At 40.8% G+C, this 105,547-nt stretch overlaps 6 protein-coding genes and 6 non-coding genes across 24 annotated transcripts; 2 read left to right on the top strand and 10 right to left on the bottom strand.

Moving 5' to 3' along the window:
* Positions 1 to 27,993: 27,993 nt before the first annotated feature.
* caly (calcyon neuron-specific vesicular protein) lies at positions 27,994 to 35,657 on the bottom strand. Of its 2 annotated transcripts, none has more exons than XM_047579664.1 (5): positions 35,384 to 35,657; positions 32,327 to 32,562; positions 31,756 to 31,875; positions 30,808 to 30,921; positions 27,994 to 29,523 (listed from the first exon to the last, which is right to left on the bottom strand). In XM_047579664.1, exons 2-5 carry the CDS (start codon positions 32,453 to 32,455, stop codon positions 29,302 to 29,304), a joined length of 585 nt encoding a protein of 194 aa, XP_047435620.1. In that variant the 5' UTR covers positions 32,456 to 32,562; positions 35,384 to 35,657; the 3' UTR covers positions 27,994 to 29,301. The 2 variants fall into 2 exon arrangements, with proteins under 2 accessions (XP_047435620.1, XP_047435619.1); XM_047579663.1 differs by having other exon boundaries at positions 27,994 to 29,526; positions 35,384 to 35,646.
* A 6,427-nt stretch (positions 35,658 to 42,084) lies between these two features.
* On the top strand, positions 42,085 to 43,161 carry LOC125004406 (trace amine-associated receptor 13c-like). The gene has a single exon (XM_047578974.1). It carries the CDS (start codon positions 42,169 to 42,171, stop codon positions 43,159 to 43,161), a length of 993 nt encoding a protein of 330 aa, XP_047434930.1. The 5' UTR covers positions 42,085 to 42,168.
* Positions 43,162 to 43,827: 666 nt separating this feature from the next.
* nsmce1 (NSE1 homolog, SMC5-SMC6 complex component) lies at positions 43,828 to 48,497 on the bottom strand. Of its 3 annotated transcripts, none has more exons than XM_047578731.1 (9): positions 48,330 to 48,497; positions 47,515 to 47,684; positions 46,651 to 46,772; positions 46,004 to 46,125; positions 45,800 to 45,877; positions 45,443 to 45,589; positions 44,675 to 44,791; positions 44,159 to 44,285; positions 43,828 to 43,983 (listed from the first exon to the last, which is right to left on the bottom strand). In XM_047578731.1, the coding sequence occupies exons 3-9, from the start codon at positions 46,766 to 46,768 to the stop codon at positions 43,949 to 43,951; spliced, it is 744 nt and encodes a 247-aa protein (XP_047434687.1). In that variant the 5' UTR covers positions 46,769 to 46,772; positions 47,515 to 47,684; positions 48,330 to 48,497; the 3' UTR covers positions 43,828 to 43,948. The 3 variants fall into 3 exon arrangements, with proteins under 3 accessions (XP_047434687.1, XP_047434684.1, XP_047434683.1); XM_047578728.1 differs by having other exon boundaries at positions 47,615 to 47,684; XM_047578727.1 differs by lacking the exon at positions 47,515 to 47,684 and having other exon boundaries at positions 48,330 to 48,486.
* A 930-nt stretch (positions 48,498 to 49,427) lies between these two features.
* On the bottom strand, positions 49,428 to 58,013 carry vps37a (VPS37A subunit of ESCRT-I). Of its 2 annotated transcripts, none has more exons than XM_047579308.1 (13): positions 57,833 to 58,013; positions 57,550 to 57,702; positions 55,799 to 55,873; positions 53,893 to 54,010; positions 53,198 to 53,301; positions 52,772 to 52,994; positions 52,460 to 52,530; positions 52,193 to 52,320; positions 52,041 to 52,099; positions 51,851 to 51,919; positions 51,273 to 51,416; positions 51,081 to 51,169; positions 49,428 to 50,917 (listed from the first exon to the last, which is right to left on the bottom strand). In XM_047579308.1, the coding sequence occupies exons 2-12, from the start codon at positions 57,657 to 57,659 to the stop codon at positions 51,089 to 51,091; spliced, it is 1,182 nt and encodes a 393-aa protein (XP_047435264.1). In that variant the 5' UTR covers positions 57,660 to 57,702; positions 57,833 to 58,013; the 3' UTR covers positions 49,428 to 50,917; positions 51,081 to 51,088. The 2 variants fall into 2 exon arrangements, with proteins under 2 accessions (XP_047435264.1, XP_047435265.1); XM_047579309.1 differs by having other exon boundaries at positions 52,772 to 52,991.
* A 645-nt stretch (positions 58,014 to 58,658) lies between these two features.
* Positions 58,659 to 58,877, bottom strand: LOC125004820. The gene has a single exon (XR_007112396.1). It is a non-coding gene; the product is annotated as a small nucleolar RNA U3 (small nucleolar RNA).
* Positions 58,878 to 60,044: 1,167 nt separating this feature from the next.
* LOC125004819 lies at positions 60,045 to 60,262 on the bottom strand. The gene has a single exon (XR_007112395.1). It is a non-coding gene; the product is annotated as a small nucleolar RNA U3 (small nucleolar RNA).
* Positions 60,263 to 62,175: 1,913 nt separating this feature from the next.
* LOC125004805 lies at positions 62,176 to 62,394 on the bottom strand. Its single transcript, XR_007112383.1, has one exon. It is a non-coding gene; the product is annotated as a small nucleolar RNA U3 (small nucleolar RNA).
* Positions 62,395 to 62,882: 488 nt separating this feature from the next.
* On the bottom strand, positions 62,883 to 63,106 carry LOC125004806. Its single transcript, XR_007112384.1, has one exon. It is a non-coding gene; the product is annotated as a small nucleolar RNA U3 (small nucleolar RNA).
* Positions 63,107 to 64,811: 1,705 nt separating this feature from the next.
* Positions 64,812 to 65,027, bottom strand: LOC125004818. Its single transcript, XR_007112394.1, has one exon. It is a non-coding gene; the product is annotated as a small nucleolar RNA U3 (small nucleolar RNA).
* A 3,221-nt stretch (positions 65,028 to 68,248) lies between these two features.
* LOC125004817 lies at positions 68,249 to 68,464 on the bottom strand. Its single transcript, XR_007112393.1, has one exon. It is a non-coding gene; the product is annotated as a small nucleolar RNA U3 (small nucleolar RNA).
* micu3a (mitochondrial calcium uptake family, member 3a) lies at positions 68,252 to 97,980 on the bottom strand. 9 transcript variants are annotated; one of them, XM_047578921.1, is made up of 16 exons: positions 97,638 to 97,975; positions 91,733 to 91,880; positions 90,437 to 90,468; positions 89,772 to 89,850; positions 86,303 to 86,350; positions 85,586 to 85,668; positions 84,465 to 84,536; positions 82,742 to 82,783; positions 79,822 to 79,917; positions 74,080 to 74,174; positions 73,811 to 73,982; positions 73,365 to 73,370; positions 72,528 to 72,636; positions 72,241 to 72,398; positions 71,210 to 71,274; positions 68,252 to 70,661 (listed from the first exon to the last, which is right to left on the bottom strand). In XM_047578921.1, the coding sequence occupies exons 1-16, from the start codon at positions 97,908 to 97,910 to the stop codon at positions 70,655 to 70,657; spliced, it is 1,485 nt and encodes a 494-aa protein (XP_047434877.1). In that variant the 5' UTR covers positions 97,911 to 97,975; the 3' UTR covers positions 68,252 to 70,654. The 9 variants fall into 9 exon arrangements, with proteins under 9 accessions (XP_047434877.1, XP_047434875.1, XP_047434882.1 ...); XM_047578919.1 differs by lacking the exon at positions 71,210 to 71,274 and having other exon boundaries at positions 68,252 to 70,658; positions 97,638 to 97,979; XM_047578926.1 differs by lacking the exons at positions 71,210 to 71,274; positions 79,822 to 79,917 and having other exon boundaries at positions 68,252 to 70,658; positions 97,638 to 97,980.
* Positions 97,981 to 102,209: 4,229 nt separating this feature from the next.
* LOC125004331 (fibroblast growth factor 9-like) lies at positions 102,210 to 105,283 on the top strand. The gene is made up of 3 exons (XM_047578860.1): positions 102,210 to 102,859; positions 103,707 to 103,810; positions 103,979 to 105,283. Exons 1-3 carry the CDS (start codon positions 102,526 to 102,528, stop codon positions 104,222 to 104,224), a joined length of 684 nt encoding a protein of 227 aa, XP_047434816.1. The 5' UTR covers positions 102,210 to 102,525; the 3' UTR covers positions 104,225 to 105,283.
* The last annotated feature ends 264 nt before the right edge of the window (positions 105,284 to 105,547 follow it).

Here is a 105,547-nt window from a genome sequence, read left to right as displayed (position 1 = left end):
GTGTGAATTCCCTACTGTAGCAAGTCTCTCTGTCAAACAAACAGATCATTTAGAGGAGTGAGCGAGCTGTGGAACCCAATCCCTGTGAGATGTGTCAACGGCGGCACAAAGACCTGTAGCTACAGGCTTCAACGAGGTGGACACTTTGCTGACATGACAGAGTAGATGGGGACAGTGAGCGTGCTGCTCACGACACGTCACTCCTGGTTTATTCTCACTCACGTCGTCTGGAACTGGCAGAAGACGTGTGTGCCAAGCGTGCATTAAGCCATCCATCTCAGGTAATCAGATGTAAGAAATTAACATTCTGCGGGGAAATGTAGTCGCCAGTTCAGCGAGAAAGCAAGCGGTAATTATCCAACTATCCACGTTTTAATTACATTTTCTAGCTCTAAACACACTTGCATTGCTTCGTCTTGCTCACATAAGGTGACCAGCTCGGCCTTCCCTGTTTAACAACAGTTTAAATAGCAGTTATTTGTGTTGCTCTGTGCCGCGGAAAATATCTTTGACCTTTCATTTGACTTAACAAGTTGATCCAGTCCACATCAGACCAACTTCAATCCTGCACTTAAACGCTGGTTTGACATTTTCTGCCAAACCCACTTCCTCTTGTGGCATCACAGCGCCCTGTGTTTGAATGTCGGATAATGAGGGAAATATTCGTGCCATGCTAAAGTAAAGGAAGCAAATTGCCTTCATCATGGCTTCTTTTTTGGCTTGTAAAAAAGCAATCAGGGGATGGAGTGTCCTGCGGTGTTATAGCGGCTCTTTCTGACTCAAACACAACAGGGTTTAAGTCACGCATTGTGCAGTGGTTAAAATATGCATTTGGTGCTGAAGTTATATTAACGTTTGCTCATGTTCTGAGGCCGGCTTCATTTTTAACACAACATCTTCCACACTGCCTGGCACCCACTTAGAAGAAAAAGAGGGTTTTCTCTCTGAGAAGGTTCCTCCTGAGCTCTGCTGCCAGTGCAGATTGTTAAGGAGAAAAACCCGCAAGAGGTGACAATGCAATTGGCAATTTCGTCTGGCTTGCCATCGGCCATAGAAATCCACATTCTTGAGGAAAGTCTAGAGACAATGCGAGTGGGCGAGTTAGGTTGAGCACTGGGGACGAGGAACTTTGTGTGGCTACTCTGTGGTCTCATTCACAAACCAAAGAATGTCACCACAATCTCATGTGCTCCTAGCAGCCAAAGCTGTGATGCAGTATATCTGAGGGGGAAAAAAAAAAGAAATAAGAAAAACTATGGCAGCTGCAGCAATTTTCTCTGTGTGACAGTGAGGCCAAAACCAGTAACTATTGTATAAATTGCAGCAATTTGGTGCATATTATATTTTCTTTTTCACATAATAAAAAAAGCATTAGCTGATATTTAAACAGGGCGAAATAAAACACAATACAATGTGGTGAAAAAATACTCAATGATGGACGGATGCTGTTAAAAAATAAAAAATAACAATTAAAAAAATAAAACAAAAAAACAACACAAAGACATTTTCAATACAAAATTATATATTGCTATTTTGTCTGCTGTTCATATATTATATATTATATTATGTTATATATTATATTCATATATTTGAATACTAATCGTTGCCTATGTCTGAAATATTTCTGACAGTTAATTATTATTTTTCTGATTACATAAATTAACCTTTCCCCTTAATTGATGCTCATGTCCTCCTTTTACGAACTTAAAACTACTCCTTTGAATATTTGAATGATAATTATGTATATTTAGAAGCAGTCTTACTTTCTTGCCCCACTGATTAAATAAATCTTTACAAGGCAATAAACTGCTGAAGCAGAAAGAGGCTGAATACACTGCAGATCCAGGCAGACAATCCTTGTCTCATAGTAATAATGTTATTGCAGGCACCAAAGGTCAGAACAAATGTGTGTGTTTGAATATCCTGAGATTACAATTTCAAAGTCCTCCCCATGAGAAGTCGAACAATGGAGAGGGTGGGAAGTTAAAAAAGCGGGGTCTCTTTCAAATAAACAAGCATGAGTCGGCCCTGAATAGGGCTGCTACCGAGCAGCCGGATTGGTTCTCAGAAGAGCGAGAGCAGCGACCGTGCAGGCTCTCCTCCTCCTTCCCCAACCAACTCATCTAGTAAACACAAACAACCCGATCGAGGGTCACGACTATATTTTAGCACTTTAGCGCCGCGTCTCTGTCCCACCTTTTGTGCCACGTCCCCTGCACTCCCCTTCTTCTCCCGCTGAACAGAGCGTGAACGGCAAAGTGGATGGGGGGTAAGAGCTCCCCTTCTTTGTGCCATTGCTTAATGAGCCTGAAAATACAATTGCACTGTCCTGACTGTGAAGGTAGCCTGCGGGCTAGTGTAAATTAGCAGCGCGAGGAAGCCTGGAGGGCTCAGTCTTGCTGAGAAGCCAGAATAGAGGGATGTGGAGAGAGGAGAAAATCCCGTTAGAGCAGTGCGTGCGGAGGAATCACGGTGCGTTTTCGACCCGACTGGAGCTCGCAGGGCCACTTGTTGCATCTCACTGCTGATGTGTGAGATTTATTGAGACTGCACCGCAGCCATGTGTATTGGCATTCATTATGTGAGATGTCAGTTGTTTGTCACATTTCAAACCCATAATTCCAGTTAGTTCCACACAATGGCTCTTTTCAGCCACTACTACAATCATCATTCAATTTAATTTTCTATTCTTCTGTAGATTCCACGGCGAGGCAGCGGAGGCCAGAGTCTCCCACATTGCATATGTCCTCTTATGAGTTTGAGATGCTCTTTTGACCGCTCCGCTAGGCATCTGCTGCCCATAGCCTGCCTATATCTGCATTCTAATGCACATATCCTGCTGGGATGTTAACTTTAGGCCCTCGGTAATTGATGGCTTCCACACTTCAGCCGAGTCCCCCCTTTTTACTTCTCCCCGCCGATTGTTGGTATATCTCTGTGGTTTGGGGGTCTTTCAGTCAACCATTGTTCTTTTATGGAGGAATTATAATAGACTAAAGGAGAAGAAGAAAGGAGAAGGAGAGGAGGGGGAGAGGAGGGGAGGGGATAAAAAGAGAGTCGCTGCTGATATTTAGTGAACTCCGAAGGGGGAGTTTTCATTCTCATTCTGCAAGTTTGGCACATGCCTTCTGTTACTAAGTGGCAGTGCACTGAATGAGCTTCTTGCATTTCCCATTCTGCGGCTCTGCTAGGTGCCTAGACTTACAACCCTGGCAGCTGTTGGGCCTTCTATGCATCTATAGACTCCTCTCCACAGGTGAGCTCCCCTACCAAACTCCCAGTCTCCACTTCACTCAATAGGGCCTTTTTCAAGTCTTTTAACAGTGGGGAGAGGCTGACTTTATGTGGGTGCCACTCACAGAACTGCAATTCATGGCTCTTGAGATTGTAATTAATGTTATTCATTGTGTAACATGCACAGTTTGATTCAACACCAGGGGGATTTATATCTTGTTTTAGCAGCATCGTCTTAAGCACATTTGAATGCCTGTCATTTTGAACTCTGTGTATATGCTAATTAAGACACCCATAAACAAACAAACAAACAAACACAAGCGTCGCGTAAATAAACTGTCTCTTTGGCTGAAGAAGTCGGACCTTTTCTAAGGCTTATCTCATGTAAACATCTAACATAAACAAATCAAATAGAGAAAAGCACATTTGGAGGAGAAAAAAAAGTAATTTCTGCCAAATTTGCCACGAAATGATGTCGCATACAATATGTGTTTATGTGATATGCTGGCCAAAGTGGCCAGTGGTTGGGTCTCTATTTCTGAGAGGGAACAATTACTATAAAAGCTATCGGCTGGATTGGTAAACCACTCTAAATGATGTTGTTGTTTTGGTTTGGGCAGGTTTCAGCACCTTCTTTTTCTTCTGAATCCAGTGGCAGAATATTCGCATGTTTATTTTCTCCTTCCCCCCCTTTTTTTTTTTTCTCTCGGGGATGCGAGCTGTTACATATTACTCCGAAGGTGTGGTGCCTCTTCCCTCAAAGGCCTCCACTGTTTCCCCCAAACTGCTGCCAAGCTGGGCTATCTATTCATTTGGTTACTTAAGTGTAATTGCTCCCCTTTGAAGCCTCAGAGAGGCAAATCATTTGCTTTGGCCCCGGGGCAGTAATGGTCACCGAGCTAGCGACCCCCTCCTGGTCCGAGAGCGTCGGAGAGACCGCGAGAGGCCAGCTCCCATACGGAGAAGAAATAATACGGCCAGGGCCGCTCAATTTCACCTCCCTTTTCATCCCATTCTTTGAAAACTTTTTATTAACAACAGCTTTCTCTCTCATACCAGGGCGCCAGGAGAGGGGAGGAGAGGAGGGAGGGGAGGGAAGGTGGTGGTGGTGGTGGTGGTGGCATGAGAGGATATATCGGCAGCGGGGGAGGAGGCGGGAAGGGGAGGGGGGGTTGCTGTCCCCCTGTAGATGCCTGCTGGATTCTCACACACTCACGCGCACGCACATACACCAGCCACGCACACATACACATCATCAATAGTGACAGGTCAAGGAGGCATTGAGAAAACAGCCCCCCCTCTCCCTCCTCCTCCCTTCTCCCCCATGGTTCACACTGCTAAACATGGACTCATGTTTCATATGCCACAGGCCTCACGCGCACACACAGACACACACACACATTCCTGCTCCATGGCAGCTTGTCAGTGTGACTCCGCATGTGCGTTATATAGATATTGTATAGATACATGCATCTATATACCTGCTTACCTCGTCGTACACATGAGAATATAATCGACCCACCGCCTTTCAACCTATGACAGGCTGCGAAAATATACAGCAACATAGTACACAAAGAGCCCATTTAATGCCGAAAATTACTCCACCACTTACTGTAATTGTGACAATTCTGACCACATTGACATTGTAATCTCATAATAAGGTAATGGGGACTGAAACTGTGTACAGGAGTGCGATTAGAAGGGTGTAGCACAAAAAAAAAGGGTTAAAATGTCAGAAAATTTTCTTGTCCAGGCAGAGGGACTGCATTCTTCTTGTTTGGGTTTTTCTGGGGGTGGGTGGGTGTGTGGGTGGGGGGGTTGTGTTGATGATGAAGTCATCCATACAATCTTAAAACTGATAATGGGGCTCTGTTTGCTTTCTTATCTCCGCGGGGATGCTGTAACTAAAAGGATTAGGGGAAGTCGCCTTTTAGAAGGGAAAATTTCACATAGACTTCACATAGTTTCAGATGTTACGCCGTGTTCAGATGAGGCACGGAGAAAAGAGGGTGAAACCCATTTTTAGAAGGAAAAATGATTACTCCTAAATAGCACAAGTCGTCTGCAAGACACCGTGGAGCCAAATCAATGTGGACAGGCATCCATAAAAAGCCAACCTGGTTATGAATGCTGCGTTTTACTTGTATCATTTTGACTTTGAGGTTTTTAAGAGAGAAGCATTCCCTGCAGTCAAGCCAGATGGTAACAATTCTTAGACATATTACGAGCTGCTCTCTGCCAAATAGCATACCTTTGGGCTATGTTTTCAGTGGGCTATAAAAGCCAATAATGTAATTTTGATCTATTTTATCAGATATCACCCCAGCCCCGGCTGCGTTTATATAAGACAAAGTTTAAAACAGGACAAGAAGTCTCTCTGTTTTGCTTTTTGCCCTATAAGTGCGCGATTTTCAATATCTGACCCGCTGCGTGGCTTTGCTTGTTTGACTTGTGCACTGAACTGAGATGTGGAGCGGGCCACAACAGTGAGGTTAACCTCCATGTTGTCAGGCATATGGCACTGGGTATATGTAAAAATACACTTAACTATAGGTGCGTGGTTGCCCACAAGATGACTTGTGCAGACCGTCGTGTAGAGAATAGGGGATTCTTTGTGGAAGCGCTCGAAAACCTTGACCCCGACATCTCTTAATGTAACAGTGACACAGTAGCAAAGTATTCCAGCACTGCACCGCACTCTCCAGACGTCTGCCATCCACTCTGTGACTCACCGCTGACCTTGCAATAAGTTTCCAGCACTCCTTCAGACTCATTTAGAAAATCTCAGGGGATGCACTTTTCTATACGATGCGGTATAACGGCGTACACACCTGAAAAACCTTCCAAACACACACCTACTACACAGAGATAGCAGAGTCGAGGGATTATATCCCATCTGCAGGTATTTCAGCCCCATAATGTCAGAAGAATGTAATTGCCCCAGGAAGCAACCACAACAAGGTGGGACGATCGAGGACATTAGCTCAGGTTTTCCATTGTGAAGCTTGTTGTTTTCTTCTGCGTCGATCGCATCCACAACTGGCGGCCTGCTGTGTGGAATTACTTGCGCTAATGGCCCTACACACTTTTGTTGCAGGAAATCGGACAGCCGCGCTGTAACTGCTAAAACGGCGATTAAAAAACCCAAATTGCATCATGATGTTGGGCAATTCAGCACAGAGAGAGAGAGAGAGCGGGAGGGGGGGAGGAAGGGAGGAAGGGAGGGGAAGAAATGCTCTCCAAATGAAGCGAATGGGATTATTGACCACTTATGGGATGTGTAAAGTTGTCTTGTGGAGCTATAGCCATGTCTGTTGGATTTCTTTTGGAAAAATAAGACTTTAAAATAGACCTCCAAATCTGAAGGCAGCTTGTAAAGTCTAATTAAAGTTTGCAGTATTAACTCTGTAATTTGCTAGTCTGTGGGGTCATTAAGTGTCTCCCTGGCTTGGTTTAATGAGATACAAACTGCAGTTAATGAGACAAATAGTTAGCTGTAGTTATGCCTGGCTGAGTGTCGGTTGTGGACTCTGTGAAGACTAAATAACTCAATTTCACCTTTCTTTGTTCTCTGTAGGTGAGGCTCATGGCTGTGTGTTTTCAATTGGTTTGTTTAACGACAAAGTATGAATACCTGAGCCATGAGGGGGGGGAAAAAGAAAGATTTGCTCGATTTAAAAATGTACCAACAGCTAATCCTGCATCTGTTCGGTTCAAATGACCGCAGCGGCTTTTAATCATATCTGACCTTTTTAAAAAACGTGGTCTTAATTTAACATCAGAGGGAGGAAAGCACAGTGTGCATTATTTTGAGGTTTTATCTCCTCGTAGTCATATCCCCTCATTGCTTGTGGTGCTTGTTAAAAGCCATTGTTGATAACAAACGCAATTTTCCTGTGATAAACTGAGTAAGACAGGGGAGCCTCATTGAGCGGGCTGCACAAAACTGTCTTTGTCTCTCATCTCCAGCGGCCGGTTACAAAGCCCGAGCTTCCCCCGATGACTGAAGTCTGACTTAACTAAACATTTTTTCTCTTTATCCCCTTCTCTCTCAGTGAATTTGTGGTCGTGTGCAATCCTTTAACGAGCTCCATCTTTGACCCGGGTTGTATGTTTCCAGACATGTCATGTCTTGTAAGTCAAGGAAAGACTTTAATGTCCACATGATTTAACATTAAAGGGACTGGTTCCGAAAATGGGGCTCAGCGCCAGAGAGGTAATAATATCCCCGTAAATGAGAAAATGTAGATGCAAAATACATCCTTCCGATGATGGGAGTTGGCTGGGAGCGACACCATGGGCCCAGATACAGAAGACTTCTGTGTTTCAGTTTTACAAAGAAAAATACAGGGAGACAAACGCACCGATAAGTCTGAGCAACTTCTAAAACTGTTACCAGCACTGACCCAACGTTACTTTCTGCTTCTTTCTTTTATCTCTTTCTTTCCTTCGTTTATGTCCGCACGCAAAAGATGAAAAATATAGTTAAATGGAGATTTGCTCATGCGGCTCCAGCGTTTCCCGAAATCAAAGCCGCTGCGTGCTGCTCTTTTGTTTACATTACCCATAAATCAGTGTCCATGTTTTTCTTCCAGTGCAGCTTAACTCTCCTTTTTTCCTGTACTGTAAATTTGCCCTGCGTGTTCTCTGTTAAAGCACATGGCTTATGTCTTTATTCTTAACTTCAGATCATGAGGATGAAAAGAAAGCGGAGAGACAGAGAGAGAGAGAGGTAAAGCTGAAACAGAGAAGGACTTTGGCTTGTGACCGTAAGTGACATGCTTGCCACGGCATTGTTTGAGGTTTTTGCAGACCTGTAATCAAATTTGGGAAGGTTTGGAAACCTATCGTCATGGTGTGCTCTCCAAGACAGAATGATGTCCAGTAAGAAAAAAGAAAAAAAGAAAAGGAGACGGGCTCTGTTAGACTATGAGAAAAGGGTCTTTCTAAAAATGAAATATGTTCCACAAAAAGCAATTTTCATGCACCATGAAAAATGTTCCTATTACAAATACAGTTGTTATGTCCTTAAATCTGTTTGTTTTGTCATATCGCTCCAGGGTTGTTTCTTTTTCAGGAAACCCTGCTTCAATTAAGTGTGATGGAACACATGTGTCCCTTATCGGAGGCCAACATCTTCTACCGTTGGCCTTTGAAACGACACCGGCTCCACGGGATAATTAGGTTTTAAAGGGGTATTCTCCCGGGTTGCCACTTCTTTTGCCTGTCGGCGTGGATCAGCTGACGCCCGGCGTGTCTATGGACTTGTCATATGTGATCTTAAGTGGTTGTGTGTGTAGCTGTAGCTGCAGGGATGATAGTGATCCCAGGAAACGACTCTCTTTTTTTTGAGGCCCCTGGCACACGGACTGACAAGCAGCTCACAAGTGCTCGACTGAATCTGATCTAATAACACGAATCGCCTTTGAAGTTCACTTTTACACACAACTGACAATTGTCATGGTGAGATGAGGACCTCACTCAAAACAAAAAAAAAAAAAAGCCCACACAATTACATGAGTGTGTCTTCCTGCATGTTTTTGTTACGGTGATGATTAAAACTGAAATTACAGAAGAAGAGTTTATTACACACATGCACACACACACGTCAGCTCATGACTCAGCTGCCGCTCTTCCTGCCGTTAACAAAGAGTCTGGTGATCTCCAAACCTCCACCAACATCCCACAATGGGCCAGTGTTTACTGTTCTGCTCCGTTTGCGTCACGTCACAAAAACAACAGTTTGCAGACGTCCGATGAACAAAAGACTTCATAATAAATGCTTGTGACAGACAAGAGGACACTTTTTTTCGCTCCGAAGCAAAGGGGAAGAAAAGATTAAAAGTTTATCTTCCGCGCTGCAGAAGATATGTTTGCTCTCCGAGGCCATTGTGTCAAAGACGGGCAGAGCAGAATGGAAAACTGATTCCCTGCAATCATCTCCTGTCATCTTTTACACCACTTTGGCCTTCACTCCAATCATCCCCGCCCCGTCCACAGCGCTCCTTTGAAGACATGAACTTGTTCTAACCCTATTTGATTTTGTTTACTTTCTAAATATCTTCATGCATATACTTTCCAGCAACTAAAAAGCACAAAATAAAGAAATTCAATCAGTGTGCAGTCTGCGAGCCGCTCAAAAACACATGGTCCTTTTTTTTTTTTTGTTTCCAAAGTAATTTCAGCTAACTATCTCCTAAAGCACTCTCATAATAGTGCCCGACTTAGAGTAAGGTTTTACATTGGCAGCGCACGGAGCTGCCGGGGGCTCACAATAACAGCGTGAGCCGTCAACAGGAAGAGCGTGCTTCGAGACTACAGGCAAAGAGCTTTAATTGGCTGTCTGCAGGAATTTCAGCTCTGGCAAACTAATTGACCCACAACTCCCTGGTGCTTTATCAACGCGGGGAAATGCCACTGGGCCGATAACCAGCCAGCCTTGTAAACCGATCTATAACCAATGGCCAATTTAAAACACGTGTTATTGGCTATTTTACAACAGGTACCCGCTTCTTATTTGACTGCGAGGTTGAGGTGTGTTACAGGGACCTTTTCAGGTTTAGACACTTTCCGACTGGTCCCAGAAAGGAATCACCGACGGTGTGTCAGTGTATTTGATCACTTACATCTCTAGTGGTGCGTCATCATGCTGTGAAGATGCTCCAGGTTTTGTCTCTTGAGTTTTCTGTTATCACCCAGAGATGAATGTGTCCTTTAATAAATTACTCATAAACTATTCAACATCTACTTTAGGCTGAAAAATCTAATATATATTATCATTTTAGATAATGTCACCCCCCTTTTCCCCATATTTTGATTTTACTCAACATTGTGGTTTTAAAGTCACATATTTTACAAAACACATATTTCAAGATATTAAGGTTTTTTTTTTAATTGTTGACAAATGCTCCTGAAATTTATTAGAAATGGATCACACATATATATACACAATATATTTTTTATTTTTATGTCAAAAGTCCCTAATACAGCAGGGCAAAAATGTAAGTGTTTTTTTTGGGGGGGGGGGGATTACACTGATCTGTGGATTTATACACATTGGGCACTCTAGTGAATGTTTATGCCAAAATAGAGCAGAGAGGAATGACCTGCCTTCATGGTAATGAAATATTACATCGTTCAGATAAAGAGTGCAGCTCACTGAATTATGGGCAAAAATGAAGCACTCTAGGATACACTAGAGATATGTAAGCAGTAAATCTAATAAGTAAAATCGTTGTTTTCTCTCTTAAAAATGCGAGGAACATGGCTAAACTTGCTCCAAGAATATCATTTAAAAACTATTTAAGGCCTCAAATAGTCTTTACCTGGCCCACAGATTGTGAACTCATTCATCCGTGTTACTTTGCCTCAGTGGCGACACTTTCAGCACAGCTCATGTTATTAACCCTGACGTGATGAAAAGGCTCGAGTGAGAGGTCCGGCCTTTTCTCACAGGCCCCGTATCCACTGTGAGATCGAGCTTTTCCAATTCACTACAAAAAATTATGCCATAAAATCTTTTGAGTGAGTGTGACAGGTCGTGATCAAAACCAGCTGCCAATTAACTTAATGACTGAAGCTATCACATTCAATTAGAGGGAGCCTTCAAGCTGTCAATCCAGCCCTCGACTCGCTCATTACACAGAAACACAGGCGGAGAATGATCACTTTCAGAGGCATTTCTCCGTCTTTGTGATCCTTATCTGACGGGCCCTGCATCATATTCGAACCAGTCGGCCCTGACAGGTCCCACGGATAAACTGCTGTATGAAAGGGGTCACCTCAACCTCTGGATTCCATCGTCAGCTTTCTGTCTTGCGCAGCTGACAAATGGTTTCAAACAGCATTCAGGGAGCTTTAGAGTGGTATCCCCTGATGTGCGTCTGTGGGAGGAACAAGGGAAAAGTGAAAAGAAACAAAGGCAGAGGAGGGAGAAAGAGAAAACTGAGATGAAGACAAAGATCTGAGGGAGATAAATGAACCAAAACAAAACAAAAAAACAAGAACCACTTTCTCCCAATTGGCTCCTTGCTTTGGCAGAGGGCGTACTGTAATCCCCCAGAGGAGTAACTATCTGGCAGGAGTTTGCTCCATGGTCAGTGTCTTTAACCCCAGATGATAACACTTAGCCTGGCCATAAAGAATAGGCCCCTTTAACTGATCCATTAGTGTCCGATGCCTGAGAGTGGACCCGCTGGTGTCTACTGAAACTTACCAGGAAGCCTTGAAGGAAAACAGCATGGCAGACATGCACTGAGATCAAAGACAAGCCTCCCTCCTCCTCCTCCGCCTCACTCTGCTCCTTCTCCTTCTCCACATCAAGCTCTGTCTATCTCTCTTTTTCTCTCTCTGTCTAAATCTTCTAAGAGTCTGTCCAGACTTAAAAGTGAACCTGAAATAAAATCCATTTTTGGAAAAAAAAGTTTACTTTTAGTCGTGTACTTACGTGGTGAAAATGACACGATGTTACGGACAATCCCAGAAATAAAACTATAGACTACCTCTGATTTAATGCTATGTGCTAGCTGTCTGAATATGATTACAAACTGTTAAGTTGTCGTCAGATGATAGCCAACTGTTGTGCCATTGCTGTCGATGCAAACTGAACAGTTGTTGACGTTTAATATGAAGTAGTGACAGGAAATACATGGTGTTTTATCCAGGACTTCAGCTGCTGCTCACTATGAAGACTTCAACAAGCCAACAGAACTTTGGTATTTTTTGACAAAAAATCTGCTTGAAACATTGCAGGAAGTAATGGAACAAGAAGGAGCAGAAGAGCTGCAGGCAACAGGCTGCAGTGGCTTACAGGATCACTTAATGTTAGGTATTTTGACAGTCTGTTCAATTACTGTCACCACAGTAGGGCCCACGAAAGAAACAGCTAATTTAAGTTAGATACACCAGTGTTAAGACCATACAAACAAATGAGCTGCACCAGTCTAAACGTTATGTTACAGCTTAGCAACTCAGCCATTGTTTCTGTGATGGTATGAATCTGATTCCAGATGCAGAGCGAAACCTTCATGGCCTTGTAGCTGACAGTTGGTTGCTATCGGACGGTCTGGGAGCTGGTTGCTAACTCTTTTCAATATTTCCCACCACAAATGTTTCCGAGTGACCCGAGCAGAGCATAAAAATATCACTATTGTATTGTACGGAGCTAGACCACGCCCTCAGACACATCTCCTTAATGTTGAAATAGTTCCAACTTGGTACGGCCCACTTTTAAGTTTTGTTTTGACTTCATCATTGCATTTGTGTTAAATTCCACAGTCTGTTGTCTCTTTCTTTTAATTGTCACATCTTTCACTGAACACAATCCAATCATTTTGTGTTCAGACCTTTACATTAGTGGTGGTGAAAACAGGTGAGGACTTGTTCTGAACGGCATCTGCCCTCTTTATACCACAGGTGAAGGATTTAGACAACTTAGTGTAGATACAACATGAAGAGAATCTGAACCAACCCTCCGTGTATTCCTGATACCTCCCCTCTTTACTTCCATCTCTGTCTAATCGTCTTCATCTGTTTCATCTCTTCCTCCTCGGGGAACTTTTCTCCATTTGACCCATCATCATCCTATTCATTCTCCTCCTCCGCTTCCTCTTCTGTCTCTTCATCTAAACCTCTTCCTCTTCTTTCTTCAGTCTCTTTTCCACTCCACCTCCTAATATTTCCGCCGTGCTTTGCGTCTTTCTCAGGACTTTCCTCCTTCTTTACAACCAACATCCCCCTGTTTTCCTCCCCCGGTGTTTTCAATTTAGCGCCACTATGAAGCAGTTCAGATTGTAACGCTATCAATTAGTCAGCGACTCCAGCACATTTATTTAATGGGGCCGGGAGTGGGCTTTGGTGATTTACAGGCTGCGAGGGAGATGTAAGGGAGAGATGTGTAGACATGGGCTGATATGGGTTTTTCAGGTCTGTGGGAACAGACTGTGTGCACTGCGTACCTTGAGAATTCGGTCCTGTGGTTTCAGGTCCCTGTAGTAATGTGGTGAAGCCTCCATAAGATGAAAAGGTTTGCAGAGGAAGAGAAAAATGCAAAGGAAAGAGAAAATGTTTGAGATTTTCTAGACAGCTATATGCCTCTTTTCATGTGTATTAGATTTCAACCACAGACCTTTTTTTTTGGTACAATTTGAGGATATGCTATGGAAATACTATGGAAATTCAAAACAGAAGGAATGAATGCTGAATACTGATTTAGGATTTTGCTGTCATTGTGAAAAAAAAAGCACCATAAAACATATAATAATAATGATTTCTTTTGAAGCAGCAATTCAGAAGGTACAGGAGTTTGTTGTTGTTTTTTAATTGGGTGAACTACAGTAAAAGATGGCTTTAAAATACACAAGCATTTTTTTCAGACACAGAGAATTCTGGGAAATGTAGGCTATTTTCTGGTTATTTTTACAAGGATGATATTTCTACAGCACAGTTGAAATCATTCTGATCAGAGATTCAAACAGAACTGTTTATGTGGACAATAAATAAAATGGTCTGATAAGAACTTGCATGCCCCACAACATCAGTCAAAATCTAACTTTTTTTGTGGTTCTGCATGTGGTTGCATTCGACAGCTGAATTAGCTGGAAATTTAACAGAAGAAGACAGCTAACACTGATGGATTCACGGTTTCAACATTTCTGCCAACATCTATTTGTTCATCATTGTTTCTGTCTTTCTGAAAACCCCATCACATCACTAAACATGGGGCAAAGATGTTCAGACAGAACGTATTCATTCCTCCCAGACAATTCAATTCATTTCAATTTATATAGCATCAATAACAATACAAAATGTCTCAAGACGCTTCACAAAAACCTCCGGAGCCTGTCCCCATTACAGTTATTTGTATTACTTTAAAAAACAAAAAAGATTCAGATCGATCTTGTTTTAAAAGATTTTCTAAAACACACGTCATTTCCTGCATCTGCTCACTAGAAATCTTGCTGCGGTCTCACCATGCAGCTCATCAAGATTAGTGCATGTGTGAGGGGGATCCAAAACATGACAGAAGCTCCAGCCCCTCAAAGCTGATTGGATTTATAAAAGTGTGACGGCAGAGTGGAGCTGCACAAAAACAAAACCATATGCAAGACGTACCAAGCAGAGAGAAAGTAGTATAATAGTTTAGTCCGGAGACAAAACTCTGGACTCAATGACATCATTAGTTTTATGAAATAGTATATTTGTTTCAAAAATAACATTTCTTGGAATTAATAGTGATTGATTGATAGTGAATCGGGACGCTGTGAATTAGAATCCAATCAATTAAAACATTGGTATATACTCAGCCTTATTATTAGGGTTAATCATTTCCTCTGATCATCTCATAATCATCCTGGCTCTGATATGCCAACTATCACTCTTCCTGGCTCTTTAAAAAGATATTAAGTATTTCTTCCACATCTAGTATATAACAGTAGACGTATCTACAGCACAAGACGTGGAGTTTGCACGACAAGTTCCCATTTCACAAAGTAGTGTCACGTATTTAACAACAAATATGACTCACACCGTATCGGTTATGTTTACACCCCGAGTCTGAAACTGTCAATCAGTTTTTTGGAACAGTTTCTACTTTTGTCTGGGTTTTCTTCCTTTTACAGATCTCAACATTCAGGTTATATGATCTGATGAACTTTGTTGTAGCGATGGATGTGTATGTATGAACGGTTTCATCATATCTGACAGAAAAGATGGCCAAACTATGAAAATAAAACTAAACACAGAATGCACTAAAACACACCTATCAGTATGTGGTGTGTAGTTCGGAGAGCGAGCAGGGAGAAGGCTGTGTGTTTGTGTGCGTGTGTGTGTGTGTGTGTGAAACAGAGTAGGAGTCCAGCGTGTTATTGGAGAACCAGAGAGAGGGTTTGTTGGCTTGTCGGAACACAGCCAATGGCCTGTTGCCTGTAACCGAGCCCCCACCGTGTCTCTCAGTGTCTTCCTCTTAATTACCCATCATTCCTCTCGCGGCAAGGCCCCTCACAAATTACAGCACATTGTCTCCCGCCGATCGGCCTGTCATCACGAGGCTCCATGTTTCAGAACGCGGCTCATTGTGGATGGAGAGCGGAGCTGGGGGTCCGGGCAGGGACACACACGCCTGCACACACACACACACACACACACACACACACACACACACAGGACCTTCATGTGTCCACTTCACACACACACACGCACATGGAGGCCAGGTCTATTAGCTCTGGTGCCAGCTGACTCTGTGACCCAGACGGTTTTCTGCCATGTCAGCAGGACCAAATGACAGCCCTATGGAGGTAACACACACACACACACACACACACACACACACACACACGTTCACAGTGCCACAAACAGACACCGTCAACATTAAGTCAACCTACAAATCATTACAACCGCACAATAACTGTTGTTTTAATTTACATGGAATTAAAAATAACGTTGACATCACTAAGAGAAATGCCATGAAAGAAACCAAGGAAATGTCAACAACAAGAATCCATTGTGAAATTTCTTCAAATGTCTAATAAAACCCCTTGACCAACACAATAAATAATTCCCACTACAGGAACCAGACATTTGGACAACTATAAGCAATGTTGTAACATGAATGATGAATGACCTAAGATATTTTGCATTAATACTTTCAGTATGATGCAGTCTTCACAACCTTGAGTTTAAAAAAAATAAATAAATAAATAAACCTTAGTTTAGTTTCTTAAGCACCAGCGAAGCAGCTCATGATAAAAATTCTAGTCAGAAAGGAAGAAGTCCAACTGAAACCCTTAGTTATTCAGATCATAAAAATAGTTTTTATTTATTTATTTTATTGCAGTACCAGTCATACCACAGCCGCTCTTGTTCCTGTTGTCTTTTCCCTGACAGATCAGATGGTTCTTGAACATTTTTATTGGTTTATAAAACATTGTTTCTAATCGGGATGGGTTTTTTATAGGTGTAGTTCTAAAAATACAGATTTTTCCAAAGGCATCTTCAGGAATTTTTATTTTTATTTATTTTTTTAGACGTGAATTAAAAAACACACACACACAACACAGCTGCACTTTCTCATGTCTTGAATTGTGGATCATATTGTCACAGTTGCTACACAATTACTCTCACTTAAATACGTGTAGGTAAAATCAAGAAGAATGTGAAACAGCACAAAACTAAGCAGCAACAGGAAGCATAAAACCGTAGCAGCAGTAAACAGAGGGAGGGCCTGGGCTCCACATCCTTCACTTTCACCACAAAAACTGTGGGCAGAGCAGGAAAGGGAAACGCCAGATTAAATGCTTTTAAAAAGAAATCAATAGAGGACCCTGGACAGATTGTGGCCTGTGAGAACAGAGGAAGCTGTGAGATGTTTAGATCTTTACATTTCCTGACATTTTTATTTGTTGCCACTGGGAGTTTCATTTATGAAATCAGCTACACAGAGCACTGTTTGTTGAGACGTTAGAAACGTGTCCCTGACTGTAAAGAGCTTAGTGTCCGCTTTATCTGTCATGTGACGAGATGACATGACTCCAACGCACACTCTGCCCACACATGTCTTTGCACTTATTTTTTGTCACGTTACAGACCATTAAATCATCATGAGAGCACCTTCCACGATTGTGCCGCTATTGTTCTGACCTGTTCTGACAGACACCTGTCAAAATTCTCAGAAAAACTTTCGAGTGGTTGCCTCCACAGTGACTGTCTCCTGAACCACATTTTCCTCTGATGAGACAGAGTTTCGTTGTGAAAAATTAGACGTCTTCCCTGTTGTCTGTATCGATGATTGCGCTGCCCCTGGAGATGAGCGGAGAAGAAGTGACTCCCTGTTTGTGCCGTCGACCAGGACGAGGCGGTGGCGTCAACAAAACGTTCAGTGTTTCCAGATGGACTTTCCTCTACAGTGCAAAACAAATGTCTGCACACAGGGTCGAATTTAAAATCTAACACTAAGTTAAATGATGCCGCTGAGCATATTCTATAATTTTCTTATTGTTGGTTAATCTGCTGTACTATCTATGTTCTTTTGTTCTTTCTTTCTTTTTCTTTCTACAACCACTGAAATGCTCATAACGTACTAATCAGCCCAGGAGATTAGATTCCATCTCAATTCAAGTCTACTTATAGAGCCAACTCATAGGTCATAGGTCGAGGCCTTAGAAAAACTACCTTAACAGGAAGAAGCCTGCAACAGAACCAAACTCAGGGGGAGCGGCCGCCTGCCTAGGTGAAACAAAGGAGACCACCGAGAGAAAATACTTATTAAACTTGTTTATAACGTGTAAAAACACATGATTGCAATGACACTGATAAAGGCCCTACAGGGCATCAACAATATGCCCTCTTCTATTTTCCCCAAGACAAATTTTGAACCAAGTCTGGAGCCCCCCTGAACTTGGGCTAGCCACTGGTTTTGATGTGGATATATTTTTTTTATGTCAACATATACATACATTTCCGTCACAGTCGCTCCCTCCTCCCACTCACCTTGACACGTTCACATACTCGGCGACGTCGTCCTTGGACTCGACTCTCCTGGTTTCAGAGCCACTGCAGCCCTGTTTGTCTTCATGTGCTCCGAGTGTACCTCTGCCAAGTTGTTGCATCAGCCGTAACACTAAAAATCTATTGAAAAACAAACACATAGTAAACTTTAATTGTAGGCATTTGCCTTGGGTATGAGGGTGAGCAACTTTACTGCTTCTCTGTCTTATTATAAAATGCAGGCAAAACACTAATTAATAATCACTAGCATATGCTGGGCGAAGTGTGGAATTCTTTTACTGTGGCATTAGGTGCAAATGAGATTAAAAGTGCCGTTATGGCTGTTCAGGCCCTTCTTCCAACATTAACATCAGTTTTCCTTCAAACAGTTCATATTCACATTGATGTTTCCAAAAAACAGTCAAGAGCCCTTTTGAGAGAGCTCTGTAGTCGTCACCCAACAGCGCTGCTAATATGACAAAAAAGTGCCATGTGCATGAAGAATTTAGCACCCCGCAGCTCCCAAACAAATACCGCTTAATTATAAGTAATTGGCCTTCCTTCACCACCAACCACTGACTGGGACACATGAAAGCGTCGGTAATTGTAAGAGTTGCTGCGTTTATGTGGAAGTTGGGGGGTGGAGTGTAAAAAATAAAGATGGAAGGCTCTCATTCTATGCAACGACTTCCTTCCTCTGGCTCTCTCTGGCTGCCTGCATCGTTCATGTTGGTGAGAGGAGAAGAGGAAGAAAAAAAAATCTCTCCATTTGGCACTGATTAGGGAAGACGCAAATTGGAAGGAGGGGGCTTGGAGACCACAGGGGTTACACACATGTATCTGAAGCCACGACACTCCAGGCCCCCTCTAATTTAGATGTCTAAGAATTTGCTGTATGTGCTGCCTCATGCCAGTAAGTCTCAGCCTCGCTGTAAATAAATGGCACAGGGCAGCGTGCAGTCACCCCCATTTGTAAACCATTAAAATATTTTCTGTGTGACATATTAATTAGGGTGCTCTGTTCGGCCGTCCTCTCGCCTGCGCATGAGGAGGTTCTGCACACTCGCTAACAAACGTGTTGGTGTGTGCGTCCTCATTCACACCGAGCTGAACAGGGACAAGATAAGATCCACTTCATCCATCATGTCCAGAAAGGCTACGGAAAATAGAGAAGAAGGCTGCAGGCTTTTTATTATCTGGAAAACCTGTGTGTCCAACGTGAATGATGTGAATGGAGTTTCAAAGTCTTGCCTGCATACACCTGCCAACATGTAGACGTTCTCGCGCATTTTTTTCAACGGTATTATTGTATTTTGAGAGAGTCAAGAGTCGCAAAGCACGCCCACGCTCGTCTGTTTTCTGTTTCCGTGCCGTCGGAACGAAAGAGATGACAGTAAACAAAGAAACAAAGCTCCACGGGCACGCACAAGACTTCTCATTTTACGTCTTCATCTAATGTGAACACTGAAGTACAGGAACATATTTTGATCGTCTAGAATGAATGAGGTGCCAAACAGTGTGGCTCAGGAGAGGACAGCTCTGTGTGACAGACCCCAGCTTCCAGGTCTTCTGAAGAGTTATATCCTCTCTGATCATCAGTGTGTGCTGGCACACGGGTGGCAGGAGGCATCGTCACAGTCGTCCTTCAGTGCTGATCATCGGTCAGTTTGGTGTGTCCCTAATCAGACAGTGAAGATGTTGTCACCTCACAGGGTTTTTTTTGTTTTTGTTTTTTTTTTTATATAATGTGCGCAGTATTTTTTTCGCTGTTACAGACACGGTTTCTTCTCGTTTGGTTTTGTTTTTCCTCCCATCTACTCCAGAAGGAAATGTTTGCTTGTTTAGCTGCTTTGTGATGTGGGAGTGAGTCACAACATTATAAAAATTATAAGAAGATGCCAGAATGCTCTTAAACTGGAGATGGGGAGATGGTGGGGAGGACAGTGGACTCATCACCAGTGGTGACTCTTTTTCCATTACGCCTCATTTGTTCTATTGTTCTTTTACAAATACCACATTATTATAGACTAGCGCAGCTCTCAACACCACCAGAAGCATCTTATTAAACACTACTCATCATATGTGAGCGTTTATTTCTTGATGGTTGAAAAAACACTCAAACTTATGTTTAATGAATCATCAAGCTCACCTTGACTTGAGTTTTTTTTACAAAAAAAAAGATCAAAGGGAGACACGGTCTGTACAATAATCATAAGAGCAAAAGCAAATATATTTCTGCTTAAAGATAGCTGAAACTGAATTAGCAAATCTCTGCATCTCCCTGTCACTGATAAAAGAAACCCTGTGTTGATTTCCCTCGAGCATATCTTCCCCCTCTTCATGTGGATTATCTTGGTATCTCTTGGCCCGCTGGAAGAATTATGGCTCTAATAACTTTCATTTGAGGCCCCTGTAGCATCAGTAAAATGTTTACTACAAGAACGCAGAGAGGTCCTTTGGTGAAGCCGTGCCTTCGTTACAGGGCCTTTGACTCAATTCAGTGTGTATAAATATATCCATTTCATTACAGGAGGCCAGTCAAATATTTGTTTCAGCGGTTTTCCCCCCATATAATGTAAATTGCTGCAAGCTGTTGCACTTGGAAAATGTTTTCTCATAATGCTTTTCTGCCTTCACATAAATCACAGCTAAATGTTGCATTCAAATGACTACAGACAGGCAATTTATTCTTGGCTTCCCCTGTCCCCCTCGAGAGAGGCTTGTGGCGAGAGGGTCGCTTGGGTTTTTAATAGCGACTGTCATTATTTGCTGACAGTTGTTCATCATCCTTTCCAAATTTATTGTGTTTTCCTGAAACTATTTCTTTGTTTTCTCTGCAGTTATGGCCACTGTCAAATGAAGTGAGGGGTGAAAACATGTCAAGAATTAGGTCGCTGTGAGGCAGCGAGCACATGACATGACATCTTTTTTTTAGGCAGTGAGGTTAGGGGGGTTTCTCATAATAAACTTGTACTCGCACTCAAGAGATACGCTCATAAATATCAATAAACGTCTTACAACAGCTTATTGTCATACACTTGGCTTCCGAGCTACGCCAGAGCCAGCGACCTGAAACACCACCTCAAATCAACGGTGACATTTTCATCCCCTTTTATTAAGGAATAATGAGTCGGTATTCACAGGCAGCGAGACGGTCCTCTGAAAACGCAGTTGCTTAACAGCAGAAAAGCAGGGCTGTATTGTGCAGTGTGAGGGAGCTCGGTATCAACTTTAACTGAATCTCAGTGGGGTTGGCTGACAGTCGATTCACTGTGGAAGTGGCCCAGAGTCATCCCACTGAGGGAATTCAGGGAATCTGTCAGCAGTGGCAATCAAAGTTAATCCTGCCAAAATGTGCAGAAGCTGCCTCCTAAAGAGCTCCTACATGATAATGACAACACACAGCACAAGTGTAGCCAACGGTGTATTAGCCACCTGCTAATGGAGCTTCAACAATCCTTTCATGTCGGGTTTTAACTGGTGCGCGGCCGAGCTGCAAGCTTGAGCGCTTCAAATAAACGTAGAATGTGGAGATAACAAATTAACAAATTAGACGAGGACAGGTCAGAAAGAAGAGACTTGTAAACCATTAATTGTATATAAAGACCAAAGGATTCAGCGGTTTTGCAGCCCAGTGTGGCAGCCCAGTGTGGCAGACCTGGCCATCACTATCGTGACTGTGTGTGACTCCAGCTAACTTTGAGAATATTTTAAAAAATGGTACAAAACAAAAAAAAGTGCAACAAGATTTAAAGGAAGACAACCTGTCACTCAGAGAGGCTGTGCTCTTATTTATGCACAACTTTAAGCAATTACTGGAAATGGCAGCAGTGACTGGAATCCAAAATGTTCAACTTACCATTCGCTATTGAGTGAACTAGTGAACTATAGCATGTTGGCGTGATGTTAAAATAAGAGGAATGTTCTGCAACCAGGAAATCAGTGACCCTCACAATGTGAGTAACATGTAAATGTTTCACATAATCATGTGTCACAACTTTCTTTACTTCTTGTTGCCGCACAAAGGATGGAAACAGCTGTCAACGTGTCTGATTTTAAAGTGTCTGTGTTGTTTCTACGTTCTGCCTTAAAATGACATGAACACACCAAAGTTGGAAAAAAAACATAACCCCGTCACACACCAGCACAGCACAGTTACTCTGCACAGATCCAAACAATGCATTTTTATGCAAACAATTTTAAGTATTTGTCATTACTGAGCGTTACTGCAGAGCAGAGATGTAACTCAGTGGCTGCTCCAACAATTCCAGTGACACAGAAAAATGTTAAATAAGTTTGGTTTTGGAACGTATTGTGTGTGATAGCTCTTGGGCTGACACCATTTACGGGAAACCCAGATTCTGGACTCTTTCCCTGGGACATGAATCAGGGATTAGAAACTTGTTAGAGGTTGTGAGATGTTGTCAGGGGTTCCCAGAATTTATAGTCATGCCCCTGTTCACTGGTCTGGACCTGGCAAACATGACATATCTGTCAAAACAGCTCCTGGACGTCTGTTTATTTCGATAAATTAGTCGATGAGAGACATCACACCGATCAGTATCAGAGTTGTCATTTGTAAAGTGCATTCAGGACAGTCTGCTTTTATTATATGACAAAAATGCATATTATTTGGCTTCCGGTTTCACCTAAATCTGACTCAGCTTTGCGTTGTTTTTTGGAGTGAAGAAAGCGTGTAGAAAATAAAAACTTAAAAGGAACAGAGGGGCACTGTATCAAAAAAAAACAAAAAAACAACCTCATTAACTTTTTCACTTTACCACGTTGAAAATGTGGAATTCTTTAGCAATGTCACTGACGACCATTGTGTTAAAATGTTCACATTCATCAAAGACAAACATTTAACATATATAACATGGAGAATTTAGACGCTCAGGTCAAATTAAAATATTGTGGAGAAATTTCAGACACAGTTATAATTACCTTGTCAATTAAAAAAAAATGAAATGAGTAATTTAAGAGCTTTGAGTCCTTTTGATAACACAATGGGATCCTGTGTATGATCTGCGCTCACCTACAGAGAGAGATGAAGACACCTAGAGGGACAGAATGGTAGATTAGTAAGAACATCCAGAAATTTGGAGATAAGATAAAATCCCAGAGAGTGACAGACACGATTTAACTAAGACAATGTGTAGATCAAAGAGCTAAATATAATTAATAGTCAATACTGTCTGACATTTGACCAACAGTGAAAGTTATAATTAGTTGCAGATGAATTAGTATATAAAAACTGTAAAATGTAAAAGTACTGCACATTTAGGAGACTAATAAGAAACTGTTGCACAAACCAACCCAGACGTCCCATTGGTTTTTAATTCTCTCATGTTAGAAACTAAACAATTCATTTCTCCTCGTAAACTTTCTGGTGTGAAGCAGCTTCTCTCATTCTACTGCTCAGGAAATGCAGATTATGAGAAACAGAGGGAGGATTTCTGGGGCCAGAGCAGCTGACCATTACACAGGAACACACATCGACACCAGCGAGGAGCAGCGATGAGGATTAAACGTGCAGACGATCCGCTCCTCCACAGAAGCAGGCTTCATCCTCAGACACCACCACTCAAAAGGAGTGTTAATCCAGAGGTGAGATTTATTGTTTGGTCGACTAAACTGATTCTCACTTGTAAAATCTACGTAATGTCTCTGAAAACAAAACACTGTAACGTCAACTCTAAAAAGAAACACTAATGGTAGTCAAGTTGTCATCACACTTCCTCACTCTACTCTGATACATGAAACATTTACTACAACAGCAAACCTACAGACAGCATATTAATCTTAATGAAAGTACAACAGCTCTGCCACCATGGGACACAGAGACCACATCTCTAGTCTGGATATATTTATGAACCTCATGGATTGAAAAATAAATGTGATGCACTGGAAGCCCAGTTTGGTTTTGGCAGCCACTTGACTTGAATTGCGTTTTCAGATTACAACAGTCGAACAGGATTTCTGCTTCACCCTGCTCTGCATTTGTCCTGCACATGCTCCTTAGCTGATAACTCATCCCGAGTTATAGCCGGCCCGACTCATGGATTCATCCGATCACCATTAATCACGCTGTGACCTTCCTCTCAACCAGGCCCATCCAAAGCTCATTCATCCCCATTTGCCATGCGGCTCTGCGGGTCGATAATTGGCAAAGCAAAACACAGATTAAACCCAATTTGGAGGGTTTCAACTTGAAGCTTAGCAGAGACAGCCGGGCTCAGGCTGAGCCGGGGTTCACTGCACTCTGGTCCTCTCTGCCTGCCTGTCTGAGGCTGCACCAGGAGGGGACCGCAAAACCTAAATCAAACCAGTCTGTTCTCTGTTTGTGTTTGCATGTGTGTGTGTGTGTGTGCGTGTGTGTGTGTGTGTGTAAACCATGCAACGCTGCACTTCTCCCTGCATTGCCATCGCTAATAGAAACCAACCTTCAGCATTCAAACTTCATTTGACTCATTAACCTATTAGCTTAAAGTTTAATCGCAGGATGTCGTAAAATGATTTGGTCTATGAGTAATGACAATATTTCGGCTCAGTAATGGCCAGAACAAAGCAAACTAAAGCTAAGCTAAGCAAAGCCGGTTGTTTTTCTTCCTCACGGCACGTCTGGGCTGCAGCTTTGGGCCTTTACCTCGCTGTGTCGGTCGGGTAATTGTTTACTGGAGAGGTTTTAGCTGCATGAGGGCAGCATCACGGCAGGATAACAAACTAATGACTAATTTCATGGCTGTTGAGTCATTTTAAAAGGGCCATCATGAGGTTCGACTTTAAACTGTGACTGATCTGATTGCAGGTATTCAAGTTGTGGCCAACAGGTTTAATTAACCTTGTAAAGTAAAACAAAAAAAAAAAAAAAAAAGAGGAGAAAGGAGAGAATGAAGACATCAGGCTTTCAGCAATTTTAAGAAAACACTTAAATGCTGTAACGAATATTTTAGAATAGGCAGAAGAGACAATCCTCTTTGCAACAATGGGAGATGGCCCCTAGGTGGCAGCGTACTTCATGAAACCTGTGCCACTGTAACTACATCACCCAATTATAAAGCCTCCTCAATTGTCCCTGCTTTTATTTACTCCGCAGGGCAGTTAAACTGGACGACAGTGCCACGGAGCTCTTGATAAGTTATGATCAGCTGCCCCGGCTCCGGCCCATGCCCTTTAAACGGCAGCTCGATAGGATCTGCGAGGCTTGCGGAGCATGTATAGTGTTACTCTCATCAAAGGGGACTGAACGGGGGTGAATGGAGGATGATGTGTGTACTGCCTCTGCTTAGTGGAGGCATTTCCAGCTGGCGCCAGGGCAGAGGAAACCCACTGAGACACACAACAACACACACAGACACAGGGGTCAGCTTGGATTCACCCTCCTCCTCCACCGCTACCTCCTCCACGCCTCTTGGCCTCCGCCGCCTCCTCTTCTTCTGCTCCAATCCTCACCCCCCACCTCCTCTTCCCAGGCCTCTCATCTGCTCTTTCTCTCTTGTTCATCTCGTTCCATTTCTCCCCTGTCTTGTTGTCTTGCCCTCATTTCCTCTTTTTCTCAAAAAAAAAAAAAAGACTTTGTTTTTGTGTTTGTGTGGGCGATAAGACACATCTGCTTGCTCCTACTTAAAAAAGTACATACCTAACCTTTAGGAGCAAGTCTCAAGCGATCACATGATTAATTATATGCATCCTCGGGGCAGGAGTAGCCAATCAGAGACAAGGATTTCAGCTGCTGTTCCCAAATTTTTTCTCTTCTAGCTCTAAAAATATAAAACTGCCAAGGTTTCTTAACTTAAATTTCACACCATGAAATAACACAATGAGGAAGGAAGTTCTGCCTTTACAGAAGATGCATCAAAGGAAATATGTGGACATGTCAGAGGACGGAGGGAAAGAGGCTGCAGCTTCCAAGTAAACACCATGCTGAAGAGCTGCACTCATGGGCGCCGCCATCTTGAAAAACCTCATGACTAGCGCATCATACATGATAGCGACTTGTTTTTTTTTCATCGAAGTTAGAAAAAAAATGCCAAGTATCTCTTTAGGTTTGTGAGTAAAAGTGAACCCTATTTATCACTTGTTTTATATCATGGCTCTCTGTCTCCTGGGTTCACAGATGGCTATCTTTTCGTTGTGTTTTTATCATTTTATTGAAAAAGTGGCAAAGCATGCATGACAAACATAAAATGAGAAGGACAGTACTTACATCACCGTGAAAACCTCCCTCGTTCTCTCCAACATTAGAGTGACATCAGAGGAATGTGAATCTGGTGGGATGCTAACGGCTAAATGACTCTTGGCGTGGCCTCTCCTCTCCTCTCTTTTTTTTTTTTTTTTTCTTTTTTTTTTTCCGGGCCTCTCCTCTCAATCTCCAGGGGCAGGGGGAACGCGGGGGGAACGCGCGAGGGGCGGGGGACTCCGAACGGTCAGAACAAATTAAAAAGCCAACCTGCTATTTTACTGTTCAGATCTGTTGATGCCATAAAGCAGGAAAATGGGCTTGGCGGCCTTTACGTGACTACTCGTCTGATTTTACAGTATTTTCCTCCAGCCCTGAATATAAGCCTTTTTGGCAGAACATGCGATGCCTTGACCAAGCATGGGATCTGTAAATGCCCTAATAAATATTTTTTAGCACTTTATTTAATTCCATGCCCTGGGCCAAGAGCATCTAAAGCATGTCACCCAGTAACGGTGGAGAGAGAAAAAAACCCCTAAAGGCTAAACAGGGTGTAATGTAGATTTAATTAACAGGCTAAGCATGGGCTCACACACAGTCTTGCAGCAGACACACACAAACGTTTAGGTTAATGATTTCATAGTGACACACACACACACACACATGCATACACAACATTCAAGCCACACATCTTTGGGTTTACTGCGATGGTGTGAAAATATGTGAGTGTAAATGAGATGCAGACAGGCTCACAGCAGAGAACCCAGCAAAGAGAGGGAGAACCGGAGGATGTGGCTTGGCTTTGAATTGCAAAACTAAAGTTTGAGGAGAAGGAAGGAATCATATTTTGAATTCTATGCATACTGATCATCTTTGAGCAAAACGGCACAATAGGAGCTGTGCATTCTTCTCCTGATTCAGGATTTAAAAAAAAAAAAAATATATATATATATACCCAACAGTACGACTAGCAAATGTTCACCAAAACATATTGATGTGTGGCTTAAAGAGTAGCAGCACTGAAATCCTTCACATAAAATAAAAAAGGCGACAAGGTAACGATTTACTGTTGTTGTTGTTGTTTTTACATTTTATTTTCCATTCTATTTCATCAAAACTAGTCAGAGTTAGTTTCTGAACTGCACCTTAGTCTCTCAGTGACTAAGGTGCAGTTCAGAAACTAACTGTCCCTGCTTTAGTTTTACGAAACTGCAAAACATCTGTAGCTGCTTTAGCTTTGACATACGAGGCAGAAAACTGCAAGTAATATTTACACTATTAGTAATTTAAGAGTAGTCATAATATTTGTGTTGCTCAGAAACATGTTCAAAGCGATCAGACTGTCAGTTTTCAATCAACAGAACCTCTGGATTAACGATGAACTTCAGAGTGGCTCAGAAACTTCTAATAAAAAATGATCAGATCATTCCTGATTCGTTTCGTACTGAGGTTATATTTTGTGTAATACTAAATTATCTTCAGTTCTCACTCTGACTGCTATTACAGTACACCACGATGGATGAATACTATATATAGATTTAACCAGTGCATATATGTATGTAAGAACTGTCATTTTGTATGTCAAGATGGAGCAAATCAAGCAATTAAACCTACGTCAATTAATCACAGTTTACGACATTTAAATTTGTCAAGTGGAGTAAAAGGTCCAATATTTTTCCTCAGAAATCTGGGAGAATAGTGTAATATCATGCTTTTGTTTATTAAAAACCATTATATGCTGGGATACGAGGGCTACACCGGGTTTACTGTATGTCTGTATTAGTTAAATAGATAGACAGCAGATTACTGAGTAGTGTTTATACTAATCTCATCAGAACCTGAAATTCTCATCAATCCGTGCTAATCATTAACGCAGGTCACTACAGGGTAGGTTGTTAGTGTGAGAGCCCAACGTTTCAGCCATTTATTTTCTGCTCGGTCCCTGACATCAGAGCAGATGGGCCTGATGTAAACGATTGGCTCTTGAACCCGTGGAGACAAGCTGTGCAGTGATCTCACACAAAGAGCCCCCTTCACCACCACCACCACTTCAAAAAAAAAAAAAGAAAAGAAAAAAGAAAAGACTCAAACTACAAGACTCGGGTAATTGTGGATTATTTCTAATTGTAAAAAACAACGCACTTCACATTGTTGGGGGTGTATGGCAGATCTGAAAATAATTTCTCATCTTTACAATTCAAACACAAACCTTCCATTAAAAAGACATCAAATAACGTATAGATAAATACTCTGTTAATTAAATAAATATAAACTGCAAACACTACAGAAGTTTTAAGGTGAAACAGCATCAGCATTAATTATGAACAGCAGCTATGTCATACATTCATATATGCATCAAGATGAGTCAGCCCTGTGATTCTAACACTGTACGTGGTCATCATTACACAACGCTCACAGCAACATAAATTAAAAGCTAAATTAATAACAAAAAACGCAACCTAAAAACTAGGATGGTAAAAAATCTGGCTAGCGTCTACCAATAGCTTACTTACATGAACACATAGCTCTACTGAAATGACTGAGATTCAGTTTATTATTACAGCATGACGCTCACATCGTAACGTAGCTGAAGACGAAGTCATTCTGGGCTCGGAAACTATCCAGGTCTCTTTACTTGTGCTATCGATTTAATTTAACACTGATTTTTTCTGGAAATAAATTCTACACAAAACAACCCAATCCTTTCCAAAGTACCCAGAGTGCAACTCGCCTTCCTCTGTGGCTTTTTACCAAACTGCATCTCAAAGTCTGCGGATAATTAACAGCGAGCACATTCACTAATGATTTCATACATTCTGCTCTACATGAATAGACGGTGAGACAACAAGGTGAGAACTCGCAGCAGTTATTCAAATTAAAATCTTGTCATCTTCACTGTTCATTCCGAGTTCTCGCCTCGCTTCCCTTCTCTCACCTCCAACTCGCTCCGTCAAATACACATGTATACAGTGTGGGCATGCACACACACACATGCTGCACATGAGCGCAAATAGATGTGCATACGGTACATATGTGCTCATATACAAGTTAGCATTTACAGTGTACAGTATTTACATGAGCGTACACACGCACAGGATGCAGATGGCCGACTTTAGTCATGACTAGTAATGCTGTAAAAGTCAAACACATTCCGGCCTCTAACCGCAACAACTCACCACACGCATACATTCTCGATTTTCAAATGTCAGTTTATATTCAGACACCTTTAAGTGTTTTGGAGCACCAGTATAAGCAAGTGACTCAATGGACTGCTGCCAGGGGGGAAGAAACAACATCTTGAACACACGCACCCTGACAAAAAAAAAACAAAAAAACAAAAAATAAAACATAAACTATGTGCCCGTAATAATTTTTCTCCACTAACACCTACATTTCCATTAGCTCCTTCACTCCTCTCCCTCCTCGCTGCCTTGTTTGGCCACCTCAGCCTCTTTCAGAGCGCCGATGACTGGTAACCATGGCGATGGCAGCTCAGGCCCAGTCCTCTTGAGCTGGTTGAGGTGGGTGAGGGCGGCGTACAGCCCGGTGCTGCCGTGGACTCCCGGCTCCGGCTCCTGCTGCTGCTGCTCTGTGTAATACATCTCCAGAGCTGCAGGGGTGCAGTGCTTCTGCTGTTACACCAGAACGATGAAGACATTTTAGAGACAAACTGCATCAACACCAACAGAAAAAACCACACAGTTGATAGAAACGCTTGTGGTAAAATGCGTCTTTAATGGAGGAAAGAGAATCCTGCACAACATCTCTAAACTTTCATCTGAGGAGATTGAAGGTGTGCGTGAGATAAAGTTAGGCAAACGGAATCAAAGTGTCAATTCGTTTAATGTTCTGCTTTGGAAAGTGCCTGCTGAATTGTCCTGACCTCCCTTTTTAAGCATCGACTACCTGACCTTCCCTCGTGCTGAGGAGTCGAGCTCCTCAAAAGCACAGCGGTGACTATGCCACCCTCCATCCTCTTTTTTATGTCTCCAACAACGCATTAGCAGAGGGGAAAAAAATGCTAAAAGCAACTGTAACCGGCAAAAAACTTCAAAAGCCTTGCCGGAAGGTCCTCCCATCCCTCCCCCTTCCCTTCCTTGCTTCCCCCCTCACTGTTAAGCCTTTAATCACAGTTTAGTCACGCTCAGCTCTAATTAAAGACCCCTCCGATTCACAGGCGGGCATCCCAATCTCTGCCCGACCAGAAAGCGGACTTCGTCACTCCCTTTTCTTCCTCCCCTCTCTCTCTCTCTCTTTCTGTCTATCCCACCATCTCATTTTCCTCTGCTACTTTAACTGGCCCGGTACGCAATGCCTCCAAGGTGTCGGGAAACAATGAGTTTGGGTTTCCAGTGACAGTTTTTAGTGAGTCTTCTTGATGTAAAGGAAGTGAGGTTGTGCTGAGAAACAAAACACCAGAGGAGCTGGTTTGTAGAGCACTCTTTGAGCTGGATTTGCTCAGACTATTTCAGCTGCAAAAAGTTTGTGATATCCAAGGATGAGACTGTGATATGAGCTGCTGGTCCGGCATTCCAGTGTATCCCTAAGTCCCGTCAATCCCTGTACATGCATCAGTGCATGTGTATATTTGTATTATTCGTGTTGCCAAGATATAACTCTGTTTACTCAGTCACACTGTGTAGGATTTCCTTAATACTGTTGAGAAGTCTTATGACTTTAGGACTTAGATAGCACTAGCATGAGGGGAAGTCTCTGCAGAAGTGATGGAAACTCAACTACTGTATGCGTCTGTGTAGGTGAGTAGATCCCCCAGAGACTAGATATGCACACTTAAAAATGACATGCAGTATGCTTAGCAGTGTTGTAATGACTTGGACTGGGTTTGAGAGGTCATTTACATGTGAGTGTTGGCGTGAATATGTGCGTACTGTATGTACGTGTATGATGCCTACCTTGAGGATGAAACCCTCTGGGCAGGTAAGCTGGTCGTACCACATAGCTTTGTACATGAGCAGGAGGAGCAAACTGGTCAAGAAGGCCAAAGTGATGAGGATCAGACCTGTAATCTGAGCAAAAACACACACAACAAAAACCACACATATAAATGCCACTTGAAGTGGAGACGAAAGATCTCAACCACATTCTGAACTGTGCGTAGTATGTTCACACAACAAACAACAAAAGCTACAACTCCATCAGCGTCGCCAGAGACATTGTCAGAGACACTGTCAGCATGTCTAATGTCACTCAAAGTACACTTATGGTCATCATTTTGTCAAAAATGAGGTGGAGCATGAGCAAATCTGAGGAAGGCGGGGGACGCCACCTGTCACTCAAAACGGTCATGCCCTTCATTATTCATACCACTTAGTCATGATAAAATGTATATGGATGAGTTACATGCATTACCTAAGACACCATTTATGTTTATGTTCTAAATTTGGTCATTTACAGATTCCATTTTTGAGGCCAAGAGGATGCTGATAGGTGCGGACATTTAGGTAGGAAGGTTGGAAGTGGGACCTTGTCACTAAAGCTGTACTGTGCGGTCACTACTGGGTAGTATCACTACTGTGTAGTATCACTACTGTGTAGCATCATATGATGGCACTAGCACAAGATGGGAGCACCCATATGTGCAATATTTTGGTTTCAAATTTGTATACAGTCAATGGTGTCTTCTGAACAGATAACCAAGGTGAATATAAAGTTTTTTTTAAATAAGTTAATTTGATTTAAAAGAGGACAATTTTTTTTAGGAATCATTTCTCAGCCACTAGTGGTGAACTGTTTTTAGCAATGTAATACATTGGAGCATCGTTTTCTTTGTGGTGGTTGTAACGAAATAGAAACAACAAAATCCCCTGACTAATCTCAAAATAGGTATTAGATTGTTGTACCTTGGCTTTGTCTGAGACATCGCTGTAGAAGTTGATATTCAGCTTCTTAATGTTGGGGATGTACAGCTTGCTCCTTTTCTTCTGCTGCAGCTGGTACTGTGTTGATGTCTTCACAATGACCTGCAGCAGAGCCAACGCAATGTCACTTTGACTTGATCCCCTGAAAATCCCCTGAAAACACTGTTTTGTGCCTAAAACGAGCATCATTTGCAAAAGCAGTCCGGTTTAATCAGTACTTTAAAAACACATTTTGGAACTGCAGGGTGTTTTGACATTAATGTTTCACCACCAGCTCCTCAGTGGGTGGAACATCCTGTACTGCTAAGTGCTTCATCCAACCAAAATATGACTCTGAAGGCTTTCGTCTTGCATTATACATTCAAGGAGGTGCTTGCACCACATGGGTTGATGGCAAAGTTTTAACCCAGGATGGTAAGGAAAAGTAAATACAGCAGTTTCAGTGTTTATGCTAGGAAGGTAAGTACGCCCACATGAATTTTAATGCTGTTTGTCTAGCAAGTTCTGCAGTTAGTGTAATCTGTTGGCCTAATACTTTCGGACATAGAACTACCTTCTCTGCAAATGGCTGGTGGAGCTGTTTGACCTCCAGGGGTGTGATGAGGGGGATGTTATCAAAGCCATCGTCCGCAGAAGGCTGCTTCTCCAGCTTATCGGACAAATTGCTGCCCAGCTTCACCATAGCTGCTCGACTGCCTGAAAATGCTTGGATGGATCGTGAAATCAGGGACCGAATGCTCAGGTCAGTCTGATTTTTATAAGCAAATGTGACAAATCCTCTTGATGACCCTGCCAGGACACAAAACATGTTGAGAAAATAAGAGTGAAGTTAGGATAAATGGGAAAAGAGTCATATTAAATACACTGAACAACAAATTATCTTAAGAACAAGCATTTGCATTTGTCTCACTCCAAGAACAAGAGTTTTTAGCCCTGCTAGTAAAGGACTGACAAATCTCCCCATAACGCTATACATATTTATTTGCACAGTTGCACTGTGTGTTTGAAGCTAAAGGTAAAACACCATTAAAACTCAGTGCTATGTTTAATAGTGAAAGTAAGAACATTAAATTAGTGAGGGTAACTGGAAAAAATGGCGTCAGTTTGCTAGGGAGCATAAAGACTGGACTTTTATCAGGGTAAGAAGAGAGGCTGATGAAGTGATGCCACCATCATACCCAGTGTTTACTGTACCAGCCTGGGGGGGCAGTGCTATGATCTGGGTTTTTGCTGCAGTTGCTCAGGTCTAGGTTCAGCAACATTATGCCCAAAGAATGAGGTCAGCTGAATATACTGAATGACCAGGTTATTACATCAATGGATTTTTTTCTTCCCTGATGGTATGGGCATATTCCAAGATGACAATACCAGAATTCATGGGGCTCAAATAGTGGAGGAATGGTTTAGGGAAAATGAGATATCACTTTCACAGATGGATTGTCCACCACAGAGTCCAGACCTGAATCTTTGGGATGTGCTGGAGAAGACTTTGTGCAGGGGCGGGACTCTCCCTTCATCAATACAAGATCTTTGTGAACAATACAGATAAAATTAATGAAGTTAAAGGCAATCCAATGAAATATTAGAGGGTGTGACCTTTTGTTTTGATGGCGACTTTGTTTTGGCCAGGCAGTGTATAACCCCAGCATATTAGCATTGTTATCGTGAGTGCATCAGCACAGTGACATGATCATTTGCCTCAAGGAAAGAGTAGTTGTTAGCTTTGACGGCTGGCAAACAGAGACTCTGTGCCTCAGTATAAAATTGGATCAAGGATGATAGATTGGAACAGTTTAGTAATGTAAAATGTGTCATTTCCACTCCCACACAATAAGACACTTTATAGCTGCTGTCTGGCAGGTTATCTTACCTTCTAGCCTAGCGGTTTCCAATCTTTATGCTAAGCTAAGCCAGCTGCACGCTTCAGCCATGTTTTCACAACACAAATATGACAGTAGCCTCGTCTTGTTACATAACTCTTGATAAGAAAGCAATTAAGCTTATTTCAAATCATCTTTTAATAGCTGCCTAGTGAATTATTCTGCAAGATTATGATAATTATGGTAAATAAGGTCAGGACGCGGGGGAGTTTGTTCTCTTCTCTTCCTGTTTATACAATCCAAAAGTCTAAACATGTTTTATAACTGTGTGTGATCTATCTATCTATCTATCTATCTATCTATCTATCTATCTATCTATCTATCTATCTATCTATCTATCTATCTATCTATCTATCTAAACCTAACACACAGCTCATATCCGATGATGATTTGATTCTCTCTACCTCACTCAAATCATCTTAACGTGGAAGAAAGAGGGGAGGAGACACTTATGTCATTCAGTGCAACATAACACCTTTCCCCAGCCAAGGACCCCACCGTCCCACCGACGCCAGCGACTCACAATGATGATACACAAACCAGGAGGCAAAGAGTTTGTTTTTTTGTACTGCCGGAGAGATCCCTGATGCACAGGAAATGTGTTTTTAATAAAGGAGATCATTTACCAAAGGCCTCTAGACACAGCTGTGAATAAGCGATCCGACTGAGAGGGAAGTGCACGCTGTCATCAAGTGGATGGATGATATTGATGATATTATGTTTTCTCATTAAATCAAGCTGAACTGAGGACATCTGATATCTTTGTCAGGTAAAAAAAAAAAAAGAATGAGTATGTTACTCATACTACAGCACATAGTTCTTGGTGAGTGGGTGGTTAAAGTGGTCATCTGTGCTGACCATCGATTTCCCTCCCCGCAGTTGGAGTGAAATGTGGTACAATGAATCATCCTGAATCTGTGATTAACAAATGAGTCGAGCGTTGCTGTCAAACACTCAGTGTTCCCACACTCTGACAGGAAACTGAGTCCAGCAAAAACAAATCAGCTGCCACTGACATCTTTTAAATGCACAGCCACACATTACTACATACAGTTTACCAACTCTTTAAGATTTTTAATGATTTTATAGTTGAATCTATCTGCCAGAAAGTGACATAATGAAGGACAGAGAGCCTCCTAAAGGTGAAAGCATGCTGTGCTATGAATAGGTAAGAGCACAGTGTTTGCTACCAGTGCCTGTCAAGTTTTTCAGGGTTCACTGGTCATGCATATCTGAACTTGCTGCATTGGAGAGTGCTGCGACGAGACGCACAGGCTGTGCAACTAAAAATCAGAGAGCACACATAGAAAACAAAAGGCTGATGAAGCACATCTTATCTATTGCGGTTCGGATGTCTCATCTTGCACGTTTTTTGGCAGGATTGGGCTTGATTTGTTTATGAGTTGCAGATTCAGTTATTTCCACTAATCCACGAGGACAATCAAACGATTTCATTCTAGGCCCTTATATAATGTGGAGGAAGGCTATAGCGCAAACTACAACGCATTTCAGGCGTCACAGATACACATACACCAACATATGAACTGTTAATAATTGTCCATTCACAACCTAAAGCTGATAGAAAACAACAAATGAGCCTAATCTCAGTTAGCCTATGTAAATATTTGATATATTTCGCAGCGGGACAGGACCAATCCACACACAGTCCTATCTAATAGAAACAGCTGCGCCATCAGAAATATCCACAGAGGAAGAGGGGTAAAACTTACTGTGGTTCCGTGGGCTCTCCGGTCGCCTGTGGATGGGCTCAGATCTCACCGATGCTGACGGGGACTCGGTGTGAACGCCGGTTGCCGTGGTGATGTGTGATTCACGGCAGGACTGCGCAAGTAATTGAAGCCTGGAGCGGCTCCGTGTCCTCCGGCGGAAACTGGCAGCACGGCGTGAGTGCGCGTCTTGACGTGGCTCGCAGGGACTGTGGCCGATCAGGAAATTGCGTTTGTCTGGGGCAAGAAATCATATCTTAGTGTTTGAGTGAGCGTTTGTCGTCGAGGCGGTGAGGCAGCGCCATAAAGGTCTGGTTACTGAATGGCAGCACATAAGGGACCCTTAGGTCGCCCGATATTAATTCATCTCCAGGTTTAAATACATTTACTCGGGTGGTGATCGAGGTACAATTTGCCTCAAATTCAAGAAGGAAATGTACTTTTTATAATTCTTTGCTACTGTAATTTAAGTCTCAATATGTAACATTTATAGCTGGTTTGTTAGAATTTAATATTTTACATTATGCGTTTAATACACGTCATAAGAGTTAAGATACTTAATAGTAATACAAGTTGCCAAGATCTCTTTAGATTTTTTACTTACAGATGGAGTTATAGTTTCTAAAATATTAACAATTGTTTGAATCTTCTTCTAGTTACACCAAAGTATGCTTCAAACCAATTATTACAATTAATACAGCTTAAATAGGAGGACTGCGATTTCTTCCATGGCTACTTTATCCAATAAGACAAGTAAAATCCATAGTTATTTTAAATACATATAAGATAATTTAGATACAAGATTGGAAACATTAGAATAATAAGATACCAGCTGTGTAATATAATGCTGAAAATATAAGGCCATTTCTTATACTGCTTTATACAGGCCAATATATTGACTTATATTTTTTTCTTTCTTCTGTGTTTGTGACAAACTTTAAATCTGAATTCATTTTGAATTTGATCAGTGTTAAAGTTTGTATTAATGTATCCGGGGCCATTACTTTTGGGTATATTGAAAACCACTCTGCTGCACATCTCTCCAAACTGCTTTTGATTTCACTTTGCTGCTTTTACTCGAGTGTATTATTTATCTCACATTTATGTGTTATTCATTCGGAACTACATAGCGTGATGTTGGGAAATGTTTGGATCTTTATTACAGTTTGGAACAAAAAAAGTGCGGGAGCTGCAAAGCATGAGTTTGTAATGGTGAACAGAGGGTTAGAGAAGGGTGTAGCTCTGTTGCCTTTGACCCACTAACACATATTTCATGACCTGGGTGACCCAAGGACTCTTCAAAGACATATTTAAGCATTAGTGTGTGTGTGTTTATTTTGTTTGTTTTTACCTTTTTTACCCTTGAATCAAAGGCGTCTTGCCATGAAGGCCTCCCCCCCTTTTTTAGATGCATCTGGTTTAACCTCTCAGAGAACCAGAGAAAGAGTTGATGCCTATGTAGAGATGTATATCAAAAGAAAGACAAAGTATTTATTCACACATGTATGAGTCAGTGTTTGGGAGAGAAAGGACGAAGTGATGTGTCGCTGAACGAGTGGGAAGAAGGAGCCAGGCTTGTCTGCAGATTTAGATCAACCTTTTCATGGAAAAGGGGTCTCATGCTGTTTTCCTCTTTGGCCATGCCTGACTGTATGAATTCATTACTCCTTTAGGGGAGCACTCGTCCAAAAATCAGCGCCGAAACCCCCACGCCCCCCTGCCAACCCATCAATTGGGTCTACATTTATTATTTTGACCTTTCCTTTGAGGAGGAGTGACATCAAAGTGGATCCTCGACTCGTTGCTCTGTAAGGAGACGGAGGTGTCATCCTCACAGTGTGAGAGGCAGACTGCCGGCCGGCGCTGGTTTTTGTTGTCAGTGAAGAAGAGAGACGGAGTCTGGGTCAACATAATTAAAATGAGAATCAATTAGGCTGCAGTGTATGGAAGAAAAAACATGTCAAACCGGGCGTGCTAATGTGTGTGGGCATGCATGTTTACCGGTGTGTTTGTGTGGGAGTAAAATTCTCTGTCAGCCCCACTTTAAAAATGTGTATTTCATTTATAAATCTGCATTAATTATTTATTTTGTATTTCAAACCAACTGTATTTATTGCACTGTTAACTCTTTCGGGATTGAAAGGTTTTCACATTTTGTAGATTTATTATACGTCATCCTAATTAAGATCCAAATAGGACTTTATGATCATTTAGTATATGTGAAAAATCCAAGCAGCACTGATGTAAATTAATACATTATGTTTAGAAGTCTAAAATCCTTTCATAGAAAGTACCAATTAAAATGAATATATCTGCAAGTATAGTCCCCGAAAGCATCACAAATATTTGCCATCAAACTGGAAAATTGATTTGATGTTTGAAGACCAACGAGAACTACAAAATCAACAGTTATTCCTCTAAAAACGAAAATGAAATAAAATAAGATCAAATCTGATCAAACTGTATATTATAAATACACAGAAATTATAGCATCACAAACCTCACAGATCCAACTCATTAAAACTGTGTTACATTTAGAAATTAATTTAACAAGTACGTCCCTCTTTTTATCATGATGAGTCATTTAATCTGGCCTTGCTCTCTAGGAACAGCTCTATTTCTCTCTGCCAGCTCAGTTCTTCTGTAAGGAACACAGATATGAAAAGGAAACATTATTTCTCTCCCATTTCCTTCTCGCTTCTTTGGTGGAGGGTCCTTTGTGCCCACTCCCATCAGACAGTATAGCAGCAGTTTGGACAGCACACAGCTCTGTTCTCACTGAGCCCATACTGTACTTTATTTTCTATCGTCATTTTATCTACAACTTTTGTCACTTTGTTCTTGTCTGTTTTCTCTATCCTATTTAATGTCTTTTTGCTGCCTGCTCTCTCTGTCCTATTCAATTTGTCTTTGGTCACTAGTCCCTAGTTTTCTTGACAAGTGCTGGTGTAACATTTGAATTTCCCTAATGGGGATCAATAAAGGCTTATCTTATCTTATCTTATCTTATCTTATCTTATCTTATCTTATCTTATCTTATCTTATCTTATCTTATCTTATCTTATCTTATCTTATCTTATTTAGCTTTTTGGCACATAACTATGTACTGTGTGTTATATACTTCTATTATAAAACACATGACAGTAATAAGAAGGTTCAATTAGTCACTGTACAACTAACACATTAACATGTTTATTCTACAATAACAGAGCCAGAGTTTCAGTATACACTGTATACTGTATACACACTCACATTCATATGTATAAATCACTGCAAAAACTAATCCAAATTATTAAAGTTCTTATTTTATTTTATTTTTTTAAATTGAAGTAATAAAATATAATTCTCTATTTAATGTAGCTTGTTGAATTGCACTCGACGTCTGTTGTATAGTTTGTCATTCTCCTACTACTCAGAGTCGTAAACAGGACAGGTCACAGCAAAATATCCATAAAGGTAATATGGCTTTAGGCGGTGAGAAAAAAAAACAACAACATATCAACAGCAAAAAAATAAAGAAAAAAATATGTAAAAATGCACAAGAAAAAAAAACTTTACCCACTTTACATCATAGACATGTTGAAATGAGAAGGAGCAGTAAGTCCTCTAGCTAGCTAGCTAAGTAGGTCAGTACCAGATGCCTTACCAACAGGGCCATCTAGTGTCTGATTAGTCACATAAGCACTTGAGCAGAAGAATTTTTGTCAGAGCACTTTTAGTTTACAAGCAGGAACAAAGTTTCATAGTGTGATGTGTTATGTCACTCACAACCTAGTCCAGTCATGCTACTGAGTCACACACTAGACATGTGAGTACAACGTGTCTCACCCGTCCTCATCACTGGAGACTGAAAGGGTTCACAACCTTGAACCAGGGTAACAGTGGCGTAAACTGCTAATGTACTGACACGTATAGACATAATGTGTCCTATACAGACAGTTTAAAGATAAAAATAAATAAATCTTAAATCTAAGCAGAGAAATAAATGCTGTGAGGAACTGTTAGAATAAATGTACTGTAATGATTTAATGTGTTCTTTAAATGACGGAAACACATGAGCTCTGCATTCATATCCATCTAAACAACCTGTGAATGCACTTCACTGGTTAAGGGTAATTCAGTAATTAATGCAGATCCACCAATCTAGTGGTGTAAAAGTTGTTTTATGACCACATAAGCTCATCAAGGTCATCAGGACCTCAGGTAGCTCATTTGTTTCATACAGAAAAACAAAGTTGTTGACTGGGCTGTGCACCAGGGGGACACGTTTACACCTTTTGATAATGTCTGATAACACATTAGAGCACAAGGGACCTCCGGTTGAAGGCGTTAATAAACACGCTTTAACAACAACACATGATGCAACCATATTCCACACAACTGTATCAGAAGGAAACTCAGAGAAAATGTCTGTCGTTTCACATCTTGGTACTTTGGTGTTGAATTGACCCAGTGTTATCTGAAGAAAGATTTCAGACAGAAACAAACTGAAAGGAAGTTACAAAGAACCAACTAGACCCTGGATCTGTCTTTTTAGGTTTAGACTGTGTAACGTTTTTTGTTTTTTTTTAGAGAGAGAGGCATGCTGATCAGAGGAAACCGTTTTGTACATCGATCCAGCCTTTTCACGGGATGACAGGTGGTACAGATAATAGTAAATGGGGTTCTACGTTCTACAGGAGCACTAAAGGGATAGGTCTGAATGATTAATATGGACAAAAGAAATTGGGATTGTCCCACCATTTTTGCTCTGAAGAGGCTGAGATGGTCGTTACCCAGTCAACAGTTTGACATGCCCTATTCAAGGGTACTGAAGACATAAAAACCAAACACACCAAACAGCCTTGGAGGATTTCCTAGAGGTGCTTTTCCTTCATTCTGTTGTCCAACTGATTCCAATCCTGAAAAAAACACTGCAGGTGACTACCTCATGATGGTCACTGAGAGAATGCCAGGGATGTGCCAACCTATCAACAAAGCAAAAGGAGGCTACTATGAAGAATCTGAAATATAAAACATATTCACCTCACTTGTAGGACTCTCTTTTGGTTCACTATATAGCTCCATATGTTGTCCTTTGTAATATTGCAGTATTAATCTGTCCTGTAAATAATAATGCCATGGATATGTGCTAGTGCAGGTGCAGCAGCTACCTGTAGTTATTCTAAAAGAAGCTGTGTCATTTGGCCCACTCGGGAGTAAATGTGAGGGGTACGAAACAATGCGGCTGAGAAACTCTTCCTGCAGTTGTAGTCTGAGTCTTAATTACAGTCCGGCTGAACCTCTTCACCTGTAGCTGATCTCCAAGAGGTATGAGGCAGGATCACTCTGTCATCCAGGAGGGCTGTGAACTTGCCAGAGGAAAACTGTGTGTATTACCTGTAGTGATGACATTGGAGGTCCCGTGCCTGGCTGACAGAGAGGCCCTGACCACCTGGGTTGTGACTGACCCCATATCAACCACTCCTGGCCTCTGCAGTGGCTGTAGATGTGATAATGGTTTCCTGTATTCCTTATCAACGTGACAGTCCATGCAGCCTTCTCTGGCTGTATGTCCAGGTCTATGCCTGGTGACCACATGCTCTTCTCTGAACCTGCAGAGTCCTCAGGACGAGCAGACAGACTAAAAAGCAGACTTTCTGGATGACTTCCGGATCTGAAAGCAGCAGACACAAGTCTGGGGCGAGTTAAATGAACAAACAACAGCTAGTGTTAGACTTTGATAAAGCCATTTGTTTGGCGCCTATCCCCTTGTAGATGAATCCACTTCAGTTGTTTGGCCTTGTTTCTTGTCCTAAGAAGGAAGACGTGGTTCAGAGATAGCGACTCGTCCTCTGACAACAAAATCAGACCCCCTTCTTTTGGTACGACATTAGTCAATTAGAGTATTGCACTTAAATTCTGTATCTGATTTCCTATCGGCCTGCTTTTGGTCTGAAGCGTTTAACAGTTTCTGTCCTCTAAAACTTCAGCATATATGAAACAGTGATTTGGTGCTGAGAAAGCTTCTTGCTTAGAAGAACAATCTGAATATGTTAAGCTCTAATGCCCTTTCCCCGCTATCCTGACGTCACTTAGAGACGTAATAGAGATGTTCTGCTGGAAAATTGAGATTGATGAGATCAAATCCACCTGTTTGCCATTTGAATGCTGCATCACACGAAGGAAACTGATCTTTTATTCAAAGGCTGTAAGATGGTCAATGCCACATGTAGCTCGAATTTGATTCGGAGAATCTGAATGATTTGCTTTAATTTGAGCCATTTGATTATTTGCACTGTAGCTTCACACGTTTGGATCCCGCTTTATAACAAATCACACAGCAGTTGGTGTGAATTGAAGAGCAACCCTACTAAAACTATTTAAGGGACAGTCCGCGTGGAACAGTTAGAAGGGTCTGTTAGCTGAGCTTTGTCCTTTTTCTGGTTCTGGTTTAAAAACGTGTCAGTGCTCCCGGTAAATCATTTGACAGGATGGTCAGGTGTAGAGAATTACACACTTCACAGAACACACAAAACCCACATCTTACATCATCCAAAATGGTGATGTAAGGGAGGATGGAAAAATGGAGAGGAGGGAGGGTTGAGGAAGGGGAGAGATGTAAAAAAACAAAAAAAAACTAGGAGTGCACAGAGATAGACGGGATGCAGCAGGGAGTTAATTATGCTCAGCAGAGGACAGCCAATTGAGGAGGGACAGGGATTTCCATCAGAGACAAATGAGCTGTGCAGTGTGTTGGTCAGAACAGAGAACTCCTTCACCCAGCAGGTCAACGTCTCCTCTGCATCATGACGACCCTGGACAGAGCTGAACTCTGCTACCCTGAGCTCCTGAACTCATCATGCAGGGGTCCAACGCGTCCCCGCTCTGACGCCGTCCTCCTCTACACGCTGCTCTCCTCCATCTCTGTGCTCACTGTAGCTCTCAACCTGCTGGTCATCATCTCCATCTCCCACTTCAAACAGCTCCACACCCCCACCAACGTCCTCCTCCTCTCCCTGGCCGTCTCCGACCTCCTGGTGGGGCTGCTGGTGATGCCGGTGGAGACGGTGCGTTTCATAGAAGCCTGCTGGCTGCTGGGCGACCTCATGTGCGCTCTGTCTTACATTATTGGCTTCACGCTCACCTCGGCCTCTGTGGGGAACATGGTGCTCATATCCATAGATCGCTACGTAGCTATTTGTCATCCTCTGCAGTACGCCAACACGATCACTCACAGCAGAGCCGAGGTGTCTGTGAGTCTGTGCTGGGCCTGTTCACTCCTCTACAACGGTCTAATATTAAAGGACCATCTCAGGCAGCCAGACCGATACAACTCCTGCTACGGGGAGTGCTTGGTGGTGATTAACTACGTCTCCGGAGCCGTCGACCTTGTGTTCACTTTCATCGGCCCGTGCTCGGTCATCCTCGTTCTGTACTCGAGAGTGTTCGTGGTGGCCGTGTCTCAGGCTCGTGCCGTGCAGTCTCACGTTACAGCCGTTGCCGCCGGCACAGTCACAATCACGGCAAAGAAATCGGAGAGAAAGGCAGCCAGGACTCTGGGTATTGTGATCCTGGTGTTTTTGTTGAGTTTCTGTCCATATTACTATCCTTCTCTTGCGGGACAGGACACCTCCAACAGTGCTTCGTCTTGGGCCATCGTGTCCTGGCTGCTGTATTTTAATTCTTGTCTGAACCCGCTCATATATGCTTTTTTCTATCCATGGTTTAGAAAAGCCATCTGGTTCATTGTCACTCTGAAGATACAGCATCAGGGCTCCTCTCAGGCAAATATACTCTGAAGTCACTATGCATATTGGAAGAGAAATATGTTTCAGTCATAGTGTAAGAAATTGAAACCACTGGTGGCTCGAATTAGTGGCTAGTTGTTTGCCTTAAAATGGACCTGCAACTAAACTACAAAGTGGTTTAATTGATGGTTTTATCTGGTGAGAAAATGAAGACAAGCTGGTTTTCTTCATCTCATTCCAGATTTGCGGTAACATTACAGATTTACATTTTTTCTTTTGTTTTAATTTTTTCTGGTCCTTTAAATCACTTTCTAATCTATATAACATCTTATACGACTGATTACACAGCAACATAAAAACAGCAATATCATAAAACATTAGTTGAATCATGCATTTCTTCCTTTGAGCAGACCCGTCTTTCTGCATTACCTCAACATTTTAACGTTGCTTTGGCATGAAATTGTTCAGAAGAACTGATGTCCAAAACTACCCTCATCATTATTAGGAAAGAGAATGAATCACTGTGTGACAAACTGTTACAATAACGGACATTTGATTTCTCCAGAATTTAACAGACACTGTATTTATAGTCTCATACAGAAACAGAACGAAGAGGAACGCGCTGACATGATGTTGAAAAAGACACACACAAATGTGAAAAATTAAAATGTGTGAATAGAAATAATATAAAGACATTAATGAAATAACCGACTTCAGTTTTGAAAAAGTGACGATAAAATGTTTTATTAACAACTTGGTTTATAAAAAACGGCTTAAAAATATACAACAATTAAAATACACTTTGAGTGAACAGTGAGCACAGCTGATACTGGACTCTTCATCTCCTGGACTGTGAATGGGGCCGTTTGACTTCTGCAGGAAAAACAACAAAGAACACAATGATTGTACATGAGCTGTTTCCCTTTGGTTCCTCGCTTGCAAATCACATATACTGGATATGAACTGAATCAAAGAATAGGAATCACATTTATAACGGTAGAGAACATTTAAGGCTGTTTTTGCGTGTCACGCATCAATGGATAATTACCAGGGATTTCATGAGGCCAAAAGTCATCACAAGCTGGACACCGTGGCTCCACTCTTCCTTTGAAATATCTGGCCACACACTGGTTGTGTATTTTTATACCACATGAAGGATTCTCACAAATTTGGCACTGAAATTACAAAAAAAAATTAAAATAAATAAAAATTCAGATCAGATGAAAGTGTCACCATAGCTACATTTGTCAAGCAATAACACAGTTACACATGTGCCTTACATTTAACCTTAACTGCATCTGTGTCTAAAGCAGAAATATTTTAAATGTGATTATTTAAAATTTTTTACACACTATGTTACTACCAGAGCAAGTCTAGGTTTACTTTCAGTGCTCACATGTTTACAAACTGCCCCGAACAAAGGATTTCAATTTTTATAAAATGTGATATTTATATTTATATTAATATTAATGTTAAATGTTGATATACAGAAGTTTGCATTCGCATATTACATATTGCATGATATTAGAAGGTTTCTGTAAGATAGAAAAAAGGAGACATTTACCTGGAAAGCGATGTTGTGACAGATGTGGCAGACTTTGACCTGGTCTTGATACATTGCGCGAATATATGGCTCCATCTCTACAATGCATCTGGTGGATAAGGTGTATTCACCTCGTTTCTAAGTCGATAAACAGCATTTAGTTACACACTAAATAAATCAACAAATTGGGGTAAAAAATAAGACATTGATACAGAATGTGAGGTGCTCCGGTTCCATTCGGTTAGTAGACTTCAGACTGTAAATGTAGAAATATTACTGTGTACACTTGTCAAGTCTTTAAAGCTGCAATCACGACTGCCTTGTTTTTTTGCTGTTTATATTTCATGTATTTGTGTTTCTACACTAATGTGGGGCAGGGGCACACCATAGTGTTGTTAAAAACCACCAGGTGTTAAGGCCGGCACATCAACTCGCCTGCGCCTGGGCCAGAAAGTTGCACTCGAACACACCGCAAAGACTATAGCTAACAAGCAGGCTGGCTTTATGTTCTGTGCATGTGGGAAAAGAAATTTATACCTTCTCTTGATACCAGCAGGTGGCAGTAGTCCTTATATATATTAAAAAGTGGAAGGCTTCTTATTGCGTGGGAGGCTATGAAGAGCTAAACAAGTCATATTGAGCAGACCTCTCCAGAATCACACTGATCAGCTGGTCTACTCAAAAATACTTTTGTGCATTTGAGTGTTCAGATTCTTAGAACAGAATTGAGATTTGAGATTAAGATTGATATCGGCATTTACTGATGCTGTTGGAGACACTGCGTTTTACCTCATTAAGCCATTTGGCTTGCACCAGCCGCTTCAACAGATGCTCCGTCTCGCTCTTTTTTAGTTTTTTGGTGGTCATGGTGTCAGTGCTGTTCAGAATATCAGTGGAGGAGGCCTTGCCATTCTCAGAGCCCACAATCAAGTCCATCTGAAACAGAGCAGGTCCGACTTAAGCAGTAGTTTTAGTAGTTACACTGGTTTGTTTCACCGTGCATTTTATGCAGAGTTGTTTCAGGGTTTCATTTCTGTTAAAGCAAAACATTTAAATAGACAAGCAACTTTTGTGTAAAGTTGTCTGACAGATGTGTCTACAGTGTGCGGCTTCGCAGGTTTTCTTTCTGTGCATAACTTAACTGACCGTTTTCCTGAACAGCTCCAGTTCATTTTCAGCAAAGTCTGACGACATCCTGGTGACATCAGTTTCAGCCATGTTCACCTGGACACATTAAAGTGAAACTGTCATTAATATTACAATGACCCCCCCCAACCAAACACAAACAAAGCAAAATAAACATATAATAGCTCCAGAAACAGACCTGAGCCTAGAGTTAAAGCCACTAACCAAAGCATAGTACTGTTGACCATTGTCTTCAGACATCCCTTTTCTAATCTGCATGAACATTGGCTGCAGCTTGGAGTTGATGGAATCGATAAAATCGTCGAGTCTGTCATGGGAATATTGTGCTGCAAAAAAGACAAAAACAATATTTGTTAGTCTCAACAAAAGATCAGTGCCACTAATAGTCTTTCTGAGTGAAACACATCCCTGTAACAAGGACATCCAAATTTGTACAGCAGTTTAGTGTGAAATGGACAGTGTTATATGTGTCAGTAAGATAAAGACAGTGAAACACTTTCATTGATCGCACATTTTGTTTTCCTTTCATCCCAGAGCTTTTTAAATTCTTCACAGTGGGTCTTCAAAATAAGGACATTTTAATATTTCAAGATCATTTCCAGGCCAAGAGCACACCTTTTCTCGGCGTTAAAGTCAGGTGGTGAGTAATTTACATAAATTCACAGGATAAAAGGAAGCACTGCAGTTCATCTGAACTGAAATAACCTGAAATAAAACAAAACGATGCTGCTCTCTTCATTCGGGGTTCTACACAGACCTTGACCCCTGACTCAAAAAAATCTATTAAAATTCTGTTTATTCTGGATTAACGATCAACCAAAAAATGTGACTGTGCAACACCAATGACTCACTGTTGTGTACTTCACAGCAGTGCTGATAGAGTGTGTGCGCCCTCTGCTCATCAATGATGCCATTGGCCATCACGGTTTGTAGAAACCTCCGGTGGCTGTCTCCCAGCTGCCGTGACATGTCTCTGGAAACACAGAGTCATGGCTGTTACACAGTCTCCTCTTAACAAGGCATGGAGCAATGATTCTCAACAGATATCACTCCTAAAGTTATACTGTTGTAACATGTACAGGACAACAAACTTCGAGTAAGAGGTTTCAGACAAAAGATGGCTAAAAATAATGATGATGACTGATGTTAATCTTTCCTGTCATTTTTACAATGAAACTTGGTCAACGATTCCATTTGTTTAATGAAGATTAATGAATTAAATCATTTCTCATATTTGTCAATCTGTCGTCATCTGCCGCAGAGTATTGTTAAAGCAACTGCAGCTTTGGACAGAGAAACTGGACAAGCAAGAGGTTCCTGAAGACATTTTACGTCTTATCCGATAGACTAATGTGTACACTCATTTCTTTAGGCTGTTTTTGAGGTTGTTTGGCTCATTGTTGAAAACAGCAATAGCTTAGTTGCAGTCAAATGATACGGTGCTTTCACCAGGAAAAGGGCTTTCCAGCTTGGTCCACTTCGTTGGCAGATATCTGTAAAAATATATCTCCGACTGCTTTTCAAATCTGTTGGTACAGTCAATCGCACAACAGCTCTTCTCCATTTATTTTGTATTTAGTTTTACAGTTTAGATGTGTTAAAGCCTGTGATTCAAACTAATGCAGCTAATCTCCATGCTCATCTGTCACTGACATTTTGCCACTCAGTGGCCGTAACCACGGAGACTTCCTCTTGCGGTGGTGTCACATGCATACCCTTGGTAAGGAGTCGTAGCCTACAGCACAGCTGCAGTGTAGATCTGACGTAGAACCATAAACCAGGCTAACACAGCTTAACACTTCAACTCTGGTGAACCTGCCCTCTCAGTAGGTTTAAAACCCTGTCGCTCTCACTGGTCTGTTTAGAGGAGGTGAAGAGCCTGGGACTGGGGAAAAACATCAACAACATCTAAGAACCTGAAGAATGTCCTGCTCTATTTCAATTCATTCAATCATTTGTGAAAAAGTAAAGAAAAAAAAAAAGCAATACCGGACTTAAGTACTACTGCATTACTGCACTTTATTCATGCAGCCGCTTTAATATATTGTTAATTCATGTATACGAGCTACCACCTTTAAATTTACTGTTTATATTTTATTTTTCTCAGTTATACATTGATACCTAGATGTATATATATATATTTTTGTGCTGTGTGAAATTATTACTGTTTCTACTGCAGTCATTTTTCTTGCTACTAGCTGCAGGTACAATAGTACTTTTACTGTGCATTGTAACTGCATGTGGCGAATAAAATAATCGCATCTAAATCCTCCAAAACTACCACAAACAACTCATTCTAGGCCTCATGCTGGGAGGATTTGTTGCAGCAGAGTGTTATTTGTTATAAACTGAACATAGCTTGAGGTTGTTTTTTGATGACCATGGCAGCACAATCCAGACCACTGATGTGTGAGTTGACACTGGCCTGTGTGGTTTAAGGTACAACAATGACAGAGAGGGTGTCTCTCTACTACGTTACTTTTGTCATTAGACGTTGCAGACGTTAACTAACCGAGAGCCGTTTACTAACCTGCGACACCGTGGAGATCTGACCAGTTAACCGGTTAAAAAACTGTCCAGTTCAGCAGAAGTTGTCACTGAAATAATTCGAATTCCCCCCGAGTTTAGCTAAAACAACTTCCTCAGTCCTGCTGCCTGAACTCACCGCCTTCCGTGTTTAGTGAAGTGTGTTGTCCGAACGAGTCGGTTCTTTGACTCGGCTCCTTCCGGCTCCTTTCCACTAACGAGCGGCTTGGTTTTGTTTTGGTTTTATACAAAAATACAACCATAAAGGGAATGGTGTCTTGGACACTAAATAATTGAATAGCAACACACACACAGGTTAAACATTGGTAAATTTGAGTGAATACTAAAAGCCATAAATGGTGAGAAGAGCCAAATGAGTCGATTCGCTACAAATTGAGCTGAAATCCCATCGCTAGCTTTCCTGTTCGTCCTGCTTGTAGAGTCCCAGCAGTTGGAGTAAGTTGCGTTTCTGCCCCCTGCTGTTGTGGAAGATTAAGCACAGAACAACACGCAGTAGAAAGACCAACCAAAGCCACACTTTGATATTTATGACAGTCATTTATCCCAAAGAAAACAATTTTTCTTGATCCACCTTCAGTTGTGGAATCACAGTAATAAACATCTGTCTCTGGCTCATTAAACTGGCTGCTCTGAGTTAAGCGTCTGGCCCTACTGTTTGAGAGGAAATGGTTCAAATTATTCTGCCAACTAGGGATTTGATTATTTGGACTTGGGAACAAATATTTTGCAGCAGGACAAGATTAACAAGTCAACCAGTAGTGTTTACATTGGGACAAATGTACATGATCCTGATAATATAACTGAATCTTGTGTCCAGTCAGACACAGATTAAAACAAGGTATACATGACTGTAACGCATCCATGTCCTCTTCCAAGTGTTGAGTGTTCTGTGGGATGTAAACATTGTGCTGGTGTGAAACAGTGTTACATGGGTCAGTATGAATTGCTGCTTATCAGTGTTTATGTTTGGCTGGTGTGCCTTTTAACTTCTAGTGAATTATTGTGTGCAGCGTTGTACGAGGCTCATGTACTGAATTAATTGTACACAAATAGTAATTCTTGAAAAAAAGCACAGACATGATTTATTCTAAATGCTTTATTACTCTAACAAATTAAATAAGAACATATAATACAAGGTGTCTGAGTCTTTGATTATAATATAGCCTATTATTAACATTATTTAAATACAGTATCCAATGTCATCGGGTTTTACTGCAGCGTTTAAGCTAATATTCCTCACCATTATCCTATATCCTCTGAGGCTTGTCATCTGAAGTTCAAAAAGGTGTCAGAAAACAATCCAGCTATAGTCACTGTGAATTTCAGGGCGAAGTGGTGATCAGTATGTTTGCATCCACTCAAATAATTCAGTGTACTAGTCCGACCATTCAGACAATTTAGATTATTAGAGTTTACATCGTTAGTTTACCTGGTTAGTGTCTGTAATAATATGTGCTAACGTGCGGGAAACATCTGACCAGTGAAAACATTGAATTAGACAACATGTAAGAGGTGCCATTGGTGTTTTCAGTGCTAATAAAAAATTATATATAAAGAAGGAAAGCAACCGCTAACTCTGTTAGCGTCTTGTTTACAAAGAGATCTTCAACAAGCAGGATTTATATACAGTACTCTAAAGATGCCTGACTGTAATGTACGGAGGATTAATTATTACACGGTTATGAGAAGGTTGTGAGAGTACTGCCAACTGAATTATAAATGTTTATGCAAACACACTGATCAGAATCAACCATTTCCCACGAATCAACGCACAGTTTAAATTTCAACAGCCCAAGTTAAAGGTCTCATGATAACACTGCCCTGTCCTTGCTTCTTCTTTGTTGGGAAATTCCAGATTAATTACAGTTAACTACTAGAGAAGTGAAGTGCTCATTAATTACTGTGACATTTTCAGTGGTAAGATTTGTCTAAATCTTTTCAATGTAAACAGGAAAATTCACTTAGTAATGTTTGCACCGTATCTCTGTCGAGTAGGAAAAGGGTCTTTGTGTGAAGCATGAAGCAAGGACTGGACAGTGAGCTCAGGATGGATAGTACAGACACTGACATTAGCATTTCACAACAATCTGATTGTGATATTAACTTGCTCACTGCATGGAAAAATTAAGACTGGGACTCAAGTACTAAGCAATTTGTACTGTCTTCCAAATGCGTTCACATCAGCAAACACTCTGATCAAGTGCAGGTGTTGCTCCTCAGCTATTCCAAGAAAGAAACACAACCCTGTCATCACTGTGAAGCCAAAACTGCACAAACAGAATGTGCAACAAAACCTTCCACAATGTGATCAACTTAGAAATGTTACTGGAACTTCCTTATTGTCACAGTTTTGGCTTCCTGTGGTGACGCAGTTTCTCCATCTTTCCCTCACACGATCGAACGGCAGCAGTTTGTTTTTTTAATATCACGTCTGAACTCAAAAGGCTTTTTGATTTTAGCCCCCTCTCTTCCTATTTCTCCAAAGTGCCCATCGTTGACTGTGTGTGCTTTTCGGCCCCTGTAGTCTTTTTTATTTTTAGTTGGCAGCAGCTGGCTGAGAGAACACCAAACCTGTGGAACAAAGGTACGATGTGAGGAGCAGAAAGCACAGATGAGATTTAATACGATTTTAATACGATTTCCTAGATTTAAACAGAGAAAAGTAAAACCGTAAACAGCAACCATGAGCTCTGCTTGTTGTGAAACTCAGCTGAGAACCACCTGTGTGTCCTACCTTGTATTCTAGTGGCTGGTAGAAAACTGTCCATGTGTGTTAATGGACTGTTGCAACTTCTCTTCTTTGGCCCGTCTGCTGTGGCAAAGCTGCAGAATAACAACAACCACTTTAATCTTCTAATTACATCATGTACTTCTGATAACGTTCACACTCAGTACTGTCCATATAAGTACTGTACTTTACTCTCACCGTTCTCTTCTCCATGAAGTTGGACAGGAATTCGTCGATGTCTGTGCGTCCCTCCAGAAAGTTTTCAGCTGTCTCCTCAGACTCCTCCTCTGCCTGATGAGCTGCAACTTTTAACCGAGCCTGTAGAGTGCTTAAACTGCAACTCTGGTGAAACACAAAAGAAGTAAAAGTGAAGTATTAAGAGACAATACCAGTACTGGTTCCTTTAATTAGTATATTCCATAGTCACGTTTGGCTTCAGTTAAAAGGGCAACAACTACATGATACATACACTAACCCCCCCTTAGTTATGCTGCTATAGGCCTAAGCTGCTGGGAGATGATATACTAAGCACATGTCCTCTATTCTCTTCCCACTCACACTGAGCTCCTATCCTCTAGTTTTTTTTATCTTATTAATTGTCTCTTACTACTCATGTATTTGTGTGCTAGACAGTTAATAGCCGTGTCCCTCTCTCCATCTCCCTTCCCCTGCTGTAACAAACAGATCAATATAAGACAAGCTTCAATCTAAATCCATGCTTCTGCTTTAAACCTCTCTATCAATGGAACCACAACATCACGAGCGTGGCCACTTACCTCACTGAGTTCATGCTGTCTCTGCATCTTTGTCTCAAAGGCCAACTTCATCTGAGTCAGCTGTTCATACTGTCAGCACAAAAACGAAACAAAACAAAAAATGCACATCATGAGCAGCAAGACAATGGCATGAATGCATTCGCTGCGCATGAGTGTGCATGAAAGGACGAGGTGCGATGAAAGAACTGACCTTGTAGAGCATCTCTTGTCTTTTTCCTTCGAGCTGCGGCTCCATCTGAAGATTTTTCTCTGTAAATGACAACAGAATGATGTTCAGGTCCTTTTAGGGTTCAAGTTTAAAGAGTCGCTGTATTTTCCGTTTGGAACAGGAGAGGAACTTACTAGCCATGTCTACTATATTGGTGACCAGCTCTTCTTTATCGCTGGTGATCTGTTTGAGTTGTGGCAAGCTCACAAAGAACTCCAGTAACACATCCTCATTTTCAGACATCTCTGACAACTTTGTCAGACTGGGGAGGGAAGAATCAAGGGGTGGACACGCAGGTACATAAGACAGGGAAAGAGAACAAGAAAATACACAATCAGCCAGTTTTTCCTACACACATTATAACTTCTTTAAACATTTGACAGTTTCCCAAAATACTTTACTTCAAGTCACAGAGTTCAGGGAAAGACTCTGGAATCTCAGGCATCTTGTACATGTGTCCGTTCAGTCCAGCCTGAAAGAGAGAGAGAGAGAGAGATGTGCTTGAATCAAACAGATCAAGGAAAAAATATCTGCACTGAAAGCAAGCAGTACTCCTTCAGTGTGTTCATAACAGAAAACACGGGATGTCAGGTGCCTTCGGGTTAAGTCAAATAATAGCAAAACAATGTTAGTTACAAAACCAGATGGGTACATTAGCCATCCATCCATCCATCCATCCATCCATCCATCCATCCATCCATCCATCTGCGTACCTGTGAGTCTCCAGTAGGTACAGGTAATGGCAGGTCAGATATCAGTCCATACGGGGCAGGAGCTCGAGGGGGCCCATGGGCACCATCCACCCCTGAGTGCGGCATGGGAACTGGAGCCGGACCCGAACCAGTAGGCGGTGTCTGACTGGGACCCACGTGGCGAGGACCATAGTGGTAAGCCTGATTTGGGTAAGGAGCCATGCCTGATGGCTTGTACATACTGCTGGGTTATTGGGGGAGGAAATAAAAACATGTCTGTATGAATGAATGAATGAATGAATGTCATTGCACAGTTTTAATAGCTAGTAGCCACATGTGCCACAAACTAAAGCATGTAGTAAAATATATTTAATCAAGACATGAACAGAGACAAAGTGCTTTGAAGCGAGAGCCTTATATTTTCAATAAATGCAAGAGGACACGTACTATGAAAAGCCAGCAGAGCCAGAGGACATCAAGGCAGGAGGACTCTTCCAGAACTCATCCAGCAGACTCTGAACGACCTTACCCAGGTCAGAGTGCATCCCAAACTACACACAGAAAATAAACAAACAAAAAACTTAACACTTACTGGAATATGATACTAATGGCTCACTCAAAGCATGAGAATGATTTTTTGAAAGAACTCAGATAAACATGAATACTATAATTATTATAGCTATTCAATGATCAGATTCCTAGACTCCCAATCTCCATTTTGGGCTGGAAATAGAAACACAGGAGACGAATAACACGTCCAAAATGTATCGAAATGAAACATTATAACAGATCATAGAACTGATTTGTTTTCCTGGACAAGCAGAGTATTTAGACGATGCAGACCGAGCACAGGCTCTGTTCTGAGACAGCACAAGGCTTTTGACTGTTCACATGTCTCAGTCTTGCACTTACTGTTCTGCTTGGGAACCCCCCTCACTGTGCCTTATTTATTTCACTTTCGGTTACAGTCAGATGTGGGATTTCACAGTATTTCCTTACAGCTTGCTCTTACCAGAATGCTGATTTATGGAGCTTACTTGAAACTCAGGCATAGCATAAGGCGCAGCCATCTATCTAGCCAACAAAATGGCCGAAGGTTTACTTTTTTGGTTTCATAGCACAGACCTGAGACAACTACTTACATTAGTGATGAGGGGGCTTGTGATGATGGTGCCATTATTGCTGTCGACTAAATGATGACCAACAGGCGGGTAGACACTAACCACCGGCTTCTCCTGAGGGAACTGAGGAGGCAGCAGACTGGAAGAAAGAAAAAAAAAAAAACATCATCATCTTGTGATATACAGCGGGTAAATTAAGTACTGAACACATCTCAATATTTCATAGTAAACATATTTCTAAAGGTGCTATTGACATGAAATTTTCAACAGGTGTTGGTAACAACCCAAGTAATCCATACATAGAAAGAAACCAAAACAAATGAAGTTATGTGTAATTATGTAAAATAACAGAGGGAAAAAGTATTGAACACCCACAGAAAAGGAGGTGGAGAAAGGCATGGAAAACCAAGACACCATCTGAAATCTATCAGTGATCAGAAAACCATCCTGCTCCTTGTCAATGCAAATGAATATCAGCTGGTTCAGTCCAAACTGATGTCCTATAAAAAGGTGTGTCATTACCAAGGCGTCACACATGGAACATCTCATGATGGGTAAAAGCAAAGAATTCTCTCAAGACATTTGCAACGTATTGTTTCATTCTGATGGATTGGTTACAGAAGGATTTCTAAACTTCTGTAGGGGCCATAATCCAGAAGTGGAAAGAACATTATTTAGATAAACTGGCCACGACCAGGAGCTCCTCGCAAGATTTCTGACAGAGTGAAAAGAATTATCTTTTTAAGAATTGTCTAAGAGCCAAGGACCACTTATGGAGAGCTTCAAAAAGACCTGGAATTAGCAGGTACAATTGTTTCAAAGAAAACAATAAGCAATGCACTGAAAGGCCAGGGCCTGTCTGCACACTCGCCACACAAGACTCCATTTCTGAAGGAAAAGCATGTTGAAGCTCGTTTAAAGTTTGCTGAACAACATTTGGACAAGCCTGTATATATAATACTGGGAGAACATAGTCTGGTCAGATGAGAGAAAAGTTTAACTCTTTGGACGCCATAACACACAACATGTTTGGAGGACAACATGAACTGCACATCACCCCAAAAACAGCATAGTGACAGAATGATGAAGATGAAATGAGGAGAGCCAAGGAAACTCTCAACTGGCTTCAGAGAAATAAAGTAAAGCTGCTAGAACGGCCCAGCCAATCACCTGACTTGAAGACTGTTTGTGTGGAAGAGTGGGTCAAAATCACACCTGAGTGATGCATGAGACTAGTTTCTCCATACAGGAGGCGTCTTGAAGCTTCATTACCAACAAAGGCTTTTCTACAAAGTGCTAAACAAATGTCAGTAAGCATGTTCAGTACTTTTTCCCTGTTATTTTACATTATGACACTTAACTTTTTAGAAATATGTTTACTATTATATGATTGTGATGTGTTCAACACTTATTTTACCCGCTGTAAACATTGCATCAGTGTTTTCAGAGTTTCCCAGAGACAGCGTCAAGGAAAAGAAATCAGATACATGGTTACAGAGTTTATGGTGTTGGATGATCAGCCCACAGCTTCCCTTGTGGTAGAGAACAAAGGTTTTCTGGAGCCAAGCTATCTTCTCTACACTACACTGACAGTCCTATTTATGCTTTCAAGCCACAGAAAGAACTCTATCCACACCTGTGACCAGGCAGTGACTGATGGACTGTGACATAATCACTGGTCAAGTTGATGACACTGATCATCTTGTTAGGCTACTTCGGGCTAGATGACCAGGTTAGAGGTTAGAGGATCTCATAAACTGCAGCTCATTTTGAGGTGTTTCCACTTGGTAGACGCTATCAAAAAGCATTGAACAGGCAAAAGCCCAGAAGAGCATAACATTGTGCTGAGATTACGAATGATGTTCACTTCACAGGTTGGTGGATTTAATGCTGTGGCTGACTGATACACGTACAAAGATGTACTCACATGTTAACACTAATGGTGGAGTTGTTGACTGTGAATGGTATTCTGTATTCCACATCCTTCTGGATTTCTGCAAGGCTGTGAAGAAAAAGGAAAACAGAATTGTTATTAAACTGTCTTAATGTTAATATTTATGGAATATATCACACTGCAGATGTTTAGGAAAATTCAGCCAGCTTTGAGAGACAGATGAATCCTCATCGAATAACTCTACTTAGACTTAAACTTCTTAGACAAGACACTATAACAAAGTGTCATAACTAATGTACTTCAGTCTCGTGTGGTTCACAGATTTATGAAGAATATTTAATGTTATGAAGCAGAAAATTTTCAGGTATCGGTAAAGAATAACCTGTTCATGGTGAAGTGGAAGTTTATAGCCAATTAAGTTGGTTTCATAAAACATGTTGTTTTACTGTACAATGAATACATGTAATTGTTGCTCCTTAAAGCTATTTTTTGTAATTTGTTTATATTTACTCACAGCTGCATTACACTAAATAGCATATACTGATTGGAAACTATATTAATGTTATGGCACAAAGGCATTTATGTTCTTATATCGGACATAAAAATATGAGCGTCAAAAAGGTTACTCATTACTATTGTTACTATTGTTTTCTTTATGTTGGAATGTGCACCAGTGCTGGTAAGAAGGGACTTTAATGTTCACCGCCCTAATGGTGAACATTAACCCCATTTATATAAGTTCAGAAGTTTTGACAGTAAAAAAATGCTTAGTCCAATAAATAGCTTTTTCTTGCAAAGATGAGAACTGCGTGCAAAGGAAATTTTAAATGTTTATGAAGATTAGCAGTCATCAAAACCATGGCACATACAAAACTCACTATTGTTTCCTTAAAGACCACACAAGTAGTTTCTTTAGTTCTTGTGAGTTTATTTGGATGCGTCGGGAAACATCTTCAAGAACACTCAAAAAAAATTGTTTTAGCTTTTTTCCCCTTTCCAACTAATTCAACTTCCTCAGCAACGTCACAGTGTGAGTAGCATTCACCACATCACATTAGCCCCTGATATCACATGAGTTGCTCTTGAAACGCAAGATTCCTTCGCAAAAAGCGATTAATCCTATTTCTTTTGTCACACTCAGCATATTTTCTATCAGGAGGGAAGTGTTGGGATTTAATGTATCTGCCTAACAGTGGGACAGTTTGTTTGTGTGCGGTTCATGTCTACATGACTACAAAAACAAAGTGTCACTGAGGATACAGAGCCACTCGGTAAACAAATGCTAATGCTTTAATCTCCACATCCGAGTACGGGGCTCATCCTGATATTACACGCGTGACAAACATGCTGAAACGATCACAAGACGTGGCCTGCCAGCTACGACCTGAGTAATCAGCCCTAAAAATAGACGCTGTGACTGTCACTGGATGACACAGGCGAGCTACAGCTAGCCAGTTAGCCACGGGGACAGGTTAGCAAACATTAGCCGGTCAAAGCCCACACCGGGGTCACATAAAACCACGAGGCAACATCTTGACATTTTACCAGCAGACAAATCAACCACAACAGATTCAATGCTAGTCGTTAGCATAGCGTTCTTCTGACTGTACCGAGTCACTTGGGCAGTAGTTACGCTGGGTAAACAAAATACAGTGTAAACGGAACCAGTCTGTTCTGAAATTAACCTAGGTAAAGGTGCTAATAGTGACAGTTTTGTCCACGTTAACCAGGAGATGGACACCCCCCGGTCGGGTTCTTGGCTGACGGGGGTGCCGTTTTATTACCTGGGGTGAGCGGCTTTGAGCGACTCGATCTGCCGCTGTCTTTGTTGCTGCAGGCTGTTCAGAGGAGCGATAGGTCCAGAGCCTTTGGACAAGGGGAAGAGCCAGTTCATTCTCTCCTGGCGAAACCACTTGGTGACAGAAGACAGAGGTCGACTACAGACGAGGGAGAAATGGAAGAGAAAGTGAGAATAAGCAGAGCCCACGGTGTGGAGTGGAGCTGTGTGGTGCTAACCGCCGTTAGCTGGTTGACTAATGTCTCATTTGTTGTCCACACGAGTCTTACTTTCTCTTTATGTGACACAGTCGGCTGGCATATCCTTATGAGTCGGCATGAAAGTCTGTTTCCTTTTATACCAAAACTTGTACTTGTGCCCCTGTCCTTAATACTACCGAAGCGACAGATGATAGCTAAACGAGGAAAACAACCTAGCTAAAAACAGCCTGAGCAACTTATTTGCGTATTACGTCACGTTATGCTACGTAAAGCGACACTTCCTGTTTTCATTTTTTTTTCCAAATAACACGAGTGGTTTTCTCCATAGCCATAGCTTTTCAAACTAACAGCAAATCTATTGTGTTAAATCGTTTAATAATTTACTTATCTAAATAAATAAATAAATGAATTTTATATAGATAATAAAATCTATCTATAGCTCTTTCAACATAAACTGAAGAGGGATTAAGAGCAGGACTGTTGTGTCAGAATGCATTTTCGGAAAACAAGAAAATATTTTACCAGTTAGTCAAAAAATTTAAGGCAATTGTACTATCATGTTAAGGATTTAATTTTAATTCAATTTATCTATTACCAGTGTATATAAATGGCAAGTCAGAGTATATAAGATGCATGAAAAACATTTTGGATAGACAGGTGTTATCTTATCAAACTTGGATAGTGATGTGAAACAAGTGCCCTACATAGCTAAAAGATAAACAGAGAACAACTGATGAAGTAAAATTAATTTTAATTACTGTATGAGTGTTTCTACATGTACATATGAGGTGGCAGTTCTTGATGTTGTTATGCATTTATTTGTATGAAGCACCTTGGATTGCACTTTTTGTAAGACACATACTGTAAAGTTTGATTTACTTCTGAATGTGAATTAACCACTCTGAACATATTCCCTTCATCTCTGCTTCATTAAGAAGCAAAGAACAATCATCAATGACAGAGAACATATAATAATATCAATCATTATTCTCTATCAGCTTCATGCTCAGAAAGAAATATCACAACTCATCATCGTGGTTAGCGAGACCATACACTTTAGAAGCACATTTCTCAAGTCAGAAACTATAGAAATGATCCCTGAAAGTATAGTCTTAGGTTGAGTCAGCGCTCAAACTGCATCTCATTCACAGCAGTATTATTCTCAGTCAGGGTTCATGGTGCAGACCCTACAATGTTCAGTCACTGTCAATAGTTTCACTCATTTATTTTCAGTAGTAAACGTTGCCGCATTTCATTTCATTCATCCCCTTTGTCATCTGCATACTTATTGCACGAGTATATTACCTTGAGTATCCATAAAATAAACAGTCAAATTATGATTGAATTCAGTATAGACGCTGCTCCTGTTGATCCACACGGAGGCTATAAACAGTCATTGTGACGAGAAGCATTATTCACACAAGAAACAATAAATCTAGTAGTTTGACCGATTAGACACCAATTGAATTACAACATTGAAACAAACCCTAGACAGAGGTTTCACCATTTGACTTCTCAGAAAAACAACAGATTAGACAAACTATTTTGTTAACTGGCTTAATGTTGTGGTTTCTATCACTTAATAAAAGTTACTGTACATTGCCGTGTCTCCTGATGACACAGGGTTTATTGATGCCCTTTTGAACTGTATTTTAAATATCCAGTCAGCTGCAGAAAACTTCCTGCAGCTCAATCAGGACAAAACAGAGGTTTTAGTCATTGGTCCTGAATGCCCGAGAGAAAAACATCTACCAAAACTACAGGATTTTAACCTCTCGCAATCTGTAAAGAACCTGGATGTGATTTTTGACTCTGAGTTTATTTTTATTCCACATATCAAAAACATAACAAAGACTTTTGAGGTTCTTTGATTTGATTGAGATGAGATCTTAGTATTTTAGTCTTTTAGTTCTCTAGTGTTTCCTCATGGGGGCCTGCCACACTTGGGGTCGTCCCTTAGGTCCCTTCGGCCTGGGTGGGTGGACGCTCTGCACTTAGGTGTGGGGCATGCCTCTCTGCCCAGGTCGGGCTGGGAATCCTCAGCGTGGACGGACACCCCCAAAGGTAGCGTCCTCTTGCTTCAAGCCTCAGTGTCCTGCTATGGCTCACTGACAACTCTGAGTGTGTATATTGGTGTGAGTGCCTGTGTATGTATGCATGTACCAGTGTATTTATATGTGTACCTTCAGAATGGCAACTCTTGATTTTGTTCCTTGTTGTAATGTTTTTATAGGAAACACATTGTTAACATAAAGTTTGATTTGCTTCTGAACATGAATTAACCACTCTGAACATATTCCCTTCATCCCTGCTCCATTAAGAAGCAAAGAACAATCATCAATGACAGAGAACATATAATGAATGCATCATTATTCTCCATCCGCTTCACGCTCAGAAGGAAATATCACAACTCATCATCGTGGTTAGCGAGACCATACACTTTAGAAGCACATTTCTCAAGTCAGAAACTATAGAAATGATCCCTGAAAGTATAGTCTTAGGTTGAGTCAGCGCTCAAACTGCATCTCATTCACAGCAGTGTCCTTCTCTCTCAGGGTTCAGAAGTACAGAAGCTAAACAGTGTTTGTTTCAGAAGAAAAACACTTTGAATTCTTTAAGGCTATTTCTGTAATATGTCTAATCATTAGTTAGTGTATGCCAGCATATCTTCCACAGCAAATGCTCAGTTCATTTATCTTCAATAAACTTCACAACAAGATGAAGCCTCGTGTTGATAAATGTCAGCATGCCGTCTGCATTATTTTGTCTTAGCAAATATTTTATTTCATGATTCACAACAGTTTAAAAGATGTTGATGAGTGGGCGTTCAGTAGATGGTAAATGTGATCTTATTTCAAATGAGTATGATGAGCAAAACTGTCAGGATTCGCAGCCACACAAATGTGTTACTGCACTGCTGGATTCATGGTGCACCACAGGTCTCCTACTTGTGTAATATCAGTTGCTGCGCTCCACGAGTCTTCATTAACTCGCATCACTGGGCATGTTGAAGTGCTTACATCAACTGTTTTTAATCCTGTTTATAATCCATCTCTACCTGCTTCATAGGTTCAGCTCAGCTCTTCCAAAGAGCCGAGACGACCAAACCAGTCACGGCGTTTTGATGATGAATTGAGCGGTAAAGCGGTTCATATTTCACTAGCCACATGACTGAGTCACACTTCGGCACAGTGGTTCGAAACAACTGCTTCATGAGCTACAGTGCATGTGTCAGAGGACCATCACGAAAAGCAGTAACCACTGTCTTCTGGGCTCACACTGCCTCCACCAGCACCAGCTTGCCTTTGCCCCATGCTGCATCCTGGTGCCGTGTGTTCCCTGGGTATGTGACATTAAGGCACCTGAGAAGCCAAACACTATCAAAGACATGATTCACCAGATTCACAACAATGCCCAGTAGCAGCGGCAGCCATCGACTGACATGACTAATGGTGTTTCTGGTGATGATGATTTTCAATATTTTTCAGGAGTTGACCTGTAGAGACTTCTGGGCCAAGAATCCATAAGGCATTTTAAAAAAGGCAGCTGGACTTGTAGAGTTTATGAGAAGATGTTTTGCCGCTCGTCCAATTAGCTTCTTCAGTTCTAAGACAGTTCTGGGAAGTATCTTACAGAGACAGGTCAAGTTTCTGATGGGTTTTTACCCACAGTTTCATGTTTAAACATCAACTTCCCACCAGTCCCTTAGAACTGAAGAAACTACTTGGATGAGTGGTGAAAGTCTTCTCAAAACTCTACAAGTCCGGTTGCCTTTTTAAAATGCCTTTTTGATTAACACGACCTGGATGACTGAGAACCTTCAGACGTTCTGGACCAAGAAGCCAACAGAGCCAGGCAAATGCAATTGTCAGACGTCGTTCCCCTGGAAACAAATGAATTCCCTCACATACTGGGCCACTGACAAAACACTTGGTAAAGTAGCCAAACATTTCCTGTGCACCCCAGCCTCATCTGTGCAGTGTGAGCGGTTTGGAAATGCTGTGTAAAAGAAGAAACCATCCAAAAACCGTGGATAAACTTTTATCTCGTAATGAAAACTCATAATCCGTTACACAAGTACATCATCTGGCCTCTTTACCAATGAACCCCAAAGCATACTTTGCTAAAATCCATCATATAATCTGTAATTGCAGCAGTGCCATGTGAAAAGTTATATCAGTCTGTGTTTGTAGAGCACATCTCATGAATGTAGCAGCACCATTTAAGTGTTTCATAATGTGATATAACTAATATTAATAATAAACACCCCACAAGAACTGCAGTGTTGGAGATGCTCCAACCCACACCATTCAAATTTGTTCTGTGTCCATTTTTGTTTGTACTTCAGGTTATAATTTTTGTAGGAAACACATTGTTAACATAAAGTTTGATTTACTTCTGAACATGAATTAACCACTCTGAACATATTCCCTTCATCCCTGCTCCATTAAGAAGCAAAGAACAATCATCAATGACAGAGAACATATGATGAAATGAATCATTATTCACTGTCAGCTTCATGCTCAGAAGGAAATATCACAACTCATCATCGTGGTTAGCGAGACCATACACTTTAGAAGCACATTTCTCAAGTCAGAAACTATAGAAATGATCCCTGAAAGTATAGTCTTAGGTTGAGTCAGCGCTCAAACTGCAGCTCATTCACAGCAGTATTATTCTCAGTCAGGGTTCATGGTGCAGACCCTACAATGTTCAGTCACTGTCAATCTCATCTCATCTCATCTTCTACTACTGCTTAATCCTCACTAGGGTCAGTGGGGCAAAAGTGATCAAACTCTTCCACTTGCCCATTTTTCTGCTTCTGACTGCCTAATAAATCCAACAATTAGATCATCTGTGTTGTCAACTTGAGCAGTGATTATGAATGGGGGGTTATAATGTTATGGGTGGCCAATGTGAGTAACTGAATTTGATATTCAGTCAGTATTTGTCTCAGTTGTTCTCTTGTAGAAGACTGATGAGAGTGAAAGAATATATCAAGCGACGCGTGATTTGCTGTGCATGACTAAAACTTTCACTTTTTTGTTTTATTTTTAGGTCTATGTTGCTTGTGTAGTCACACGTAAACTATTTTTTTTTCAATATATAACATCCAACAGCCACTAAGACCATATTACCTTGAGCCTGACTTTATATAAAAAACGCAAACAATCATCAATGATAGAGTACATATGATGAAATGAATCACTATCCTCTATCAGATTCACAACCTGAAGAAAATATCACAACTCATCATCATCATGGTCAGTAAGACCATACACTTTAGAAGCACGTTTCTGTCAAGTCAGAAACTATAGAAACGATCCCTGAAAGTTTAACCTTAACTGTAGTCAAACTCAAATCTACATCTCATTCACAACAGTGTCCGTTTCAGGAGAGAAAAACAACCTTATTCCTCACCTCTAACCACGTGATACAGGTTACATCGTTCATTCCAGGGCTACCTAATGCCTTCTGCAGTATTGTGATACTAATTTATGTGTATGTCAAATTACTAAACATGCAACATAGTAAAGGTTGTTTGTAAATAACAATTCAAAAACTATGGTCACAGACCCAAATGAATAAATGTATATTACTAAAATTAATTAAATATAATTGTTTAAAGTTACACGGCAGTAGGCAACTTCCATGATCCTGACAAAAAATCAGAGAGACAAATAATTCAAGATTAAAGACTAAATTGATATGAAATTAATAGCAGGTGGATTGGTGCAACACACAAGGGCAGCACTTCATTAGGTAACAGCTGGATGTACAGTTTCATCAAAAGTGGCGCTGAACTGTACTTCTGTTGTCATGAGGCATGATAAGTTAAAATAATGTATTATAAGAAACAAAACTGAGTTTTATAAGAAAAAAAAAACTGTGTTCCTCCTCTGCCTTGAACAAATGTGATATGGTTGTGAATATATGTGACTACCCTGTTTTATCAAATTACAATAAAATATCTTTCTGTGGCATGTAAAATTTACTGTATCTGAACATGATAGCTAACATAGTATGTTATTTATTTCTGCCAACTTCTGGAAACAAAATGTAAATCAGATTTTTAGTTTTTGATTGTAAAAACACAAGAAGGGGAGGCAGGCAAGGCATGAACCATGGAACTGCATCATTATTTCAGGAACGTGCTTTATTTAGTTTGATATTGCAACTTCCCCCTTCCATTGCTGCCTGGATTTTGGACTAGCTCACAGGACAGCCACAGTATGTCAGGGTGGATGGATGCACATCTGAGGTCCTGACGAGCAACACGGGGTGCCCCAAGGAACTGTACTGGCACCATTCTTCTTCACCCTCTACACCTCCGACTTCTGCTACAACTCTGGCACCAGCCACCTCCAAACGTTTTCTAGTGACTCTTCCATGGTTGGATATATCACCAATGATGACGAGGAGGAGTACAGAGGACTGATCAAGAGCTTTGTTGAGTGGAGTAACCGGAACCACCTACAACTCAACATCAGCAAGACTAAGGAGGTGGTGGTGAACTACAGGAGGAATCGGAGGAGACCTGTCCCAGTCACCATCCAGGGTGAGGAGGTGGAAGTTGTGGACTCGTACAAGTATCTTGGGGGAGGTTTATTAAGTACCTTGGGGTCCATTGCATGAATAACGTTAGTCAAGGTAGATGCATTTTACACACTCGCATTTCATACATGTGAAGGTAAATCCAAAGTAGTGAATTCCCTATCAAAGCAGATGGATGTGGCGCCACCTTGTGGAATGTCCATGGAACGAATGTAGCGCGGCCGGTAAAACAGACATAATGGTAACTAGCGAGTCAGGGTCGAGACAGCATCGGACTGACAGCAGTCATCCTATCAAAGGTTCCAGGAGCTAATCAATATCTGTTTCAGCATCTATTTGATGGTTAGTCACTGTTTATCCACACACAATACACGTGTTGGTACTTAATCACTTATTTTCAATAGACTGGACAAAGTTGATATACGTTGCTGCAAAGCCTCGTACTCATTAACTAAACATGTAAATCATTTTTTTCTTGAACATAGATGCGATAACCACTCTGATCATGTTCCTCTCCTCAATACTCCACGAGGAAGTAAAGAACGGTCATCAATGATAGAGAACATATGAACTGAATCATTATTCTCCATCCGCTTCACGCTCAGAAAGGAACATCACAACTCATCATCGTGGTTAGCGAGACCATACACTTTAGAAGCACATTTCTCAAGTCAGAAACTATAGAAATGATCCCTGAAAGTATAGTCTTAACGGATAGCTGGGTGGAAACAGCACCCCATTAGCAGAACAACCATCCTCACTCAGGGTTCGTCTCCGTAGATAAATGTGGCAAAAACAGCCAGATCACGAGGTGACACAAACTGCAGACGAAGAATGATAGACAAGACTGATAGTCAAGGTAATCAAATATAATTGTTCATAAAGAAGAAAAAAAATAATAACGTAGTCTTGCTTCATAGTGATATTACGTTCGCGATATTACGGTTCTTTACAACGAGCGATGGAAACCGAGTCGCAGTTGTTGCGAGGTGTTGGTCTTTTTATTCTCTCTTTGCTGCTTCACTCAGACGCAACCTCATGCTCTTCCTAAGGCTCTTCCACTTCCTCGGCTCCTCCGCGGAGACGGAGAACGGGAACAAAGGGAAGAGCAGCGTGCGGTGCCGGAGAGCGCGCGCCTGTTGGTACGCATGCGCAGCAGCAGCACTACTCAAGAAAACACGCTTCGTGTCAAGTGATTAATAGACAATGAGCCAAACAAAACGCAGCACCACAGTGATGACCAGAAAGTTACATAAATTACAATTACACCAGACTTGTTTAGTGCTCTACATCAATGGTTTTTTCTCATCTGGTCTGGGTTAAGGACCCACCATCACCTCTCAATGACAAGCCGCGACCCAAATCAAAGAAGAGTAAGAGTTCATGACGACTAAACTGCAGCCCCATTATTTTTATTTTGTTTTATTTTTTCAAAAACACTGCATAAAACACAAAGACAGAATGCAAAACCTCACTATGTCTGAAGATAAGAAAACGAGACTTTCAACTTCTCAAATTTATTGAGTGAAAAAACAGCATGAACACACGCAAAAACAAATGTAATGACAAACCAGAATAATGCTAGAGGGGGAAGTACTGTCTTTTACACTCTATTAGCTGCATTTGAATTAAAACCAGAACTCTTCACGTCAGTAACTTCAGACTCAATAGTGCTTTCATGCACCAACACGCTCCACCACCAAATAGAAAAGTCCAACAACTGAGAAATATTAACAACAAATCAAAAACTCAAATGATGTAGTTTTAGCTGAGAATCCTCACTTACTGAATCCATGACAACCAACAGTGCACCGTAAAAACAAAGTTGTCAAAGCAGAGGGATATGGCGCCACCTCGTGGAGGTTTACAATAAGCGCATATCAAAAACATTAAAATCTTGTCCACACATGAACAATATTTAAAAAACAAAACAAAAACAAAACTCATCTCTTATGCCACAGTAAAACACGTTAGTATGTTAGTATACAGCAATTAACAAACTAAGCTGCAATAAGCAGCATATTTATTGCACTCAAACGTGCAAGTGAGAAAATAAAAGCCACGCTGTGCATTTGCAATGAACTTACAGAATCAGCATTATTGGCGTAAAGCTTATTCTGATCGTATGTAAACACATACAAGGAAATTGACTCCGGTCACCTGGATCAATGGTACAACATACAGGTGCTGGCCAGTAAATTAGAATATCATCAAAAAGTTGAATTATTTCAGTAATTCCATTCAAAAGGTGAAACTTGTATACTGTATACTTTCCTTACACACATAGTGATATATTTCAAGTGTTTATTCATTTTCATTTTTATTATTACAACTGACAGCTAATGAAAACACCAAATTCAGTATCTCAGAAAATTAGAATATTCTGAAAAGGCTCAATATAGAAGACACCTGGTGCCACACTAATCAGCTGATTAACTCAAAACACCTGCAAAGGCCTTTAAAAGGTTCCTCAGTCTTGTTCTGAAGGCTCCACAATCATGGGGAAGACTTCTGACTTAACAGTTGTCCAAAAGACGACCATTGACACCTTGTACAAGGAGGGCAAGACACAAAAGTTGATTGCTAAAGAAGCTGGCTGTTCGCAGAGCTCTGTGTCCAAGCACATTAACAGACAGGCGAAGGGACGGAAAAAATGTGGTAGAAAAAAGTGTACAAGCTCTAGGGATAACCGCACCCTGCAGAGAATTGTGACGACAAACCCATTCAAAAATGTGGGGGAGATCCACAAAGAGTGGACTGCAGCTGGAGTCAGCGCTTCAAGAACCACCACGAAGAGACGCATGAAAGACATGGGATTCAGCTGTCGCATTCCGTGTGTCAAGCCACTCTTGAACAAGAAACAGCGTAAGAAGCGTCTCGCCTGGGCCAAGGATAAAAAGGACTGGACTGCTGCTGAGTGGTCCAAAGTTATGTTTTCTGATGAAAGCAAATTTTGCATTTCCTTTGGAAATCAAGGACCCAGAGTCTGGAGGAAGAGCGGAGAAGCACAGAATCCACGTTGCATGAGGTCCAGTGTAAAGTTTCCACCGTCAGTGATGGTGTGGGGTGCCATGTCATCTGCCGGTGTTGGCCCACTCTGTTTCCTGAGGTCCAAGGTCAATGCAGCTGTCTACCAGGAAGTTTTAGAGCACTTCATGCTTCCTGCTGCTGACCAACTTTATGGAGATGCAGATTTCACTTTTCAACAGGACTTGGCACCTGCACACAGTGCCAAAACCACCAGTACCTGGTTCAAGGACCATGGTATCCCTGTCCTTGATTGGCCAGCAAACTCGCCTGACCTTAACCCCATAGAAAATCTATGGGGTATTGTGAAGCGGAAGATGCAATGCGCTAGACCCAACAATGCAGAGGAGCTGAAGACGACTATCAGAGCAACCTGGGCTCTCATAACACCTGAGCAGTGCCACAGACTGATCGAGTCCATGCCACGCCGCATTAATGCAGTGATTGAGGCAAAAGGAGCCCCGACTAAGTATTGAGTGCTATACATGCGCATGCTTTTCATGTTCATTCTTTTCAGTTGGCCAACATTTCTTTCATTTTTTTTCATTGGCCTTTTCAATATTCAAATTTTTTGAGATGCCAAATTTGGAGTTTTCATTAGTTGTCACTTATAAATATCAAAATTAAAAGAAATAAACATTGGAAATACATCGGTCTGTGTGCATTGCATGAATATAATGTACAAATTTCACTTTTTGAATGGAATTACTGAGATAAATCAAGTTTTTGATGATATTCTAATTTACTGGCCAGCACCTGTATATAAAGCACAACACTAAAACATAAAGATATTGTACAAGGAAAGAACAGAATAACTGCAAGCAAAGGATTAGCTACACGTGAGAATAGGCACCGTCCACCATTTCATATTTATAAAATTTATTGTTAACACCTTGTGCGATAACCACTCTGATCATGTTCCTCTCCTCAATACTCCACGAGGAAGTAAAGAACGGTCATCAATGATAGAGAACATATGAACTGAATCATTATTCTCCATCCGCTTCACGCTCAGAAAGGAACATCACAACTCATCATCGTGGTTAGCGAGACCATACACTTTAGAAGCACATTTCTCAAGTCAGAAACTATAGAAATGATCCCTGAAAGTATAGTCTTAACGGATAGCTGGGTGGAAACAGCACCCCATCAGCAGAACAACCATCCTCACTCAGGGTTCGTCTCCGTAGATAAATGTGGCAAAAACAGCCAGATCACGAGATAAAATGAATTGTTATAACACAAGCAAGAGAGACAGATAGAAAGATAGACACCTCAGTGCTTCTAAGACTATTTATTTAGTGTTATAATCCATCTTTGAGGGACCCAGAATGCCTTGCGAAAGCCATCACATACGTCATTACATTACACGTATTTACAACTTCTTTCAAAAAACTATATGAGTCGTTACGTTTACCTGTGTATGGACATTATAAACATTAATTAAATTGAACACATCCGTGGACGGTAGAAGCGACCGTAAGTTATTTTAGGTATAAGGTATAAACCGTTTAAGAGTAGGTGTTTCACGGTGCGTCGGTTTTAATGTTCCTGACAGGAAACGACAGAGAGGTGACTAAGAAGAAACGTTCCGTCTACCACTCCAACCCCTTTAAGCACATGCCTCCGAATAATACAGTTTAAACGCTGACATAATTATCACCGTATGTCAATAGTGGACAAGCAAAATGACGAAGTTAGATAGAAGACAGTAAAAAATGTTTTGTTTCATCGTAAAATATATCCCCGAGTACAAGTATACTGATTTAGCAGCAGTTGGTTTGGCGCGACACCAGATGGTAGCATTTCACCAGCTAACAGTTGAATTCAAACTTTACAGTAAGTATAGCCTACTGTTTCGCCAAAACTGACAATACATTATATTATTGCTGTTATTGCCTGATACAACTGGTATACAACAACACACTCAACTTTCTAGTCAAACACATGAACCGTTTTGTAAGGTCACCACAGCTGGCTAATTTACAGCTAACTTCACAATGTTCACCTACAGCGCTCTAAATACCCTTAAATTTCATGTTGTTTATTTTAAACACCTAACACCCATGGACGAGTCAGAATAACTTACCAGAGTGAGAAAGCTAGGCTTGGCGCATACTCATAGCTTTGCGGTCGGATAAAAACGGATAACACATTCAACACTTGATCATTTCTTAGCCGGTTGCTAATATGATGTCGAACGTTTCGTTGCGCATGCTCAATAAAAACACTCTGTTTAAAATAAGTTTATTCGTGCAATAAAATTCATTCACCAGAACCGCTGATGTGACAAATACGTGATTATATAAATGACAGCATTTTACATCGGGAGAAATCATTAGGTAAATCTTCATTATACCGTAGACATCTGGAATTCGTTTTCCTTTCCATGTGTTCAAATGACATATCACATATTTAACACAATACATAAAAATGTTATTTGGTCATTAATCTGTCTGATATGAATCGCATGGAACAGAAATAATGTAATCATACCCCAGTCGTGTTGCTAATAACAGCTGCACAGTGCTGATTTAATGTCTCCAAGTACTTTGATTGAGAAAGGGAATGGAGAGAAGGCACCCATGTGGATATCTGTGTTATACCTGCAACTAAGACTCTCAAACATAAAACACATGAAGACATTAAGGATTTTGATAAAACGATTGAGACAATTAAAATGAGATGAGGAGAATACATATCCATAATTACTTCATTTAATTACACTGTTTTAGAACTTTTCAGGTTTTATTTCATGTTACTATAATATTAACTTCAGACAATGTTACCACAATCAAATCAATTTAATAATGCTTGTGCTCTCTCTTTCTGCAGAACAAATGAACTGATTGCATCATTCATTAAGAAAAAAAATCCATTTAATTGTAAAAAATAAACATTTAGTTCAGTTAGTTGCCCTTCCAACTATTGTTGAAGTCCCATCCATCAGCACTTAAGTTCTACTCAAATCTAATTCTACTTTATTTTAATACACAGTAAATCATGCTTATGATGACTGGCATAGATCAAGGGGGATGGAGGAGGAGGGATGATGTTGCTTACTGTCAGCATCATCAGTCAGCTGTGTGCAGACATGCTTTTAGTTATGATCTGGTCTGGAGGTTGACTCGAGATCTGCCCTTGAATATACAATGCTGCTAACCCAGGCTGCTGGCTAATTAAAGTCTGGGCTCTGTCAGATATACTCCATCCTCTATGGGTTCTCCTGGTACCTCCTCCGCAGATGGTGCACTTGTCTCCTGGCCTCAGAGCGAACGCAGCTGGTGAAGGAGGTGTGGTGTCTGCCCTTCACCTGGTAAGCACAGAGGGGAACGAGGGGAAGTTCAATTCAACCGGAATACATATGGTTCTTTTTACTTAGTCACAGCAGCTACAATTACTGGTGCTTTACCAAGCCTTATTTATTACATCCTGTTACTGGTTTAGTGTCAGTTACATCCTCTGGATTCTCCAAAATGAAGACATTCAGGAACTCGCTGTTGCAACTCTGTACACCTACAAGTACGCAATATGATTAACGCAAATGTGGTAACAGTGATTGCCAATTTGTTGTTCATGGGAAATTCATATACCAGGTAAGTGTTGCTTTGACTATAAAAAGTAAGGAACAATATAGACATGTATATCATGAGGATGTATATATTGTGTAAACGTTATGAAAACTCATTGTGTTGATGCATTTTAGTCACACCGGGCATTTTGTCGAGGCATGTCAGAGAAGTCATATTGCAGAGACAATGTCAAAGGCCTGGGGATGAATCTCACTGACGCTGCTGAATGTCTGTATCATCATTACATTTTCAAGAAACATATTAAACTTTGCAGTTAGTTGGTGATACTTATCTGCTTGCCAGCTCCTTCTTCAGACAGGATTTAAAGGAGGTGGCGCGCTCCACAGCTTTATAGCCCTGAGACGTCAATTTGAGAAACATCGTAATAGAAAACGAGTGAGGCAGGAAGATTGTTGTAGCAGGAAGGGGATGATTAAACAAGAGACAGAGAGAAATTAAGGCAAGAGCAGGGAAACATATAGGAGCAGAGAAGATAATATGGATTAGAAAGGAGATTAGTTATACAAGCAGAATAAAAAGAGATATGGGAACAACACTGTTAAAAAGCCAAGACTGTGAGGCCAAGATAGCATCGCACATAGCCTCTATGCTTGTACAATTTGCAGCATACCAGGCAAATTCTACACTTGTAACCACATCTCACATAGTCCATTCAGCTCTGTGGAGGATCTGAACTATAGTATAGTAACAATCTACCTCTAGAGGGTAGTATGTCGTTTAGGAACAGCCATGAAGTTACTCAAAACGATTTCCAGTTTAGTTGGGGGTTTTCATCACTCATTTAAGGTGTTACCAGTCATAGCTGACTGTCTTTTTATGTGTTGAATTATCACTGGCGCTGTCCACATAATATTTGTGGACAGCCTAGTTAAAATATTGTATTTTTGTTATTCTTTACATACACATTTACATACACATACACTTTACACACACAAACACACACACACACACACCACAAAACTGACCTGTGAAGGTGCTCTGTGGTATGTGGTACCAAGACTGTAGCTAGCAGCAGATCATTTAAGCTTTACAAGAATCACACTTTGATATGAACCACTGTTATGAGTTAGTTATTTACTATATCAGAGAGTGAGCATAATGTTTTGGCTGATCCGTGTACACTGCTAAAGTGACGGCACCAAAAGCCCCAAACCGTCTCTCTGAAGCAGACTATTAGCTTTTCTGTGGAGAGCAGTACAACCACTCTTTCCATATGTCTGCATTGCTGGGATTTAGACTTTTTAGTGAAATTCCGTTATGATCTAAGAACATAGTTTTCTCAACTCATAGAAAGTTCCTTACCCTGGCTCCCCTGTGCAGACGGTCTTTCATGATGCCAATGAACTCCTTGTAGGAGAGCTGGTCGTCATGGTCAACGTCAAAGATCTTGAAGATGGTGTTTACAAGGTGACGTGTCAGCTTGAGGCCTGTGGCCACATAAACCGCTCTTGCAAACTCATCTGGTAGCAGAAAATGTAACAATGATCATTTTGTCCATTTCTTGCACAGACAGCAAGAAGAGAAAACACAGCATCTGTGAGCATAAGCAGAAGCCTCAGCACAGGACAGTTCAAAATGGTTTTTGCTACCTTGTCCAATGGAGCGTGAAGCAAAGTTGTACATCTGCATGGCGATGGCGAAGTCCTCAAGGTTGTTGAGAAACTGGAAGAAGGATCTGAACTCATCAAAGGTGATTCCCTGAAACATGAGAAGAAACCATGTGTGAACTGATCCGGGAAATGAGAAGGTAGAAGCATTGAAGAAAACCATATCCTCTGGAGAGGAGGAAGCTTAGAAATGAGAATGATGACCAATCCAGCAAGACACCACTGAGGGATTAACAGGCGTGCACACAACATTCCTTGAGGTACACCCTCTCTGTTTGAAAAACTGATCAGAAACATTTCAGTGACAAAGCCAATTTAATAATATAAGAAGCTTTACATGAATGGATTGTGTGTGCATGAAATGGACAAATTAAACAGCAGTATTTCATAACCTGAAAGCAACGGCATACAGTCACAATGCTGAAGCCAGTCAAGGCATAGCTGGTTATTGAGATGGCATGTGATTGTACATTGTAGACGTAACAATGAGGTCAGACCAGAGCATTATTTTCTCTACATTAGGTCATTGTGTATTCAATAGAATTAATGACCAAACTTCAAGGCTATATTGACAGTGCTTGGCGCCACAGGCTTTCTGCTGTGAATCAAGTTCAAACATATAACAGATGAATGAGATAAATTTAAAAAGTGCTTAAGAAATGTAGCTTTCTGAGTTTACATGAACAGATGCAGATTAAAATACACTTTCTTGCTGTGTATCTCAACCTAGACAACCCTTATGTGGAGAAACAAAGAAGATGGAAAGTGAACTAGCAGGATAGACTGACCAACTGTAGGCAGGTTGAGGAAGAAACCAACCTGCTTCTTCCATAGCACGAGAAGGAAAGAGGGGACAGAAATAATGTTGGATTGCAGAAGGACAACAGGTCATAAAAGCATAGATAGATAGATAGATAGATAGATAGATAGATAGATAGATAGATAGATAGATAGATAGATAGATAGATAGATAGATAGATAGATGAAAGTGCCATCCAGTGTGTGTCTGTGTATGTTTTGTCTGTGTGCATGTGTAGGGTCAAATGAAGCAATGGAGCACTGAAGTGTGAAGAGCCACAACAGCCTCAGGCAGAGACAATGGTGGGAATTTACAGGTGTTTTCTTTGGCTGGAGGGCAAGAGCACCCATAGAGGAGGAAGACATTTAACAGATGGATAAAGATTAGAAAACCTGTTTGATGTTATCTAAAGTAAAACCTCCAGTCTGTGTGTCCCATACTGTGTGCATGCATGTATGAGCTCTACCTTTTCATCAGGTATACTGTGTCGGACATTCTCAAGGTAGGCGCTGATGTTTTCCACGTTGGTGAAACGCAGCAGGATTTTGGCAAAGTCTTCTTCACTGATGGTGGTCATACCTTTAGAGTAGGTCAGAAACTCAATCTCCAGAACCTCTGTCTGGAGGTTATCCATAAACCTGAAAGGCATAAAAGAAAAAAAAAATTAACTTCATTTATCTAAGCTTCTGTGATCTGTTTAAAGTTGTTGGCATTAGCACACATTTCATGCTGTACCTGTAGAAGTCATCAAATGTAAGCTCTGCCTTCCCTTTCTTCCCAAAGAAATGGACCAATAGTGTGGTGTCAATAGTGATGCTTTCATCTGCTCGCTATCAAAGGAAGAGTAACAGGACACATGATCAGTGGCTAAGTGGTAAAACCTTGACCACTGTGGCTGGAGAAGATGCAGTTAGCGGGATGAGTCCATCATTAATCCAACATTGGCCAGGCTATCAAGATGCAGGTTTCTGCTGTACATGTGCGGCAGATGAGCAAAATGGCAATCAAAGGAATCGTGTCAGATAAAAAGACGGCAGATATCATTCAATCATATCAGTCTAGGCAGCAAAATATCAGTCATATGTTTTTATTGTTGGTTTTTGAACAAAAATCGGGGGGATCTAATTAGAAGTATGGAGCTTTTCTTGTGTGCAGTCTAGACTGGTGAGTGTTGCTGTAGCAGGGTGAAACAAAGACAGAACGACTGATGAAGACTCGACAAGTGCTCAGGCAGCAGCCCAACTAAAGATACAGAAGCACAATGAAAGAATGAACAGACTCATGCCTGCATTCATCGAGCCAGAAGAGAACTAAGGTGGAATTAGGACAACGAATTAAACCAGTAGAGTGTACTGAACAGAGAGAAACAAATGTGGGCTGAGGAAGAAAGACGGGGGGAAGAAGACTCATGGAAGAACATCAACACAGACAAATATACAACACTGAGCTGCCAAACACACACAAAACACATTAAAGCCACCATAACCCATGCACCTTGCTAATACCACATGGATACACTTGAACATAAGGTCAAATAACCAACAGCAGAAGTGAACAAAACCCACATAAGCAGAGATGCAGAGAATTTGTGAACCCATTCCACCTTTTTCCGACAATGAAGAAGAATCTCAGCTGTGACTTTTACAACTTTTTTCGGGTGCTTCCGTCTTTTTTGTGCTTACATAACCTTCTCTCATACTTGAAGTGTGTGTCGTCTCTGATCTGGTCATTTGAAAACCATTCAATAGGCTTTGGGCAGTTTGACCTGTTTGCTTATCCTCTATTCTATTTATGACGTACTTAATCCCTCTAAAGAACAAGGTTACATATGTACTGTCTGAGCTGCTAGAATTTACCTGTGTTTTTGTTACGTAATGTATATATGGATTTCAGAAAAAGGTGACAGAGAGCAGCTCCAGAAACCACTGAGCCAGCATCAGACTTCAAAAGTCCATATTTTTGCTCACTGCCTGCCATGCCCCTCCCAGCCAACCCCCACATCCAATCCTTGGCCATGCTGAGGAATATATATGCAGACATCAGATCTAGTGGAATCTCATGTCCATCTGAGGAGGAGCGTTTATGCCATTTCCATCATCATCATATTTATCATCATCACCACGATGCAATTCGTGGTTCTACCTCAAGAGTAAAATCCTAAAATCCAATGTGGGACGAGAAGAAAATGTCAAACAAGATGACACATGTTTACATATGAAAAAAGTCAAGATTTCTGTAGTGTTATTTAGGCATGTGTGTATGTATGTGTGTGTGTGTGTGTGTAAATGTCCATGACAGAGCTGTTGGGATATTGACAGAAATGGAACCAGGCCTTAAAGTTGACTTCCCGGTATTAGAATGATGAAATAATAAAAGGCAAAATGTACTTTACAATATGAGATACATCTAAGCAGAAAAAACATTCTTCTCTTCTTTCTTTAGAAGAAACATGTTTCATGTAAGTCATTTAAATCAGATTCTTAGTTTCATTATCGGTAACTCTGGCTGTCAGTGCCCTGTATTAAATAGGTGAAGGCAGAAACCAGATAGAAGGCGAACATGCCTTCTAGATCCCACTGTAATTGATACAGACTGGTAACCCACAGGAACAAAAAGTCTTCTGGGAATCAAACATTAAAAGTTAATGCTGTTTGGACCACCAACATCAGTGTAGCTCCTAACATTTAGTCTGTTTCTGGTTTATTTTGCAGTCTGGGGTTTCCGTCTTTGATTAGGGACATAGGAAGAGCTCCTTCATATAAACACAGACAAACTGAAACAATTACAGACTTATCATTACAGTCTTGTTTTCGTGTCTCGTTTACTAGGGGGTCTATTCATTAAGTCTCTGATTGCGGACAAAAGCAATACATAAATACTTATGCTCTTTTATCTTTTAACTGACGCATTACTGATGTCTTTATGACACATGAACTGTTCATACATCTAGACAGCATCCAGGTGGTGCGTCTGTGCTCTGTTCCTTAGGTGGACCTCCCTTAGCTTCTTTTTCTACTTTCAAACTCTTGTGAGCTTGAAAATAATTCCTACTTTGAAACTCTTCAGTAAAATGTATGTATAAACAATATATACAGATTTCCTCATCACTCTGGTTGTCGTCTAATCGTACAGTAACTTATCAGCTGATCAATATAGATGATTTGTTTTAATGACTCAACATTTAAAAAACACAGTTGCAGAAGCCTGGAATTGGAGCTTAACTCAGTACTGAGATTTGGAAGCTGTATTATTCTGCTCTCTCTATATAAATACAATAACTGTATTAAACAACTAAATACAGGAGCATTAATTGGTCATTGACCACATGGAGGCAGATGTACAGGCTGTTTTAACTAATACTATAGAGACTACGGTGAATATATATGTTTCTAGCCACTTGCAGAATGTGTATCTAATATTTAGTCCAATTTTATCTCTATTTTGGTTCCTACCATTTACTGAATGATCACTATGTTCACCAAGCTTCCAACCGTCTTCTTGTCCTCAGGTAATATGATAACCAATACCCACTGCAGTCAAGCAAAACTATGTAGTTATGGGCTGCAAAACCAAAACACTACAGGTGAGGGAAAACCTCCAAATCACATAGCAATTATTTTTTGGATTCAATGCCGTGAGTGACATTGTTCTATTGTTAAGATAACAAATACTGATTAAAGCAGCTTTAATCATTTCATGAGGATTCCAAGCAGTAACCTGTCTTCTTAACTATAATCCTATAATTATAGTTAAGAATAATAACAAAAGTGTTATGCTGTTGCTCCTTTACTATGGCTAATGCTTGTTTTTAATCCTATCACAACTAAGGATTTTTATCCTTCATATTCAACCACAGAAAAGGTTTCTTCTTGTCAGTCATCTTTGTCAGTGCACAGTTTTTTGTTCTCATTCATTTGAGGTAGACGTAATGTCAAACTGATCATAACAAACTTATCATTCCTGGAAGTGTGGCAGCACTGGTGTGAGCTCATCTTCCCCGTGATAACGTAATGGTTACCACGCCTACGAGGCACGAGCCAACACCTGGTGTATGCATGTGTCTATTTGTCCATCTGTGTGTTTGTGAGCTTGAGCTGCCTTTGATCTTGCAGCAGAGGATAAAAACAGTAATTACTGATGTAAACGCTAAACGTTCTTCCTCACCCTCCCTTATCTGTGAGTAATACTCCAGAGGAAGAGCTCATTGTCGGTGTTTAGCCAAGTCAGTCAGACTGTCAGTCAGTCACACCTTCCAGGGTTAAAAACAGCTAACCCTCTTTCCCCTTCTCACGACCTGTTCATTTTTCTCAATGCATCTTTAGCCCCACCTTCTTTTCCTTTCTTTCTTTCTTTCTTTCTTTCTTTCTTTCTTTCTTTCTTTCTTTCTTTCTTTCTTTCCACTTATCTTATCCCTCCTCTGGTTATTCTCATTTCCTTTCTCTTCATGCTACCCGTCAGTACCTCCTTCAGCTGACAAACAGAGGTGATTTGCTCTTTCCTTCCCTCCCTCTGTCTTTGCCTGTCAGTCAGTCCCTCCTTCTCCAGACAAAAGCAGAGAGGTATAATGGTGACTAATCTGTTGACTAAACACATCTTTCTCTAAATGCGACCTGCTTCTTTCTTTTCCCCTAAATGTACTTCCCAAACCTCTTCTCTTCTCACCCACTTTGTTCTTGGGCATTTGTTCTGTCTGCTGACCTGTGTCATCGTCTTAAAGCCTCCTTCACCTGTTTGTTGACTCTGATTTTATCTCTGTCTTCTGTCCTCATGTTTTCTACTTATCTGATCAAGGTTTCTTAAGGATTTATTTTACTCTTTCTCTGTGTGTGTTCATTAGTTAATTTTATTTTACACAGTCTTTAATAGCCCTGTTTATTTTTATTTTCCTTACTCTTCAGTCCCCTCAGTCTGACTTGTCTGTTCTGTCCACCTTACATCCCGGCAGATGAAAGGCTGCTCGGTGTAAATACAAGGTCAGCCCCATTACACTCCACTGTCATTACCTCAACCTCAGCTTCCGCTGCCACCACAACACACGGCCTGTAATTAGTCGGCAAGCCTGTTAGTGCTGTGTTAGCTATGATTAATTATGACCCATCTTTATCAGAAAGACAAGCGTAACCAAGGAAAAGATAAACTCTCTATGAAAAACAATTAGCCAAGATGTCTGATTTTGAAGAGTCAATGATTTTCTGTAGAAACTGATCTGACTTTATTTGAGTTTTAGTCATATAAGGCAGGCATGTTAATCTGTTAGGTCCCACCGTTGAAATTGAGCTATAAAAGTAAGGATTGAGTTTTTTCATTTAAATGTCTTGGAAATTATTGGAAGAACTGTCATTAAATTTGTAACTGACAGTTAATATTCTCTCAGAATTAGCTACTTCAATTTAAACTTAAATTTGAACTTCAGACCTTCTGCCATTAATTAACTATATGCTTTGGTATCAGTTGCCTGTTGCCACATGCTGTTTGATTTAGAACTGCTGGGTGCTACATTTGACATACTTTTTGTAATTCAAAGTTTAGAAATGAACCAGTGAGTTATAAATTCTATGTGCTTTCATAAATGAGCATGCAGCTCTGTAATGATCTTTTCTTGTATGTGCTCTGCTTTCCACCTTCTAATCAGTAGTAACCAGTGTCATTTAACATGTTTGGTGCAAAGTGAGAATGATCTGACACCAAAGCTACACCACTAGCAACAACACAGGACAGGTAACAAGGCACAGATACACACAGAAAGCAGAACGAAGAGACCAGTCAAAGACAGGAGCAAGGTGAGAAACAGAACAGGTTACTAGAACAAAACAATTACAAGGTCACTCATTTGACATTAATGGACTGGTACTGAAATTTAAAAAAATAAAAGTTTAAATGATTTGAAAGTATTAAAAATGAACAGGGACAATAAAAAATGAATGATGTCATCTCATTACTTATTTCACTAATAACTGAACTAATGTGATGAGACTGGACAGAAACGTCCAACCTGTGGATGAGGATCAGATTATCACGTACAAAGTCATACTGTGTCAAATACAGAAATCACCCAATCAGTCTCTCCTAATGTTTTCAAGATTATAGGAGAGCCTGATTGGGTGAGCATACTGAGTTAATTGCAGTGATTTATTTGAGAGCTCATCTTAATAAAAAAGATAAAAAGGCCTGGAGGAATGAACTGACTAGTTTCTACACTCTACAGAGGTGTAGCAAGGATAAGGACAAGGAACACATACATATCAGAAGAGGAAATGACAGGAAAGATTGTGAGGTACATCTGGTAAAGATCTAGATGCTAAGTGAAAGCTTCACTTTCAGAATCCTGGTTTTATTTTAGCCAAGTTTCATGCTACCAAATTATTGCTATGGTTCTTAGATTATCATTATTTTAACTGGAAAGGACTAAAGAGGAAGAAGGAGTGATGGGTGAAGGATGGATGGATGATGGGACAGACAACAGTTGGATCTGTGTACCTCCGCCAGGTCAGAAAACAGGATTTGACTGGCGCTTCGCCTCAAAACGTCCCAGTAACTCCGTGCCACAAACTCCTGACTCTCTTTTTTTAGCACCTGTAGGAGTGGTGAAGCAGGGCCAGGGTCAGTTCACCTCCACCAGTCTAGGAAGTAACCTTCCAATACTCACTCTATCATTTTTCTATCTATACAGACATATTCAAATAGTTGTTTTTCTGAATTTAAATTCAAAGCATAAACAGCATAAACATATATGGATATAAAGGACTAGTACAAAACATTTATAATTAAAAAGTACTTCTTGATGAATTCTGGCACTAATCTTCCCGCACTGTCAAAAACATGGCTAAACCAAATAAGACAGAACAATGGATTAAAAGTAAAACAAAGGCCTCTCCCATAAAAATAACAAATAAAAATTGCTGCATCGACCAAATTTTTGATTCAGTGTTGAATTTACTCCAAGCATCAACCACATAAACATTTTATTTAGTCGGGAAAAGAGTTAGGGAGGAAAGATTATACACAGACAGTCCTATTCTATCAATTCATGTGCATTACAGATGATAAAGTACAAAAGACGCCAGTAACAGAAAAGTAAAATATTTAATAATCTCCACTAAGAAAAATCCCAAGGATTGCTGTTGCTTTATATTTAAATTATTATAACATGTCATTACTTTGACTTTGTGCTGAGTCAGCAAATAATGTGAGCACACTCCCCTGCTAAACCTATAGTATTATACCAGCTCTGTTTATAGCGACAGAAAACAGCTGGTTGTGTTAGTATGCATTCTACTTTAATAAAAGCTAAACACAATGCTGAGCTCCTGACCACCCACCTCGTCTTTCTCTCCAGGGAGCACGCAGCGGCAGCCATTTTAACATGACCCTGCACCACTCTTAACTCCACAGTGACAATGCAGCTATCCATCACAACACTGACAGGACGAGGAGTGTGTTCGTGAGTGTGTGTTTGAGAATGAGAGAAACAGACAGAGAGAGAGGGAGAGAGAGTGCAGGAAAGCTCCCAGTGGCTGGTAGCCAACGGTGACTGGACGGCATATATCATCCTGACGTTTTTACTACACTGGAGTCCATCTCTATTTGAAATATTTATTACTACTCGTGGTAAAGGGAACATCTATGGTGATTACCAATATATCTCAGGGAAAAATATGAGCAAATAATGACCTAAAGTGCCTTGGTTTTATTAATAACTAGACAGATATGTGTTCTACTTTCATAGAAGTTCATCAGTATAACAGTTAAAAAGCAATCTGTTTAATTTCAGCAGACGTGCGTGACCTGTTTGCTTTCTTTATAGTTATAATGCTAATGTGCTCAGACAATTAAAACAAGGTTCTGTCTGTAACCTAGGCCTCCTCAATAAAAATCTCCTGTTCTCCCTCTATATTAACAAACCTCCCCCCAACAGGAACACACACACACTGCAAAACAAACAGCATACGCTCTAAAATGGTCTAAAGTGGATGGTCTAGATTGTGTTTAGAGCTTGGAGTGTCTCAAGTCGTTCTAAATTACATCCCTCTCTTTTAGTAAGAGTTCATCTCTCCTGACCCCTTAAATCTATTAGTCTTTTTCTGCCGTTCCTCTGTCCATTCATCCCATCCTCTGCCATCATCCCTCGATCAATCCATCAGCTGACCTGACAGATGGACACCCTTTCCTGAGTCCTTGTCTATCACTCTCCCCCTTTTCATTCACCCTTTCAAGGAACCGGCAAAGTACATTTTAGTGATGACAGAGGACCAGCTGGGCAGGGAGAAGGTAAAGGATTTTTCAAAGACCACGTCAGGACACAGGGGCATTAAACACTGTCTGCACAGTGGTCTGATATTATTGACATTTACACCATTGAAAAAAACACTCTCCCCAGAAGCCAACAAAAACCCATGAGATTATTTATTTATAATCATTATAACTGGTGCAAAAAGAAATACCTCATACCTCCCAGTTCATTCACTGCTCTGTCCCTTGCCTTCCCTACAACTGTAACTGTAATTCATATCGGCATCAATGTCTTTTAGTGAGTTAGGTGAGAAGATCCATGTATCCGATTAAATCTGAAACTAGACTGACTTCGGCTTAGTATAAGGGCTGCAGGCAGCAGAAGGCAACATGGCTTTGCAAACTCCTGTTTTTTTTAATGCTTACGCAAGATACAGTCCCTTAATTTGTGAAATTTTAAGGTACGGACACGTCAGTTTGACACTGAAGAGCTAGAGAATTTGCCTAACGTTGCCAGTCCGCTCCAAAAAGGTGAATTTGAACACACCACTAGAACTTCAGCCGGCAGAAAGCAAGCTGGCACATATGTCCTGCACCTGTGTGAGAAGAAATAACTCTTCATGCTAGCAGGTGGTAGGAGTCTGTATTCAACAGTCAAAAGGAAGTGCAACCACAGCTGGGAAGCTAGAAAGAACTACAAACCATCGTTGATCAGCTGGTCTACAGGTTATTCATTCTAGATGATCATGTCATACTGAAAATATTCGTGTGTTTAAATGTTCAGATGTTCAACATGTCAAACGTCTAAGAAGTCTGTGTAGCCGCTGGACTTCCTTGTTTTGTTTACTTATGCCGCTTTGGGATCTTTTCTCATGCACTGGCTCTCTAAACTGAAGAGTCAATCAGAAAGGTCTCTTTGAGCAACTCACTCTGTCGCAGATTCGGCTGGATTCAGATTCAGACACTCAACAACAGCCCAACACTGACTTGGTGTGTTGTGGCCCGTAAGACTACTTTTCCAATTGTTAATTCTTCATCGTGCTTGCAAAACTGGGGAGGATGTAGAAACCCATACAGTTGATCCTGATCCTATGTTCATCGTTTACTTTCTTTATCTATCCAAAGAATAGAAAAAGGAGACTATGTTGCTATGGTTTTGGATACATACGCTGTTCATGGGGGCAACCTGATATCCATACAGCTGCATACTCTAACACACAGAGAGAGACATGAGACAGAGAAAGAAGAGGGCAGAGCATGCAGTCAGAGAGGAGGAGAGAAGGTAAAAGACATGTTAGTACATGCAAGGAAAGAGGATGTGTCACTTTCAACACATTTGTGATTACATTTTAGAATACACACTTTGCATTACAACACTCACTCCACTGCACAAAGGGTTTGAGACGATGCATGTGAAGGAAACTGTAGCATTTCCACAACCTTTATTTCATATTAAATGTAAACGTTATTGTCGGTATTTCAGGTGATCCAAATGTTTTTTTCTTTTGCTGTTAAACAGTACATCCTCTACTTGTGTCTTTGAATGAGTAGCCAAATAGAGCATCTGTATCTGCAAGAAATGATATAAAACCTCCATTTTTAAAATGCTAAGTACAGATAAACCAATACAAATCAATGTGTTTTTCAAGGCAATAGTGACGCATTCATTTTTTACTTCATTGTTTAATTACCTTAAACACATGTCAACTATTTTACCACTGACTGTATTTTTACAGCCCAACATATAGAATAAGTCCACACCCTTATATCTGTGAATATGTGTGATAAGCTAATATTGAACCAGCCATGTCTATTTATGGGTGGCTATATTTCTAAATGTAGGCTTGATGGACTATTAAGTACTTAAATATGGGCTGAAATGTCATCAAGCTTGTCTCTGTCGATATAAAACACATGGCTGACATAAGCAGTGTAGTACTGCAAAGTGTATAGTTTCAATCACAGAAGTGCTAAGACACATTTTTTGAAAGTGTATCAAATATAAATAGTACACAATAGGGATACCTGACACAATAAAAATGGAAGAGATACTACATTGTTAAAAACTGTTTCTATGCAGCATGCTCTCTAAACTAGTTACATGAAAGGTTAAGTTAAATCTGATTAAATACAGATGACGATTAACTTTATGATGTGTCGCATTCAACACATCCACATGTACAATGTCCACATGTACAACACATATCTCACCTGAACGTGAGAAATATAAGTACACGTGTGATTTAATTATTGATGCAGTCAGTTGTGATTTAGGTTTTTGATGTATAAGAAGTCGCATGTGGTTATGTTACGTATTCCCTCAATCACTGATGTCTTTATTACCGGGGATCATGGTGCCTGCGGAAACTTGTAATCAGAGTTTTGTGAAGGTCTAACTAACATCAGGGCGGATTAATAAAGTAAATACTAACTTAATGTATGTGCATAATGCACACACATAAAACAGCTGTTCTCGGTTCTGGAGTAGCAGTAAAGGTCCATTAGAGACATCAGAGGTTAAAGATGATGTTGGGGTTTATTTGCATATAGAGCCAGGTCTGAACACAAGTACCTAAAGATGGCCACTTTTGACTGGATAGCCCAGATGGGATCTTAATGCAACGTCTGAACAGGCCCTACAATTATGATGCATTAAAAGGCCAATTCAAAAGGAACTTTAAAACAATGTTTACTTTTTAAGGTTATAGTACTCTTGATAAAACCAGGTCATTATAGATGTTTGACTTTCACCATGTCTATATTGACTATCCATGGCTGTTTAACTTTTGCCTGTTTTATAGTTAATTAGCAATCTCAGTACATGGATGTCAGTAAATCCATCCTCACATCCATGTACTCCCTAGTCCCTCGTCCATTACCAACTTTCTTACCAACTGTGCCGACTTCTCAGCATCTCCTTTCCTCCCTTTCTTCTCATTTTTCTTTCGAAAGATCTCCTGAAGCTGTAACGAGAGACGGGATGAGGACAATTCAAAGCCAGATCTAAAGCACTAGTGGAAGCTTAAATCCTCACATGTACAAACATTCACAGGGCTCACGAGGTCATTCACTCTTTCATGCAGGTCTGTGGTGTGATTCAAGTAATGGTCTGTTGGCAACATGATTAAGAGAATGTTGGTTTTCTGGTTTGACGCTGAGAGTGATTTATGTTCACGGATATTAAAGGGCAAATCAATGCTGTATCCAATATGACAGAAAACAGCAGCTGCACTGCAACCAGTCATGTGGTTTTGTTTGTTGTGTTTGGCCATTATTATATTTTATACAGATAACAATACTGAATTGAAATTAAAGGAATAGTTTTTTTATAATTAGAATTACTAATGAAAAATGGAACTTTAACCACTAAATCAAACAGAGCAATTAATACAGTTGCTAGGCAGATCTCAAGGGTTTTATACACAACACAGACAATTATTTAGACTTAATTAAAATTAAAATATCTGTGACTGCTAAAGTCACTTGTTGGGAAGGTGGAAAAATCAGCATCTACTGCCAAACCCTCAGTGTGGGAATTCTTTTTCTGTCCCACACCTGCCTGCTCCCACAGGATTTTAAACCATTACCACTCCCTCCCGCTGATGTGCCATCCCACTCCCACCAGCATCCACTGAGATTCTGATCCCTTCCTGCCTGCAGCAGTGTTTTGTACTTTAAAATCTGACGGCCCAGTCCCGCAGGGAAAGTACCACATGCGCAGTCCTCAAGGAAACGTCGTTTAATGGGCTACCTTTAGAAACTGTGGACTCTGCCTTTTTCAAATGCTTTAAACTTGAAAGTACCAGCTTCATCTTAAGCTGGAATATCAAACATCAGAGCTGCAGATGTATCATTTATTCAAAATGGGAGACGACTGCAGTGACAGAGAGTTGGGTCTTGAATTTTTTAGTAATAAAAAATGTATACATTTTCAAATGAAAGCCTTCATATAATCATGGACTTTTACTTCACACTGACTATCACTGGATCACACTCAGTATCAGCGACTCACCACCAAGAACTCCCTCTTGTCCACCATCTGGTTGCCGTCCGCATCAAACATATTGAAAGCAATCTTAAAGCCAGCATGAGGCTCTGGAGAACAGAGAGGAAAACGCATAGGGTGAGTGAGTGTGTGTGTCTGTTTGTCAAAGGCAATTTTAAATCTATAAATAGAAAGGACAGAACTGGCACAGATAGGAGGGAGAAGGGGTGAGAGCCTGTAGTGAGGACTACAGTTAACATTTACATTTATCTACCGTATACCACTCTACCATTTTCTCAGTTTAAACACAGCTGCACATCTACAGGACCAGTTGGAGCTATGGACAGCGTAAAACTATTATTATTCATGATGGGAACAAATTTCACTTTTTCAGACACGTCATACTCTGCCTTTAGGGAAACGTGGCAAATATTAATTACAATGAATAAACACTGATGAACCTTAACAAGAACACAAAGAAAAATTGATTGCAAATGCAGTTTACATTTTATTCAGTTATAAATAAAATAGTATTGAATTACGTATTGAATAATGGCATTGTAAATTAAAATTTTATAATTTTAAAAGTAGTTCAGCTGTTTTTTTTAAAAAAAAAAAGGCCACACGCGTAGTTGTTATGTTTTCACAACTAACACTGTTCTCATAAATTAGAATAAAACTAAGCTGTCAGAAAGAATGTCGGTAAATAAGAGAAGATGAGGTTAAGTGACTGAACTGACTCACTTGTCAGGATGCAGAGCAGGAACAGGTACTCTGTGTATGAGATGATGCCTAGACATTAGATCAAGACAGAGGGAGTTAAGGAAAAGGTCACATTCAACACACACAATGTTTACAGATGTTCAAAGACTGTGGGCCTCCTTCGCCTCGCACGCAGACACACACACTAACACACATAATCCCTCCTTTCATGAAGATAGCATCTTAAAATGTGTCTTCTCCAAGCGGAGCTGCCAACATTTGGCCACACACAGTTTCTTTTTCTACACCCGAAGTGTCCAAAGTAAAGAAGACACTGATGGTGTGTGTATGTGTCTGTGTTTGGATAAGCAAGTGAAAAATGTTTTAGGAGGTGATCCTTTCTTGCCTCGGGCGCATTTAGGAATCTTTGTAGCTCCATCTCAGCTCTCCTTCCTTCTTTTTCGCTTTCTGTCTGATCGCTCAGATAGTTCAGGGTGAGTTGCTTGAGTGTTACGGGAGACTGCTTTTCCATTTCTGAGTGTGTGTGAAGGTGAACATGACACCAGTCAGAGCCAGTGTGAGTCTTGTGTTTTACTGATGCTTGACTGTTTTGTGAAGAGGAGCTGGTTTGGAACTGAATTATCTTTTCTGTGCGTAGCCTGAGCTCTGCAAAGAGCAGAATATATACACGGTGAAGCTACTCAGCTTTCTACAATAGAGCCTTCACATGTACTCTGCCATATGTTCAGTGATATATAATAATAATAATCAAATAAAAAGCTGGATTATGTCGTTCAGGTGGTAATTATTATTAGAAATAAAAAGATGTGATTTCATTTCAGCCTAAAGTTATGCCGATCGCTATTATCCACAGTATCTACAGTTGCACCTGAGGTTATATACACAGCTTCAGCAACAATTTCAGTGTTAACGATGAAACTTCTTGGAAAAAACACTAGAAATCACTGATATCAGCCTGTTAGCTGCATCATTAAATGCTCATTAGTTTTGGTTTATTCTTTATAAGCTTTCCAGCTCAGCAAGGTAAAATGCTTCAAGTACAAATCCTACATTAATTGTAATGACAAAGAGGTGCAGATCACATTTAGAGTCAACGAAATAAATCTTGAGTCCTTATCATTCCTCAGCTGATTGTTTTAATTAGCTGGTTTACAACTGTCCCAACAAGTCTAACTCTCAACCTCGCACAAGAAGCAGATGTTGTTAGCTTACTGCAGTCCTTAGCCAACGTCCTTCCCAGCATGAAAAGGAATAGACACCAGTTCAAGACAAAATGGATGAAACAAAAAAAATAAAAACAACTTTTGTCGTATAACATCTCCACTGACGTTACAAGCCTGGAAAGCTGTAAAAAGAAAAGCCAGATTTATCATTATATTCTAATAAAGCAATGGCCAAAAGGCATATGAATTAGAGCTACAACGACTTGTTGAAGTCATCGGTGCCACCAACATCAACATAAAAACACTGATTTGTGTGCAATACATCTTTGAGTTCTAATGTTTACGTCAATCCACATTTATGGTGACCAGAGACAGAGACCCAGTAAGTTGAAATGTCTCAGAGCTGCTACACGCGAGCATCTCCACAGAGAAGATCTGCCCCCAAACAACGAGACAGCGCTTACACTCCAGGTGGGTGTTGACAGCCATTTGCAGGTGAATAAGTCTGTTTTTTAGTGTTTAACTACAGGATTCATTGACTACTCAGAAAATGATTCATGGATTAATCAGAAAAATAAACATCATCAATTTACTGATCATTTGTTTCAACCCTAACATGAACAGAAATGTGGCGATCTGCTTGAAATATGGCACGATGATGATAAATTGTAACAAACCATTAAGCACTGATGTTTTTTGAATAACCATCCAGTGTTTGGCTGCACTTGATTTACTCTGGCTCAACGCTGGGAGACAGGTTTAAAATTTAAGACATTTAAAATCACCAAGTCACCCCAGACAAAACCCACTCAAGCTAGCGGAGCTGACCAGCACGTAATTCTAAATACACTGGACTAGTGTCTCAACCACCCCTCCTCTTTTAGATATGGACTGCCCTTGTGGTAAATGTCCAGCATAGTAAACTTATAATCACCTCAATGTAAACTCGTCATTCTGCTGAATTCATCCAGTGTTTGTCAAGAAAAGTAATAACATCACAACGCTAGGTAACTGTGTGAGTCACTGAAAACCAGTACTGACATATTTTACAGACACACTCAATAAACGGTGTTCAGGCAACCCTGTGCATTCCTTCGTCTGACACGCAGCTCTGTCATCCTCCGAGAACCAAAGCCATTCCAAGGGTCTGAACTGTCCTCGCTCATCATGGCATGAAGAGGACGGCGTGTTCTGACATCAACACATACACACTCACTCGAAGGATGGCATCGCAAGATAGCTAGATTACATGTGACTGAATGAATGTGGTTTAGAGAAAATTAAAACAAATGGTGTGCGTGTGTGTGTGTGTGTGTGTGTGTGTGTGTGGTCTTGGCAATGTCCCAACAGAAACACCAATAGACAAGCACTAAAGTACGATAAGTATATACTGTAAGGTCAATGTCCCCTTACCATGAAGACAAACTTTTTCTCTTTGCTCTTGGACCTTTTTCATTTCTGTCTCTTCTTTTCTGTTTCATTCATTACACTCCATCCATATCTTAAACCCCCTTTTAGATCTCGTTATGTACTTTTCTTAGTATCTCTTGAAGGATACCATCCTTCTGGATACTTTCTCTACAGACTAAATCAAACAGACACATTAGCTACAAGTTGAACAATATACTTATGTTATTATAGTAGAGGAAGAGAGGGGGATGCATCACACATGGTGTGCTATATTAAGCATCTCCCAGTGTGTCTGTGTAATTATCACTACAGGGACTCAGTCCCAGACTGTGTGATTCCTCTGTCACATACTCCTGGAGCAAAAGCATAATTAGGCTCTGCTTCCTCTTTCTCTCCTCGGTGCTGAACAATTTGTTCTCTCCCCCAAATCAGTAAGAGGACAGGAGAGCATTTTTTTAGCCGGTTGCTTGGCTATACGAAGGGTCAGCATGGTACCAACCCCAGATTAGAGACACCCACAGCGACATGCAACTTACAATTACTATTTATACACACAGCAAAAAGTGGGACTGTATAGAAGTGCACACAAGCAGAAATGAAAAGCTGCGAAAATTCAGTACAATTTCAGAAACTGCAATGAACTTTAACGTTTCATTCTTAATTTAATACAAAAAATTAAACTGTAGACAAGTTCATAGTACGGTTATATAAAGCTGTGACAGCTCGACAGTTGACATTCACTGACCTGATTATTATCTAAGTGTGTGTTATGTATTTAAAAACTGCATTAAAACTGCATTAAAAAAAAGTCATTCAGTCTGCATGTGAGCACGCATGAAGGTGGCTCTGTGTCTCTGTGTGTGTGTGTGTGTGTGTGTGTGTGTGTGTGTGGGTCAGGGAGAGGGGGGGTCTCTGACCTCGCTCTCTCAGGTTGCGGAACAGTTTGGAAGATCCTCTCCAAACTGGGGGAGTGTCTGACAAGATCTTCTCCAGCTCCTGATACATAGAGTAAAGAGTAAGACACATTGCATCAAACACAAAGACTTACTGCACTTACACATCCATCAGGGAATGTATTCTACTGTTGGCACCAACCATTTTTTTTTTTTTTTTTGCATTTAAGTGGATGGATGAACATGCAAAACTGTTAATCAAAGTACCCTGTGGACTTCTTTTTTTTTTTAGAGCTGTTGGGTTATGTATTCAAATGTTTGCTATAGCTAAAGAATACACACAATGGCTTTGCTGCACAGCACTGAACTATGCCTACACTAAAACCCCACAGGGTACATTTCAACCCAGCTAGCAGTGAAAAGTTGAGTTTCCTGTATTTCAACTGACAGAACAAAAGGAAATCTAACCATGGTCAACACTACTATCTGCCTATCTATCTATGAAGAGTCTATACTGACAGTGGTTTTACATTTATATTAAGAAATGACCCAACAATACTAGAGGGAAAACAAACTAGATTTGCACAGTGCATTGTATAAAAAGCTATAACAGATGTAACATGCATCTCAGATCTCCGCCTGAAACATGGAGGAGCTGAAGAAAGAAGGATTTAGAGTGTGTCTCCCACCTGTTTGGTCAGGGACCTCCAGGGCCTCTTGTCTGCCAGGGGACGAGACAAAAGAGGAGAGAAGAAGAAGGGAAAGAGGAGAAGAGAGTTTGGGTGGGCTTGGTCAGATAGCATCTGTATGATCTAGAAATGGGTCTTAATGTGGCGGGTACAGTCACAACACACACACACACACACACACAGACACGCTCCCTGTATATACACTGTCATCATCATAGGCCCATTTGTACCGTCTAAAGTGCCCCGTGCTTGTCTTTGTAGTACACGGAATGTCCCCGTAAAAGCACATACTACTTTTGTTCTGTTTTATACAACAAAGTTCATCTAATTCGACTTCAAAGGGGGTATTAGAGGATGTCGGCTGCCGAGAGGGTATGTGCGGCTGTATCGTATGTCAGTGAGGCACGGCTAGATGTAGACACACACATACAGGTGCACGGTTTGCACGCAATTCAATCAAATGCACAGAAAAGCTATTTCTGTTGTGAAAATCAATAGTTTTAGACCAGCAAAGGGCACATTTAAGAAGACAGTCTAGTTTAGATATTAAAGGGTAAGAGAAAGTGTGTAGGATAACAAACAGAATATGTGTGTGTGTGCGTGTGTGTGTGTCTGACTAACATTAACTTCAGACTAAACAATAGCTGTAAAGCCATCTGCTTTGAGGCTGCCTGCCTGGCCGGGGCTAATCTGTTACCACTGGCAGCCGGCTGACATGAACTGCAAAGATGTGTTTAAACCCACAATTTGTAAGTGTTTTAAGAAAGATATCCATACTGGGCGATTGAATGCAGATCAAAGATGATCAAAAAATATAATAAAGATGTATTTCATTTATTGAACACATACCCAATATTTATAATAATAATTTATTATAATAATTTATAATAATTATCTTGATTAAACGACATAAAAAAATCAGTTACGAGCAAAGAGTTTCTTTGCGCTATAAGCTGCTGCCCCATTATTTTTCATCAGCATTATTACTACTCCGTCCCTTAATGTTTTTTTTATGTTACATTTTATTTTACTTCTTACTTCCTTACTTCTGGTTGTGCTGCTGTACTGAGAATCACCATACAAAATGAAATTGTGCAATCTATAATGACAACAAGTCTGCTGACATATCTAATGTCTCAATGCTTACCACCACTGAACTAAAAATGACTTAAGATTTGACTAAACTTAAATAAGATTTGACGGCCATTTCCCTTAAATAATAAATAAACAGCGATGATTGTGTAAAAGTATTTTTTGGGTATGCACCAAATGTCAACCTCTACATCTGTTACATACTTCTTGGTTCACTCATGGTAACCGACTCAATGAAGTTCTGCGGGGTCATGTACAGCTGTCCTTCGTACTCCACAGAACTGAACTTGCGGAAACGATACTCATGGGAAGACATGTACACGTCTCCTTCCTCAAAGTCAAACAGCCGTGCCTGCGGACATAAACCCAAAACAGAAAACGGTTATTTTGTGGCTCAGCAAGCTCAGTCAAAGTCAAAACAAATGATCTGCACTCTGGTTATTAAAAAATATGATACCACTACTGATATTGAGAATATCACCTCTAGTGACGTTATAGGTAATCGGTTTATGTGTTTTTACTATTCAACCATGACATTCGATTTTCAGAACAGAATAGCCTACAGACATGGGGGATTCATTTCTGACAGCGGACACACATTTGAACATGATATTCACGGTTGTGATAGTTCTCTTCACAGCAAGCCTCTCATGCAGACAACATCTAAACTATGTGTGTCTCTTCACTGCTTTTGAACTTCTATAATGAGGAGATCCATCTATTCTTGGCATCGTCTTTCTCCATTTAGCTCTCTGAGATTAAAAATAGAGTCAGTACCTCTGGCGCAGTGTTATAACAGAAGAACGGGGGCACACATACACACACACAAATACTTTGTCACTACTTTCTACTTGATTACCATCTCTCTCTCTCTCTCTCTCTCTCTCTCTCTCTCTGTGAGGAGCCAGGGTTTCAACTTGATTAGCTGCGACGCTGGAGAGTCGCTACGCCAACAGACTCTGCTGCATGAAGCTGTGTAATTAGCAGAGGTTTCCAAATTTAAAGCTGTTTGGCTGCAGGCCCCAGTACACAGAGGTTCCTGCTCAGCTCAGCTAACATGCTAATGAGCATAGAGATTCATTCATAAAGCTTTGATGCTGCCTCCACCAAGGGGGCTTTTGAAGGCATGAATAGGAGATGAGTGCTTTGCTCCATGGGAATGCACTGTAATCAAGTGTAAGAGCATAGATACCCATGGCTCTCTCACTAATGAATGAAGTTTAGAAAAGTTCTACAAAGGCAGCTAGGTTCACTTTCATTACATTATGTAAAAACTGATGTAAGATCCTTAGAATCATTAATCATTTAATGGTGATGATATGAAAGTAGACTCCGTGTGGTTCACTGTGTTCTTGTGTAGCTGTAATGTCATGTATCCACAACTAGAAATGTTCCGTTTGGCTTTTCTGGATCTCCTGACTGCACAACAGATGCTCCAGGTGTTTTCCCCTTAGGCAACTTTGTATTTTCCCTTCACAGCTGCAGCTCTTTAAACCCCCTCTTTGACTGTCTCTGTTAATCTGTCTCTTAAACTTCCCTGTGTTCCTGTCTGATATCAGGTTTACTTATTTCAGTTCAGTTGGATTACAGTGACATTTTGCCAGACCAGGTCCAAGAAAACATAAACCAGCTCTTGAGATCAGGTCAGAATATGATTACACAATTCCCAATTTTTGGGCAGTCGTCACTTCCACAAAGGAAGTAGCAGGTTTACTGAAGTATGATGCTGCTTTAGTTGGCTTTTTAATAGTGCGATTTTACACATCACTTCTGTTTACAGGTGGTACAGAGTACCGCCACATGCAAACATTTTGTATAAAACTATTTGTGGCTAGATACAGATGACGGCAGCTTGCGTGTCTGAAGTCCTTAAGGTCTGCTCTCCTAAATCCAGGACTCTGAAGCCTCAACTGATCCACGTTTTTATGGCTGTGTGGTTTTCTTATCACCAGAATCTCTGTCTTGTTTTCAAGAATGTTACAACTTACGTTTCTCTACATCTTTGTTACCTATCCATCAAATTTCTAATATATCCTTACTGAATCGCAGCCAGCTGTGTTCCCTTTACCCACTGGTGCTATCAGGTTCCCAATGTTAGCGGCTATCTAACCACCTACCCTTCTTTTTCCCCAGTAAGATGCAGGTAAGTAAGACGTTCTTTCATCCCAGAGTCCAAACAAGTAACTTTTCTGTCTCCAGCTGTGGTGAAGATATACCATTACATTTCCAACCTGCATATATTTTGCTAGTTTTAGATCGGTTGTCTATTACCACTGGCCTCAATTCACTAAATATTTCAATAAAGATTTCATCAGTATTACATAGTTCCTGGAGGCAGATAGTTACAGCATGTGTGATATATCTGCATCATCTTGTAACCTTGGGTTGCCTGACATTCCTCTCTCTTGCACCAACTTTTTGCCAAAAAATTTTTCAAGCATTTCATACCTTGTGTTGCTGTATGTTCTATCTTATTTTTATTATTCTCACTTTTTTTGTAATTTGAGTTCTACCTTGTATTCTACAGCATCTCCACTACTTCCACACATCTTTTTACGTGTTAAACAAAAGGATATGAATTGTCATTTATGTTCATGCCCTTTAGCAGCATATTACAAAACAATTCTAGTAATGTGTCACTGCTGAGTACTAGAGATCACCACACTGACGCGGTTATGCTTTATTTCCATCCATTTGTTGGATATTGTTTCCAACATATTTGTTGGATTATGTACCCATGGTTGATAAAAGTTAATATCTGTGTCAGGGCGCTCTGTATAAAATGTTTCAAACAGTATCCTCCTCAAAAGGACCTTTCTGTTAGTTTTTTTGTTGTTTTTTTTTTTTTTTTCCATCCAGTAGATTTGAGAGAGAGCTTTTGACTCAACTGTGTTTTCATTTTGGAATCTGTGCTTTAGTACTGTTGAACTGTATAACAAAACGCAGTATCCTCTGGTATAGTTGGTCAGGGCTACAACGTACAGCAAGATAATGACCCCAAACTTTAGTCCAAGCTATACTAGAACTACCTCAGGATAAAAACAAGATGGAAAGCTGGAAAACATGGAGTGGACCATGGCCCTGTCTCTAGACTTTAACCCCATGGAGCTGGTTTGTAATGAACTGGACAGAAGAGTGAAAGCAAAGCACCTTATAAGTGCCACACATTTCTGGGAACTTTTTCAACAAAATTGGCAAGAACTCTCTGAAAAATACGTGATTTCCATTTTAGCAAGAAAGAATATCACGTGCGTGTTCACATGTTCAAAGATCTTTTGGTCTAAAGAAATATTAGAGTGTTCTGAAACTTTTGACTGGGACTGTCTTATTTTGACAATCCCATTTTAGTCAGTGGGCCAGGCTAAACGACAGAAGCAATTCAATACATTTATTTACACAAACGACATCCTGCAAAATGATCGTACAGCTGAATCAACATAAACTGAACATTGTAAGGGTCATATTAATGCAGGATTATGGTATTAAATGTCTTCCTTTGTATGATTGTACACAATGAACTGGAAAGTGAGTGTATCACAACTTCAGTTACTTTTCAAATTACTGAAACAGAATGTAACAAATAATAAATTATGATGTATTATTATATATTATTAAACTAATCTGCAGTATTTAACATGGACAGGACAGGTCACCAGTCCATTGCAGGGCTAACACAGACAAACAACCATTCGCACTCACACCTAGGGTCAATTTAGAGTCACCAATTAACCTAACAAGAATGTCTTTGGAGGCGGGAGGAAACCTGAGTACCTGGAGAAAATCCACACAGACACACGGAGAACATGCAAACGCCATGCAAAAAGGCCCGAGTCAGACATTCTGGGAGGCATCAGTGCTAACCACAGAACCACTGTGCCGCCCACTACTGTACCTGAATTCACCAATAATTTTACTCAACTATTACAATATAGGGTATATTAGATGGAACCACGCTTACTGATATTTATTTAATACTTTGTACAAAAGCCTTTGTTGGTAACAACAGCTTCAAGACGCCTCCTGTATGGAGAAACTAGTCTCATGCATCACTCAGGTGTGATTTTGGTCCATTCTTCCACATAAACAGTCTTCAAACTTGAAGGTTCCGTGTTCCTCTTCTATGAATTCTGGTTTTTAGTTCTTTCCATAGATTTTCACTTGGATTCAAGTCAGGTGATTGTCTGGGCCGTTCTAGCAGCTTTATCTTCTTTCTCTGAAGCCAGTTGAGTGTGACTCTGTGTTTGGGGTCATTGTCTTGCTGAAATGTCCACCCTCGTTTCATCTTCATCATTCTGGCAAATGGCAGCAGATTTTTCTCGAGAATATCTCGAAACATTTTCCATTCATCCTCCCTTCAATTATACAAAGTTTGCTAGTACCATATGCAGAAAAACAGCCCCACACCATGATGTTCCATCTCCAAACTTCACTGTTGGTACGGTGTTTTTGGGGTGATGAGCTGTACATTTTGTCCTCTAAACATGGTGTGTGTTATGGCATCCAAAGAGTTAAACTTTTCTCTCATCTGACCAGACTATGTTCTCCCAGTATTATATATACAGGCTTGTCCAAATGTTGTTCAGCAAACTTTAAATGAGCTTCAACATGCTTTTCCTTCAGAAATGGAGTCTTGTGTGGCGAGCGTGCAGACAGGCCGTGGCCTTTCAGTGCATTGCTTATTGTTTTCTTTGAAACAATTGCACCTGCTAATTCCAGGTCTTTTTGAAGCTCTCCATAAGTGGTCCTTGGCTCTTGGACAATTCTTCTGATAATTCTTTTCACTCTGTCAGAAATCTTGCGAGGAGCTCCTGGTCGTGGCCGGTTTATCATCGAATGATGTTCTTTCCACTTCTGGATTATGGCCCCTACAGAAGTTTAGAAATCCTTCTGGTGTCTTGGTTTTCCATGCTTTTCTCCACCTCCTTTTCTGTGGGTGTTCAATACTTTTTCCCTCTGTTATTTTACATAATTACACATAACTTCATTTGTTTTGGTTTCTTTCTATGTATGGATTACTTGGGTTGTTACCAACACCTGGTGAAAATTTCATGTCAGTAACACTTTTAGAAATATATTTTCTATAAAATATTGTGATGTGTTCAATACTTAATTTACCTGCTACACACACACACACACACACACACACAAAGTGTTACATACTTGTTATTAACAGCAGAATACCGTTTTGAAACTGACTTAACTGTGTCAAGGGGTTAGCGGGTTCAATCCCAAGTGCCCTTAAGAAAGACAATAAACCCCAGTGTCTCCCACTGGTGTGTGAATGTGTGTACCAATAAGTAGAGAGGTGCTATACGAAAACACCATTTACCATTTGCTGAGGTATTTGTGTATTATTTGTAGACACATGGAGTAGTCAGTGGATGAAGGGCACCTGGTCCTTGGCATTTAAGTTATGGATGGATGAAAGGGGGGTTTCATACCTGTAACAATTACTCTAGCCATTAGATCACACTTGTCATTCTGTAATAGGCCTTCTTGCATAGTTTGATGTTTCGTTACATCATGTTACTACAGTGCTACAGTGTGTTAGGGAAATTCAGCTGTAGGTTGGATGACTTCATGCCCTATCTGTGGGGCCTTCCTCCTACTATTTGGTGGATAGGATAAGAGAGAGTATCTTGTGTAACAGTTTAACTTGTGTATTTTTCCAACACCGTACTTCAGTATTATGTGACCCTTCATTAGTAAAAGTGAGTCTTCTCTAAGTGACACTAGCATCTTCGGCTTGTTGTCATTTCAGCACCAGCACGAGCGGAGAGCGCCTTCCCGCGTCGGCGCGCGCACGCCATCCTCCTGCAGCCAAGCAGCGAGCGCGCGCTGTTTCCACTGGGCGTCGTGGGAATGAGTGACACACTTCATCCGCCCGGGCCCGGAGAGAAAAACATTCAAAACTGCCAGCAGCACCACGGCAACAGCACACAAACAGGCCCGCCAGACTGGGCCTGCGTGACTCTAACCTCCGTGGAAGTAACGTTACAATGCTCCTTTCACTCCTCAGTCCTCCTCACCGGGGTCCAAAACAAACTACCCACCATACAAATAGCACGACATGTCCCCAATCGCAGAAATCGTAGTTTCAGCCTCCTACCTTCTCCTTGGCTTCGACGGTCGGGATGGACGGCAGCAAACCGTTGATGCTGTGCCTACTCCTCCTCCTCATCACCTCCCTGCCTCGGTCGCTCCACGTATCACCGTAGAAGTAAAGTGCCACGGCGCCCCCCGTTACAACGCACATCCCCGCAACCAGACGCCTCCTTGTTCCCCCTCCTCCGGCCGTCGGAATGCCGAGTACTTCGTTTCTCGCCGCGGACCAGAGGTTGAGTTTTCCGGCCAGCGCTGCCACTCTGCGGAAAGCGGCCATTGCTGCCGTTGGTTCCGCCGCTGCTGCTGGCTGCTGTGATTGTAACTTTGCGGGGCAGCTCAAAACTATCGCGTTTCTCCGGTGTCATCGCGAGATGTGCGGCCACTGCTCTTCTGGTGGTGAGGCTGAGAGCGAAGTCCCCACACACAAAGTGGAAGATTTGATGCTTCGCTGAGTGGAAATGAGTGATTCATTTGAACCGCAGTCAATTATAAAGCCCAGTGCAGTCAAATATAAACCAGTCAGACCGTTTGTGCGGATTAAATACACACATTTACATATTAGGAAAGTTAATACATCCATTCTTTTGGTGTTTTTTTGCTGTTGATTTTTTTTTAATTATTATTATTATTTCGTTTGTTTTTTCTTTGTTTTTTTTTTTTGGCATTGTCATTTGTATATACTTTGTATTGCTCTGTTTTTTTTGTAAATTAAAATGTCTTGTACTTATATGTCATGTTGCTCAACTGTGCCTTAAATTGCCCCTGGGGACAAATAAGGTTTTTTGAATCTTAATTTAACCGAGCTGTATATACTAAAATACTCAACGTTTCAATGCACAACACATGTGGTAATATCAAATTGAGATTACATGTATCATTTAAAAGTGTTATTGTTTTTTCAAGCAAAAACAAGCTGCGATTGTTGAATTTAAGTCAACTAAACGTAAAAGCAGCAAATGATAGACCAACAGTCTAAAAATCTTCAATTTAGAAGCTCCCTAACAGTATTGTGAATGAAATAAACTACAGTAAATCCAAAGGTGTCTGAAACATTCCACATTACATGGACTACAGCTTATCACAGTATTATTGTACTGTATTAGCAGCATTTTCAGGTTGTAGCTTGTAAATGTATTTTGTGTGTAATGGAGTAAAAAGGACATAGTTTCCTCCTAAAATTAGGTAAATTAGAAAGTAAACAAAGTAGACTACATGAAAACTTAACTACTGTAGTAAGTAACTACCTGTTTGGGGTATTGGATACACATATTAAAATAAGTGCAGCACTTCCTGATAAACGGTCAAGCTGACTGAATGCTGTGACTCACAGCAGAACTGAAAAAGCCACTTGGATGAGTGGTGACTTCTTGAAGAGACAACTATTTTTATATTGAGAAAATCCTAAATGACCAATAATTTAAACTTTAATTTTCACCAAGGGTCAGTGTGGTATCAATTATCCAGTGATAAGTATGTGATCAAATGAACCAGTGGAGAGCAGATATCAAACAAATATCAAAGATAAACTCGTCATTTAAGTCTTCACATGTAGGTCTAATGTTAACCTGATGGGGCTTTTCTGATTACTTTGATGCTGAGAGGATAAAGGGAAGAAGTCTGAGATGGGCTTGTCGCCTGTTCACACATGAAGCACTGTGACTCACTTAGACGAAAATAGATCAAACAATGACTGTCAAAACCACTTGGTAGAAATAAACCATTTAAAAGCTTGAGTATGGTTACTTAAACCCTTGATTTACTTCTTTGATTTCTGCTTTGTTCATATCCCAAACTAGATTAGTGTTTAATGGTGACTACTCATTGGCAATGTTATGAGATTGCATTCATTCTGAATGTAAATCACTACTAGTAAAAGATGTTGTATAGCCATAGTCATTTTTACTAAATAATATCTTTCAAGAGATTCAAGATCGCTTTATTGATATTGTTTTGTCCAAGAGTCCCAAGATAAGAAAGAACATATATGAACCAGACATAGACATAAGAATAAGAATCTAAATTAAATTAAATTACATTAAAAATCTTAAAAAATGAATGAGGTAGTGAATAATTACAAAAAAATATACAGTCCAATCTACAGTCCAATTTACATGATTATGCAAGCATTTATATACAGACATGAGATATAGAGACATTTTAAAGTGTCTCAGTCTTTGACAGAGATTTAATAGTGGTATAAACAGTGGCAGTTTAAAATATTTACAGTGGTCCAATAAGAAACAAATTGGTTGCATATCTCACTAAAAAAAAAACTGTGATCCTAACTAAAATCCCATATTCTTCTATGCTTTCCAACTGACACATAAATAATTATGAAATTAAAAGCTACTTTAATAGCGGCCCTGAATGCTGCTTTCAAGGACCCCCGGTGTTCTCCCAGACCCCAGTTTGGAAACTACTTGCATTAATAACCTCCAGGCTACTTATTCAGTTATTCCATTATCCAGGCATTCGATTAGGTTTTGATTTCTTTGTGCGTATATGTGTGTGTGGGTGGGTGAGGGTAGACCTATAACCCTGGGGGCCTCTTCCTCCTCCTCCTCCACCTCCTCCACCATCTCCTCCTCGTGACTGCTGTGGTCGCTATACATGGCTGGTTTCCCTCTCAGTCCCCGGTGTCACACACAGAGCAGAAAACCTCGACATTATATTTTAAGGCAAATCATGTGATCCTGGGAAGAGCTCGCCTGCGTGCGCGTCTTTGTGAGGATGTGGCGTTGTAGTTGACGTCTTCATTGGAGCCAGGTCGATATTCAATACATCAGCATCTGATCAGCCTGAGGGGATTCCGATCGATCCTGTCTCCTTTAAAAAGTTCTTTGTGCATGTGTGTGTGCTGGTCATAAATACTAATGAAGCAAAGGAGAGACAGCGAGAGACGCCCTGCCACACATATAGATGCCATCTCACAAACCTCGTGCACGCTTGCAGCAGATATTAGACAAAATACTGTAAATATAGATGGTTTATACACACACAATACACAATGCGTTATGCCTTTTTGTCATTCTGCAGAAATCGACATGGAAAATGACCACACATGCGCGTCCACCAACACCTCTGCACCTTCGACTCATTTATCAACGGGACTCCCAGGGGATGGGGAGGAGGGGGGGCGCTGTGTGCGCGCGTGCGTTTGCGTTCACGACCGTGCGTCTGTATATGCATCTGCCAAAATCAATGCCATGTAGGCTGGAACATAGGACCCTGGGCCCCTGGTTTTGTCAAAACCACAATTCACTAAATCAGCCAACTGCACTTTAACCCGCACCTCAGTGGTAAATAACGTATTAGTGTGACTGCTGCAAGTCAAAGCCATATTTGCATTTATTATCATGCAATACCCATAAACTTCAGTGCCTGTAGTAAATTCATTTATTTATTTATTTTCCTGCATCTTAAGTGCCTTAAGTGACCAATTTCGTTTTTTTGGGCATAGCATAGTTTGTTTGTTTTTGGTTCAGAGTACATGTTCAAAGTCATGGTCAACAAAAATATATGGGTGCGTAATAAACTCAAAAGAAACACAAAAGAATTATATATATATTTATCATATTTACCTGAAGTCCTTCAAGTGTCAAGTGTCGGGGTATTTTCTAGCTTACAGTTCAAACAGGTATATTCCCTTCTTCTGGTTGTTATTGCCTGATCCCCTTACAAGATCCGCGCGCTTTGAAGCCTCTGTGTCTTTGATTCGTCTTTTAAGACCACAATTAAGGATATATGGGCTCCTGGGCTGTTCAAAGACTGGTGGAAAGATCAATGACGGGATTGACAGTCAAGTGATGTCGTTTGCACAGGTGTGTGTGGGTGCCTGTGTACGATAGTGTGTGTGTAGTCTATGTTTGTGTCTGTGCGGGCGCTGTAAACGTGCGGCTGGCTTACATAAAACAGGAGCAATAAATCAACAGTCGAGTGCGAAAATTACGCAAATGGGGGCTTTCCTCTCCCTGCCTCGCCGCACCTGATGGGGGCGTGGAGTTGTAAAGCGTTTAAGATAATGGCGATATCACTTTCATGCTGTTTGACATACAGCCTACACAAACTCTCTCTTTCTGTCAGTGTCTATTTCGCACACGAGTTGGTGCTGAGTCGCGCACTCCGACAGTTCAAACTGTTCGCACTGTTGAAGTTCCCTTGAGCAACGCGGTATTGCGCATATTCGAGCTTCGGGGAAGCGCACATAAAATAATCACTTCAGGCTAATTTTTATTAGTAGTGAGTTTTAAAAATGATTTCAGAATTCTCTGCATCCTCGTCACTACATTAAAGGTGTGACATGAGAACAAGAAGAAGAGAGCGAGGGGTGAAGGGGGAGATAAATGAGCCATAAAGGGAGGGGATCGGTGCGCATTTGCATAAAAAAGGCAACTTGGGGTGAATGACACGAAGCAATGCTTTATATAGATGTGGAGTGAAGTGCATTGGTCTATCACTGCTGCTGCTGCTGCTGGAGGAGAGCTGTGACCGGAGAGCACTGCAGAACTACACGGCTGAAGTGGATAGAGAGAGCGAGGGAGAGAGAGAGAGAGAGAGAGAGACCCTGAAAGGGGAGTATCCCGAGGTGTAGAGGGGAGAGGGAGCGGTTCAGAGAAGAGAGGGATAAATAGCAGAAGAGAGGAGCAGAAGGGACACGGGCTGCTGCAACCCACAGGCGTCAAGATAACACAGGACTTTTAATATCTGTTAGATGAGAATCTAATTAACGGTGCGCCAAAATACGCACTCACTGGGAATTTGCTCTTCAAGGTTTAACTTTTCCCTTTCCTCGCTTCACGGACTCACCCTCGTCCACTTTCACGCACAGGGGTTCCCTTCCCATCACTTGGACCTCCTGAACAGCAGTAAAACGGAATCGGGTGATATCTGTGATGGGGGCAACGGCCGAGCTTGGGAGCTTCGCCAACGGATTTTTGGACAGCTTTGGTGCCGCGGGCGCAGCCCCGGCTCCTGTTGGCTCTCATTTTATTCTCACCCCGGCCGGGGCGGTGGACTATAACTCGGTTACCGGACTGATGATGGGGGGACAGGGGCTGCAGCAGGAGCACTTGGTGTCCGCGGAGAGGCTGTCCCGGAGCCTGGCGGATCTCAGCCATCTGAAAGGGATTCTGAGGCGGAGGCAGCTGTACTGCAGGACCGGTTTCCACCTGGAGATCCATCCAGACGGCACCGTGCAGGGTACCAGGAAAGACCACAGCCGATTCGGTAAGACTTATTTAGGGATCATTATTGTTATTAATAAAGAGTCGTAGTAGTAGTTATGATCTTTGCCGCACAGTTAATACTTGAATGTAGTTGGTAAGGTGGTGCTTACTCACAGCATCAGCTGCATCACCCCCATCCAGTGGACACCCACTTTACAACCATATAAATACCCACATCACTCCACCCATACAGGTTACTATCATCAAATTTTAAGAGGAGATGTAGTAGCTGCTGTCATGCCAGGTCCTCTGCTGCTGCTTACACCAAACTTTCATATACAGACGCCTTCGGTGACACCTAATTTAATATAAATGCCCCTTTCAGGAGGAACAGTTGCAACGTTTTATGTTTGCACATCTCTGCCACTTTTCCGCCTCGAGATTAGATTGTCAGCTTTTACCTGCTTATCTCTCAGCTAACAAGATAAACGGCTGCAGCCTGCGGCACATCAAAAGTAGACCACTCAGAGATTCTTAACAGCCGCAATGTTGTAGCACTTCTCGTACTTGAATCAATCCATCTGAGATTTGGATCTAACTTTGTGCCAAAGTCCGCTACAGTCCTGCTTTGTCAGAGTCAAATGGTGGGCAGAATTTAGTGTTGGGTACCATTGTCTTAATTAAGTAAAACTGCATTTAATAGCAGAAATGCAGGAAGACTCCATTTTCTTTTATACCTCTTATACCTTTACCATTACCTTGGTCTTAGCAGTGGAAATAACCTTATTAAGACTAATGCCATATTACCATCCATTATTTGAATGTTTAAAGTAATGTTTATGTGCATCACTTGTGTTAATGAAGCTAGATATGTTTATTAATGAATGTAATGTACTGTGTGTGTGCAGGTATTCTAGAGTTCATCAGTCTAGCTGTGGGACTTGTCAGCATCAGAGGGGTGGACAGTGGCCTTTACCTCGCCATGAACAGCAAGGGAGAACTGTATGGATCGGTGAGTATTGCAGCTGGAATATATATTTATCTACTCATAGATGACGGTATATTTGTCTGTGGTTTATGCTTTAGTGAGGCTGATATGTTCACTCACAGCCAGCAGGTGGCACATATTGCACCATGAAACTTACATTCTTTCTTTGTCTGTCCCTCTTTCTCTCTGCAGGAGAAGCTATCAGCAGAATGTGTTTTCAGGGAGCAATTTGAAGAAAACTGGTACAACACTTACTCTTCTAATATCTACCGGCATGGAGAGAAAGGTGCATTTTATTTTGTTGCTCTGAACAAAGATGGAACGTCCAGGGATGGGACAAGGTCCAGGCGGCATCAGAGGTTCACACACTTTCTCCCAAGGCCTGTAGATCCAGACAGGGTCCCAGACCTGTACAGAGACATACTGGGCCAGAGCTGAGACTGACAGAGTGTTACTATGACACTGTCAAAGCTGGTCTGAGCTGAAAAGCAAATCAAGTGCACAGAAACTCATCCTCCTTCCTGAGGAAGATGGAAGATCTTGTTGGTCTGGACAAAACAAGATCATACAAAGTGCACCAAATCAACACTCCCCACCACTGGCACAGAGGAAGGAAATGGAACCAGAGCTGCAGGGGAGTTTGACTGAACAGCACTATGGGAGCTTCTGCAGAAGATGTGAAGACCTCGTGACAGAGACAGAGACTTCCTGGGCCTCAAATATTACCCTTTTATTGGGCTATGCAAAGGCCATGGTGGCCAAACAGACGAATCGTGGATTTCCTTTAACGTTGTACTAATGAATCCACCTACATGCTGTTCCAGACTGCATGTTCAAAAGGACAAAGGTGTGGACTTGAGAGTTGAGAATAACCACTGGCTGCTGGTAGCTTTTTACTGCTGTGGCTGCTAAGTCTTGTCAATTCCACTGTTTTCAGTAGGCCTTTTTAATTTTATTCAAACATTACTGTGGCTGCTAAGTTAACTATTAATTCAAATGCATAATCCACTATAAAGTGTGGCTGGTTTACCCTAAAAAAAAAATTGTCTCATGCACTGGAAAGCAGCCACATTTGTTCTGGGAAACGGGTCTTAGAATTGAGATGATCACCAATATGTGACTGTGGGAATGAATGGATACCCTTTGAAATAAGTCCAGAGACAAATGCTGCTCATAAAATCTAACTTAAATGCAAAGTGCATGTGAAAGAAGAGAAGAAGAACAGGTCCGATGGAGCCTCATGGGACCTTCTTCTTTGGTGGAACACTGTGTGTTCAGTAGAGACTGAGACTGATTCTGGAAGCCAGTGAAGGAGTTCTGTCGTCATCCGGCTGACCGCAGTCAAACAGCGAGCATGGGACTGACAAAGACAACTTTACAAAAGTTTTATTCTTATTTATGAGGTTTTGTTTCTTAGGACAAACAGTATATTTATTTCATATATTTATTTATTTTGAGAATATATTTTTGCAGTTATGAGATAAAATAAAAAACGTATCCAGAACAAGCCATGAGAGATTTTTCTTATTAGTTGTGTCATAATAGCATAATCCATTATTTTGTGTTTTCAGTTTGGTTTAAGTGTCACAGGCCAGTTCTATAATTTGTTAACCTGCAACATCAACCATTATACACACAGTATGTGCCTATCTGAGCTGATTTGGTTGACAATGACAAACTGACACCTTGATCTTTACAAAATGATTTCCATTCTTCAAAAAACTGAGAACTAAGATGTTTCAGTCTATAATATCAAAGCTA

The sequence above is a fragment of the Mugil cephalus genome, chromosome 2, assembly GCF_022458985.1.
Source record: "Mugil cephalus isolate CIBA_MC_2020 chromosome 2, CIBA_Mcephalus_1.1, whole genome shotgun sequence".
NCBI classification, from domain to species: Eukaryota; Metazoa; Chordata; class Actinopteri; order Mugiliformes; family Mugilidae; genus Mugil; species Mugil cephalus.
Note: the sequence above shows the minus strand (reverse complement) of the source record. Positions and strands in the feature narration are given on the sequence as shown.

Excerpts from the sequence above, each read along its gene's own strand:
- caly (XM_047579663.1), bottom strand. The coding sequence starts at position 32,455 with ATGGTGAAGCTGGGCAGCAATTTGTCCGATAAGCTGGAGAAGCAGCCT. Across the intron at positions 30,922-31,755 it reads ATGTCTCAGACAAAGCCAAG|ATTACAGGTCTGATCCTCAT; the intron begins GTACAACAATCT and ends GTTTTTGCTCAG. Across the intron at positions 29,527-30,807 it reads CAGAGGGTTTCATCCTCAAG|CAGAAGCACTGCACCCCTGC; the intron begins GTAGGCATCATA and ends CTGGTGTAACAG.
- LOC125004406 (XM_047578974.1), top strand. The coding sequence starts at position 42,169 with ATGACGACCCTGGACAGAGCTGAACTCTGCTACCCTGAGCTCCTGAAC.
- nsmce1 (XM_047578731.1), bottom strand. The coding sequence starts at position 46,768 with ATGTCACGGCAGCTGGGAGACAGCCACCGGAGGTTTCTACAAACCGTG. Across the intron at positions 46,126-46,650 it reads CTGCTGTGAAGTACACAACA|CACAATATTCCCATGACAGA; the intron begins GTGAGTCATTGG and ends TCTTTTTTGCAG. Across the intron at positions 45,878-46,003 it reads GTCAACAGTACTATGCTTTG|GTGAACATGGCTGAAACTGA; the intron begins GTTAGTGGCTTT and ends TAATGTGTCCAG.
- vps37a (XM_047579308.1), bottom strand. The coding sequence starts at position 57,659 with ATGAACTGGCTCTTCCCCTTGTCCAAAGGCTCTGGACCTATCGCTCCT. Across the intron at positions 52,531-52,771 it reads TACCTACTGGAGACTCACAG|GCTGGACTGAACGGACACAT; the intron begins GTACGCAGATGG and ends TCTCTCTTTCAG. Across the intron at positions 51,920-52,040 it reads GACAAGAGATGCTCTACAAG|TATGAACAGCTGACTCAGAT; the intron begins GTCAGTTCTTTC and ends TTGTGCTGACAG.
- micu3a (XM_047578919.1), bottom strand. The coding sequence starts at position 97,910 with ATGGCCGCTTTCCGCAGAGTGGCAGCGCTGGCCGGAAAACTCAACCTC. Across the intron at positions 91,881-97,637 it reads CCGTCGAAGCCAAGGAGAAG|GCACGGCTGTTTGACTTTGA; the intron begins GTAGGAGGCTGA and ends TTATGTCCGCAG. Across the intron at positions 84,537-85,585 it reads ACAAGAGGGAGTTCTTGGTG|CTTCAGGAGATCTTTCGAAA; the intron begins GTGAGTCGCTGA and ends CTCTCGTTACAG.
- LOC125004331 (XM_047578860.1), top strand. The coding sequence starts at position 102,526 with ATGGGGGCAACGGCCGAGCTTGGGAGCTTCGCCAACGGATTTTTGGAC. Across the intron at positions 102,860-103,706 it reads GAAAGACCACAGCCGATTCG|GTATTCTAGAGTTCATCAGT; the intron begins GTAAGACTTATT and ends GTGTGTGTGCAG. Across the intron at positions 103,811-103,978 it reads AGGGAGAACTGTATGGATCG|GAGAAGCTATCAGCAGAATG; the intron begins GTGAGTATTGCA and ends TTCTCTCTGCAG.